Raw genomic sequence first — 110,084 nt, 5'->3', positions numbered from 1 at the left:
CCCTTCTTTTATCTAAAACGCTAAGTTTTGTCGAATGTTGATCAAGATTTCCTGGACTACCTAAGTAAAAGAAACTTATTTTCATTATGTCTTTGGAATCTTTTTTTTTTTTAAGTTAAAGTTTTTATAATTGCCAGTGACTCCGAATAGTGTAGTCGCTAACACTCTCGTCTTTGCTGCGAGTGATCCCGGGTCCGACACTCAGTGGAAAAAGTGTAAAAGATTTTCCAGGCCAACCATTCTTGGTGAGGTTTTCTTAGATTTTCCTCATTCACACTAGGCAAATGCCGGGATGGTACCTAACATATAGGTCCCAGGCCGCTTCTTTCCTTCCCTTTCCTCGGATGGTATGATCGCCGAGGGATGTCATCCCTCATATGTGAAGGGCTAACATGTCCATCGATGTCGAAAGCCCAGAAATCTAATTCCTAATCCTAATACTAATCTATGATTGTCAGTGGTAAGCATTTAAAACTGAGTTGGGTGGCCACATTTTGAACGTGACGTTATCTCTATTGCATTTAGATATGATTTTAGGTAAATCGTGATGTTGTTTCTTTTTCTGCAAATAGAAGAATTCAAGTTATTGGTTATGATATCATTCAGTCTAAAATCGAATGCCTCTAAAACAATAAATGATGTAATCTATTGGAAAGACGGAAGAGAATATATTTGTGCCTTGCATACATGCATATGTAATAATGTCTTTATGGCCTTTCACTCTGCACAACATACACACATCTCCTCCATATGTTATGCTCTATCAGATAAGCCTTTGAAATCTCTTCAGTGATATATTTCATAAGTGAATTTATTACGTGTTACTGACGGGAACATTTATACGTTTTGTGTACGCGCGAATTAATGGCAGTCATTTATTTTACGACGGTTAAAAAAAAATGTTACCGTTCACCAAAGTGTTACTCTTTATAATTTATTATATTCCGTTACAGTACAATTTTCTCACAGAATAATTAACTTAATAGAACAAAATATTAAGCAAAGGAGAAAAAAACTTTTTAATTTATGATGCACAGAAAATCCCATATATACTGTACGTAGTAATATCTTTCTTTTACGGAAATTTATGTTTCTGTGCTATGATTTGTTCTGCTAATTGTAGCATTTTAGTTAATTCCTCATGTATTGAAATATTAATTTTGAGCAAAGGGTATTTCCTTGTAAGATAGAGAAATCGGCCCTTGATGCAAATTGGGTCGCTATTGACCCAAAAGTTTATTCTTAACCTAAAACTACGTCAAAAAAATTTTTTTGACCCCCTACCCCCTCCCCTTACCGAATTATCATATCATACATGCTCAAAATTGAATATTTTTAAATTTTGGTGAGGGTGATCGAAAAATTTTGAAAGTTTCACAGATTGCAGATACAATTTAGATGTAAATGTGTAATATTTTTCAAACCCATCGATGAGTATTTTCTTTATTTTTTGCGTGTTGAAAATTTTAAAAAATAGTAGGAAAAAAAATTTTTTTTTTGGGGGGGGGGACACGTCGCTAAAAATTCTCATCCATGCTTTTCAAGAGAAAACAAATTTTTATGGCACCAAAAAGAATGGCGTTTGTTGCCAATAATAATTGATAGGTTTTATTTTATTGCAATAGATTTGTTGAAAATGGAATGAAATGAAAAAATTCAGTTTTACGTCCCACGATTATGCTGGGTAGGCTAAAGGAGACGGTGATGATGGGAATGAATGAACTGGTGGAATAAAGAAGGTAGGAGGATACGGGAAAAAACCGAGAACCCCCTCCCCCCCACATGTTAATTGTGTAACACAACTTGGCATGAGCTGAGATAGCAACCCCGCGCACCAGAGGTTAACGCTCTACCACTAATTCAGCGCAGTCCAGCGCAGTCCAGAACCCCTCTAATCCGTCACCTTTGGGACTGGGGTATGGTCGGAACGCAAAAAAGGTCGGATTATGAGAAAACGCAGAAAAATACAGATTTACAGTAAAAAGAAACAATCTCTGAACTCAAAAATGATTATATTATCTACCGTAAAAACAAACGAAGAGCAAACATTAAAATTACATAGTACAGTACAGAAAACACGCAAAACGAAAGAAACAATACAAGACATGACGAAGAACTAAAGTGGATATGCGGCAATAGCAAGTAAACAAGAAAGTCGCAACAACAGTAAACAATAATGGACCTTGTGAGTTACAGACGACTCGGGACAACTTCAACTGCACGGTCGGATCAACCGGCGTGGCGGACCAGACAAAGACGGACGAGAGGGGTTCTATTGTACTTATGAATTATATGTGTAAAAAATACAGATAACTAGCAGATTGTATCTATTGTTGTATGCTTTCTTCTAACTGTGTCGCAAATACTCCCAACAGTGACACACATACTATTAAGAGTGACACAGTCTCTAATAGAAACGCTCATACTACTTTTAGTTTATATAACCTTTCTCAAGGAGCTAAATGTTTGATTGTTTACTTTGAGTTTAAACCCACCTTTGAAAGCTGAAAATAATTGAAGTTATACCATCTGCCCAATTTAAGAGTAATAAAACAATGTCTGTCAACCGCTGCATAAGATTTTAATCGGTTAACTGTATTCATTTAACAGATTAACTAGTCGACTTTTGAATAGACTTTACTTTGGTGTTTAGGATTTAAAGAAACCTAGCGTTTTATAAATGGTATCTAATTATCAAGTATCAATTGGGACCAATGACAATATTTCCAATAAAAAGATTTAAAAGAAGATTTATGCAGTATTTTGTTACGCATTACTGGTTGCGTACCTATGGCAACTTATCTTCTATTCAACATCCTTCACTATCTTACTAAATTGAAGTTGATTGTGTTTCAGGTTGTTTATGCTCTCTTTCTCTCTCTCTCTCTCTCTCTCTCTCTCTCTCTCTCTATATATATATATATATATATATATATATATATATATATATATATATATAAATGTAAATGCAATGAAAGATTTCTGCATAAGAGACAGAAAGATAGAGAAAAATAGACATTCCAGGCAAGTTTAGAAGTGCAGGAAGAAATAAGAACAATGTATTTTTCTCATATGTATTTAATAAGGTTTTCCAAATTTTTATTTCGAATTTCAATTGGCCGGGTTACGGAAATGTTGCTTCGTATTAGTAGTAGTCAACACAGAAAATTTGGATTTTTTGGTCAACCCCTTTCTTTGCCTTATAGCACTTAAATATTTTTATAGCTGCGGCTATGTAAATCGAACGACACTACTAAGAAAATTGTGCTGCACAGCTAATTTTGTTTAAAATTCCGATTGACTGGGTTGCGGAAAAGTTGTCTCGTGTTATTGGTAGTCTACACAGAAAATTTGGAATTTTTGGGGGGCAACCCCTTCACTTGCTTTATGGGTCTTGAATATCTTTATTGTTGGAGTTATGCAACCCGCACGACACTGCGAAGAAAATTGTTATGCACAGCTATAGTCTTTGGTTGTTTTTCACACTGGACAACAACACGAGGCAACTTTTCCGCAACCCGGCCAATCGAAATTCGAAAAAAAAATCGGCCCACCCTAGTATTTAATATGTAACGTTTTAATCGGTTCAATTAATTAGTTTTGGCCAGTTAATTGAATTATGTAATTGATCTATTAAATCTAGAACCTAATGATAGTAAACACCCCGATTGTATACCTCATGAAGTCCTGCGGCAGACTCAATTATTTACATTCAACTAACCTGAGTGATGTTGAATCGGTACCGGTATATCGATTCTCAACGCCATTGTATCTTGATTTCTAAGTTGTATTAACTTCCTATTTGCCTCACGATTCTAGGCCAACAGAAAACTCTGCGTCCGGAAAGTAAACACCGAGAATCACATTCACGAGACTCCACATTGGTAACTTGGCTACATTATGGTTAATAATAATAATAATAATAATAATAATAATAATAATAATAATAATAATAATAATAATAATAATAATAATAATAATAATAATAATAATAATAATTTTCTCGAAGATTCGTGAATATTTTCTAGCGTATGAAAGAAGTCAGTCTGATTAAAGCACTGTTTCTGCATCCTTTCTTGAGTAATAAAATGCCTTTGAATGTGTACTTTATTAGCAGTAACATGAATATTTTAATATTTATTTCCTTGCGTGAAAATAGAGATATCTTGTCCATTCCGCGTCAACACTTTCTCCTTCTTAAGTGCATTGATTTAAATATTAAAATGGGAGGATAAGAAGAAATTTCTTATTGAACTTCCAATAAAATTCCCATACGAGTGAAAAAATAAAAATGTAAATTTAATAAGTTTAAGAAATTCCTCTTTTCCATCTTACTTTCATTCAACTAGCATTGTTATGTTCAAACATTTAAATTGTAAGACACATTTCCTGGAACTAACATGACAGATAAAGGAAAGAATATATTTTGTATTAGAGCAAAGCTTTAATCTATATAAGTGGCCTCGCGTAGAGTAGTCGCTAACACTCTCACCTTTAGTGTCAGTGATCCTGTGTTCGATTCCCGGTGTGGACGCTTGGTCGTCGCACTAAAAGCTTTTCAGACTAGTCATCCTGAGTGAATTTTTCCTGGGTTTTCCTCAATCACACCAGGCAAATACAGAATGGTACATAACATGATAGTCCCAGGGCGTTTCCGTCTTTCCCCACTTCTTTCTTCGTCTCCGACTCCCAGGGTGATTGCTGAGATACGCCATCTCTCATACGTGACGGGCTAATATGATCATATGTGCCGAAAGCCCAGACATTTCATTCCTAATTATAATTCTTTAATCTACATAAAGCCAATATTTCCTTTACGCGTAAATACATGACAATAGATTAAAATGCAATCGTCATCAAAATATGGAAAGTTCCCAATAAAATGTTACTTACCTGATTAATTTGGTATTGAATCATCTTTACCTTCTAGTGTATCTTGTATTCGTCACGAAATGTAAGCGAAGAACTCGTGAATTATTTCTGCAGGGATTGCGGGCAATTTTTCATGAAGTTTAACACTGAATCCCCGATGATACAAGAGAAAATCTGCACCGAACTTGAACACTCTTTTTTTTTTTTTTTTAGTTTAACGTCTCACATTTATATCCTTTAGGCTAAAGGAGACGAATGATTAATAAAAGTGAATGATTTGTGAAATTATTTTTTGTGTTATTTCACTGGGAGTCGAACCCGGAACCATGTGTATCAAATACAAACGCGCGAGCCACTAAACCTGTGGAATGGAGGTCTTCACGGGCTCGGGCCGAACTCGGGCCTACAAAGAATATACCTTTTCGAGCCCGGGCCGGGCTCGAGCCGTAAATTTTTAAATATACAACTATATTTCTCGGGCCTTTTCAGGCCTAATTATGTAAATATACTGTACAAAGATATTTATAGCACCGTTCTTTCTGGAGAACTTTTAAAGCACAACTGTAATATTAAATCTCTAATTGCTGTAAATAAAAATTCAATTTTGCGTTAATTATTAAGTTTCTGTAATTCGGGCTTATTTCGGGCTCATTTGATTATAACACGAACTTGGGTCGGGCTCGAACCTAAATACTAAAACATATTCCGGGCTCGGGTCGGGCCTCATATTATAAATTCACGAGCCAGGCTGGACCCGGGATAAAAATTCCGGCCCGTGCAGACCTCAACTGTTAAGAGGGCTAGATGTTCAAAAATTGTTCAAATCGATGGATTGAGAGAGCTAGGACAGATGAAGTAGATTCTGATGTTTCCCCAAACAGCTGGCTATCTGTACTATCTGTCAAGGAAGTAAATGTACACCTATTTGTGAGATTGGCATCGCTGCACCAACTATTCTGGAGAATATGAGAATTAAATCAGTTAACTCTATAGTTATGTGAGGAGAGGCAATAAGAGTGTGAAGCACGCGGTTAAGAGGGACAGAAGTTGTAAATACTACAAATAAGTGATAATAACATAAAAGATATACGAAATTATCTACGAAACAAGGAAGAGCAACGTAAAAGATTAGACGTAGTGGCACAGATAGGAATTGCTTGTAAAGACGTCGATGACAAATGCTTCAGGGTGAAGTGGTCGTGGCGTGATGGCCACAGATCGCCCGTGATCTTCGTGTAGTTCACGTCATGTGCAATGTTATGTCTGTGCGAGCCGAGTGTTCCATGAGAGGGCAGTGACTTTTCTTTGTACAGAGTTTGTTCAGCCTACGTTTGGCCGATTTCGTTCCTTACCCCTCCCGGGCAGAATGGACTCACCCGACCTGGCTCGTGGCGCCCTGCAGTGTTGTGCAGTGGTTTCCTGGGAACGGAGTTGTTTTTCCGCGCGGACGACAATAACGCACAAAACAGGACCATTGTTGTGAGTGTTGTGTTAAATTTGTTTCCAAGTATGTGAGTTTCCGCTCTGTGACCAAAATGCCGCCCAAACTAAGCCGGTTTTGGGAAGGCTATGTTGCGGCTCTTTATGACGCCCACTTTAGTGTTTCTGTCATTAGAAAACAGTGCAAGAAGAATGGTTGCAACATCAGTTTAAGTAGAATAAAAAATGTTATTAAAAAGTACAAGGGCAACGAAGCTCCACCATTTGGATCACCAACGAAGTTACCTAGGAAGGGGAAATGCACCAAGGCCACCTTCACCATGCAGAGGAAACTTCGCAAAATGGCAATGCAAGAATATCCGCCAACAAGAAGGTGTATTGATAATCGTCTTGACGTGTCTTTGGGGACTGTGAGCCGGACGTTACCCCATCAACTCAAGCTGGAAAAACTCATGAAAGCTCGCGGCCATCTTCTCACGGGTGCACACCAAAAGTAAAGAAAGTGTAACGCCTGGAAGCTGTACGAACGGCATCTGGCAAAACAAAGGTGGATGTACGTCGTAACGCTCGATGAAGCATGGATTTACCTTTCCGACTGCGGCAAACCGAGAGCCATCATGTACCGAGAGAAGGTCGCCAAGAATTTCAGAAGGTGGGTCCGTGTCTGTAAAGAATACTTCCCAAAAGGGTTCATGGTCGTTACTGGCTACTGTTACCGAGGTAAACTGAAGATTCGTAGGGTGGCGAAGAATTGCAAAATAAATTGGCAGTATTTTCAGGAGTAGATCATGCCACCGAACTACGAGCATGAGATTCCAACAATGTACGCAAATGACACTAATCCGGTGCGCATTCACATGGACAAGGCCTCATCACATACCTCACGATCGTCCCTAGCATTCTACAGGGAGATGGAGGAGGCAAGTGGTATACAGGTGATACCTTTCAATGAGGTACCTGTTAAATCTCCAGATGCAAGTCCTATGGACATTGTGGATTTGGATTGCTGAAGCGGGCTTTGGGAAAACGGCGTGTGACAACTGTGGAAGGACTTTGGAAAGCTGTGCAAAGGAAATAGGACAAGATCCGCCTCCCAATTCTTCAGAGAAGCCTATTACAGTGGAAATTACGCAGTCGGTCTATTGTTAGGAACCAAGGGAAACACATCGAGCACTTAGGAATCTGGCGATATGGATTCTTCTAAATTTTTAGGTAAGTCGAAATTGGCCAAATGTAGACTGAATAACCTCTGTACTTTCTTAATAATAGCTCTTGTTTTGCGCTATATTTGCTCGAAGTGGAAAACCCTTGATTTATTTATTTTTTATCATCTTGAGAACGTTACGTTAGCGCTTGTTTTTGACTTGTGAATCATGGCTTCTTTACAAGTTAATACTATTCGTAATAATTGCGAAAGTGTGACCATGCTCCTTATTCTCTTTACTTACGTGAGTGGATACGAGTGAGTGGACTGTTTTGTGCAGTCTGAAACGTGTGAGAAATATATGACAGTGAAATCTCCCAGAGTCCCCAACGTCAAGCCAAGCCAGTCTATTCTATCGCGAATACATCGTCCTCCGTTGATCCCGGTTTACGTAAGGACCTGAGAGGATCTCCTCACCTGATACAATTGCCAATTGCGCCGGATCTTACAAATTATAGCGTTTCTCCTGTGTTACCGCAGAAAACTTCTTTGGAATCTTTCACCAATACCAGCGTTGAGTGTATTAATTTTTGTAACAGCCTCAATCCCCACCCTACCTCAAGCAGTATATAATGTTTTCTCAACAGTTCTACATGGTCATTCTAATATTCTCCCTAGTGCTCATTCGATTGTTGTTGCTTATCCTTCAGTGGTAAATCACCTCCTCCTAATCATGTACTAAGGAATCCGAAATCCGACTCCTGTAGTGAACCTTTCGCCAGGATTTACCAAAGACGTCTTAGCGACTAACAGTGCTGAGGACAATGTCGATACTGCTCTAATGTGTTTCAGATATACAGTACGTCTACCCTGGATAACACTTATCATCCCCACTGCAACTTCTTCCAATTCCACGACCACTGATACTGTCTCAGCCGACCCCATAGTCCCGGAAGTTACAAGGTAATCTTTTGCATAATCTGATCGGGCTGTAAAATACGCAAGAAGCAACACAAACTTGGGTAATATATTATTTGCTAATCCAGGTAACTTAAATAACAACGCGACTAATATTCCCGAGGGTGAAAGTGCAAAAGAGTGACCCAGTCTCCTTTTTATGTCTCAGCAAATCTTCATGTGTGTTGATTTTGCCTTGTATTAGTTATTATTCAGCTCTAGATGATACTACCGTTCTGGTTTTTATTGTCCCTATTGACAGTGTTTTCATCTCGTTTTCACATAACTCCGTTTAATTGTTTTATGATGTTTTCTGTCAAATTTGCTACTATTAATATTTATGGTGCATCCTATGAGTTAAGAAAAGTTGTTTTGATAGATATTATATCTTCTCATTCGCTGGATGTAGTATCTTTTTATTTTATAAGAGGTAAAATTTTCTACTCCCCCATTGTCGCCCAGCATGTACATGTTGCTAATGCTATTCCTTCTAGTGCCGGAAATGGTCTCGTTTATGGAGCTGACTTGGCAATCAACAGTATATTTTTGTCTGGAAGTTCGACTGATGGCAGCGAATTTAGAGCAATATCATCTTACCCATGTATATGCAGGAGATTTTAACTATTTTTACTGGAAGAAATCAATGCTTGTTTGATATGCTGGCATTGTGGTGGTAAAGAATGATGCCACGATTTGGGCTTGTTGGACACAATCCATTGATGACCTCTGGCAAACAAATTGTTGTGTACCACTCAGCATTTGCTGTCTTTTGATCTTCTAAAGTTGTGTTGCCACATGTGCGGTATAAACGAAGAAATAAACAATCATTTGCTTGTCAGTACTCCTTGAATGAACCGCTTTTGTTGAATTTAGCTCACTTTGAAACACTCGAACAACGCGAATTGTGTTTGAATTATGACGTTCCTGGATAGACCCACGTTTTGTCCCCTACAACGATGTATTGTACCAAATTTAACTTCTTCAGTTTAAGTTTTTGAGCATTTATTTACCAATTGACACAAGCCTGTTTTCCGAGCTTCTGTCAAGTTGTATGGAGTCCACTGGCTTGAAAGTCCGTACGATCGGGTGAACATGCAAATGTGTATGTATTACTTTCATGTCAATGTTCAAGAATACCAGAATCTCACGGTAGGTTGCATGCCAATCTTCTCAATCATTTCACACATATGAACAACATTATTGGTAAAAACAAATTTGGACGGACGAACTTCACGAAATTCATCACTAAGAAATATGCGACCAGGCTAAGATGTACACAATACTATTTTATGGTGCTTCATCTCTGAAAGCTAAATGAGGTCTCTCGATGCATTTTTTTCGGTGATAAACTATTTTGAAATCATAAAAAAGTCATTGCCCGAAAGTATTCACATAAAATTTCCATTACTCTCACGAAACTATTTTTTTCAAACTACTCTGAAAAAAATAAACGAATAAGATTAAACAAACAAAGTTAATTTAAAAATAGAGAGATCTATTATTCCGAATTTTCAATAGTGAAGCTGCTCTCGAGAGTGATGTAGACAATAGATCTACGGTCTACGCAAATATGATAAAATAATTTCTGTGCCTATTTTATTTATTAGTCTCATTTACAGATAAGGGAAGCTTCGAAATTGTATAACTGGCTTACAAATTTTGAAATGAAGATGTGTCAAACCTTGGCTTTTTTCAAACTTACAGCTACGAATGGCCTTGACTAAAGCTACAGTGCAATAAAAACTTGAGGTTTATGCATGCAATAGTAACATTTATATATAGATAAACCAAAATGTTTTAAAATTTAAGTAAGAAATCAATAAAAAAATTGGTAACATAGTACATTACATACTACACACTAGGGTTACCACATTTTGAAATCCCAAAATGCAGACACACTTTCATGTGGCTATCTGGCATTAGACATTAACTTTGGACACACAAGAATGAGATGTTTTATCTTTTACTTTCTAGTATTAAGAACATTATAAAAAATAAATTGAAATGTATGAAAAACAATTAAACAAGAGTACATACACACCATGATGTTGACTTTGATTATTCACATTTTTCACATTTTATTATTATTATTATTATTATTATTATTATTATTATTATTATTATTAATAATAATAATAATAATAATAATAATAATAATAATAATACTTCTTTGAATACAAATAAACAAACATATTTTTACATGTGAAATGTCTGATTGAATTGATAATACGTTTGCGCTTAGAAAATGTGGACAATTCAGGGAATTTCACAAAATGTACGTTTACGGAAATTTCTTATTTTCAAAATGCGGACATGTCCGCATAAATGCTGATCTATGGTAACCCTACTACATACTCTATCCACAAAGCTACATAGGAGAATTTCCACTGACCCATATATTTCTTTTAAGCTCCTTCGTGGCTAAAAGGTTAGCACACACGCCTTTGGCGTGGGAGACCCGGGGTTGATTCTCGGCGGAGTTCATATGGTTCGGATTCCACGTTAATCAGTAGGTCCCGTCTCATATAGCCTTGCTGCTGAAAGGCACGTTAAACTCAAAATCAAATCAACCATATAGTTATTTCTCTTCAGTTCAATGAGATCTACCCGTCGGTGTATGTGTCATATTTGTATATGTTTACGGTAAACGCTAATACTATGCTAGATTATTATTATTATTATTATTATTATTATTATTATTATTATTATTATTATTATTATTATTATTATTATTATTATTATTATTATTATTTTCTCTTTTTTCCAGATGACATTATTTACAGCATCAATCATCACAATGATTATCGTACCGTATTCATGTTACTGCAAAGCACAACTGCAAATAGACGACGCAAAAGACTCCAAATCATCAGTATTTTCACACAAACCAAATCGATATCAAGGAATAAACAGTATACAAGATGCTATACAAAGACTTCATGGAGTCAACAATATGCAGGACAGCCTTCATCATCAACGAAACAATAGAGTGAACAGTATCCAAGACATAATTCAGAGACAACAGAGCCCGGCAAATGTGCCCAGCAGCACAGGACCCCACTTATTCCCACCGACCTACAACTTTCAAGAGGGAGACAAGGCGTTCTTGCAGTTGCTTCTTGGTGTTGGAGGTTCCCAACAGGCCCTAGCAGCATTTCGACAACTTCAGGTCTTACAAGCACTGCAAATGTTATCCAATCTACAAGCTTTGCAGGATATTCAAAGAGCACAGAGTGTACAATCTCTGCAAACTGCATATTTGCCTCCCGTACCTACAGGGCGTTCTCTGGGATTTGACACAACAGCTCTCCTACCATACTTATTAGGACAACTTGTCAATCTCCAAACAACAGTAAGTATTTCTAAAATAGAGTTCTATTATGATGCAGGTTTCGTAAATTGAAAAAAAATTCCTAAATCTAGGGATATTTGGTATGGAAATTTAGCAAATAGGGCGAAAGGAAATTTTAGGGCAAAATACTGAAATCTAGGTAAGTAATCGGGTTAAGTTACAGATTTAGTTATTTCTCCCCTGCTCCTGTTTTCCTTCTATCTTCTGTTGATAGAGCCGTAATTTTTGGAAGCAGGGGAGAACTGCCCCTCCATTTAAACTCCTCACCATTCAAGGGTGAAGGGCGTTTCAAGATAAAATTTTCTAATTGTGAACATGACTGTATAAATGAAGCATGGAATAAGTTAATCACATCCCAAAAACAAAATAATAACTTTTGAATGAAACGAAAATGTGATGTGGGACCATTTCAGCAAAAAGTCTACTATTATGACACTGAAAAATAATATTCAAGGTGAATCAAATTGAGTGTTACAAGCTAATTCCTCGCCAAACGTCCACATCAAAGTGATAAGAAACAAACATGTAGAGCCCAGGGAGGCCGATAAAAGACTGAGAAGCAAATGCCACCAGGGATCCAACACAGTGTACCTGGAGCCAACTTAAAAATTTCAAATGACAACATAGGTCGAATGATACATCGTTCAATACATCTTGGAAAACGAATCAGTTTAGGTAAGAAACAAGTGCCTATATGGAACCGTTTCCAGAATGGCCTTCAAAAATGGGCCCTGTTCAGATAAACTTGCATCGCACGTAGTAGGATCACAGTGGGAGATAAATCAATGAAACAAACTGGGAGTAAGTAAATGGTGCATGATACATCGAATTGTGTTGTTGAGGTAGCTGTTAAGAACCTCTCTACGTAAAATTTCAAATGGCGGCGTGGGTAAAGTGAGACCTCGTTCATCACATCTTGGAAAACGAAATAAGGTTTGTAGAAACAAATGTAGATAAAGGGAAATGTTTCCAAAATGGCCATCAACAATGAGTTCAAATAAACTTACAAGTTCCGTACTAAGAAAACGACATCGTACTCCACGAACGTAGTAAAGGCTTGTTATCGCTAGTGTTGGAGGTCACGCCTCTCTACCCTTACGCTCACAGCTGAGAGGTATCGAAAAATATCGAGGCAGTTCCCAATCATCTCCTCCACTAGAACACATATCATACTTTGTCAATTGTTATTTAAACTTGGGAAGATTTAAATAACAAATTGATAGGCAACGTGGTCGGTTACGTACAAGCTATCAAAGTATCAAAATTGGCTTAATTATTTTTCTCTTTTTTACTATTTACACTTATTGCGAGGGATAGCTCACTACTTCGACGTTGGATGCGAAGCACATCCCGTAACCTACAACCTCGCGTTAATGAAGGAATAGAATTTACAAAACAAAATGATTACTCAAATAGTAATTACGTTTAACTACTCATATTTTCACTGTAAGATTGTTACTACATTTAGTATCACACGTTAATTATCACAGCTTAATAACCTTCAAAATATGTAAGAACACTACGTAAGAAAAATAATAATGTTTACAACATTTACACAATATACGGCCGTTAAAATAAGAATATTAGGTGTTATCTTTTGATAATTTCAACTAACTATTCCTCTTTCTCTCTTTTACATTAATAATAGGTTGTGCACATTTATTTATATGTAAGTGGCTCGATAAGAATAAGTTGTGCGTAAGCAATTGCGCGCTGTTACTTTTTTTTTCTACAATGGCACTTTACTAGCTGGCGTGCTAATTGAACATGTTATATTATTCTTTCACTATGACTTTTCAAACAATATTCCTCTGGCGATCCTAACACTGAATTTTTCCTCTGATATCAGAAGTGCGAATTTGGGGCTACTTACAATTTTCTTCCGTGTTGCAACCTATGGCACGGCTTGTCCTCGACTTCCCTCCCGTGATGGGGTTTTCAATGTTCGTCGACCGACTGATTTACGGTTCTTCTGGTCACCGTGGGTCACGTGACTAGTAACCACTCACTTAATATAACATTGTCCACTATTGGTTGATGACCAAAAATTGTCCAATCACTAATTAGTTTAGATGTCACTTAGGCAACTGGGGTGACTTGCTAATTTTCGTTCTCATGGGAACTGAAGTAGAAAAAGTCTCTCAGCAACTTTTCGAACAAAGAGTTGTTTTTCTACGCACACACACATATATAAAGACAAAGTTAATTTTGGCGTCTTTAGGCCGAAACTGATGACTGGTTTCACTGTTGCCAACTAGTGTCCTTTTCACTAAAATTGGTTGGGAAAACTAATAAAGTAAACGTTTTAATTTTCTTGCTTCGATGAGCGTATCTGTATCACTGTTGGGCTCCCTCGTGGCTAAGGGATTAGCGTACGTCCTTTTGCATAGGAGAGCCAGGTTCAATTCCCGACGGGAGCTCATGTGGTTCGGATCCCACGTTAAGCTGTAAGTCCTCTCTCATATAGGCTCGCTGCTGATAGAGACGCTAAAATCAAATCAAATGTATCACTCTTACCATAACGTACGACCAGACTTTCGAACATTGCTTTGTGCCACGATGTACGAAATACTAGGAAATTTTACAGTGAGAATTCGTGATTTGTCGTATTACAAAGTAGTAAATGTAGCATGGCTACCAGTGGTTTGTTTTCGTTGAGTATTCTTGCTCAACTGCCATGTCATCGTGGCTATCGCAATGCCTAGCTATTTATGGAGGTTGTAGTGAGATGAAGTAGATGTTGCAGTGAGGATGTATTTAGTCTAGTGCAGCGTTTCCCAACCTTTTTCAACTTGCGGCACACTACGGGTCTAACTTGAATTCTCGCGGCACACTCATAGGTATTATTATTATTATTATTATTATTATTATTATTATTATTATTATTATTATTATTATTATTATTTGTAAATAGAAAATACCGTCGTATTTGTTTTCTTTCATTACTGACCTCCTTCTCACAAAGAAGAAAGCTCGATCACTGGTTTTCCTCATCGTAAATCATTATACTTATTTTTCATTCAAATTAAAAAATAGAAAACAATTCCAATGAAATATAGAACTCAGTCTTTCAAAAAAATACACTTTCTTTTTCGAAGAATGTATCCAACCTTTCACAAGGAAGATAACTAAATTACGAACGAACAAACAAATCTCTTGTACTTTTAAAACATAATTGCGGTAATTTGTATGTGTTTGCTTTGTCGGAAGGATAGAATGAGATTTTAAAATTTCAAATTACGAAATAATCTGTAACAATAAAGAAACAGTCATAACAATGATAATTAATACTTTTTTCAACATTAAAAATGAACAGATAAGTAACACAGTGTGAAACTTATAATTTATTAACATGGTTAATATAAGTCACAATTTTAAATATTAATAACATTCTGTTTTCGAAATACAATCTATGTAGTAGTAATGTATGTACAATAATATATTACAATTACAGTATTTTTTCATTGTAGAGGTTCATAGTAATGTGAAATTTAAATACACATATTTTTTGTCTTGCAATTAGATTCTTAATAATTAATAATTTTGTTTTCATTTCCTCGTGGCACACCAGCGGCCCATTCGCGGCACACCAGTGTGCCGCGGCACACCGGTTGGGAAACGCTGGTCTAGTGGTTTGTGCATATTGTAGTTGAATATATCGCATGTGGAAAAGTCGAACGCAGTAGCAATCAGCACGGAATTTCTACGAGTACCGTGGTGAAGAGTACTACATGCAAGGAAACTGGCACATGACTGCATTGAAATCACAAGATAATTCCGTATGTGCTACTAGTATTAGTGTGGGCAAGTGCCAATAGACAATGGTTTTGTTTGGTCATTGTATTAATATCTAGTTAATGTTAAGCGAATATAGATTAAACTCTCGAGAGGCAGCACCGATGAATGGAACACGCTACCCACAACGCCTACAACCTTCTCATATGGCATTTCTGCGCTTGGAAAGAGGTCTACTGCAAAAATGGTAGTATCTTTGGAACACTGGGTTCGGACTGTTACTCCCTTGCAACAAATACAGAACGTGCAACAGTACTTTTGGCAGCAGTAAATGTAATTTCTCATATAAGTACTAGAAACCTAGCTCATGATAGTGGACTTAATCAGAGATATGTAGTGCATATTTTACACAAGTACAAGTCACATCAATACCATCTCATACTACATAAGAAACTATTAGTAAATTATTTCCATGCTAAAATACAATTTCGTTTATGGTTGAGAGGTATGGAAAACAGAGATTGAAACTATGTATTCACTATATTGTTTAGCGAAGAAGCTATATTTACGAATACAAGGCACGTAAACTGACATAATATCTGTTATTGGACTAGGGACAATCTTTTATGGCAGCGACTACCTCCGCATCAGCATCGGTGGTCTCTCAATTTATAGAGTGGCATCCTAAGTAACTATTTTGTCGGGCCACATTTTTTGATGAAAACATTACTGGTAATACATACGATATGTCATATCTGTCAGGATATGTTACCAACAGCTGTTAGAACACATTTGGGTTTGATACATGGATTAGTCCAAGAAGTCTTATTTATTGGCCTCAATGATCTCCTGATCTAAATCTTAAAGGTCGTGTAATATCCACAGTATCGACAACTATTGATGATATGAAGGTGCGTATTCGACGTACGTATGGATCGATCACTACAGAGTTGATGTGTGATGTGCATGTGTCCCTACGCCGATGCTTAAGAAGTTATGTGGAACACAATGCAAAGCATATTGAACATCGTTTGTGACACGGTAATTGATGCAGTTACTTTGCCTACATACAACAGCGGATTATTTTCTGTCATCAATATGCCATTCGCCTTTGCCTTTGTATTTTGTTTATCTGAACCATGCATGTTTATCTGAAACAGGACATATTTTGGCAACAATTTCGGAAATGGTTCCCCATATCGACACTATAAAGGTGACCAAGAAAGTTCTGTCGCTTTTTCTGGAGGTCTGTGTTCCATTGACCCTCTCACCATGAGTTGAATGCGAATGGAGATAAGGTGAAGGTCAGTTGTTGGTGTGGGTATAGTTCACTTACGTAAGGACAGAGTGAACATCAGACCACCACAGAGCGTCAAAAGGGTGTATATGCTGTACGAGTTCATACTGGGGTCAAACGCCACTGCAGCGGGACGGAAGATATGCCATGTCTTTGGTGTGGGTATCGTGACTACACGAACAATGCAGCGGTAGTTTAACAAGATTAAGGACGGTGACGAAACTCGAAGACGCACCACGTGCCGGAAAACCAACACATGTACAAAATAAAGATCTTCACGCAGCAATTGAGGCGAACAGTGGCCATACATCAGATGAACTGGGAGTCCAATTCAGTGTAAGTGGAGGAACCATATTCGGCAGCACCTCCATCAACTTGGGAAGCACTACAGTTGAGTCTATGGGTCCCACATGATTTGACTCCGGGCCAGAAGGCAACGTGAGCAGACACCTGTGTTTCTTTGCTGTCTCGTCTGAGGAAGGAGCCATTTCTGGACAGAGTGTTGACGTGATGAGAAGTGGGTCCTGTACGAAGCTCCACGGGGCCGTCATCATTGGTTAGCATACCATGAATCGGATCCAAAACAGCCGAACCCAGCACTGCACCAGAACAAGGTCCTCATCTTGTTTGGTGTACTGCTCGCGGCATCGTGTATCGGGAACTGCTATCAGCTGGTCAGAGCATCAATGCAACTATGTATTGTCAGCAATTGAGCCGTGTTTAAAAAAAAAAACTCAAAACTCTGAAGCCAGCACTTCTGAATCGCAAACGGATCCTCTAGTTACAGGAGAACGCTAAACACCATGTGGCTAGGATGATCCGGGACACCATTCTGCGCCTTGGATGGGAAACACTATTGCATCCACCAAACCCCCCGGACATTCCACCGTCCGTTCCATTCCTTGGACAATCACCTTAGAGGACACCAGTTCAAATCCCTGGTAGAGGTGCAAAATGCACTTGATACCTTCTTCGCTTCATGGCCCACCAAGTTCTACCGCGATGGAGTCTATAGTCTTCCAGAGTGTTGACAGAAGGTCTTCCAGGTATGCCTTAGGTGACATATCGATGTTCGAAACTGGTGGATGAAAAAGCGATAGAACTTTCTTGTTTACTTTTATAGTTTACTACCAAAGTTGTTTAATTTTCCAAGATAAATCGAACGAGGTGTCACTCGACCCATGTTGCTATTTAAAATTTCCAAGTTGGCCCCCGGACCTTCCACTGTGGGGCCCCTGAGGGTCATCACAGTGACATTACTCGATGTACTCTATACCATTTGCCCACTTCCATGTTTGTTGCACTGATTTATCCCTCATCGTGTTCTTTCTACGGGCCATGTAAGTTTATCAGAAATAGATCCCATTATTGGCGGGCATTTGGAAACGGTTCCCCTTATCGAACCTTGTTTCCTACCAAAACTGTTTCGTTTTCCTAGATGTTTCGAACGAAAATCATGTTGCCGTTTGAAATTTTCAAGTTGGCCCCAGGATCACTGTGGTAGGTCCCTGGGCAGTATTACTTTATGCAGACTTTTGTCGGCCTCTCTGCCCTCTTCATTTGGTTTTTATCACTTGGCTTTCCCGATGCATACTTGACGGAAAATTTTATTATAACCCTCAATTTGACTCACCTTGTATATCTGGTTCCCTCAATTTAACCACTGAAGCATTGAATGGGCCCATCATAACACTTCCAAAACAACTTAAATTAATTTAAGGTGCTGTCCCTGCCCCATCATGTGAAAAAAAATATATTTCCCTCAGATGAAACATAAATGAAATCTGGGTCCCACTTCAGTAAAATGCCAACTGGGGAAACTAGAAGTAATGGAAATGTTTAGTAAAGATTTAAGTTTTAGATGGCCAAAATTTTGTCATATTTTCTAAGAGGGGGGACAACTTCATATTTTTCTAGAGGGGCAAATATTTATATTTGTTTCCCCAGGAAAATTTCCAAGTTACGACACTGTCTGTTGAGGATAATCGATAAAGCTTAATTTTATTTTGTTCCTTTTGAATTTTCCTCTTTTGAGCACCTGACAAAATAACCTAGCCTCATATCTCCGTTTTGTTGTCAAAATTCTGGAGAAGAGTGGCAGTATTATGGGAGAAAACAGGATACAATTTTTTTCTTAAAACTGTAAGTTATCTTTGTCAAGTTCAATATACTGTTCAATCAAGAAGTGTTGTGATAAGTGCAGATAGATCATCATTTATAAACTAGGGAAAGCTTAAGTATAAAGGAAAATTTGTCTCAAAAAGTTTTTGAACACTATTGCGAAGCTTTAATTTCAATTTGTAGACTACCGGTATATAAAACTTCTAAGCTGAAAGCACAATTTGGCGTGTTTACCATGAAAGCACGATTATCATTCTTCATTGACTTTCCTTTAAAAAAATCAGTCACAAGGATATGAAATCGATGAAACTCATCCGATCTTAACCAAAATTGGGATGGTCACAGAACTTTACGAGCTTAGCGTAATGTGCGTACATATATTAAATATTATAGTGTGCACGCCTTTGGTTCCTAAGTTGTTGGCCATCAAACTTGGAGTTGGATTTGCTGAAGGATTGTCTGCTATTAGTCAGTATCAGACCTCGTGCAGCTTACTACGCACATGAAATATTATGCAGACCTTCAGTTCTCGAGTTATTGACCATCAAATTTGGATCTGAACTTAATGAAAGGAACAAACTTTTCTAAATCGCGATCGATAAACCCTATTCGATTTTGATCAAACTTGGCATGGTAGTAAACACTGATGATCAGGGACGTACCGTAGTGTCCATTAAGGCTATAAGGCTTAGCCTATCCATTTTTTTATACATCAGCCTGAAATGTTGCTTTTGGACATTGATACAATTAATTTTATTAAAATGGATTTATTTTATAAAACGCTGCTTAAACATCAAGCGAGTTGGAAGCGAAGCTTCTGCAAGAACGCATTGAAGGCTATCGGCCGCCAGCCTTCCGCTTTTCTCATGGAATTAGAATGGGGCGGTGACAATCACTTTCCCGCCACCCTCAGCAGACGAACTATATAAGCTATACACAAATTAACACGATGCGACGAAAGTGGACGAATGGTGACGAAAGGCTAGCCTTTCGGGTGTTTGGGAAAACAAAAGCAACAGGACACGGTCTTGTAAGAAACTACAGAACACAGACTATGAAAAATTTAGAAGCTTGCATTCAGTAACAAGTTTTGACCAAAAAAAGAAAAAAAAAAGAGAGAGAGAGAGAATAAAAATGTTATGTTGTTATGAATAATATTAATATATCAGGGACCTTATTGCGTACTGGTTTGCGTTATCACAGCGTAAAATTTGCATTTTAGTTGGTGATAATTGCCATAGCAGTTATAATTGCTTGTTGTATTTTTTGCGTTGCGTTGCTATCCGTAAGTTTTTCGAATATCGATACTATACTCAGATGAGGTATAGTTTCTTTTTTTATTATCATACTTTCAATCTAAAAGTAGCTTTTTCTGTAAAATTCATCAATTAACTGTGAGCTGCTGCTCCACTGTTTTCCAGTAGTATGCTGATAAGTGTTGTTGTGGGTGAAGTGGTTCAGTTTGTGTCTATGATTTCGAGAATTTACAATTAATATAGCCATATATCCGGTTTTATTTGTTTCTTTGAAACAGTATATGAAATTCTTATTACTTCATTTGTTACATTCTTTAAATAATTGATTGGAATTTTTTAGTAATCTATTGACTTTCTAATAAATTTGAACCGTATATGTAAGGAGAGTATGAAGCAGAACCACTCTTATACTATTTCTTGCATTATATGATGAACATATTGCATGAATTAGCATTCTTCTATCAAGCATTACAACCAGGTCCGTAGTTAGAACAATAAGACATGATCGTTTTAATAAGAGCGGGATCTTTTTTGTGGGGGGGGAGAAGGGGTAACTTGAATTCACTTTACATTCATTTATACATACAACAAACAATTGCAAGTTTGAGGGGACTGGGCCCCTCCTAGCCACCCTCTAGCTACGAATCTAATTTCAGCCTACCCATTTCAAAACTTCACGCTACGTTACTGCTGATGACCTTTGTACATATTGCAGCATGAAATATTATGGTGTATCTTATGGAGTATGAAATATTATGGTGTATAGGTCTTTAATTTTTGAAATATTGGCTGTCCAGGTAGGATTTGAGCTCCGTAAAATCAATAAATTACACTAAAATACCATAGATGGAACTCATTTCATCTTTACACAAATCAAATGGTGATAGGTCTTTATGAGCTTAGTACGCATAATAAAATATTGCGGTGTGTAGATCTCTGGTTCTCGACTTATTTGTCATCAAATCTGGAATTTGGACTTATTTGAGTGTAAACCCCGTATTTAATGGTCAATAACTCAAGAATCAAATTTTTTGTCAAGTAAACTTTTTTTGTTTCCCAGTTAGTGGCAATGTGTATTTATAAGCAGGAGTTGTTAAGAATAAATGAAAGATGACTTTTCCACTAGAGGGAAACTTACTAGTTACAGTGTAAGACTTTATGATTTGCATGATTCTATAAAAAACAGAAAGAACAATCAATTTTACAAACTGTGCTAACTCCATACAGAAGTTAGCATTAGAATATGTGTCCTAAAAATCTAAATGCCAAAATCTAGGTGATTTCCTTCATTAAAAAGTTTCCTATATTCAAGCTGACATCCCAATAAATCACAACTATTAGTACTACAATAATGTTTATTATTATTATTATTTCACCGCCAACTAATCGAACAGGATTTAAGCGTTGCGTGAACAAAATATACAATAATGGGTAAAATTCATAATTAAAGTCTGTATAATTCAGAAACAGGGAGTTTTAACTGCATTAAAATATAATTCTCTGTGTTGAAGTTCCGAACTTGACAAAATAGATATTTGTATAGAGCTATCCTGACCTGATCCACTGCCCGTCAAAGTATATGGCACACAACATACTGATTATGTTGTTGGTCATTCGATCTCCGATTTGGATCTCAGTTAAGCTATAACTCCATGTTTCATATAACCTCGGTGCTGAAAGGGACACTAAACTCCATCGTACCAAACAGTAGTTGACCGTTAAAATTAAAAATGAGTCGCGATGACTCAGTGATAGAGTGCTTATCTCTAGTGTGTGGATCCCTGGCTCGATCTTAGCTCGCGTTAAGTGGGTTTTGTGTTGGACAAATACAATGTGCGTTTTTTTCTCGGCGTCAACCTGTTTCTTATCGCTTTCGTCATCATTATCGTGCATTTCATGATCACGTCTTCCTTAGCCTCGGTGTACACACGAGAAAGAAAGTATTTGACAGTTGACAAATTTTCATTTGCCAATAACTCGGGAACAAATGAATTAATTTGGGTCTTTTTGTTGCTACCCTTAGAATAGTTATAACTTGACAACTTGCCAAAGTCGTTACTCTAATAGGTTAATTTGTTGTCGGGTTATTAGGAAAAGATATTTTGTCAACTGAAGAATACTTTCTTTCGTGACTGTACTATCGTTAACCATTACACTCAAATAAATAAATAAAATAAGCTTTCTTTTTAAAAAAGGCTGAAAGCTATATATCAAAATAACAAGTAATTTGTACTTTAATCGACATGTCACTTCTAAGGTATATACCTGTGGATGTTAAGTCCTTTCATCTTGTGTCACATTTCCAGCCTAACAGATTCACCCACCAACAGTACATCAGGGATGCAAATAAGCAACAAAATGTTACTATCCCAAGAAAAAAAAGCTGGTAGCCCATATTCCACAATAAGCATCATTTACTTACCTTCGGTATGATGTTATATGATACTGAATACTCGCCCGCACCGATGAACCACTCGCACTGGGCGAGTGCTTATTTGCATCCCTGAGTTACATGAACCCGTTAATTTTGTTTTCTTTCAAAGATACAATATGAGGCGTCAAATTAAAAAGTGCCTCACTTTACCTTCTCTTCCCTTATAAGTTTCTAACTATATATTATTTTTTTTTAATTCCAGGGATTTCCACAGCTCAGATACCCACTATCTGCGGCATCAGGAGTAATACATTCTTCTGCAGCGAGTGATAAAAAGGAACAGCGAACCTCAAAAGTACGCAAGCGCAGTGTTGACAAACAGACTAATACAAAAAATTACTTCCCAGGTAAAGATAACTTTATGAGTGAAGTTGAAGTTGGATTTCTCCCAGTGATATTTCCGAATAAAGTGCTATGAACAGTTTATACAGTGAACAGTTTCCAAGAAAGTGATCTACACTATTATATATAGAGAGATGGGAAGTATAGACATAAAGTACAACCTTCAAAAATCGAATAGTCTACTATTTTTTAATGAATTATAGTTCAACCACTCTACATCTATCTCTCTCTTAAGTGTAAATTACCACATTTTAAATCACGTTCTTTGAACACCACAAATTGATAAATCTTTCGAAATATTTCGAATAGTTTGAAATATTTTGGACACTTAAATATATAATTTGAGAAAATTGTCTGTCTTTTATAAAAAGATAATATTAAAGTTGACCGATGTTGTTCTAAGAAATTGTGCAAGTCTACGTATTTCAATATGTAGCAAGTATGAAGTTTAATGATCTTTGATTATCTAGGGAAATGCAATTATAATATTAATGTGTAAATAAAGAAGTTCTTAATACTTTAAAACCAACATTATTAGTAACAATTGTTAACCCATAGCGCTAAATAAATTGCGTTTAAATACAGTAATAGTAATATACATATTTATTACGTTATAAATATTAAGACCGTCTGAACGCATGGATACTTGCCTGAGCCGATGCTAGTTTGTGTATGTCAAACGACTTCCTGTGAGGTTATCGTAGAGGTACCAGTATACTGGTTTGTCCAGGGGCCAGTCGTGCTGGAAATATGGCCCTGATAAACATTATTGTAAATGTTGGCCATATGCCGAATGTCACAATGTAAATGTTGACTGTTCATATTAGCTTTACATGGATGGCTTCTAGCGTATGAATAGTCGCCTTATGCAAGGGCGTCGATTCTGGGGGCCGCTCCCCAAAGCTCTTGTGGGCCACTATTGTATTTATGAATATACAGTATTTGGCATAATTTGAATGCAATTTGTCTTAAAATCCTCATATATATACCTTCTGCATCTGAATAGGCCCCCCAAATTTACAGAGAAATCGGCGCCCTTGGCCTTATGGACTATCTTCAGAGGTAACCTTTTTGTGGATGGCATAATGGATGGTTGGTTCGGACTCCAGAGTAATAAATATCATTTCCCGTTTACTCAAATACTAAGAAAGCGAAGTTCGCTGATATGGAAGAGGTTGCGCAATCCGACATATTGGTCCAATACAAAATATGAGTGAGGGTTAATACCTCGTAATTCAAAATGATTTTATCAGCTCTAAAAATTGCATATTGATGTCAGCATGATTTTATGCGATATATTTTCTCGTTCATTTGATATTTTTTTCATAAAAGGATTACATATGTTGCTATTGGTTTCATATGTCGCAAAGAAATAAGTAGATAACATATGGGGTTCTGGCGCACACCTCATGTGTGTGTGTGTGTGTGTGTGTGTGTGTGTGTGTGTGTGTGTGTGTGTGTGTGTGTGTGTGTTACATAATACACTTCATATAAAAATATTGCGCCAAATTTTCTATTATCAAATCAGATTGCTTAAAATCTTTTCTCTAAGAATAGTTAATTTATTTTTAATTTAAATTTCGTCAAAAACACACACACACACACTTTTAAACTCTATGACATGCAGCTTTACACAATGATATTTTTGCATGTCAATATGTAAATCTCTTGTATACTTTTTATGTTTGCATCTCAATATGTAAATGCCACGTACATTTTACATATGAATATTAATTTGCATATTTAATCTCAGCATAGTTAACAAATATATAGTATTTTATCAAGTATAGGTATCTATAAGAATTAATACGAATAATTTTATCTTAATAATTAATAGTCTATGAATATTCCATTTATCATGGAGAAATCATTATTGGAAATTTAAGAAATGTTCTACTAAGAATAGAGAAGTTGACTAAACTACAGAACTCGGAGGTCAGTGACCTAAACTGAGTATGGAACAGCCAAGTACATGCTTCTAGTAGAAGCTAAAAGTGCTATTTTTCTAAACATATAACATATCTACAAAGCTTAGGAAGATTTAATAATATTTTCAGAGAATTATAAACAAGAATCAACGGAGACAATGAGACTGGGGTTAACCTAATATTTGAACTCCACGCCTCTATACGAAAGTACAGCCGAATAATACGTGTGATTTTTTTTTAACTAGGATTTTCACACGTTTTGAAGTCAAGTCACACGTTTTCTCTGGCAGAATGAGCCTCTCTTGAAAATCCTTTTGTACAGGAGTACCAAATAAAATATGAAATAATTGATATTAATAATTAAAATAAATAAGAGTACTCATGTTTTTGGAAAGTACTGCGAAGAATATATTTTGTCTATTTCCGTTACCTTCCCTCGTTGTTGATTTAAAAACCTTGTTCCTTAGTCACTTAAATAGAAAAAGAAACCTAAAGGTGCTTCTGTTATTTGTGGGCATGGTTTAGGGAACCTACTCACAAAGCAGAATGGCCAAGAAATTCTCTGCTTTCAGTGGGGAGGATGAATAACCCAGATCTAGATAATATATGTAATAAAATGATGTAACTATTTGTATTTAAACAGTGCATAAGTTTAATCCAATTTATTATGTTGTGATTAGTAGAAATGTAGGAATCTAAGAAGTTCTTAAAGCTGTAACCATATGTCAATGTATCCATGATTGTTTCACATTTTCTTCGCTCGAGAGGAGCCTTGCCTAGACAAGCACGTACTAATTATCATATGGCAGGTGGATATAAGCGTATAGCATATTTTTAAAATAATGATTTCTATATTAAATCAGAAAAGTACAATAGTGTAGAAGGTGTCAATAGAAGCATAGAATATTGTTGTTTATTGTACAGTAATCAGAAATAGATGACATTTAATAGTTATTGAGATATTAATAAATAAAGTTATGGCAATTGAAGATAACGATAGATCTCTCCGGAAGAACCGATAAGCTTAAGAAAAAAAGAGAGAGCGTGGCAACCTTTTGAAAATAAGACACCTGTAGCGCGAGTCTATCACTTTCAGAGATTCAGAAGTTGACAAAACCCCAAGAGGAGAGTACTGAACAGTCAATTTTCAATTTAGTTTCGGTGCAATTGCACTTTATAATTCGTAGCCATCTCGATTGTTTTCCAGATCCGTACAACACTGCTTAGCCTATATTAAATTCGGTGTTCCATCAATATTCTGGGTGTCAATGCAGTGCTCGAACTTTTAACTAGCCTGCTTTCAACTTTTCGCGAATCGGTCGAACACTATGGAGCAATTTTTGGAATTAGTACTTCAATAAAGCTTGGAACATTCAACAAGTGTTAATATTGATCCAAAGTGTGAATCATCCGTGTATGATGAAGTCTTAGAAGGACTAATAAACTTGTACAGTATAGAAGTTAATAAGACCTCTGTGATATCTAGTTATAAAAGAACTAATTATGTTTCTCCAGAGAAACAACTGTACGGAAATTTGTAGACATCTATATATAGAAATTGTACACATGTACCAAACATACTAATGGAAATACCCATCAAGACATTATGTTAATGTGGAAGTGTATCTAAATTTCAGTAGTAGCATCAAAGCAATAAAAAGGCAAGAACTAGTTTATTACTTTAATGTTACACCTGCAAGATTGAAGAAGCTGTGAAAAAATTTCAACTTAAAGTAATCCATACATCAGATAAATTATTCTACAGTGTTTCATAAGTGAAGAAGCAACGGACAAACGCTGACGTGAACAAAGGATATATAGAATAACTACATATATAAAGGATATATATATATATTAGTTCAGTGCAATTAGACCAAAAAAGTGCAAAACTCGGGCATTCAAAAAAAAAGAACAAGCCGAAACCTTTTCTAAAATGAACATGATACTCTATTTAATAACTCAGAGAAAGTCCCAAATGGCCGCCATATTGGATAGCCTATTTCAAATGCCAAAACTTTTCAGGAGATCTAGCATTCATTTTAACTGACAATAATACAGGTTGTAAACACAGCAGAGATATAAACTATACCTTGTTGAAAAGATATTAAACTAGTTGTTCTTATTGTGTGAAAATTTAGGAAATGTACATTTTCCCGAAAGGGGAAAAAGGGAAATTCTACAAAATTTCTTAGAACAGAAGTGAAAAATTGAGTTTTGGGATTTTTATTACAACGTTGTAGGGAGAAGAAACGAAAAAACAATCCAAAACCTTTCCTGAAATGATCATGATACTCTATTCGTTAACTCAGAGAAAGTCCAAAAAAAATCCCGCGTCGGGTTTCGTCACTATAGCAGCCGAATTGGATAGCCTATTTCCAATGCCAAAAGTTTTCGAGGAGACCTACCATTCATTTTAACTGACTATAATATAGGTTGTAAACACAGCAGAGATATAAATTATACCTCGTTGAAAAGATATTAAACTAGTTGTTCTTATTGTATGAAAATTAGAAAATTTTCACTTTCCGTAGAGAGAAAAAAGGAAATTCTACAAACTTTCCCACAACAGAAGTGATTTTTTTAAAATTCTTGTTGCAATATGGTTAGGAGAAGAAACGTATAATATGTGCAAATTGTTGGCTAAATCTTTCTCGGTAAAACGCTAAAAATACACAATAATAACACCTTCTAAGCCGGGATTTTAAACTTAGATTCACAGAATGCGTTAGATTTCCTCTTATCCAAATATTAAAAAAATTCCACGTCTGCATCCACAAGTTTTGAGTGAAGTTATCAGTGGGTAGGTATTTGCAGAGGCTTCAATAACCTCTACAAACCTAAATATTGGCTTCTTTAGAGAAAGGAAGAACGGGAAATTTCCGATAAATTGAGGGAAATTTTAATATATATATATATGTATATATATATATATATATATATATATATATATATATATATATATATATATATATATATATATATATATATATATATATATATATATATATATATATATAGTCCCTGCATGTAAGAATTGTCGGAAGAAATTAACATGTATCCTCAAGCAGTGGTTAATTCTTCTTTAGTCAGAAAGTCAATCCAATTCCCAGGTTGAGACTTTTTTTAGTGGTTGTAATATTGATTACGCATACGGTGTTAGTCCACCACAAAGTTCACTTGATGCGAGCTGGGATCGAACCAAGGACCACAGAGGTGAATGCTTTACCACTGAGTCACTGCGGTCCCATCTACGGTTAACGTCAATCTTCGAATGGGTTTGCGTACTTCCTTTATAACAATGTTAGGTTGAAAATTTATACATCGGGTTTGAAATTTTGTATAATTAAACCTCGAAGGCGTCTGACTACGAAAATGGGAAGAAGCAGTATGAAGTTAATTGAACAGACGTATTACCTTGCTGTTCATGATTCCAATCTGACAGTTTACAACAGAAGCCTATGTATCATATAATCATAGTGTTGAAATATTAGCGTCACACGAGTAGGATGTAACTAATATTTTTCTCTCCTCTTCTCTTTATGGTTTTGTCTAATATTTTGTTGTTCAAGCTTTTGGTTCCCTAGTTTATGAGATACACCATAATACCAGACCCTATTATGTGTAGGACGTAAAATTAAAAATTTACTTTCATCCACAATTGACTTTTACTTTCATCCACATCTACAATCATCTCCTCCGTTAACATTGTGTGCGAATCAGAAGTATGGAAACGACGTAGCGTTCTAGTAATGGGTCTCCTTATTATTGATTCAAATTAATATGGACATTGCTAATTATCTAAAATATCAACTATTAATCAAAATAGTTGATTAATTTTAACCCTAAGCTACTACGTTTTCATTCATGCCTAAAATTATCCGTATCATTAATTATTCGTATTGGTGTTAAATCAAAAAAGAAATGTTTCAACTTCGTGACAATACAGTAAGAAATAACAGCGAAGATAAGTTCAAGAAATCTACGCCGTTTCGAAATCTTAAAAATTAATTAAATCCTTACTCAAACCTGTAAAGATTTGAATCGTTTGTCTGAAAGTGTAAAAATTGCATTACATAGTTGGAGTCCTATTTGTGTCTGACTGCAACCACCATTTTGATTGCCCATATCTAGTAAGTTAAGGAATCAAATGAGACAAAATAAACAAGAAGACACAGACAAAATTATATGTGAAAAAGAAAAAAAACTACAAAAAATCCATATCCATCGAGTTTTGCATTATTTATGCTAAACAAAAAATGTAGTCTCATCTCCTGCATTATAGTAAATTTTTAATCGATGTGTTAAATGATGTGACAACATATAGGCTAGCGACATCTACAAGCAAAATAATAGTCATACTCTCGCTCAAGAATAGTGAATAATGCAGTGTATTTTCTTTTAAAAATATTTTTTATATTATTTTAATATAAACGACATGTTCAGTCCACATTCATGCTTTCGGAAGCACACGAGACGAGGAACACATTATTGAACCCGAGATGAGATGAAAAACAAAATTTCTCGTCTCGTTTCCAAGACGAGAAATTTCGCATCCGCTAAATACAGCATAATCACAACGAAGAGAAGTATCTTAGCTGTAGGGTCCTGGGAGTATTTGTAGTTAACTATAAAATGAGGATTAATTTGTTTGTTAGAAAAACGATAAAAATAAATGCATGCAACGATCATAAAGTTTATACGTCTAAGCAGAAGAGTTCATATAAACATGGATACTATCCTCTGTAACTAACAAATTTAGATCTGTGTTTGCACTACATATTTAGGCCACGAATAATGGGATTCACTCCCGTTCTTTATCATATTGTTCACGTTTCGCTTAATCATATAAATTTTTATAGCCAGGTGAGATTTTCTAGATTTCTTCATAGTTATACAAACATAAATTTCAATTGAAACAACTCAAAACAACAAATATTCCACAGTATTCGAATAAGGTTTTGGGAAGCTCACTAGCCGATTTAAAAAATTAAAATATAAATGATAAGAGAAAATTCTACGCTCTTTCGTTAAAATTACTGACAAAAACTGACAATTTCCAGGTTATGTAGTTGACACTGGGAAACGTTCTGTTTATTATATCAAATTAAAGAGACCTAATTATTGGTAGTGTTTTGGATTGATTTATGACATTCACAATCTTCATCCAATGATTCGCTATCTTTGGAAGTCTTAATGAATTAGAGTTTAAATTACTAGAAAAAGTTCCCAAAACTGGGTACTTGAATCGTTTATGAGAAAATCCTCCGAGAAAAAACTCCAAAAATTCCAGGAATATTACATAGATAGTACAGTTCCTGATAACAGATTTCCATTTTCACTCCAGGCAAATACCGGGATAATACCTAATGAATAAGTGTTCCTGAACTTTGAAGGTTTCTTATTAGAGGGAGAGAACTAGAGAGAATTAAAAAATGGTGTCAAAAATTGTGGCATTTCTCATTCAAATGAAGCATGAGGTATCAATTTATAGTTCTATACTATCAATCATATATCACTAAAAGAGGAAGAAGCCATCAGTTGATAAACTTGAAAACTACTGTTGTAATTCACAGTATAAAATTAAAATTAGGCTAGAAACCTATTTAAAAAGGCTGGAACCTTTCTAAATATGGAAAAAGTATATATTCAAGACCCGAAGAAACATAATTAACTGTACTAAGAACAACATAAGAACTGGATTAACATTCATCTCGACTGACGTTTTCTAGCATGATACCTTAACTACACACATAGCACAGATCACTCAAGGAATATCCGGATATGGTGGCACGTAGCCAGGATTTCGTGAAGGGGAGTCCGTGACATGAAATACTGTGGTCATCACACCAGGGGCTCGATCATTCTAAACAATTTTACTGGAACATATATGGTTCGTTTAGCCAGGATTTCGTAACGGGAAAGGAGGGGGGAGAGCGTGGCATGAAATTCTGAAGGCCCAGGAGCTCGATCAATCTAAACTACTTTACTATCAACATATATTGGTTTGTGAAGATATGTTGGTAAGTAGTTTAATAAACTATGAAGAAATCTCGAGTAAAATAATAATAAAAACTTATTGAAAAAGATTATACAATATTTACATCCTTCCTCTGTTTATTCAAATATAACAATTTTCCTTTCATTATGACCTAAACTATTATAAAAAGTACATTCACTATTATAAAAAGTACACTCATGTCCAAAATTATTGTCGCATGTCTATAAATATGTTGTTGTAGGAATATAATTACATAACGAATTCGCCCGGTATTTCTTATAATGTTAGTATGTATATAATCGGCAAAGACATGTATGTGGCAAATTTCATGTCAAAAGAGCAGTAAATAAGAACAATAAAACGAAAATAAAATTTTCTTGTCCATCTAGCAAATAATTTCACTTTAAAGGAGTAGTAGAAAATTGTTTTTGAAATAACATGTTTGATATTGTAAGGATGCGATGACGAAAAATTATGATAAAAAATGTCCGCGCTGTTACACAACGGCACTATGCTTTCGGAAGCTTGAAATCTCCCTGACTAGTAGCAGAAATTATGAGAATTCCGCAACTTTTCTAGAAATGTCAAATTCCCTGACTCTTCCAAAATATATTGCTCACCTCGCAACCATGTATTGCAAGTAATACAAATTTCCTCATAAGAAAGAGTAACCAAAAACTTCCTGTAGTTTATTTTTAACGCTGATCGTTCTTTTTCTCATTTCATTTTGTTTCATCCTTCCTTAATTTTTTTCATTTCTGGTCTCGAAGGGGGGTCCGGACCCCCCTTCCCCTTGGCTACGTGCCTGGGATATGGGTTAAAAAAAAAGTACAGGACGATGAAAGGAAGGACCCCGTGCTTCAGAGTAACTTACTACACTTTGTTTTTCATATTTATCGACAACAGAATAGCAAAGTTCAACCAACAAACCCTGGTGCCCACTATCCGTATAGATCTGAGAATAGATGAAATCATACTGTCAACCATGATTAAAATTGCTTGTGTGTACTACTCTTTCTATTGGAAGAGCTCTGCCTCGACTCGCATGTCGTCATAAAATTCCTGCCTCTACCGTAAGCCAGCTAGTACTCCCTGGCATAAAACAGATGTAAGAATTTTGGAGCACCAAAGGATTTTGGATACTGTTAAACATCCTTTCTCTCTCTCTTCCTCTTCAATAAAGCACTCTTAAGGAAGAGAAATAGAATGTATTCATTCCTCTTTACCCCTACATGTGAATATATGTGTCGTCTGCAGCAAAGGATGGCTTTATAAGTACCTTAAAACGGTTGGCAGTGATACAAGCTTAAGAAAGACATGATGATGGAGTCGCTGAGATCGACAGTGACATCTCCAATTTTCGAAAATTCGACCTCTACAGGAAACGGAAAAAAATGCATCTTGAGATCTCTTACCACTTCTGCAACAGGAAAACAAACAAACAAACAAAAAAAAAACTCGGAAGAAGAGCTCTATTCTTGAGATACTGAATTCATATCCAGAAGTGTCATTTCAAAGGAAGAGAAAATCAGAACAATTCGTACAACAGAGAACGAAATCTAATCTCCGTTATTTCATGATATCATATATTTTGCAAGCCGTGATGTCATCTCTTCCACCTTGTGGACATGTGACTTTCGGAAGCCGTGCTTATTCACTATTCACAAGCCGTCACTATTCACAAGCGCTATGTGTCATCTCTGAATATGCCCTTGTAATTTAGAAATGGCTAAAGGGAAAGACATCGCTTTTAGTTAATTATTCCTAACATTCATAATTTAAAACAACATGCAATATCTCCTCCCTAGTTGACGTATTGTAGTTAATTCTAATAATTTGTATTGTTAGTGCGACGACGAGAGACAGAGTGTGACAAACATATAACATGAGTGTGCGTTGAAGTCGCTTACCTTCGCTTCTACTTAGTTTTCTTTCTGTTTTCTCCGAGAGTATACGTACGGTTCACAGCAAAAACCCTGCAATATGAGCATCTAAATTTATTGTGGAACTACGCCTAACAGCCCAGGGAATCAACATAACGTCTAAGTGGCACAAATCATGCCAGAAGAAACATCAGCGTAATCCCCTGCACACTTATTTTGGAGCAAAAGACTGCCGTTTTTTCAATAAACTTACATGCTCATGTTGCAGGATTTTTGCTGCGTACTGTACAATTATACTTTCCTCTTGAAATTTGAAATTACCACCATACAAGGGACAATTAGAAATCTTCCAAGTCTGAAAAATAGAATTACCCCCCGGGCTTTGGTAACCTCACGTACAAAATCTTTTTCATGCGCCCTTCTAAATTCCAGATGATTATGACCATAACTTACGAACTCTCCCCTTTTGAAGAGGTTGAAAATTTTCTTCATTACTTTTTCTTTATACAAACATGAGAAGAACATGAGATTGAAAACTAAAAATATTTTATTCTCACGAGGATCTGGTTTGTAAGTCTAATAGTTTATGGCATAACTCACTTCTCCTGAAAAACTCCACAAGGTATAGTTAAATTTCAGACATTATTAGAACCTGCTGGTTTATTGTACTCAGTAATATTTTTTGCAGACTCACCACTAAAATTTATTATAGTGCGTTGCGCTTCGCAAATTTTGTAAAGACTGATAATGAATGACGCTCCCTCATATCTCCAAATATTGAAAATATATGAATAAATGTTTTAAGGAACACTTTGTATCAATGTTTTAAATTTATTTTTGGATTGTTATCTTAATTTCGCATCTTGTAGAATTCCTCATTCTCAGGAGTAATTTTCGAGAAAAATGAATTTGTATGGAGCTGAAAGGTATGTCATACTTTGCTAATAATAATAATAATAATAATAATAATAATAATAATAATAATAATAATAATAATAATAATAATAATAATAATAATAATAATAATAATAATAATAATTAGTTTTTATTCTGTTGGAATAGATTGTTTATTCATATACTGTACATACTTCATAGTTAAAAAAAGAAAGAAAATAAAAGGGAGAAAGAAAGAAACATAGAAATAGCAGATTGAATCTGTTGTTATTCTATTGGGTTCTATGGTTTTAGCTTTGTATTAAGAGCGTGATTAACTTGTGATGTTAACTTTTGTATTTGATACCCATATGTGAAGTTAAGAATGACTTATATCGAAAAAGGCTAGCGTCAGGTTTGCAGGATTGCCCAAACACATTACAAATCTAGGTAATAGAGACGTATTCTTAGATTAATTTCTCCTATTGTGTTTGGACAACCTGTGGGAAAGTTGTAACTGGCTTTTCAAGATATAAATCTTTATTAACTTGATTAACATGTTTCTAAATACGGAACTTAACATCACGGGCTGTTAATCAGGCACTTAATACAATGCTAAAAACGACTCTGCATAGGGCCCATTGCGTCTATGCAGTGCCGTAACAATGGACGGTGCAAATGGTGCAACGCACCGGGGCCTCCAAGCCTAGAAGGCCCCTTCGAGCCCGTTAATTTCTCAGTAGACTACTGAATACATATATTTTATTATTCATTTCTTACGTGCGAGAGAAAACCATTGTCAATTTTAAAATTTCTCGCAACTTTAGTAATATTTTTTCTGTTTTTAGGCCCCCAAGCCTAGAGGCCTCGCTGAACCTGATCATTATTCAGTACTAATTACTTATATTATTATTCACTTCTTATGTGTAGGAAAAAACATTAATATTAAAATTACTAGCAATTTTAGTAACATTTTTTGTGCGTTTTGGGGCCCCCAAGCTTATAGGGCCATTTCTTATGTGTGAGAAATAATCGTTATGGTGAAATTCTAGATTACCAGTAACTTTCTTAAGATTTTTCTTTTTCGTTTCTGCGGTCCCCAAGCTCAGGGGTCCCTGCTAAACCTCTTTATTTGTCGGTACTGAATACTTATATTCTGTTATTTATTTCTTAGGTGGAAGAACTAATCATTGTGAAATTTTAGATTATGAGTAATTTTGGTAACATTTTTTTCTGTTTTTGGACCCTCAAACCTAGGGACACACTGAACCCGTTTATTACTCATTATTGAATAGGTGTTTATATTCTGTTATCCATTTCTTATGTTTCAGAAATAATCATTGTGAAATTCTATATTACTAGCAATTTTGTAACATTCTTTTCTGTTTTTGGGATCACCAAGCCCAGTGCCACCTGCTAACTGTCTATTACTTGAATATTTATATTCTGCTATTTATTCCTCTGTGGAAGAAATAACCATTGTGAAATTTTCGATTGCTATTGCAACTTTGATATAACAGTCTTTTTTCCCATGTTTTGGGATTATTATTTAAGATTTATATACGTATGTGTGTAATATTGAATTTGCTGCTCTTACTATCATATTGAAAAATACGTTCATTTCTGGGGACCCCCAAATATCCGCTTGTGCACCAGGGCCCCGAAGAGTTTGGTTACGGCACTCCGTCTATGTTGGTTGTATCTGCATTCCTTCTTTCTTACAGTCCCTTATTATTATTATTATTATTATTATTATTATTATTATTATTATTATTATTATTATTATTATTATTATTATTATTATTATTATATGGTAACACAAGAAATACGGCGATTGGCGATTTTTATTACTCTATGATACGATTTTAAAAATTTCCTACCCTGGAAGAAACAAAAGTGAAACGAATTTCGCACTCAATCGAGGAAGAAAATGTGTGTGATGTATATGTAATAATGTTAACACATTAATTTGATAAATATTCCAAAATACTTGTGAAAATTCTACTTGAAATAGCTTTCAGCATATGGTACTTATATGAAGAAAGTGACACAGTGTTTAACGTGAAGAACAATGAGTGTGTCATTTGTTCGCCGTAAGGTGCTGAACCGATTATCGACTCTGAATTATACTAATAGCAGAAAAATTAATGTGTATGGTGCAGCATATGTGTTATCACAACAATCGAATCCATTTATTTCGTGTGAAAAAAGTAAGTTTTGCATGAATTACATTAGAATATTTTTTGAGTACTTCATGTAATGGTGAACGTACAGGTTTAGTTAAGGACATAATTGAAAACGGTCCATCGCTGACACACCTGCTCCCTACGGACGCACGTCTTGCTAGTACTCGGCCCTCCCCCTTCTGCGCTCCTGTCCTAACTCGATTAGATAGCATTTGTGTTCTTTAATGGCCACCTAGCACAAGTTAATTCGTATTATGTGCACTAGTTTTTTTTATGCCATACGTCCACACTGGCCCAATAGAATGACTACATCACAGTTACAAATAACGAACCGTAATCATTACCAAGTGAGTCAGAGTCACTACCAGATGCTTAGAGAAAGAAACGGTAATAGTATACAAGAGGACCTCATTATGTCCAGTGCACGTGCATACTTCCTACTGTTGCACTACGTATGAAAATGATTTTATTACATGTAGAAGTGGTAATAGAACACGCAAGAGACCCAGATCATGTTGTATTCACACTCCAATATGAAGTGTGAATACAACATGATCTGGGTCTCTTCCGTGTTCTATTACTACTTCTACATGTAATAAAATCATTTTTATACATAGTGCAACAGTAAGAAGCATCCACGTGCACGTGACATGCGATATGTGTTTCAAATGCCCCACATATACTCATACAAAATGTACAAGGGCACATTATTATTCTTCGCATACCATATAAAAAAAAACATTCTTAGAAGAACATCTGTAAGTACAAGGGCCATTTTAAGAATGCAATAAAAATTAGGGAGGGAGTACCAAGCGAAAAAGCGCACATATAGCCCGAAGTACAAGGGCTATATTATTGTTAATCACGAAATATAAAGGTGTGGAAAAGTTAATGCCTACAATGACCTACTGAGCAACATAGAAGTGCTTACCGCCAACGTGCTGAAATTTTAATACATTAATTTATCAATCAACAGAAAAAATCACTTATTATCTCCAATACAAGATCTGCAATACAAGATTTTAAAGCACAAATATAAAAAAAAGATTAAGATCGCACATTTACTTCACGATCCACGCACTTTACTTACTTACACGTACAAATATCACCATTTTCATCTTCTTCCTACCGTACTGCCACCTGCAGAACACAAAGCACAAGCTCCGTCAATATACGCAGAACCAAAAAAAAAAAAAAAAAAGGCACCCCCATGTAGGCGGAACCTCTGTGTAGAACTGCAGGACGTTACACGGCCCGCAAGAAAATCCCGAAAATGCAAATTACCAATAAGCGAAAGTTAAAAAAAAAAAAAAAAAAAAAAAGCGAGCTCAGAAAAACCTCTACGGAATGAGCCCAAACCTTCACGAAACAACCCTTCAAAAATCTGTAATCAATCACGGTAGACCTGCTACTACTGCATACAACTCTCAAACAGTTGAAGAGAGTTCACCGAGCATCAAAATAAACAAGTTGTACGATCCCAAAAGTGAAATACATACGTTGTTCTTTATATTCGTACCACCACAAAAGTGAACGACACTCGCTTTTTTACCCCATTTTTAAGTTCCTAGATGTTCAGTGAATAATCTGTAAAAGACTGCACTTCGTGCGTCCTCGGGAAGTAACGAGGCACTGTCGTATACTATATCCAAAGAAACTAAGTAATACCCAGTCAATTTTTTCTTCAGTGCTTTTGTTGTGTTAATCGTAACATGCATAATTTGAAATTGGTTATTTGAACATTGAAATAATGGTATTAAGAGTATATTTTTTGGAAGATAATGATACAAATGAAAGTAGGAAGGGGTTACCCGTTACCTTTTGCTTTACGTTACTTGGAATTACTTCTTTTATATATATATATATATTTAGGGCGACTTTATTTAAGGTAATTTCTTGTTACGATACGCACACCCGCGAAATGTAATCTATGTGGCCGTAAACACACAATAGTGAAGTAGCAGCTCCCTACGAAAACGTTAACCCATGCCGACTTCACGACAAAGTCATGAAATGACTTTTCCACATTATAATTGAATTTAGAATGTCTAACTATGATAACGAGAACCGAAAATATACAGAGAAACGAAACTTTCCACGAAGCAAACGTATTTGATGAGCAGGGCAAGGTTCTAGAACACAGGTCCCACTTCCCATTTAGCTGTAATAAAGACAGAAAACAACGTGCCCTGCGGGGCTCTAACCCGCCTTCACTCGCTAACGCTGGTTCGGCAATACTATATGAATTTAATATTAAACTTTGATACAGAAAGGAACCAACCTAGCTAACTAATCTATATGGGGGGACCAGTGTTCTAGAACCTTCCCGATGAGCATTGTTTCCAACCCAAGAGAAAGTTTTGTTTTTGTAAGTCGAATGACCTAATTTGAATATCATCATTTGAAACAACAACGAAAATAAAGACAAAAGAGATGGTAAACGCAGATCAGTGTAACGTAACTTGTAAATCGAATGTAGGCTGTGGTAATTTCAATTCAGGCAGCATAATGAGAATTAGCCGGTTCAACGTCTCCGATTTTCCTCAAATTTGGATATATTGATCTAGAAGCAAAATTAATAGATACATATTTTTTCTTTTGTCCAAAAAGTTATGGGTGGAGTAACAGGCGGGCAAAGTTTCGTCAAGGTCACACCTAATTTTCCTGCGGCGCGTTCAAAATTACATTAAATCAGAATATTTCAGGAACCAAAAGGACTGTTTCAAATCTGTTTTCAGTTTCTGAAAGCTAGAGATGTCAGTAATCGATTGGATTTTAGATTGTCCTTCTATATATGAGAGGTTTCACGCTAGCAAAAAAATGAGAAATTGCGACATTTAAATTTTATCGACATTTTTCTCAAAAACCCCACCTTCAAAAATTCTGAAATTTGGTATCAAGAAGGAGGTATACATAGAGTAACAAACCACCAACGTCTTTTGCAGGATCTTATCTACTTTTAATTTAATTACATTTTGACTGTCCGGCTCTTTTTTCTTTCTTTTCTTTTCTTTCTTTTTTTAATAACATTTCACTAAATTAAGTAACATTTACAGAGAAATCACTGTAAACTGGTAAAATAAGAAAACGTGTTGAAAAGTACGTTTATGAATCATTTCGAAGAGAAAAATTCCTTTCCACGTCCTCAGTGTCTTCCCTAGAGATAGCGTGTAGGCGTCCGGAGGAATCTGTTGGCACTGGTGCACTTACAGTTTTCAAAACATTCCTCAATGGCACAGAACAAGAGTGATCTTTTTGTATGTTTTTATCAGGAAACTTGTAGACCTTGGAGGAACCATGAGGCAACAAAAAGTTAACAATCACTTCGTCTAATTCCGTGCACACTTATCACTTCTGCCACCCACCAATTACTATTGTACACATAGATAATAAATGTCCCTCTGTTAATAGCACTAATTTTTAAGGGTTTTTCATGAATGTGTTTCTCAGTTTACATTGTCTCATTGAGACTAATCACATTTGGGGGATGCTCGAATGTTCGGGATATCGAAGTCTCATCATTGTGAGCAGTGAAATGCCATACATGGCTTTTCTGTGTACCTCTGAATGCAGGAACACACTGCCATTCCTGTAACTTCGCTTTACAAAATTCTGCTGTTGTTGATAAGACTTTCAGAGTGATGGAAGAGGTACATTTTTGAACTGCATCACCAGAGTCTGATGTATTCTTGTTAACTTCTGTACTGCCACGAGACAAGTTGTGATTCGTTGCAATGTGCTTCAGAGCACCTCCCACTATTACATGGTCCCTTTCCGTGACCGGTTGCAGTGAAAATCCATTTTTTGTCTACTGAATCTTTGGTGAGTTCAGACAACTGATACCTGTTTTTGAAGTGTGATGCTACAGCATCGCTCAAGATGGTAATTCTGTCAATCTGACCTTTTTCTTTCATATTTTCTGTTATATTTGTGATCTTAAGAAGAGCATGGGCAGAGTCATGTGAGTGATCATCTGACACCACGCCGAAACTTCTAATTTTACCATTGAAGTAACACACTGCATTAAATATACTCACTTGTGTATTTTGCCAGTGGTATGACTGGTTTTCATTCGGCAATATAGCTGTCCAATTCACTGCAAAATCGCAGTGAAGAAAGAAGTGGTTGGTGGAATTTTTAACTAGATTGTTTTCTTCTTGAATGCTTGCCACTGAATATCCTTAATTTCCAAATGGATAACAGTTTTCATGGCCCAGTGAGCAAACACCAATAAAATGCTCTCGTGAAGTGGTTTCCTTGATGAAGTTATTCTCCTCCCCAGTGCACAAGTGATTTCTTCATCCATGGTATCTTCAAGTCCAATAGCCTCACATGTAATGTCTGCTTCCCCTGGACATTCAGCGCACTCTTAAAGACAACTCTGACTGTTGGTATCACCTACAACAAGTGACAATACTAATTTCTTCAGGTCTTCCACACTAATGATATCATGTTTGGCATGCTTTAGTGCAGTGACACATGTAATGGACCCGTTTGATCTCCATTACAGAATAAGATTATTTTTCTCTTTATGCACCCTTATTGTTTATTTTTATCATTAGCAAAAGTTAGTAAAGCATTATGCATTATGTTAGTATTGCATTTATGCTATTATTTTTTGTCATTTCGTTGTATAAGTTAATGTTGGATTGTAATTAATCTGCGCCACCGGTGTAATGGCGTTAATGGCCGCGAAATTATAGCCAGTTGTATTCTTTTTCCTCTGTTGAATTGAAATTTTCCGCTGTTTTTATTATTAGTGATTGAAATAAAAATAACTGTATAGATAGTAGTGTTGATCAAGAGAAGAAAACATGAATTTGTCGTAGTGATTTAAATAGTCTGGAATCCGTGAAGATTCCGTAACTGGATTGTCTTCTCTCCTTTATATATATATATATGACATCTTTCACATCAGGAAGAATAAGATATATTACTAAATTAATCACGAAAGAGCCAACAGATGCCTATACATATTCAAGGACATACCTAATTTTTAATAGGTTATTACATATGTATATATTTCATACCAAATACCTCCTCTAACTAAATGACCATCCTTTTGTTGCTATACGACGAAGCTAATGTAGTTAATGTATTAATGACGATATGACGATTTTAATTGAATTAAATGATCACGTATGTAATGGATACGATTAAGTATATTAAATAAATGTTAATTATGTACAATGATGGATGATTCATATCTGAAAGAGGAGTGCTAATTACATAACTTGGATGTTGATATGGATAAGTAACGATATGCATGTGGATATTGTATGTACCTTATTGCAATTGTACTGGCTTGAGTGTATAGAACTCATTTGTTGAACCGACAACTGTTTGTGCGCTATATGCAGCAAGGATAATAAAATTGACCAACACTTAAAAGCTGCATTTGATTTCATTGTCATTTTACTTATCATATTGCGTACCCATTTCTGATGTTTTTTACTCAATTCCTATGTCCTGTTTCCTTCCTTATTTGCCTATCCTACGTTCGCAACGTACCAGCACTCGAAAGTCCGATGATTGCCTGCGCCGTACCAGAATGGCGGAAGAAAGGGCACCACACACATAACTGAAAGTTCTTACAGTAAATGCAAAAACAGCTGTTTGTTTAGGGATGAGGTATCACCCATGCGTAAAACATAGAATGAAATTCTTCCAAGTTTAACATGTGGATACTTCGCTGCAAAAATTCTGTATATTTCTTGAATGCTTCTCGTCATATAAGGCTTCACTTTGACAACTTTCTCGTTATTTGCAGTCACAGTTCTAGCATCCTTCCTGTTGGCACTTTGCTTCGAATAATCCAGCTGATCTTCAAGGTAGAAAGCCAAAAAACATTTAACAGCCTCTGGACTAAGTGGATGTCCTGAATAGGGATCTGGTTTTACCATGTACCTCCTTTTCTTTCACAGTACTTCTTGCTTTATCAGCCATATGTTTTGTTACACCAGGCTTTATCAGCCTTATGCTTATTCATTTAGTTCACGTAATTTAGCTTCAGTGTCCACAAACTCTTCTTCAGTAATCTCACCATGGTCTTAATCAGCCTCAGAGGACACTTCATGTTGCTGCTGATGCTGAGATGCAGCTTCTTCAATTTTCCTTATATGTTCAGTATGCCACTTCTTGCACAAAAAATGTTTTTCTGACACATTTTCATACTGCTGTTCTAAGCTTTATCCTATCTGCAATGACTCCCTATCCGAAACCGCAGGGGCTTGGAAATTTCCTTTTCAGATGCAAAAATAAAATTCCAATATTTTCACACCCTAGTGTTACAATGGTGCAACACCCTCTGGTAAACAATATTATGGCCCTAGAAATAAAAAGAAAGAATAAAATTAGGAGAATGATAATTATAAAACTTAGGTTCTTTCAGTATATTTCTCAGAACATGAGACGGATAGTCAAAGTGTAATAAAATTCAAAATAGGTAAGATCCTTCAAAATCCTTTAGTGGTTTGTTACTCTATATACGCCTCCTTCTTGATAACAAATTTCACAATTTTTGAAGATAGATTTTGAAAAAAATGTCGTTAAAGTTACATTTCGCACATTTTCAATGTTTTGCTAGTGTGACGCATAGAATAACAATCTATATTTCAATAGATTGCTGACAGTTCTAGCTTTCAGAAACTGAAAACAGATCTGAAATATTCTTCTTGGTTTCTGAAATATTACAATGTAACGTAATTTTGAGCGCGCCACGTGGGAAATTAGGTGTGATCTTGACGAAACTTTGCCCCCCTGTAACTCCGTCCAACAATTTTTGGGGGTCAAAAGAAAAAAAAAAAATATTAATTTTGCTTCTAGAACAACGTATCCAAATTTAAGGAAAATCAAAGACAACGGACCAACCTGTAAACGTAAACAAAACTCTTGAGTTGGCAACACTTTTTATCAAATTATTTTCGTCAATATACGGCAGGTGACCTCCTTCCTATAGTTGCTTCGTGCAAAATTTCGTTTCTCTGTCTCTTTTAGTTTCTCTGTTAACACGGTTGGACGTTCTAAATTATATTAATAATGTGGAAATGTTATTTCATGACTTTGTCGTCAAGTGAGCACGAGTTAACGTTCTTTTAGGGAGCTGCTATTTCACTAATGCGTGTTTACGGCCACATAGAATACATGTCGCGAGTGTGCGTATTGTAACACGAAATTACCTTATATAAGGAACACCCTAATATATATATATCCTTCCTTTCTACTTTTAATTTTGATTTTTTTTTTTTTTTTTTTTTAAACAAAAATATAATACTGTCTATCAATATTCAACAGTTACACTCACAATTCATCAGTGTTATTTTTCCTCTTTAAATACAAGAACATAAAACAGAAATCCAATTATAGTCGTTTCTCGTTTTACATCAACGAAAATCCGAAACCTTACAGAACGTTTAACTAATAGTTACTTTATGAAATTAATTGACGCAATTAGTTTCGAACATTTAAGAAAGATTTACTTTTAATATTTCTTGATACGAAAATGCCAAATGGTTTCAACAAGGCCTCTTCTTGTCCTCAATGACTTAAAAAATTCCTACTGCAAATTCATTCCTTCAGGAGATAGCACTATGCACTCCTAGGTAAATATTAAAGAGGAATATGAACACTTTAACATTAGATATAGAGCGAATTTAAGTAGGAATGTTTAAACTGTTGACGACAGGGTTGGCTAGTTTAAACCCTTTAAAAAAAAAAAAAAAAAAAGTTTAAGCCAAAAAAAAAAAATGCTTTAAATCGTATGAACTTAATGGTGACGTTTCCACATATCAAACCATCTGCATTGGTTTTATCTCCTTTTCACCTTTTAATGGCATAATTAACATTTAATACTAATTGCTAATGTTTTTTCTTCACTTAACTATTTCAGCGGGGAAATCACCATTAACATTTAAGACAAAAATTCTTTTATGTGCGCGTTTGTTCCCAGATAATAGGGACGTATTTAGAGGGGTTCCATTCCTTCTTCGAAACTTATTTTTTAAGATTTTATAACTTTCGGCAAAATTTAGGTATTTCGTGCCGCAAGCTAGTTCCGATTTTTCAAAAATATACCCCTGTCAAATACCAGTAACTTTTGTGGAAAAAAAAAAGTCATATTGGTAAACGTTGCTATACTTTTTCGTTAATGCTTAAGAAACATTATTTGGGATTGAAATAGATTAACGATTGGGGATTAATTCAAAATTCAACCCTAATATTTTCACTTAAATGGAACTAGCAGCGTTCACCCCGCTTCGCTGCGGTCACCCCGGAACGCAATAAACTTTGTTACTTAGATAATTTTTACTTTTTCGCTTTCAAGTGATATGATAAAAACCATAGAAGATTGCAGTAAATGTTAACATTATATCGCCTGTCATTTATGTTAACCCGCCCCGCTTCGCTGCGGTCACCCCCGAACGCAATAAACTTTGTTACTTAGATAATTTTTACTTTTTCGCTTTCAAGTGATATGATAAAAACCATTATAACGCCTGTCATTTATGTTAACCCGCCGAGTGACACGGTCATGCGGGTTGCATATAAATACGTTTATTTTTATACCTATGATGAACTAACAAAGGATTTGTACGTAATGGACACCTGAATGGTCAATTATCTCAAGACACTGGTAATTGAAAATTAAAGTGATATGATAAAAACCATCTAGGGTCCAAATCCTAATAACCCCCCAAAAATAAAAGAAATTGGTTCAGCCGTATTAGCGTGATGAGCGGACAAAGGATTTGTACGTTCTCTTTTATATATATAGATAATTAACATTTAATACTAATTCCTAATGTTTTTCTTCAGTTTGCGACTTGTATTGTACGAGGAGAAAGATTTGATTTAAATAAAAAATCGATTTAAATAAAAAAAAATCAACAAAAATAATTCTTATTAAAAATCATGATTTTTTCCACCCTATATATTTAGTGTTTTATTTCTGGCGGTATGTAACGGTACGACATACCGGCACCTTTTAAAGAGAACGGAATATTTACTCTTTTGTCTTAAAAAGGATTGACGAGAAACTTCGAAAATAACGAATAGTAAATATTTAGTTTTATTGAAAATTAGGTAGTTTTGTTTTTGTTTCCTTTTTTCTTTCTATTGAAAGAGTTGCGAATTCCTTCTTGAAGTCAGTTAATTGTGTTCAGGGATTAGAAATATTTGGGCCCTTCTGTCATCTCTCGCTCGCTGGCACTTTTTCGTGCCTCCTTTTTCGCATATGGTAATATAAACCATAAAGGTTCTTAACCGACTGTCGCTGAAGTTCGACCAGACTGAAAGCTAGTACAAAAATCCTGTTGGTACTCTTTTCCTAGTTCCTCTTTTAATGTGTTCAGTTAATTGTTTTTATTCATTAATATATATACATTAATTTAGTAGAGATTTATAGAACATTTTGGTTGCATAATTATTATTCTGAAGAGCATTATGTGAAGAATGTACTGTATGAGTGTTCTTATTGAAATTCAATATTTGTGGAATGTCTCATACATCACTCAACTTGCAGTAAGCAATTGGTTGAAGCATTTCGCTAAGAGTGATACTTTATTTTTAAATTAGTTTAAAATAAATGGAGTGAAGAATTTCTAAGATTCCTGATGTGACATAACTTTGTGCTGACTAATGTTCTTCATATTTTTGTTAAAGGTACCAAAATATTGCCAAGGCGTACTTATGCGTTTAAGTCGAATCTTCCAATTAAATGGGTGAGGCCTCCGAAAATCCCATGTATTTTACCAGAAAAAAGTGGAGACTTAGAACCGATGCCCCCAATTGATCTTTCACAGTATCCGTTAAAACTTCAGAAGTCCCAAGAATTAACAACGTAAGTACTGAGGTATAACAAGTGATTAACTAACAATTCTTTATTTATTAACTTCTCTGAAATTTCCGGTGTATTAGACGCATTTCGAACATTAAAATAATTAGATAAACTAATATTTAGGTAACACAGTGATGATAGTAGCTAAGGGTTGGATCTTGTTGACATTTCAAATATATTCTGTTATGCTAAAATCAATCAGGTACATATATGAACGTACGTAAATACTTTCATGTTATTATCATTTTAAACAGGGTTGGCTGGTTTAAACCAGCTGTTTTTTTTTTTTTTTTTTTTAACTGTTTAAACCAAAAAAGAAAGAAAAAAAAGAAAAATGCTTTAAATCGTGTGAATCTCATGGTGACGTTTCCACATATCAAACCATCTGCATTAGTTTTATCTCCTTTTCACCTTTTAATCAAAACGTCCCATGTTCGATTCTCAGTTGACCTATGACCCTTCTTTCAAGTGTAAAACAAGTAGCGGTTTGGATGTCACTTTAAGTGAAAGTCTTCGTCTTGATAACCTTGGTATTACGTAAGGATGTAAAATTTAACATACGAAATGAAACCAAATTGTTATTTCTGCTTGCCTGAATGGCTATTGTTTTATAAAGAAGCCAAGATTGCTTAAATATCTTGACAGAAATTGGCAAAATTTATCAACTGCCTACGTAGCTTCCAACATTAGCTTGGATTGAACTTTCAGTTTTAATTTTATTGAATATGTACATAATAAATTTGTAGTTTAATACCTCAGTTTTAGCGTACTGATTATGATACGTTGACCTTAAAATTTTACAATGCAAAGCAATAACGGTATTTTCATTTAAAGTAATAACAGGATTTTCCCGATGAGTAAGGCGGGAGTTTCCCGATTTATATATAATTCTGTATAGTGGTTTCACTTGCGCAACTCTTTATCTTTTTGTCCTTCTGAAATATCTCTTGACATTTATATTAACAAGTATGTAGAGACCAGTATAACGTATTTTTATCTGGAGTCCTTCGTGAGTGAATCGACAGACTCATCACATTTGTGACCAGTTAGTCCCGGTTTCAGGTCCAAATGGAGGACAATTTCTCACGGATGTAAGTCGAGAAGCGGTTTGGATTACGCCTTCAGCTTATGTGACCCCTTCGAGCATAACCCCGTTGTTGCATAATAACACCAAAGCGAAAGAGAAAAAAATCTGCTCATATGTAATATAAATACAAAGAGCAGATTATTTAAACCAAAGAAACATGGTTTAAACTATAAAAAAGGAGCTTAAACAAAAAAAAATGTTTTTCAAGAAAAACATGTTTTTTGCCAACTCTGATTTTAAATTTAAGTAATTCTCTAAACTTTTCAGTCATTTTAAGGTCATTATATTTTTGTGTAATGAGAAATAAAAATATGTGCAATTACAGAAGAGCTAAAAGGTTGTATACGGTATATTCAAGATTGAAGAAGGATTACTTCTGATGATTTATTTATGGATTTCAAACAGTTTCATGTTATTGATTAAAAGGTTTTTTTTTTTTTTTTTTTTTTTTTAAATGAAAGAACCAAATATTTATTAGTGCCGAAATTTTCAATAGAAACCCATACGTTCGTCTTTTCTTTTTATTTTCTTTTTAACATTTAAACAAACACTACTGTTTCAGTTATCTCACTATTTTTATTATACAAGAAAGAAACTTTGCCGATATTGTTCAACTTACCGGTAAGATTTCGTAAAACAAAATATTGAAGTCATATCTTGATACAGAGTTTGTATATAATATACTAATGATCCTGTTCCATTCACTTATTATGGCTTCAATTATAGTGATTTATCGTAATTGAAAACAGTAAAGTGCCTCATGTATTTCTGATTGCGATCTTCGCACAAAACATACAAAGAAGGCAACTATGGAGTTGACCAATGTTCCGTAATGGGCTATTTCTATATGAAGGAAAGCTGACTATAATACTTTCTCAGCAAACTTGCAATGACATTCACAATCAACACTGCATTTTGAAGATGCATATGCTCCTGCAGAAGGACAATTACTTAAATTTGACTTTGTGTGACTTGCATGCAATAAAGAATTAGCATAATAATTGTTATTACTATAACACTTTACTATCCCAACGCACAAATAACACTTAAATTCACACTCACACATGTTTTTACTATTCTTGTTTTGTTCTTTGTATCGAAGTAGGTTGTCAAAATGATACCTGAAATAGGGTTAAAAGCGTGTAAACCTAGTCTGTTCAGCCTGTAAGACATAACCGATAAACCGAGGATTTAATTTTAATTTTGATATTGGTATTTAGTACCTATCATCATTGAACATCATTAATTTAACGTCTTAGAACTTTGAGATATCTTCTGATATATTTACCACTGTTCCTACTGACATCCTGTGAACTAAACAGTGAAATCATCGATCATTTACTGTGTAAGATGTTTTCCCAATATTATTCCTGCAGAATTTGAAAGTGTCCGCAATTGTTGTGTTTATGAATTCAGTACTTTTTGTGTAGAGCTATTCCATTCAGAAGTACGTATTTGGAAATATGATTGTGCTTTTAGGCTTTCATTATGTTTTCCCCTACGTTTTCTTATCTTATAGAAATGACTCAGGAAAAACAATGTAATTTTAAAAAAGTGTTTTTTTTTTTTTTTTTTTTTTCACAATTACAAAGCGCTATTAAATAAATTAATTGTCGCTCTCAAGACCTTTCCTAGAGTTCTTAAATTTGAGTGGGCGAGATTCACATCAAAAACTGCACACTCAGATTCTTAGCCCGTAAAAAAATATCTGGAAGTGATCATTTTACGTAGTTGAAATTCTGATTCTTAAAAATATCATAGACTTTCAAGCTTCTGGTTCTCTCCTGGATCCTTGTTCTCGGAAGATAGAAAAAGTAGTAAGTTTCCTTCACGTTTATATGAAGAAGACTCTCCTAGGTTTATCGTCCGTGAAGAAGACTCAAGGAGCTTCAAACTGTAAGATGTTTTCAGAAATCACAATTTCAAGTAAAGTAAAATGCTTGTTAAAATTGCTGAGCGGTGTAGCATATTGCCTGCACCTGAAAGCTGTTATTTCATTTAATAGCATTTTGTAGATAACGCCTGGCTTACTTTTTATTTATTTATTTATTTTTATTTTCTTTATTGTCTTTAAGTTATCCGCTGAAATTCAGTAAAGCAACGGAAAACAACAGTAGAAGCCTTTCACATCTCAATGAGTACTTTGGAGATAAGTTATAATTGTTTTTTGAAATTCTATTTTTAAAATGTTCATGGGAATTTGTTTACGGAAAATTTCTTTAGCTCAACCTTTCCGGTTCCTCACTTTGCAATCATCTAACTACTTCAGTTTGCTGCTGTGCGTACTGTATTGAATTCTTCAAAAATTTATTTTGAAAACTTGAAGTAAGAATGGAGAAGTGCAGTGAGAAAACACCAGATATCATTTAAATGTAAATTTGAATTTATTTTCATATTCTTTTCAAATTTTATAGGCTTCCTTAATTCTTCTTTTACATCCACAAAGTACAACGAACTCATTTCGTGTGACATGAGGGTAAGGCCAATAGAAAAAAGAAAAAGAAAAAAAAGAAAGACGCAGAAATCGTACTAAAACATAATATTTTCAAACAGTTTTCCTATGAACATTTTTCATGAGAACACGTACCAAGTGATTTGGCGCAATATTTTGTTAATATTTAAGCTGTTTTATAAATACTTTACTATTTTAACTCTGATTATATTTTCATATTTCAGCGCAAATGATATTGTGAAGAAATTATTTAGTTTAGAGTTTAACAGACATAAAGAAACCGTAGATGTTTACAAGGACATGATGATGAGCAAAGTTCGAATGCATTTACTAGATGAGACATCATATGAAGCACGAAGTAAGTATTTTTGTTTATACTAGGTACCCAAATCTGTTGTTGTTGTTGTTGTTAAGTTTTCAAAAAATCTCAGTACTTTCAAGTAATGACTACACTGTCACTAACACTTAGCGACTTCATAAAAGATAACTTGGGTGTGTGCGTGGTTCAAGGTTTGCTTCGGGTGTCTCAAAAGCACAAACTGGCAATCATTACCGTGGGAAATAAAATATATACAAAAAAGGACTAATGTAAATATATGATAATGAATTACATGACTTAATCGAATTCGTTAGAGCGCATGTCGAATCAGTAACTTGTAACGTGGTCTGAAAATCATTAATTTCGTGGACTACATATGAGACGCGATTTTTTTATACAGTGTCATGCTTCAATCTCCTTTCAGTTTAAATATTCCACCTGTGTCGTCTTGCATATAGAACAGGGACCATCACTTTGAGCATTCCCCCTGTTTGTACTAACTAACTAACTCTATGGCCTATGGAACCCGGAGGTTCAATGCCGCGTTCACAAAAGCTCTCCACTGACTTCTATCCTTAGCTAACTGCATTCAATTTCTACTTCGTATTCCAATCTCTGCAAGATCCATCTTAATATTATCGTCCCATCTGCGCCTAGGTCTACCTAATGGTCGTTTTCCGATGGGTCTTCCAGTCAAGACTTTAAAAGCGTTTCTACTTTCTTCCATTCTATCTACATAACCCGCCCACCTAAGCCTCCTAGACTTGACAACCCTAACAAATGTTGGGTAAACCATATAAATTATGTAGTTGCTCTTTATGAAGTTTCCGCCATTCCCCATTCCCGTTCCTCTTGGGTCCGAATATTCGTCTCAGGATCTTGTTCTCAAATACTTTCAGTCTATGTTCTTCCCTCAGAGTAAGTGACCATGTTTCGCAGCCATACAGAACAACAGGCATGATTATCGTTTTGTATATTTTAAGCTTCAAATTCCTCGACAGAATTCGCGACGACAAGAGATTTTGAACCGAATAGTAACACGAATTCCCTGCTTTTAGTCGGCATTTAATTTCTTCGTGAATATGATTTTCCTCTGTTAATATTGATCCTAGATATTTGAAACTATCCACTTTATCAAAAGTATTATTTAATATTTTAACACATCCATAATCTGCTGTATTCCGGTCCCGACGCACTTCCATGTATTTAGTTTTCTCTGCATTTACTTCTAAACCCATGTCCCTGCAAGCGTTTAATAAGATCTCTGCATTTCTTTCTATTGTTCTCCTATCATCCCCTATTAAATTTACATCATCAGCATATGCCATAACCTGGTGAATACCGTTTAACTCTAGGCCCTGGTTGCTATCTTTGATTTTCCTTATAGCGTATTCCAGAACGAAGTTAAATAATAATGGCGACAACGCATCTCCTTGTTTCAGGCCATTTTCGACGTGAAAGCTCGTGGACAAAAATTTTCCTACCCGGACTTTACTTTGGGATTCATTTAAACATGTCTTAATTAATCTAATTAGCTTTTTCGGTATTCCAAGTTCTGTAAGAACGTTGTATAATGCTCCTCTCCTAACCGAGTCGTATGCCTTTCTAAAATCAATAAATAGTGGATGTACCGGAGTATTGTATTCCCACTTTTTTCGAGTATTTGGCGAATGGTAAAAATTTGGTCGATAGTTGATCGATTTCGTCTAAATCCGCACTGATAATCTCCAATAATTTCATCTGCGTATGGAGTCAGTCTTGCTAATAGAATATTTGAAAAGATTTTATAGGCTGAAACAAGCGGGACTGTAGAACACATGAAAGGTACTACGATTAAGTTGGTAAAAATCAAATGAAAAACATGGTAAATCACAAAAAGTGGCTGCACAACATATGAAAAGCAGTGTTTAATAATGATTTTACTTTCTAATTTTAAACTTTACAATTATATTTGCTTAATGAAGTTCTTTTTTAAACGTTTTATTTTTCTCTGAAAATGTATTATATGAAACTTTTAAGAGAAAACTATAATTAAATAAAATTATGTTGTTCTATAAGAGATTATAATGAAAAAAAGAAAGAAGCTTTAAAAGAATTGTGATATACTTCAACGTTTTGTACTTTCATAATTTCTTGTATTTTACCCTGTAAATGAAAGGGCAAATATATATACGCAGTACGAAAACCATGCCACTTTTTGAGGTGAAATAAATTATATTATTGAAATAAGTCCTCATTAAAGTTATATTAATAAAAGGAGGAAACAACTGATTTAAACTTATTTTTACACACCACAATCGTCTGTAGGTGCGAATTCAACAACTTACAAAGAGTGAAAAAGTAACCTGACTGGACTGGAACTCGAACCCGGGATCTCCGGCATACCGTGCCGATGCGTTAACCACTACGCCACCTAGTCCGTTTCCCAGAACAGCCAGACAGCTAAACAAGCTGTGATACAAGCCATGTGGTCTGAGTGGAGAGCACTGACTGCAGGAGTGATAGAGTTTTTGCCATTGTCTGGGAAGTGGACTGGGTGGCGTAGTGGTTAACGCATCGGCACGGTATGCCGGAGATCTTGGGTTCGAGTCCCGGTCCAGTCAGGTCACTTTTTCACTCTTTGTAAGTCGCCTCATGAAAGTTCTTCATTTTGACAATAGGAAACCAACGATGCATAGTATGGTTAATGTGATATACCGTAAAATTATCATTAACTTTTAATTAGCAGTAAAAAGTATGCCATTGTCAGTAGTAATGACTGTCCTACAAATGTTATTTTTTTCTCCTTTCTGAACGGAAGTGGTGTTCATTATAGTTTTTGACCTCTTGATTCGAATCTGAAGTCAGACATCAGGTCTGTTTTTTCAGAAATGTTGAAATAAAATTTTGAAGGAAACCCATATTTTTGAAACTTCTGTCTTTTAATTGTTATTCTTAGGTGCAATGCAAACTAGACATAAATTTTCTTTTTACTGGGCGTATTTGTTTATCAGAAGGATAAACTAATTTTTATAATTTAGTATTGCATGCATTATTGCATGAACAATAAACAGAAAAAAAAAAGTAAAAATGTACATGTATGTGTATAAAGATTCAGCTCAAATCAATAAATTGATATTGCCAACCAACCAAAAGTGATAGTCAAATGACCGAGAAAGGAAGTTAAAAAGACATAGACCATAGATTGATGCATGTTAGATGCACAAAATAAAATAAACACACATGAAACTTTCTTCTTGTGTTATATGAGGAGCTTATCACGTGCGAAGTTTCAACAGTAATCTGGGAGCATTAGCACACCAGATTTTTCTTTGTATCGCTGCTCCAGGATCTGAATTGATTGAGGAAATGTCTCACCATGCTCATTAGACAGTTGCTAGGTTTTCGGAAAGAAAGACAGGTGGTTAGGTAGGAAATACACTTTCAGCGACATATTGTATCGCATAGTATGCAGGTTTGTCAGTAGTTGCACATACTTAACACTTCTGTTACTTCCAGAAAGTTTTCTAAGACACTCTTAAGATAAATCGAGGTCTTTCTCTCCACTTCTGTTAGATTTTTCATGGAATACGTCATCTTTCATAAATTGACGTGTCTAAGAATCAATGAGCACATCTTGTAGTTTAGCATCTGAGATATTTGGGAACTTTTCCTGGAAATATTTAAATACTTGTCCTTCCCTTTCCAACCATTTTACAAATACTGTCATAAGGCCCAATTAATGTGCAGAGAAGAGAGGAATTTTTCATGAGAAGAAATGAAAACTTTCAGTTTTAAGTCCCGCGGTTATGCCATGTAGCCTATAGAAAATGATGATGATGAAAATGAGTGAAATTGTGGAATAAAGCAAGTGGGAGGAAACAGAAGAATCTCGAGAAAACCCACGTACAGGGTGTTTGTGTACCACAAAGCCCACTTGGCGCAAACTGGGAGCTAAGTATTACCGTTGTGGAGAAGAACATACTTCATGGTTGATTTTGATGAGTCCAAGAATAACCGCTATTCATCACCTTTATACTGCATCAGTCCTACAACATCTGTGCAATATATATAATCATCGCTATTGCTTTAAAATTTAAGAAAATCATACCGTCTATCATGGTAGAATGTCACTCTGGTTTCAGTTTGAAGAACATTCCAACGTTGAAACCTTGAAACTAAGAGCTCAGCTTATTGTCTTGGTAAGCTCAAGTCTCTAACAAGGTCGTTCAGTTCCTCCTGAGCAATCAAATGTTTTCTGGCATATTCTCTGTATGTAGAATCCTCACGCTCACTATTCATACCGCATTCACTGTCATTAACATCACTGCTGTCTCCTGTACATACTTCTGGCGGTACCGGCACATGCAGCGTTTCATTATGTGGAATGAGTCTTCTAGCTGATTGTAGATCTGGATATTGAACTGATTTTTTACTCTTGGACGTTATTACTTTTACATTTGAAAGACGAAAGTAGCAGTTATGTAAGTGATCACGTGGTTCAAATCATAATATTTGTGTAACCAATAAATACATTTGTAAGAAAACACGTAATTATCTCCTTAGATTCATTGCATAGGGATTTACAGCAAAATTTAGGTGCCCATGATTTGCCTTTGTCAACCTTCGCTGAAAACACAATTCATACGCTTTTCTTACAATAGGTGTTATCCTCGTGAGCTGCGGTTTTGGAGTTATCCGTCCACATACTCAACGGAAGTTGTCAGGATCGTTCTTATACTTCCTAGGCATTGTCAGAAATGTAGCATTGTATTTTCACAACACGAAACCACGTTTGCAAGTGTTAACACTTTACAATGAAACATCTAGGTGTTAGTGTGTCACAAGAACACAACATTCAGTGTTGTCTTCTGGTATAGCACATTAACACCAAATGAAACTGACCACACGAACAAGCAAGAAAGTAAACATGTAATATTGATGCTCAGTTGTTTCAGCATCATCCAGTGTTGCCAAGTGTGGGTAGGTAAATTTCCAGTAAAGTTCCTGAATTTTTCGTCTGTGACGGAGAGGGGGGATAGTTTATTTTATATTAATGAGCGTTTGTATTTAATGTATTGAAGTGTATGAATAATTGAAGACTCGCTGTAGAAAACAATGTAAGTGCCACTTTGAAATTGTTTCACTTAATTTATTGTTGTAATACGTTTATGCCTTAGTTAGATTTTCGTATGTAGCTTCACCTCGTTATATGCTAGGTTGTATTTGTAAGCAATAGTATTTTTTATTTTGTGACTCTTGGGCATGATTTACTATCTTTTGTGTCTACTGTTACAGTAAATATTGATTTTGGCACGTACATTGTTTTCTATAGCGAGTCTTCAATTATGATTAACATTATTATAATCAGATTTTTTTTTTATACATATTTCTTCAAACTAGTTAAGACCTGATACGGGGGAAACGAATATCATTTTTGAATTCAATATATATAGAGAGAGTATAAAAAACTTTCAGAATCATCTATTACTTTTCAATGTTGGACAGTGAATTGACAGCTTTTATTTTTGCTGAAAAAAATTATTTCTTGATTTATTTTATATGTAGCAAAATACACTGTTAACTAGCAGATTGTAGTTCGTCTTTTCCTAACGGTGACACACATACATACGCATATATTACTTGTAAATTACTTTAAATAAACTTTAGCTGCTTTCTTCTAAAGTTTGATTTCTTATTATTATTAATATATTATTATATTCAGCATTTTGTGCAACTGAAGAGTAAACATTCTAAAATATTAACATTATATTATTTTTTTCTCAATATTTTAAAACGTGAAGCTAACTTGATTTCAAGGAATAGTGATCATAACCGAATTTCTTACGTTTATTAACTATCTGGCATCTTCCGAGAATTTTCAGGACCTGAAAATATGAACCGATTCTCTGTAGGCCCCAAGAGCCTGCAAACTACAACGGAAAATGGAACTTGAGGAAGATAGCTTAACAATCGTCTTTAGGTAAACAACCGTTGAATCTTCCTTTGCAGAGGGTCTTCCTCCAGGTGTTGTTACCGTTCCTTTTGTTGCCCCTAAGTAATCTTTAGAGCCAAGTTCTAAGCTACCGCATTTATATAATTGAATGTTAATACTAATGTGCAATCTTCTTCATTGCTAGTAACGCTTTTAGCCTCAACGTCACTGGAAAGAAAGCGGAGAATCTAAAACTGACCTGAACTCACTACGTTTGCCCACACAAAATTCTTAGCAACTGATTGATTGTTGATTCTTTAAAAGATAAATTATGAAGTAACAATAATAATCTTAAACTGAATGAACATTTTTGATTATTGAAATATTTCTTTCTGATGTATAGTTTTCAGCACGAATTAGCTGAAATGCCCGTTTTTCTCACGAGAAGAATAAGGTTTACGAAAAATATTCACGGTGCATTTGAACCCTCTTTCTCTCCGTTAGGATACGTATTCCTCTTTTATATCTATCTATCTATCTATCTATATATATATATATATATATATATATATATATATATATATATATATATATATATATATATATATATATATATATATATATAAAATATTCAATTAAAGAGAATTTATAGAAATCAAACTGGATCCAAGTTCTGTTTTCAAAAATGAATTTCAAACAGTTCAACCGTGTTTTCCTGAATTAGAAGTTGAATTTTCAAAAATGCTTGAACATGTGTTCACTTAATTTTAGTGAATAGTTTATATGTGGAATTTCATCACCCTAACGTAAGAGCTTAAACCGTCTTTGTCTGTGTGGGGTATCTATTGTAATTAAACTGACATTGATGTAACGGCTGGAGCCCAAGTACTATGTTCAAAATTTAATTTTTAAAAAATGTCTTTCCCTCCTCTTTCCGACCCAAAAGCTGAATTTTCAAAAACGCTGGAGCAACCACTTACTTTTAGTTAGGAATTAATTTACAGAGTTTCATCTTCCTAACATGACGGATGTGTGAGACATTGTATTTTTCGTATAAATTTTGAATTCCCCCAACCATTCTTAGGAGCATACGCATTTTAATGAAAATGACGTGATAAAAGCGCGACTCGAGCCAAGTGATGAGCTCCCTCGTGACTATGTGAATAACGTAAGCACCTTTGGCGTGGGAGACCTAGGTTCGTTTTCCCGCGCGAGCCCATGTTCGGATCCCACGTTAAGCTGTGGGTTTACGTCTCATATAACCTCACTGCTAAACGGTACGCTAAACTCAAATCCAATTCAATCCAGTGGAGTCAAGGAATAACCATGTTAAGAAAATAATTTCAAATGTCTAATCCATTTTCCCGTGATTATAAGACAACATGGATTTCTATATATATATATAGAGAAAAAAAAGTCCCCCTTTGAAGGGAACTTTTGAAAATGCTAAGAGACATGTCCATTGTAATCGAAGGGAAAAACGTTTAAGTATGAAAGAATCTTCTAGAAAATGAAAACTGATAATTTGAGCATTGACTGCTTAGTATACTATCCAATTTTAAACATTATACTTATTTATTTTGTAAAAAAAGAGCATATGAGTTTCTCAACATGAAATGCAATTTTATTTTTTAAAATTTATTTTTATTTATTTATTTATTTTTAGTTGCTAAATTGACAGTTCTGATTCGAAACTTACAACGACATATGGAGCAGTTTCCAACAGACAGGAGAAACAAAGTGAGACTGAAGGAGATGATAGATAAGAGGAAGAAACAGTTGAAGTTCCTTCGTCGTTGCGATTACAAGAGATTCGAATGGCTTCTAGAGGAATTAAATCTTGTCTACAGGCCACCACCAGCGTAAGTAAATTACAAGTGCTGTTTGATTTTCCTTCATAGTGCTAAACAACAGTAACATATATAGTAGTATCTTTCCACTGTTCAAAAATGTGATTACCTAATGATACATCACTTCTATTCGTAGTGGTAAAGCAAAGTATACATTTTTTAAAAAAAAAATAACTCTATAAGGTGTAGTATGTTTCCACTGTTCAAACATTTGATTAGCTAATGCCAAATCGCTTCTATTCTTACTGGGGAGAAGCTTACTTTGCACTGTAGTTTTACAGTAAAGGTAATATTCTCGTGGTGAACTGTTTTGCAAGAGAATATGATACATTTATCAGTAGGTCAGGAACAAATTGGCTGCTTTATTTGTATTCACTTTGTTCATGGTCATTTAGAAGTAAGCGGAAACAGTTTTTTTCCCGATAGTTTTAACTGTCACTGCTTCCGTCATTATTGGTAAGTATATTGATTAAGACTATGCTTAATCTCACTAAACACTTCTCTAAACGTGTATCTAACCTAGATAATAGCAACTGCTTGCAGAAGTGCTCATTCTTCGTATCAAAGGAGATTGGATTAATGGAGTAGTTGCCCCAATGGCAGAACTTTTTTTTGTCTTTCTGCGATGAGCTTTTGTAAGTCAAAAAATTTTCTGCAGAAGAAACACTTCTGATTGTTAAAATACGCTTTACGCGACATAAAAAACAGTTCAAATTATATTTATGCGAGTCATCCTGCATTTAAGACATCTACACATAGCAGGCATGTTTTTATACTTTTCTGTTGGCTATTTTCTTTTTCCTCTGGCAATTTTACTGTACAGGCGCGGCAGAGTTTCTGCGATCACATCGCAGATCGCGGCATGTTTTGCTATGGGGCTTGAAAGTTAACGCATGATCATAAAAAATACTCCCGCATTATATTTTACGTATTTACAGTGGACTTCTCTTTAACTACCCATATTCTCAGAAATAAGTCATTTAAATTATCAGTTACGTCGGTGCTCCACAATAATAGACAACACTACAAAACACTTTTTAAAGTAGATTTTTAAGTAGTTTAGTTTGCCAAAACTCCTTGATATAGTCCGTGCGTTCGAAAGACAAAACAAGTCTTGAAAACTGAAAACTACTTGGTCAATCATCACTAAAGAGGGTCAAAATTTAGGAATCGAGTTCGTGTTTGGAGCCGATATGCAAACCGGAAGTGGAAGGAATTAACAATTTTCGGTTTTAACGTCGATCGCCGTAGAGCAAAAACGGTTATAGATAGAGAAACGCTGTTTTCTGTAACCGATTAAGCGTTCTAAGAATACATTATGTTAAAACCAGAAGTGGTTGAAATTCACTACGGATTTCGGTTTCAATATTGCTCTACATAGAGCAAAAACAATGAGTCCGGTTTTAACATTGCTCGTCATAGAATAAAAAACGATACCAGCTAGCGAGAAGCGGTTTTCTGAAATTGATTAAGCGTCTCAAAAATATGCTCCATATCCACTCTAATCTCTTTATTAAAACCGGAAGTGGTATAATTGAGAAAATATCGCGCTACAAAAAAGACAAGCTCCTTCACTTGATGTACACGTGGGACATTGCTATCTGTTATATTTTAAAGCTCAAATGTGTTTCCCTTCGTTTAGTAAATGTGTTTATAAAATACAATACTGTACTTCATTCAGTATTGTAGGCTCAATCGTATTTTTTTTTTTTTTCAGTTTTATGTTTTTGTTCCGTCAGTATACATACACCGTAAATAAGTGTGTGGTTTGTGTGATGGTCTACAGTACTTTATTCAATATACAGTATTTCGTTGAACTGAGTGTCACTAGAGCAGCTTGTGTTGAAATTTCGAGCATTCGGTCCCATGGGATGTATTAACAGGGAATCTACTGTATTTTGTTGAGTTGCTTTTGAGTTTAATATCCCGTTCAGCAAATAGACTATATGAGACGTGGACCTACTGATTAACATGGAATCCGAACCACATGAGCTCCCGTCTGGAATCGAACCCAGGTCTCCCATGCCAAAGGCGTACTGTATTTTAATTTTATGTAAATCATGCCCGAAAGAAATTCGTTTCCGTGAAAGAGGAATACAGAAGGTCGATCCGCGTATATGTGTCCAATTTTGAAATAGCACTAACCTTATGAAAATCCATGGGACCACCATCGGTTGGCCTCAATGTGATGACCATGTGTTCTGGCAATAGCCCTGCACCGTAACTTCCACTGTAGAAGACTACGACGAAATACAGGAAGTGGAAACTTCTCCCATTCCTCCCGGCAGGCTTTCCACAGGCCCCCAAGAGTAGTGACACGACGAGAAGAAAGTGCCATTTTCAGTAGACCAAACCCGCAGAAATCCATGGGACTGGCATCTGGTGATTTCACTGGTATATCATGAAATGGAATAGCACGAATACCGGTGTCTGTCTCCATCTGCTTCAGAAATTTCTGGGTAGAACGAGATGTATGTGAGGAGGCCTTATCCATATGCACAGACACTTGCTTTATGGCATGCCCATACAAACGAGGCAGATCTTCTGTATAAATTGGGGTCAATATATGTTGCTGAAAGAATGCAGAGTTGATTTTACAGTTTTTAGGGACCTGACGAATTGTTAACTTGCCCTGATAAGAGTAACCGGCGACAACCATAAATCCTTTCGAGAAAGTAGCTTTGCAATGACGGATGAACGCACGACGGCTTTTTGCATCTCGCGAAGTGTATGTTATCGAGCGAATTTTGCCACAATCTGATAGATACACCCATGCTTCATCTAGTGTGGCCACAAACTTCCACTTTTCCCCAGATAGATAGCATTCATAGAGGCGCCTGCTGTTGGTCTTTCTCTCACGGCGATGGGCCGCACTTAGGTAATGTCCATGACTTTTAAAGACCTTCCGGAGGTTTAATTTCCCACTCAGGGCGCGGTTAACAGTTGATTGTGGTATGTGGAGTCGAGCTGCCATCACACGTTGCGGAGGGGGAATTTCCTGTAAGGCCATTCGCCGCAACTTCTGAGCTACTTGTGGAGTCACTGTGGTACACGCTCGCTTCCTCGACCCCTTAGTGGGTGAATGCTTACCTGGTATGTCTTCTTTTTTATACTGCTTGATTATGTTCTTGATAGTCGTCGAATCCAATGCACAACCATTTTCTTTGCACTGCTTTTGAATTTTAGAAACCGAATATTTGGCGTGGAAAAGTCCAATTAAGTAGCCCTTCCAAAAACGGTTCACCTTTGGAGCAATGATACACACGATATACAGTTTTGCTTGGCAGACTATAGAATGGACCCCCAGGTATAGCACACGTGTTTAACCACTTGGTTCGGTCGCTTCTGTGGTCAGGGGTACGGGTGTAAAATTGGACACACATACGCGGATCGACCTTCTGTAATCAAACTTTGTGGTGTATATGTGTGTTCACAGTAGAAGCTGGCCAGGATGCAGGAGAACAATTTTCAAAACACAAATAAGAGCAACAAAGGCCATATTGGAAAAAATTTAACACGTTGTTACCAGGATATATTGAAAAATATGAAGAAGACTTTCAAAATCTGACCTAGAACAAAACTTTCCAACTATGAGAACTGGAAATTCAAGATAGAAAACGCTTTTATTTTTGTTTCGGCGATTGTTTTATATTTGATGGCATAAATGTCCAGTACCTTCCTTGACGAAAGAATAAATCTCGATTAGGAGAGACATGTGTAACACTTACCTTTAAAAGAAATGGAATAGTAATCTAATCTTCAATGATTTTGTACGAAAAGTAAGGATCGTCAAGATGTGCTGTTTGCCTTCACGGGAATAAAACTCGGAACCAGTGCAAAGAAAAAGGGTTGTCATTGTTTTGAAGGCACAAATGAAAGACCAAAATTAAGTAGCCAGTTTCGACCAGTTAGCTCTAACAGAAAGGAAATTTTTCACCCATAATCAAGTAACTCTAAAATGGCTTTTAGCACTATAAGAAAACATCCCATTCGACGTTGTTCTACTTCCATCCGAACAGTTTTCGTTAGCTAATGATATACATTTTTTTCTTTCCGCCACTTTAACCTAGTCTTATTACACGACATAGTACTTTCCATTGTACAAGTTAAATGATGTGTGTTCCCTTCCTCTCTACAAGCTTACAAAGGCAGTTTACTTTGTGAATTCTACAGGAAGGTAAGGACGCTGTCCTGAATCAAAGTACAATAATCCACTGGATTTGCACTCTTGACCAGGGATGGTCAGTTTGGGATCGGGGATCACTTAGGTTCACTATCCTCATAGATAATTGTGTTCTCTAATCTTAGTGAGAATCACGCTAACGTAGACTCGCACTATAAGAGCTCTTCGAGCTCGAGCACTTGTTCGTTGTATTGAATGGAATTTGCACTCGCATGTGCTAACTAACTTTATTGGAGCTTGAGCTCAGAGACTCTGTCACGCTATCTACTTATGCGTTTTTGCTTACACTCAGTTATTGAATTCACGGCCGATTGAGCCCGAGGATATAGACGTCTCTGCCCTTGACTTCACCGAGATGTAGAAATGGAATGATCAAATCATTGTTTCGACTGCTCGCATTCGGATGTTTTATTATTATTATTATGTGAGCTTCTTCGTGACTATATGGTTAGCGTACGTGCCCTCAGCGCGGATGATTTGTGTTCGATTCCCGGAGGGTGCTCATGTGGTTCGGAGATCCCATGTTACGCTGTAGGTCTACGTCTCATATAACCTCGGTGCTGAAAGGGACGCTAGACTCCTGTCGATCAACAACAATCTTTGTCTGATTAATTCTGCAAGACTGATGTTCTGTTCGCATAATACCATTTTTTTCGTATAAATCGATGTTAATATACATTTCTAATAATAAGCACAGAGGATGTTTTTAATATTTGTTCTATGTAACGTATCTTCAATTTTTCTTTGTATTTTTTTCCATGGAATTTACCCGTGTTTTCCTTCTACAAACTTGCTTCTTTCTTACGTATTGCTGTATAATATTGCTCTAATTTTTCAGTGAGTCATATAAATCCAAGCTTAAGCGGTTTAACTTCTCTTCTGTAAGGTGGCACTCGTACAGCTTACTTCATTTGATTTTCCACATCATGACATGCTTCCGTTTGAGATACGCATGCTATCCTTGTACTGTCGGTACCTACCCCCAACTTGCGGTAAAATAAAAAAAAAAATGTGTGATTAATCGTTGATTGATCGTTTTTAATGTTTGGCTATGACACGCTGTAACCACTGTTCATGAGTCTCATATTCAGCACAACTTACGTCAGTTTCATTAGGGTGCTCGGGGTCCCGGGTTCAATCCCAGCCCCCGCCAAGTGGACTTTGTGGTGGACAAACACCGTGTGCGTGGGTTTTCTCGGGGTTCTCCCGTTTCCTCCCACTTTCTTCATTCCACCATTTCATTCATTAATCATTATCACCGTCTCCTTTAGCCTAACCGGCATAACCGTGGGACGTAAAACTCAAAAGATTTCATTAGGGTGCTCTGTGGGTGAGGATTTGTTCGAGTTGCGATCATCTTAGCAGGCTGTCGTACGTACCGTGTAACTGTTGTAATTAAATGTGCATCATCTCGTACGAAATACCAAAAGGAATGTTTAGTTGTCTGTAATTGACTGAAGTTTTTGTATTCTGTGACATTTTCGAGTACTCTGTTACAATTCATGAGTTTGGCAGGTTTAAGTTTCCCCCCAGTGCACAGGCGTATGTCCGGATAAAAGCCAATTAACTTCTGTAATTTGGATTGCGCTCTTGCAGAAAATTGTTTATGTAAGATTATACATTGAATTCTGATTCACTTTTAATGGAATATTCGTTTCATTTGTAAATCCCTTTTTAATTAGGATAATTCATAAGCTCTTGTATATGGATAATGAGGAATCACAGTTTGAGAATATGAAAATTAAAATAAATGGGTACTCACATGGTTGTTTAGGATACAGACACACCGAGAGTAATATATGGAGATACTCAAATTTTATAAAATTCGGAATGACTGATTGTGACACACGACCAGATCTCTGTTTCTTTTTTTTCTTCTCGTCTGTCTACATTTCATCCACGAGACGTTCGAGAGTTGAAAAATAAGCGTTTGTTTTTAGTTCTTTCGATGTGGTTGTGTTCCAAACAATTGTAAATAACAATATTTACTTTATGGCTTCCGAGCTTCCTCGTGGCTAAGTGGTTAGCGTACAAATCTTTGTCATGGGAGACCCGGGTTCGATTCCCGGGCGGAGCTCATGTGGTTCGGATTTCACATTAACCTGTAGGTCCACGTCTTCTATAGCCTTGTTGCTAAAGACGAAGCTAAATTCAAATCAGAAATTCTTTCTGGTTTTCACTGGCAGCTCAAATAATTAAAATTTAAGTAAACGATTGCTTCTTAAAATGTCTTCAGTGTACATGTACCAAAATAAAGAAAATATTGTGTTCATGATTTTTGTGGCAACTTATATTTGTTTCTTGTTTTTTACAGGGAATATAAATGGATCACTAGAAAAGATTCCCTTCGAAAATTGACAACAAAATATTGTACAGAATTACGAGAATCAAAGTTAAAAGCTTACAGAGAAGCTTTGGAATCGCAACAGATCGATTTCTTGAAAGATAAACTAGAGACCTTGCAGTGGATTCGAAGAACTGAAGAAGAGTGTAAAGTTCCAGTAACTGTAAGTGAGAAGGACATTGAAGAAGTGTCGGAAAAAATCAAAGCGTTAGAAGTTGAAAAGAAGCAAAAGGAGTGTGTTGAGGAGCAATCATGAAGAACACATTGTCAAGAAACAGTGTTTTGTTATTTATTAAGTAGTGTACAATTAAATAGTGAAGTACAGTAAATAGATACTCTGTTGAAAAAGAAATTTGCAGGTTTAAAAAGTCGAAACAGATTAAACTGATTTACAGTAAGAGCCATTCTGTGGTATACTTCGAAAACAATCGTTCTATCGTAAAAAGAGTGATGGTTATATAACTCTCTATGAAATCGAAATGGTTAGAATTCTTACTGATTTGCGCCTAGAATTCGAAAATGAGAGAGCAATAATCTAATAGCTTTGAGTTATAGACTTAAAGATTCATACTTAATCTATTACATACACCGTTGCCCTACCCGAATTTTTGATAGATAGTTCAAAGATAAAATAGTAATTTTTCTCTTCACTTACGGCATTCATCGCAACTCTTTTACGCTGAGTTGTCAATTGTTCTAGCAGAATATATTGAAAATAGTAAAGAATTGATTTTTCTTAGGAGAGCACGGTGGCTTAGTGGAGAACGCACACTTCTGGAGTGGTGTAGTGTAATCAAACTCCAGATTCGAACCCAGGCCATATACAGTGGGTTGAAATTGTTCAGAATAAAATCCTTTTGCATCAATACCCCGTTGCCAGCGCTTCTGCCACGCTTAATATGCCTCCTAGAAACCTGCAACCGGAATCTCCTTTATATATGTGTCGAAGCTGCTTGCACTCTATATACCATCTCATAATGGTATCCGAAGAAAGGAAAAGAAGTCAGACGGGGCCACATCTGGACTGTAGGAAGGCCGAGGCAGCGTTATCACATTGTGCTTCGCCAGAAACTTCCTTACGCGTAGCAACGTGACTCAACTACTATCCTGGTGGAGAATTCAGGTATCAGCGATATTCCTTCGAAGGTGACGGACCCTTAACCTTTCATTTTCTCACAAAACTTGATCGCATATTGCTGTTCAGTCGTACGCTGCATTTTGATTACAAAGCAATCGTACACTGACGAAACTACAAAGCAACTACTTACTCCGAGCACGGTCCACACTCTGGAAAGGCGTAGAGGTAACTCAGCCGTGTCGCGTTGTGTATCTGTCCCCTACCTGTCCCTGCCCTTGCTCTCGGCAAGAAACAATCACTTCCAATATTTTTTGGATAGACCTTGTATTAGTCTCGTTTAGCCTAAAATGTATAGTAATCGCATATAGGCTTAATGCCAAAAGAGACGTCTAACTCTGAAGGTATTGAATTAGATATTAAAGAAAATTGAAACTGAGTTTTGCATCATCTACTGCATATCTTCACAATTTTATCATCTTCGGTTGCAGATCTTGAAAGAATTGTGATAGTATTTTGGTAATCCTGATTTAGTGACTTCAAATTACATCCATACGTAAAATAAACGTAATTTCAAATAGATTTCAGTAAAAACAGTGGTTGGCAAGGTGACTTTTGGAGCAGGTATGGTTTTGTAAAAAAAACTATAAACTTCACTATATGTAAATAGAATAGACAACAAATGTTTAGTAGAATAGTGTTTTAGTAGTTTTATTTTAGCAGTTCCATACGTTTCTCAAGTTCAACCTGCAACCTTAACCAAATGCTTTCTCCCCCCCCCCCCCCTCATTGTTAATGCACTGGTTTGTCACATTTTGAAATATTCTTATTTCAGGCAGACTCAATCTATGTTCCATAAGGAGAGAGCAACGTATAGTTGTATTCGTGAAAATGAGTCATCAGTACATATGCCAATAGGTGTTTAGTGATACTGAAGGCTAAATACTTTTATTTCCATTTATTTGAAGTAGCTAAACTTACTACTAAAATACAGGGTGATTTTTTTAAAACTCACGGATTTCATTTGGGTCTAGAATTTCTAAATGAAGTTCTATTTTCATGCGGTTTGTGGCAAATGATCAAGAAAGGATGGGAGATTTATGAGACCATGTTTACTGGTTTAAATTCGTCCGGGCTAATATCGCCCACGCTTCAAGAAAAACAGCAAATATTCGCCAGTGTACCTTACAATTGGAATGAAATTTTGGATTCTTGAACCGAAATTGCTGATCATACAAATTAAGTGTTACTAGTAACATCCATGTTGAATAGCTATAGCCGGTTTCCTGCGACAAACGACGGAGAGATTTCTTGGGCGACCTAAGGAATCAATAATTTCATCTTCCGCTACACTCGCGTGCAGGGTCCAATGCTTCCCTGTCTCACTGAGAAGCGACCCTGTTTCTTCCAATTTATTCACTAGTGACCATATTATGTTCCTATCTGGGGCAGAACGTGAGGCAGATTTATTTCTAAATGTCCTATGCATAGCAACAACAGATTCCATTCTCCAAAAACTTTTAATGATAACCTCATGTTGCACCAAAGAGTACACTATTCTCACTGTGTCCTGATCACACAGTAGCACAGAACTGTACAGCACAATTCCTAATACAACGGCCCAATTTCCTGTTTCTTATTGACTTTGGAGAGGTTGTTATCTAACGAAGAAAACCCAAATCTCCACACCCACCGCGCCTCATTCCAATTGTAAGGTACACTGGCGAATATTTGCTGTTTTTCTTGAGGCATGGTCGATATTACCCCGGATGAATTTAAACCAGTAAACATAGTTACATAAATCTTCCATCGTTCCTTGATCATTTGCCACAAACCGCATGAAAATTGAACTTCAGTTAGAAATTCTGGACCCAAATAAAATCCGTGAGTTTTAAAAGTCACTCTGTATTAATGAAAGTTGAAAATTTTATTGTTAGTCTTTGAATACTTTTACTGACACGCATATAGTATGTGTTTCATATGTATGAAATTTTGATTAAGAAAATTAAGTGAAATCTTTTTAATATATATGGTAAGGGAAATAAAGATGAAAAGGTGATTTCAAATGTTCTGCCTAGAATAGGCAAATCACCGCAATCCCTGAAGTTAGGAAGATGAAACTCGGTATGTAACTCCTTATTAAAAATAAACGGACGTTATTTTAAAAATTTCGTTTTAAGAGGAAAGAGGCATTTTCTATTATTTTTTCCTCCACATTGAAAACGATGTTATCTGTTGTTGCATCACAGGAAAATAGCCGAAAACTTTGAAAGTGATTTTCTAACGTACTTAGCATCAACCTCGAGCTAGGTTTCAACCACTATTTTTATTAAAGGGCGTATTCTATTCATTTTGAACCTCATACCTCTTTAGAATATCACATGAGCCTCACAAATTAAGAAGATGAAAATTTGTATTTAAACTCTTAATTAAAAATATATAAACACGTGTCATAATTTTCCAAAATTCCGGTTTTAAGGGGACGGAAGTTGAAATGTGTATATATATATATATATATATATATATATATATATATATTTAACTACATTGAAATAGACGTTATCTGTTGTTTGTGATCGCATCACGGAAAACTGCTTACCCATTTGAAATGAATCTTGGAACATAGCTCCTGCCTCAAGCATTTTATTATGTCACATTGATTAAGGGATGTATTCCAATGGGGTAGGAGGAGAAAAAGGGTTCAAATATTTTCAAGAAACCTATTCTCCCCGTGCAAACAACGGGCATTTCATCTAGTTTCGTTATAGAACTACAGGAACACAATTGTACGTGCTACATAATAACTGGATTTGTTATTTATCCTTTCGACAACTAACATTTCCTTCGACAATTTTAGACAACTAACATTTTGGTTAACTGGGGACTTCGCCCCCAGACCTCCACTTTTGCTCGATATACAGCCTTTGACCTTTCATATCTCTAACAAAACTTTAATCTTAAAGGATTTCGAGATATGGCCACCTTATTATAACAACTACAACCCCCATACTTTTTTCTCTAAGTAAAAAAAAACGCGAAAATAGGTCTTTATTTAACGTATATCTACTCTTATGGGATTTTGAGTTACGGCCATGTTATTTTAACTATTACAAAACCCACCTCTTTTTTTTCTTCCCTTCTAAGGGAAATATCAGAAAACGCAGAATCACATCTTTAATTATTTCAAATTAAAATCCTAAATACCGAATTTCATGTTTTCTAACCTTGACGAATTTCGAGATATGTCTATCCAATTATAGCAATTGTAACCTCACCCCTTTTTCCATCCAGCCTTTGTTCTTCGGTTCCAGAGTAAATACCAAATAAAGTTGAAACATGTGTCTAATTATTTTAAATGATAAGTCAAATTTCTGAATTTCATGTCTCTAACCTTAAGAGATTCGAGATATGGGCTTCTTATTATAATAATTGTAATTCCTACCTCTTTTTTCCTAATTAACCTTTTTTCTTTCCTTCTAGTTGGAATTTCAAGAAACACTAAAACACGTACCTAATTATTTTAAATGGGAAGTCCATATATCAAATTTCTCTCTGTACAGGGTTCATACAAAAATATTAAACTCAATTTCCCTGAATTTTCCAGGTATTAATTTTGCAATTTCCAGGTCTAATGGAAGAAATTTAACAGTAAGAGAACACATAAATTCTAAGAATAATATATTTAAGAATGGCTACCCTTCTCCCCAATGAAGGATTGCAATTAAATAATCAGTCACAAAAAATAAATAAAATTTAAAATATCCAAAACTTTAGAACATAGATAATCATCACGTTATACATTTGCAGTCGTTCATGCCATTCCCCTATACACTCAGTTTTGTTTTAACAAAATTCACAATTCTAATGTTTTATTGTCACTAACATTTTTTAGTTTTAGAATAAACAACGTAATATATAATGTTCTTATAACAAAGTAGTTTTATTGTACAACTCCTACATAACCTTACTGATTTCTTTATCTATTTCTTCACCTTGCAGACTATGAGCTTTCTCCAAGCGTTTCTTTTTTTTCCCTCAAGTCATTTAATTCTTTTAGCTTCCGCTTTTTCATTTGAATTTTCGGATAGTTTTACTTTACTGCACGGTGTTTTCTTTCCAACGCCATTTCATATCTTGTCCGAGATCCTTTAACTGCTTTAACTGATTCCTGTGAGATCTGAATATTGCTAATGCCAGCCGCATATTGAATGCCATCATGTACTTTTCTCAGTGCTACAATTGAATCGTCCTGCAAATTTTTAACCAACAGGCTGTTGTTGATTGAAAAACCGGATTCAATTGTTGCGTTTCTATGTAATAATATAAGAACATTTTGAATACAGCCCACAAGTCAGTAAATTTCGTGTCTGTCTTAAGCAGACTTCCCAGAATTTGACTAAATCATCTTTAGTTTCACGAAGGTTTTCGAAGACTCTCCGGTATTCCTCTTTTGTCAACCTACACAAAGTCATATACTGAGCAACTGCTCTCTCTGCAACATTTTCTGACAACCGAAGGCTGGAATGAAGGATCTGAATACGTTCTCATTCGTTCCTGAGCCAAAGATGGCGTCTTCAATATAACGTCTGGACCAAGAGATGACACGGAACGAACAAGGGGATACTTTAAAGGGCTGTGCTCCAAGATCTTTTTGATTGTTGCCACTAAAAACCGTTGGCATTGCAAAGTTTTTTTCTCAACTCTTTATTCAAGGTCCCTAAAAAATAGTATTTTCTTCCTCCTAAAGGCTTCTTTCGCCATTCCTATCCTTGCTTTTATTTCACCTTCACACTTCATATCACCACTAATAATACTACCCAGATATAGAAAACTAGTCACCTATTCTATTTTCTCCCCTCCTACTTCTACATTTGACATCGACCACTTCGTTCCATGCTTCATGGCTTTTGTCTTTCTAACATTTATTTTCATCTCACATTCTTCACAGTAAACTGTAAAAACACTGTAAAAGTCAATATCTCAAGTTGCTAAGTTCACTTCAAAATTGGAATGTAAGTCTTTCGAAGATATTTTAATTTACTCTTCATAACCTGTATGTCTAAGTCTCATATAGTCTCGGTACTGAACGGAACGCTAAACTCCAAATCAACCAATTAACTTATTCAATCTTTTTTTAATGATACGTAATGCTTATACCTTTTACAGCTTTTCGTCATGATGGTAAGTTTTTTGAAAGTAAATATGTAAAAGAAGTTACTTTCTTGGTTGTATTTTTCTATGAACACAAGGATCTGTAACGCTGAAATCGACAGTAGTATATTTACTTCGCATCCAACTTTGTTCCAGATCTTCCAAACAATTCGTACAAAAACAACCGATAATTTACGTCTGTCCCGACTTTTGGTCTTGACGATGTGAATCAAATCCGACGTTCCTGAGAAAGAAATATTGACAGGGAAAACAAAAATAATAATAATAATGACAAGCGGCCAGAAAACAAGATTGGATGGTGTGGAATTTTTAGAAGTTCCTGATAAGCATACTTTTCTTTCTTTCTAGATTGGGCGAATTTGCTACCTTGCCTATGATTTCAACCTTAGAGAATAGAAATTAATCTGAAATCTTACATGAAATAAACGCCGTTACCGGTAATATATTTTATTTTTGAATTCTTCATATCGTCGTTCTTAACCGATTACATCTCCAGTATTGAGGGTAATTTTGAAGCCTAAAGAAAATCTTGTGACATTGGACCAAAATCGAATCACATTTACGAAAGTTACATTAGACATCATTATATGTGAAAATTTGAAATATGAGGTTAATTTTACCCCGTATTCTTGGCATATTTCAATCCTAAGCAATACTTATTTCCTAAGGAAATAAATGCAGCTAAGTTTTATTAAAATCGGATAAATTGTGGAAGACAGACAGAAATACACACACACACAAATGTTATTTGTGTTCATGCTCACTTCTCTGTTGATACCTTAGAGCAAATTTTCTTTTATTTTTGAAGTTACATTATGCGTGATATTGCTTACACGTCATACGCTGACTTTTGTTATTAGCCACAAAACACATCTGAAGACATTTCCTATCCCGCATTTTTCGTTAACAATTACCGCTTATTTGGTCATCCATGAATGCTGGACAATTTTCCGCATACTTAACTGAGATTTAATTATGTATACCCATGCACAGAGGACTCAGAGCACTGACTTCATAAAGCGCATTCTGGACACAGGAAGTGCACTAAAAGACAATCTGAATAAGTTTTCTTAATATTTTATTTATAAATGTAGAAAATATACTAGTTAACTCCTTAAAGCTACCATCAATATATTTTGTTTTTAAAAAATGCACCGTAAAAAGTTACAAAAATTATATAAACTGTACAGCTTTCTTTCATTTAGGAATTTCCATAGTTGTATCACTGTTATTTTCCAATCAACAATGAAAACAATTAAAAACCTACATTATTAAAAATACTGTATTTTTTATGGAATGTTAAGAAAATTATTGTCCAAGCGCAGCACCATAAATGTTTTTACTTGGAAATTTATGTTCATAAACTGGTCATGGCTGGCGGTCTCGCATATGCCTTCGGAATAAAACCATATTTTCGTGTTTTTGGAGCGTATGCCCATAGCCATCCATCCACGGTCTGGTTATTCAGATCAGCATAAATCCAGTCTCCTCTTCTGACTGACAAATCGTCAGGGGCCTGAGCCTGTAATTATGAGAAATTCCAATATTGAATTAAAATGTCATTTATTTGTAGATTTAATAATAAATGCCAGTTGTTCCCAGAATAAATACTATTTTCTGGTAAGTATTCATTATATACATATACAGACTGAAGTTTTGATACACATGTTGGTAAGTGATACGCACAAGCAAGTGTGAGCATAAGTATGTTCTATACACAAATTATTTATTGGCTGTAGTTCAATGGGCTAGCGACAGCTGTTATTGATCATTAAAGAATACATTTCAGAAAAACACCCATTAGGGTGTTGCTTCGAGCAGACCATCGCCTCCACTTCGGACTACAGATCGTAATCCAAGATACTGAAGATGAGCTGCCAGTCAGACGCTCTTCCGCTATGATCAAGTTGGAAGCATGCTGAATCTACCTTTGGGCCTGCTTTGTCTTTCGCAAAAGTGAGCTTTGTGATTCCATGATGAGACCCACTATCACCGTGGCGGAATGTTGCACTCTGGAAGCGATCAGACAGACTTCCTTGGACAATGCTGCATACACCCGGTCGTTTTTGGTGTTTCAAGAACGACTCAATGGTGAAGATCTTTTCGTCCGTAAAGATGATGTGGTGTAAATTACCTATGAATGAAGAAGCAGCTGTGCTATTACGATCCTGTTCCGCCGTAGCTGCGGGCGTCCGGAATGGGATTGAAAGTTTTTAAAAGTGTATAGTTTTAATATGGTCAGAGATACAGAAGAAGAAAAAAGCATGCACTTTAAAGGAGAACTCAAAAAGTTTATTTGATCTTACAAGTCATTCTAACTCAGTGTAACTCAACGTGAGCTCCATTTGTTACTCTTACAATATCTAGCCTGAACTCAATCTCTCTCCACATATTCTGTAACATCTGAGGTGTTACTGAAGCAATCGCATTCCTAATACGGTTCTTCAGTTCATCAGTTACGCACCTATTCAGCAGAATACACAAGGTCTTTCACATACTCCCACAGGAAGAAGTCCAGGCGTGGAGGCCACCTAATTGGCCCATCACGGCTTATCCAACGGCTAGGAAATTCAGTATCAAGGTACTCCTTCACTTGTAGGCTCCCTCACATGTGGCAGGGCACCATGCAATTGGAATATCATTTGAGGTTGCAAATGTTGTAACTGGGGAACAGCAAAGTGTTGAAGCATGTCTAAGAACACATTTCCTGTTATGGTTTGCTCTATGAAAAAGAAGGGGTCTTATAACTGCATTATGTGTTAAAGCACACCAAACATTCAATTTGGGACTGTCTCTAGAATGTTCTATATACGCATGCGGATTCTTAGATCCCCACATCCTAACACTGTGTCTGTTAACACAGCCAAACAAGTGAAAAGTTGCCTCATCAGAGAAAACAACATTCAATAGGAAATTATGGTCATAATCAATCCTGTCCAGAATTTCAGTAGCAAATGCTGCTCTCTGTGGCTTTTCATTGGGCTTAATTTCTTGCAACAATTGCACCTTATACGCGCGAAAGCGTAATCGTTTGTGTACCACATCGTGCACTGTTGACTTTGGAATTGCCAACTGCGCGAATTGACTTCCTCGGGCTACGTGAGAAATACTCTCTTAGTGCTTCTACATTTTCTTCTGACACACGCGATTTACCACCGCTGTGTTATTTCACTACACTCCCCGTTGATAAAAATTGATCCTTCCACGCCTGGACACTGTCGCGTGACGGAGGATCCGTGTGGTAAACACGTCGAAAATTTCGTTGAACTTGAACAACACTTTTTGTCTCTGTAAACCACTACACTGCCTTTTCGACTGTCGACGCCATTTCTGTTTATCGGCGATACTAGAACAGTCACCGGTAGTTGTTCAAGTATGAAAATTTGCTGAACAAAACTTTTTGAGTTTTCCTTCAATATGAATGTTTTTTTCTTCTGTATCTCTGACCATATTAAAACACACTTTTAAAAACCGTCAGTCCCATTCCGGACAATACGCCTAAATTCTCACGCAGTATCGGGAAACGCTCCGTGGATGCAGTATTATTTCTTTCACTTTGTTTCGGACACCATAACATTAAAACGATACTTTATGGGACCACGGTGGTTCAATAGTAGAGGGTTCATCTCTAGCTCGTGGGGTCCCTGGTTCGACCCCAGCTACCAAAAATGAGCTTTGTGGTGGACAAACACCATGCCCATGGGTTTTATTGGGATTCTTCCGTTTCCTCCCACTTCTGTCATTCCACCATTATCATTCATCTGATCACCGTCGTCTCCCTTAGCCTTGGTGCATAATTATGAGACAAACTTAAAAAGTACTTTATCCTTATTGAATTCCATGACCACTTCCGCCCGAGACCATTCAACCACAATCTTCCAATGATTCAACGTTGCTTCAGATGTCTGCAATGGGTACCACTTCATACTACCAACACCGGTACAGGAAGCAATAGATATTAGGCCGTCCAACGTGATGGAATCATGCAAGGCAATGCTCTAAATGTGTGCATGGCACTCAAAGCGACGTCGTCGTTTTGTGTTTGTAATTGTTCGATATGCGTGTGCTACTCCTGTCCAAAGGACTTCATATCACGGTAATAAAATGAATTATTTACCAGAAAATATTGATTAACACATGATTAAACACTAAAAAGCAAAAATGTATACTGAAAATCCTTCTGTTAAAACGCTTTATCAAGTAAGGAGGGAAGAAAGGAAAGAGAAAAAAATAAATTTTTAAAAAAGCTGTAAAGCGCTCAGCTATGCGCTATACTGAAAAACTTTTTTGTGATATCAAACAGTAAGCAGTAGAATTTGGAATTATAAAACTTAGTATCATTACCAAAATTGCTGACAGTGACACGGGAGAGAAAAAATATGAGCTACATAATTTGGTTAAATCTTTGTAACCATTGTATTTTTAATCAAAAATTGATGATACCATACGAGCAATCTGAATTTTCAATTATTCGAGGTACAGAACAAGTTCTAATGTGAGTTTTCGGATTTGAAGAGAGAAAAACTTTTTTCTGACAGAAAACAAACTATGGATGGAGGAAATAACCTGAACATACAAAGGGTGTAGCGAAGTTTATTGCTATCTCATTGTCAAGCTAAGTGTATGCAGCAACATGACTGAGCTCGCATTAATTGAAGTAACTAGAAAAACTATTGGAAAATAATGTGTAGTTATCCGTTACAATCGCTCTTGTCTATCACAGAAAAAAGTGGTTTAGCTCAAGCTCAGCTCTGAATTTGATACTCTTTGAAATTTCTTTTGCGAAAACTAATGCTCGTCAAAGCCAATCCACCATGACTATTATTATCCATGTAGTTACTAAGAAATCGTAGTTAGCCATGCAATAACCTAAACGTGACAGTTGTCTGTAAGCCTTCTCTATATACTTATGTTTCTCACGGAAATTTTTTCAATGCACGATACACTGCTTATAGCCGAAGCACTGCAATAATAATAAAAAAACAAACCTTTCCCCATGTTGTGCTCTTTGATTACACACTTCACCTACCCTCCTGATGACAGTTGATACTTTTCCCACTATGTATAATAAATACGAATTTTACAACCTTAGAACATTTCCAATTCGAACTATGGTGTAACGAAATCAGCAATAACATTTGCACACAGTGTATTTTGTTTTACTTTGTTCATAATGTTTCTGAATACTGGATTCCTATTTCTTTCCAATAAATGTTAAGACTACGGGTTCAGACAAATACCCGATGCATTGATGTAACTTACCTTGTAATCATATAACATGACTAGCTCAGTGCCATGATATCGCAGATCATCTGATGACGGAGATGTCATGTGATGAGAACTACTTTGTGAAGTGAAATTATTTTGATTCTGGCTATTGCTCTGATTTATATGACCTGCAATAAACACATTGATTAAATTACCATTTACAATAGAATTTACTACAAATTGGTTACAAAGTGAAATTTTCATTAGATTCCACTTTATTCGCCTTGTATGTCCTTGTAACAGCCAAAGGAATGGATATTTGGGATATTTCCTCGAATAATCACCTATTATAACGAAAGTAACTTCTCAACACCAAAACGCTTAAAAGAAAGCAAGCAAGCTAGCGCTCTCTCTTTCTATTTCAAGACTTCAGCATAGTTCAATAAAAACATCGTCTAGGAATGATGCATTGAAGAAATTGATTTCTTGAAGATCCTTGGACATTTTTTTCAAGTGCACCTTTTTACATTATTTTTTATTTTCTGTACGAATAAATCGTTATAATAAATTATTTCTTTACCACTTACGCAGCATACACACAATAGTATCTTAAATACTTTTTTTGGTTACATAATTTCCACTGGAAGTTAAGCAACTTAAAATGTGACCTTGTCCTTTCACAAGATGGAAAAAAGCATAGTACTACTGAAAAATATTCGAAGAAATATTCCAAATATTTAATACATATTTCATTTGGTTCCTAAAGAACATGCCGGTGAGTAAAGTGCGGTTTCATGTAAATAAATGTTATTTATGTTCTATTAGCAATTAAACGAACTTTATCAATTTTCGAACACACATCTTGTTTCTCTAAGATTTAAGACCGATACTTGCAAGATAATCTATATACAGATTGTCACTTATTAGGGCAAAAATAATCCTCTGAAAGTTTCACTGAAAATTTCCAGCAAAAACTTCATGACCGTGCTTCATTTCACAATGTTGCTGCACTGTCCTGATAACAGTTGATGTTCGAACCAATTTTAAGTTATCACTTCCTTAGAAATATTATCCTTGTTTATAATGCAATGTATTTCGAATTATCATCATGCTTAAGGCGTAACAAATATATACACACTACAATGGTGAAAAAAATAAACGATCCTGGATCTTAAAGACCAAAAATGAATTTTTTTCCATCTTCTCAGCTTTCGTAAATTGTTCAGTAAATTGTACTGTTGCGGTGTTCCCTTCCTATACGCAGTAAATATCATTAAGTTCAGAATTCAGTACAGTTCATCCTGTACGTTAAAGACAAGAAATTTCACTTACTATAAACTGTACATTAATCATGGGAAAATCCGAGGAACCAACTTATTTTTCTTACACCATACCTCCTGCAGATGAGAATACAATAAAATATAGGAGAGTGAGAAAATGTGGGTCAGCCGAGAATCGAACCAGGGTCTCCGGTTTGCCATACCAGTGCTCTAACCAGTACTCTACCCAGTTCACCCCTCCTCCCCGACAACAGCCACACATTCTTCACTGTTGAGTCAGCGTTCATACTCTCAGACCACACGGAGTGTACCACAACTCCAGTTATGCTTGAACACCCTGATGCCTATTAATGAACACCTATGATGGTTGAACTCAATGTACGTATCATATGAGATATGGGAAGAACCAAACGATTTTCCTGTAGATACAAATTTAATGAAATTTAACATAGTGAAAAAATATTCTCGTATACAGGGCATTGCCCTTTATAGGACCACATTCAACTATTGATTTTGGACTAAGAAGCGGCTGATTTCATGGACGGTGGTGCTATTAAGCAGGATCTACTATAACAGAGTTAGTTTAACTATCAAACATTTCCATTCATATAGACACTGGGTTGTCCAAACACAACAGACATTGTGGTATACTCTATGGTTTGAAAGTGTGAACTCTGATCTCAAGAGTAAATGGTGTGTGGCTGTTCACGAAGCAGACCAGGTAATATACCAGTACAGTAAGTTAGAGACCCAGGTTCGAAATAAAATTAAATTTAACGTCCCTCAGTAATGCCTTGTAGGCTAAAGGAGACGAACTATTAATGAAAGTGAATGATTGTGAAATTAAATTTTTGTGCTTTCCAGCGGGAATCAAACCGGGACCATGTGCATCAAAGGCACATGCGCTAGCCAGAGGGCAACCGGGTTCCATTTCAGGCTGTTTGCTCTTTGTTTTCACTGCACGTTTATTAGCCTATTTACTCAGATTATCAACGAAAATTTTATGATAGAAACCATTTTATGCGTGATTGTATCAAATGTACAAAAATACTTGATGTTCTCGTGTGATATGTGATTTTGCTTGGTGTCTTTTTGGAACATTAAAGTTACGAAACACGAATTTTACTATTACAATGTAACCCTCACTACTATATGCTATTGATAGCCAAGGCGTTGTACTCTCAGCAACATTCAAACCTGCGGACATGCATATCAAAAGCCAGCGTGCTAGTCGTAACTTTATGGGAATTAGCCCTTGGCTTCTCTTATCTATGATGGAGTAATTCTTAAAATTGCTTAGATACAAAGACACAATACGGAAGACTATTTTATTATATTGCTAAATTATCTCAAATGCACCAAGTTGATTGTTTTTTTTCGAACTTTCGCGTACGTTCAGCACCAAGGTTACATGAGACCTACAGCTCAACGTGGAATCCAAACCACAAGAGCTCTCATCGAAGAACACCGGATATACAACCCAGGTCTCCCCTGCCAAAGACATATATGCTAACCATACAGCCACGAGAAAGAAATGTACTATGAGTTATTAGGAACAGAACATAAATGGAATGTCTTGGAAAAATCTGGATGTAAGACGGCGGAGATAAGAACTCCATCTCCCGCTTGTTTCATTCGCACGACGTATGAGGTATGTCAGTGTTATTCCATCAAGTAGAAAATGCTTTCTTCTTTACATTAATACACATAGTACGGGTGTATTCTAGTGAAAGTAGAATTTTAATTTAAATCACATGTCCCATATTTTAACGTAAGAAAAAAATAATGCCTACAATAACAACTTTTCAATGCAATTGACGAACACGTACCTTGTATAACATCGGCTGGGTACACAAAGCCACTTGGCACAAATCCCTCCTGACCATCACTTCTTACAATCCAATACCAGTCTGGATCCTCTCTATTTAATACTGTTACAAATTCTCCACGTTCTACACTAACATCGTTTTCGTCACGAGCGATGAAAGTGTATAGGACAATAAACCTTCCAGCAGGATCCTGAAAATACACGAATATAATTATCAAATAATCTGAAAGTATACACTGACAAAGTAATATGTTTTTACATGAACTAATAGCGAAAAAAAAGATACAGCTATCTCAAAAATAAGTCAACGAAATTTGGTTATGAAGAAGAACGGAGAAAAAATAATTTGGTTGGTAGAGTAGAAAATAAACTAGGAAGTATTAGTGGCAATAGGGAACAGAACAACAATAATGAATTTGTATTCAAAGAATAAAGGAACCATTGTACAAGACGACATAATATTCTGAAGAAACTGCTAGAAAGTAAAGAGGAAGAAAAATAATATTGAAACAGGGAGACTGTAGCTTTTGTCTAAACAGAGATTAGAATAAGACGGTAGTCCATGCACACTATTAACTTGGTAATGAATACTCTATGACGATTATATGCTTACAAGGTATATCCCACTTCATGAGCCAGACTAAAGAATAAGATTTGATTTGATTATTTTGAGTATAACGCCCAGCGAGGTTATATGAGACGTGGACCTACTAATCGTGGAATCTGAACCACATGAGCTCCCACCGGGAACCGAACCCGGTCTCCCACGCCAAAGACGCGTACGCTAACCGTTTAGCCACGAAGGAGCTCAAGAATAAAAAGAACAGAAAAAAGTTTGTAATAGTTGAATATCCTTTTCTAGTATAAATTCCATACAATCATCGGGTGATATTGCTGTCTTGCTAGTTCTGTCCTCTGTCCATCTACTGTGATTTACCTATATACTCATGAATATATTCAATGCTCTCATTAGCCACGACAGAAAATGGCCTTCCCAACTGATAAGCCGTTCTCGATATCCTTGAGCCTATTTTCGAACACACACAATTTTGCAATCGCCTGACGTGAAACTGCTTTATCACCGTCTAGTTGTCTTAACTGGCGATGTCAGTAAGCCTACACCTTCGTACCTACAGAAAACCAATCACAGCGTGTACTTCCAATTTTGAAATACTACCTGCAACTGCCACGACACGACAACGACCGATCTGTAACTACTACACCGAAACTGCTGCTACCGCTTCAATTGGTGAGTGAAAATAATGTTGCCAATTATTCACTCTGTCATACTGGCCGTACTATAAAATCATTTATCGCAACGCATACGCAATCGCAATAAATCGTTAACCTGAAACTCATTCTTTAATATCACACAAGCCTAATTACTGAATTCTAATTACAATTACAGACCATGACCTCTTTTTCAATGCCACTAACTCTCTTCCACATGTCCGAAATAGGCTTGCCACCTCTCCCGGAATGGCCGGGAGTCTCCCGGAATCGAACTCACTCTCCCGACCTCCCGGACAAGCTTTGGAATCTCCCGGAATTATGATTTATTGCTGTCACTGTTTTTATTGCCTTCCTAAAAGTAATGTTTTAATTTTCTTTTTGAAGTTTAATTCTGTTCCGAAGTTAATTTTCCTTTGGTACGGTATGCATTATAAAATTAAAAACAATGCTCAAGATTTAACGCAATACTAAGTTTTTCCTTGTAAACAATAACGTCGGCAAATCGCTCCATATTCAGAACTTCAAATGATAAACAAATGTTTGTTAAACATGTATTTGTGCGTCACCTTTCGTTTGATTTACATAAATACATAGCTACAATAATTGTTTTAAATTTAGTGAAAATAAAGAGCGTTTGTTTAACTTAGAGGGGAGGGGAAATAAATACATTGTTGCGGCTAAGAGTTTACGCAAGTACTGAAAAAACGAAAATCCATTGTCGAAGTCTCGAAACTTCTTTGTTTCCCCTTTACGTGATTTTGGTTCACTGTATAAATTTAGTTCGTCGTTAAATGTGCGCGCACGAAAGCCAGCAGCATTGTGGAAAACGTACTTTCGCCATTAGCACAAGGACAGCTAATTCAAGAGCTACAAGAAGCAAAATTCTTTTCGGTGGCCACGGATTCTTCGAATGTTGGTAATCTGAAAATGTACCCTTTAGTAGTGCAATACTTTTCGAAGGAAGAGGGGATAAAAATCGGTCTCTTGGACTTTTATGAAGAACCCAATGAAACCAGCGAAAGTATCAGCAAACACATTGAAAAATCGGTCTGTGAAAATAACTTGGATTTTGCTAACATTTCTTCATTTGCCGCAGACAATGCTTCAGTAAATTTCGGGAAGAATGTTTGTGTGTGCGAGAAATTAAAAGCTCGCGTTCCTAATTTGATCAAAGCTAACTGTAAGTGCCACATATTGCATAATAGTGTGAAACATGCAATGAAAGCGTTTTCCTTCGATGTGGAACATCTTGTGCTGAAAGTTTTTAGTGAATTCTCTGCTTATGCGAAGAGAACCAAAGAACTAAAATCATTTTTTGACTTTGTAAACCAAGAATATAAGGAAGTACTACGGCATGTTCCTACGAGGTGGTTCTTCTGAATTGGCCAGCACTTCGATCATATTTTGTATCACAAGATGAATGTTCTAAGATCATACAGGAAGCATTTAAGGACGAAGAAGAATCATATGCTCAAATGGTGTGTTTGTTCCTCCAAAACATAATGCAAATATTCAATAATAGCATTAGACTCTTGGAAAGCGAGAACATATCAAGTGTAGAATTACATGAGATCATGACACTACTGAGGAAGAAACTCACTGAAAGAAAGGAAGATCAGTACTTTGGGAAGTCAGTTATGGATAGGATGAAGACTGTGGAAGAAAGCAAAGTTTGTAAATGAAGCTAACATTTTCTTGGAGAAGTGCATCTCATACTTGGAGAAATGGTACGATTTTGATAAATCCAGTTTTAAGCTCATGGGAATTCTATCTTTGAAACAGCCAATTAAGTGGGATGACTTGTAAGTCTCAGTGAAAATTTGAAGTTTGAGATCGATATGGACAAACTATACGACGACTTTTGTTTAGTGAGGAAAGTGAAGACATCGTTGTGTGAATCTAGTGATAGAGTAGACTTACGTTGGGTGGAATTTTTCAAGAAAGTTACACCTCAAGGATTTGGGAGTGAGTTACTTAAATTAGTGTCATTCGTCCTCTCAGTCCCTGTTTCGAATGCAACTTGCGAGAGACAGTTCAGTGTAATGAACCAATCATTTTGCAAAGAAAGGCGTAACATGGGCGAGGGATTATTGAAAGCTGAACTTCCAATATGTCAAAATTATACTATGAAGTGCAGTGATTTCTATAAATATGCACTTAAGAATCAGAAGCTTTTGAATGCTGCTAGGAGTGACGTAAAGTACAAGTTCAAGAAGAATAATTAGACAGAGGATACTCTGTCCAGAAAAATATTGTTTCATCCTCCAACGACACATGCTTTCTGTTGAGTTATTCTAGTTCCCTACTCTGTGAAATTCACGTTTTTTATCCTTTGTGTTTGGTATAAATAAATGTAATTAATGTTAATTCAAAGAGTTTAGTTCCAAATATGGTTTCAAGAGATGGAGCTGACCACTCATTAGAGATACAGGCTACTGTTTTTCAGCGCTTGATTCACGAGTTTTACTAAAATTTCATTTGTTTGCTCCAGAAGTCTCTAAATACAGTAATGGTGTATCTTCCAAACGCGTTGTAGATGTTATAACCTCTAAGATGTATAGATTTAATTTAATATATTATTACTAAATAAAGTTTCAATACTTTTTTTTTTGGAGGGGGGGGGGTCATAGAAATTTCCCGGAATTCTATTCCTGTGAGTTGACAAGTCTAGTCCGCACCAATTCACCAATCTAAACCTGTAATCTAAATATACAGACTCTTGGATGGTCAAGGTTTATTTTATATATATATACCCTGACTCTTTTGAATACTCCATTCTACTTCTTCAACTTCCTACCAACATCATTCGTCAAAGAGCTTTTGAGGCAAAATGTTACGGCAAACTAACTTTTTGACGTTTGTTATTCTTTAAAATTAAAATGCTGAAAATATGTTAATGATGTGGCGTATTTTATACCTTCATATTAGAACATATGTTGTTATTGCAGATAAAATATCTCAATTTTCATTCCAGAGACACAATTTCCAAATTTACCTTGAATATAGCACATTTTTCATACCTCAGACTGTTCTCAGCCCTTTTTACTTCGGATTATCGAGAGTTTATTTTAGTTAGGATTATTAATTAGATTTCTGGGCTTTCGGCATCTATGGCCATGTTAAGCCCTCATGTAGGAAGGATGATATCCCTCCGCGATCAAACTATTCGGGGAAATGGACCATTATGTTAGGTACCCTCCCAGCATTTGCTTGGTGTGAATGAGAAAAACTTCACTTAGGATGGCTGGTCTGAACAGAGTTTTACACTTTTTCGATCGATTGCCTCACCGGAAATCCAACCCGGAACCGTTTGCACCAAAGGCACGAGAATTAGCGACTACGCTACGCGGGACCACTGAGCTCATTCTGTTGTATATAACCATAAATATGAACAAGTTCTGACTTGCCTTGAAGAAAGGATGAACATCTGGCTGCGAGGATGAAACACTCTGCAAGGAGCCCTGTGAACTTCTTATCTGAAGCTGCTGTTGGAGCGTCTGTTGATTGGTAATTTTCTTGCCACCGTAGCTCTCACTGTCAGACCCATCCAATCCTTGGGTAGCTAAAAACAATAAATAAATAAATAACAATAATCATTTGCCTTAAGATATCAAAGAACGTATAATTCAATCACGATAACAATAACTTATCTAGTAACTGCGTATTCATATTTGGATTATGAAGTTCTTTTAGTTTTAAATGTTCTCAACATGTTCCAGAACAAAATTTTCTCTGAAGACTGCTATTTGGTGTTTCGGAATTATTATTCAGGTTTTATATAAACGATCATAAAGGAATTTAAAGAGATGCAATAAACTCGACTCTTTCGGAATGATAACACCGTATTTGCGTTTGGTGTTAAAAATGTTTTATTTCAAAAATACATTTTTGCCGTTTTTTTTTTTTTTTTTTTTTTTCAATGGACCTAATTTTTTAGTTTCTTCATACATTCAAGTTTATATTATTTGGTCTAGGAATTAATTCGTGCGGTTGGTACGCACACATTGAAGCTGTAGTACAAACACAAAATACATAAATACCTTAAGAAAAATATTGTCCATCGCTAGCCACCACTTTCGCCCATCTGTCAGGCAATGTACGGATTCCGTGGCGAAAGAAGTCCTCATCCTTGGAAGCGATCCAGTCAGAGACCCATGTTTCGATATCTTCTGAAGAAGTAAACCGCTGTCCAATCAAATCGTTGTTCATGCAATCGAACAAGTAGTAGTCCGAAGGAGCAACGTCTGGTGAATACGGCGGGTGGGGTAAAACTTCCCATCCGACATTTTGTAAATAGGTTTTGACCGGTTTTGCGACATGTGGGCGAGCGTTATCATGTTGAACAATAAGTTTATCATGTCTGTTCTCCCATCCTGGTCGTGTTCTGGCCAGAGCTTGCTTCAAACGCATTAATTGTCGTCAATAACGTTCTCCATTCATAGTTTCACCCGGTTGCAGCAGCTCATAGTACACCACACCTTTCATATCCCACCATATGCACAGCATAACCTTTGCACAGTGAATATCTCGTTTTGGTTGTGATGGACCTGGTTCACCTGGTTTCACCCAGGCCTTTTTTCGTTTAGGGTTCTCGTAATGGATCCACTTCTCATCACCCGTAATAATTCGATGCAGAAACCCCTTTCTGCTCTGTCGTTGAAGCAGCAATTCGCAAATAGTTTTTCGTCTTTCAACGTCTCTGTCTTTCAATTCATGTGGAACCCAATGTGACATCTTTTGAATCATTCCCATGGCTTTCAAGCGTTTGGAGACTGTTGTTTGATCAACGCCTAATGCTGCTGCAAGTTGTTCCTGCGTTTGACACGAATCCTGCTCGAGCAATGCTGTCAATTCTTCGTCTTGAAATTTTTTTGGCTGTCCAGCTCGCTCTTGGTCTGCCAAGCCGAAATCACCACTTCTAAACCGTGCAAATCACTTCTGACACGTTCGCTCAGCTAGAGCATGGTCACCATACACTTCCACCAAAATACGATGACTTTCAGTCGCACTTTTCTGCATGTTAAAGTAATGCAGCAGGACACCCCGCAAAAACACTTTATCAGGCACAAATTGCGCCATGTTCACTTAACTACAAACTGGTGTTGTTGACGCTTTAATCCACTGCCCTATACTACGAACGATACGCGATGACAGGGGTTTGCAACACATGTGTGGATACACGGAACTGTGGGACGCTCCGTTCGTTGCGCCATCTCTTGTCCACCCGCACGAATTAATTCCTAGACCAAATACAAGAAGTAATTTAATTACAGCGGAGTTCATTTAACACTGTTGGTTGATTAATAATATGAAATTTAGCGGTCCTTTCAGCACCTACAGTTTAACTTGCAATCTGAACCGTACGAGACCCCACCACGAATTAACCCCACAACGAAGACGCGTACGCAAACTATATAGCTACGAGGAAGTTCTTCAATATAGTTGAAAACGACGGAGATTATTCACCAAAACTGTACGGTTATTTATAAAATAAATACGCTTACTAGACATGTTTTTCATCATTATTAATGAATTATCATATACAGCAACTGAATGGAAAGTATAACGGAACGAAAAGAAAGTAAAAAAGAAGGAACTTTTTAATATGCTTTTCTAAATTCGTGACTGAAATATTACAAAAATATGTATACACATATTAAAATAACTTTTTAGGTTAAGTATCATTCAATTTTCTTATGTTCAGTTCCGAATCGCTGTCTAATCTTCCACACCCACACCACCCTACCTCTCATTTTAAACAAACTTCAAAAGCAGAGGTTGTTCTCAATTCGACTCGTTTACATATAATTATATATGTTGTGTATGTTTACACGTAACTTCGATGTGGTTTCACCGATTTTGATTATTTTCTTTTCTTGGAAAGTGCACACTTTCCCGTGGTTCAATATGAATTTCATTAGGATGTAATGATAGTCTTTGGAACTAGACTATGAAACATCTCAAAAAAGTGTAGTGTGATAAGAGTAATTAACCGACTTTAATATGCGCATGGACACGTATAACCTCGACATTGGAGCACGATTTTTTTTTGGGGGGGGAGGGGAGGGAATATTCTTTCCTGGTAGTCCCATATAAACTTCAGGTCTAACTACGGTCTTCGGAGCTTGGCCATAAAACTCCTCAATGGCTGATAGCATTCATATCGTAATTGTGTATAAGTTCACGCATAACTTCAACGCATATGTTCCAATTTTGATTATTCTTTTTAGTTTCAAAAAGTATACTTTGTCGTAAGTTCCACTAAATCTATCTATCTATCTATATCTATATATATTAGAGACCTGCACGGGCCGGGCCAGGCTTGGGCGGGCCGACACTGATTTCTCTTCAGGTCGGGCCGGGCAGGGGCCCATTAATTGCAATTCTTTAATAATTATTGGCATTCGTTAAACGATAATTAGAATAAAGGCAAACGTTGAAGAAGTGTGCCCGTGAAAAATGTTACAAAATGAAACTTCTAAAATTCACCGGGCCCGGGCCGGGCTTGGGCCAAGAATTTTAAAAAACTTATCGGGCCGGGCCGGGCTCGGGCCGAAAATCTCCAAAACTTTTCGGGCCCGTACATTCGGGCTGGATTGGGCTCGGGCCGATAAATTCGGCCCGTGCAGGTCTCTAATATATATATAGGGCGCAAAATTTTCGGTCGCCAGGTCGCCATTGGCGACCAGTGTTCAGTAGGAATGGTTTCTGCCTAAAGTCACAGAGCTACGCAGTTTCTGTTTTGCACGAAAATAATTGTCACTGAGTGAGACAAAACATGGAATGTGAATGTGAACATACAATGGACATGGAAAGTGAAGTCATACATGAAGTGAAGTGAAGGCAACGTTGTAATTCGCCCCTCCTTTCATTACTAAATTCCCAAATTTGCTTCCAATTGTCACATTTTGTGAAGTTTTACCTATGAGTACTGCTTCCCCTGCGAGAGGCTTTACCAGTCCCAACAGAGTTAAGATTGCCTACAGGAATTCACTGAAGACTGACACACTATGATCTGCTGATAATTTCCATCAATGGTCCTTCACTTAAGATATTTTTAACATGTATATGAATTATCCAATTGAAAATTCTGAATCAAATTGTCTCATTTTGAAATTTTATGCCCTGATGTAATCTCTTTCCTTTCAAACCAAAGACCTTCGGGGGGGGGGGGGGCTCTCTCATAATTTGTACGGGAGAGATACTGGCAACCATCATTTTTGGATTGGCGAGTGCGTCTGACTTCCTAACTAAACTACTGGGAAAACTAGAAAAATTAAAAAAAGACTTAATACAGTAAAATAGTAAGTTTATTTATTTTTTCCAGTTCTTCGTTAAAAAAAAAGTTAAAGAAGAGAAAAATAGTTATTATATTCCTTAAAAATAATATAATAATGACGATGATTCTTCAAAGGGTATCTATAGATGTGCAATCGTCTTGTCAAAATCATCAACACAATCTTCCACAGATGATAACTTTTGTTTTATAACTTGTCTGGTATACACATTCAAAACGGACTATCAAGTATTAGTTGATATACAATCTGTATTGCCAGTAACTAATATATAACAAATAATCTCTACACATACATACATTAATTACTTCTTAATCTAGTGATTCTTCGAAACATTCCACGTACCTAACAACGGCTACAGAATGGATTAGGGAGATTTAGGGATTTAGAGTTCTGGGCTTTCGGCATCTAAGGCCATTGAGCCCTTCACGTTTGGAGGGATGACGCATGTGCCTGGTGTGAATGAGGAAAACCCAGGAAAACCTCATTCAGGGTGGATGGCTTGAAAAAGCGTTGGACACTTTTTCGACTGAGTGGCACCACCGGGAATCGAACCCGGGACCGCTCGCACCGAAGGTGAGAGCGTTAGCGACTATGCTACACGGGGCCACGGCTACAGAATGGAAAGTGTATAATTTGGTGCTACTTTCTGTTCAGACTACATGCCAACAATAAGTGACTTCAAGAACGCACTAAAAAACAGACAGTAATGATGAGCTCTTAAAACCTGAAAATGACTTATTACCATTATCAATAAAATATTTTGAAGAATGTGCCAATCCAAAAATAAATTCCTAATATAAAGTTAGTTTGAATGGTAATTTTACTAGGTATTAATTTGTTTGGCTTGGCACAGACTTCAAAATTTTCTATAGATAATAGTAAGGAAATGCTTTTTAGTGTTTTTATTATTTTCCGCTTTCCATCATTTTTGTTGAAGTCGGTTAATATTGCTTTCTCAACAATTTCTACACTAACTTATTAAACCTAGAACCACGTGCGTCGAAAGCGACAACGCTAACCGACAGATGCCAAAAAAATATTCTCTGTATTTCTTCCCACATTCACGTATTTACTTGATAACACATGTATATTAACATTAGTAACTACAACAAAGCAAAATGTCTTAGTGAATGTGAATTCAGGTATATTTCTCTAAATTCCCAATTCCTCAATAACGTTAAGCTATTTCAAGTATATTCAGACAGAAATGTGTAATTCCCTTTATCGGAAGTGTACCGTAAATATAAACAAAGCTTTTTATTTAAGTAAGGACCCACAGGTAACAATGACACACTTCATCGTAGACGTATTAAGGACGAATTGTCACAATACGTAACTTAGGCCAAATAGTTTAGCTAGCAAACATATTCAAGTATGAAGATTTTTTTTTTCAATTACTTATCTTACACAGAAATGAAATGAATCCTTCAGTTTTACATCCCACTGTTATGTTACGTAGACTAAAGGAGACTGTGATGATGAAAATGGATAAAATGGTGGAACGAAGAAAGTGGGAGAAAACCGGCCGAGTCCCGAGAAAATCTGCGTATATGGTGTTTGTTCACCACAGAATCCACCTGGCGCAAGCTAGGAACGAACCAGGGGCCACACGTACCAGAGGTGAACGCTCTATCACCGAGCCACCTTAGCATCCATTTCAAACAGAAGATCGCAATCTCATTATTATATAAAATTATCGATACTTAAAGGATAAATACAAAGATGTGTTAAAAGCAAAATAACATAGATGATTATGAAGTCTTAAACATGAAAATACAAAAAGGAATAAAGTAAAACTGAAATTTTATTCAACAGCACATTGAGTATCAAGCATACAAGAAACATGTATGTATGTAGCAGTCTCTCTTCACTCGTCAATTCACATTATTATTCAATAAAATATTAATTTCTTCTTGTATACTACGATATTCGTAAAAATCATAAAAAAGAGTACAGAATTATCTGAAATTTTTTAGTATAAACTATTTTTAAGTGTAAATACCTGGTCTATGATCCGAGTCTATCTCTCCATCTGTGCATTTATGGTCTCTAGGAAGTTTCTTCTTGACATTACTTAATGCCAATTCTCCCAAATGAGATCCGTACGGAGTACAATAGGAGTGAGGAATAAACCCTTCTTGCCTATTTTCAGCTATGACGTATACCCAGTCATTTTCTCTGTACAAAACGTTGACAATCTGGAAATAAAAACAAAAAAGCCCATAATTTGCATGAAAAATACACAAAAGTACGTAACTTTCATTGAAGCTTCGTACAGGTTAGCTCTTTAGGATGAGTTTTTAGAAGAAAAAATTAAAATCTCCGATTATTTGGTCTCGCAGCTAAATTATCAGTTCATTTCTTTTATCAATGTTTTTTAGATATCTCCACTTTATTTAGTTTTATCTGATTTTACCTTTGAGAAAAAAATCACTCTGCTTCTAATCTTTATGAATTCCATTCTAATCTCTCTGTCTCTCTCTATATATAGGGTGGACCGTTACTCATGATACGCCCTTGTAATTTTTAAACTAATATATACAAAACCCTGAAATTTTGTACAATGCAAATATCAGGAGAAGGGCATTATTTGACATGCTCTTTAATATCATCAGCTTAACAGTGTTGTCAACGCAACATGAAGTTATATTTTTTCCAGATGGCACTACGTCAGGTTATTACACGTTTCAAATCTACACGTAAAAGAAAATCCTACAATTCTAATCTTATTATGCAGTGTTGCAAATAAAGAACATTATAGTATCACAAACATCGAAAAACAAGAAAATTTTGGAGAGTTCCACGACACTAATTACGCAAGTAACACGAACGGGTTGTCGAATTGCCGTATTTCGAATAAGCAGAAATGATGTTAGAAGGAATTGAAAATTTTACTTTTTTCAAAGGGCTCTATTCCGAAAAAGTGTTTAGATAAATATCACACCCAATTACGTAAATGATTTTGATCAGACATAAAAATCATAATATTGTTTACAGCAACTCGATACCTCAAATCATTCCGAAGATATAAAGAAAGTGCTTACATTTGATATATTGCCTAAAATAGAGTATTTGTAGGAAATTTTTCGAACACTTTTTGATTTACTTTGCTTCTATGACATTACAGAAATACTTTTTGGTACGTATAATTACACAAATTCTCGAAATTATATAATTTTAAGCAGTGTTGCGAACTTTACCAGTATTTACCACATCACCAGGACGGTTCGATATATCATATGACATTATAATAAGTTTTGGGAATAGAACCTCAGCAACAAGTCTATAGATGACATATACTTGGGAACGACTCTAAAGCAAATAATACATTTATTTCATACATGCTATTCTTACATATGTTTAAATTAGTTTCTTCTTTCACTCATACACCTGTAATGGGGGCCAACATTCAAAGATACAATCTTATGCCTAATATCAATAAATAAGCCATTCTTCGAAATTCAAAGAATGAAGAAAAGATTGAATGGGAGAATCTAAACTGTCGTATGCATTTTAAACACAGTTATATTATTTCTAGTTTGTTTTTGGGACATCCTTCTCAATCAAAGATTATGAACATTTCGAATCAATCTCATATCTGATAAAACTTAATGGCATATTAATCCTCCGTGCAACTCACAAGAATGGAAAACATTGACAATTTAAACAAATTGCCGAAGTCTTTAGGCAATCGGGATTCAGTTGCAAAAATGTTGCAAGTCTAAAAATAACCATGGATTCAAGTAACCAGTTATTATATATACTAGGCCCATACAAAACGAAATAAAATTGTAGTAGTGTTTCACAGTTACGTCCTTTAAGCTATACGAGACGGTATTTATGAAAATGAATGATTATGGAAGAATTGATGAAATGAGAATGCGGAAGGAAACTGGAGGATCCTGGTTCCCGTAGAGCATATATATATTATATTTAGGCTGGTGCGAATGAAATATTCATCTCATGTGGGTAATTTTCAAAGGTGAACAAAGAAAAAACTACAATACTTTGTCAATCAAAACAATCATAGTTTGCAGCACACATTTTTGTCATCGCTTGAATTCCGCAATGTGAAGTTCTCAAAAGCATGTTGTACCACCCAATCATCACGGAAGGTCTTTCCTCTCAAGAAGTGATCGAGATGGCGGAAGAAGTGTCCTTATTGGGACAGATATCGGGGGAATACTATGAGTGAGAGCTTCATACTGCATCTCATGGGGATCCTGCATCGTCCTTTGAGAGATATGCGGGAGAGCAGCGTTGTGCAACATGAGGACACCATGTCCATTGACTACTGCTGGATGCTTGCAGGTACGTTTGTAGTGAATTTCATGGAGTTCAGTACTATACCGATTTGCATTGATGGTTTCACCTCGCCTAAGATATGATGGCTCACTCCCACCATAGACCACCAGTCCATCAACACCTTCTGTGGGTGGAGAGGTGGTTTAGGAAACTGCCCTAGACGATGACCACGATTCAATCACTATCCTGACCATTTACGACTGTCACAGCAGATCCATTTTTCATCTGAAGTAATAATCCGGTTCAGGAAACTCTTACACTCAGAGAACTGAAAACTTTCACACGGCGATTTTTGATGGTTGGTGTGAACTTATTTGCCACCCAAGAATCCAACTTTTTCATTCTGCCGATGGCACGGAGCCACCGAACAACAGTGGTATGGTTACGCCTAATTCGCTTGCAATGGGATGAACACTTTTCCGAAGGGTCCGATTCCACAGTATTCGTGAGGAACTCATCCGAACATGATGGTGGTCGGTGACCAAGGGGCTCATCATGTTGCAATGCTGCGTCACCACAACGAAAAAGACAAATCAATGATATTTCTGGACCAAATGCACTGTTAATTTCTTTCGGCTTGCTGTCTAGAATGTTCTAAGTTTAAAAATCACCCGCAATTGTGTGTTCTTCATAGTGTACTTTCATGCAGCCTGTTTATGACATTAGATGCGTGACCTTACAGTCTATCCCTCTGTTGTGCTGCTGAGGAAGTTTTCCATCAGACGTCAAAGGGACATTTCATACGCACCAACCTAATAATAGCGGATGTAACTAAAAAATAAGGAAAGTAAAAAAGGATTTGGATTAGGAATTAGATTTCAGGGCTGGCAGCATCTATGGCCATTTAGCCTGTCACGTATATGAGGGATGACGTCCCTCCGAAGCACACTATCCGATGAATGGGAAGGAAGAAAGGATTGAGGAAGGAAGGAAGGAAGCGTCCTGGGACCATTATGCTAGGTACTATCCCGGCATTTGCCTGGTGTGAATGAGAAAACCCAGGAAAAATCTCACTCAAGATAGCTCGCCTGAAAAAGCTGTTACACTTTTTCGACCGAATGTCCCCACCGGGTAAAGTAAAAAAAAAGTCACAAAAGAACACAGTTAATTCAGCTCTTACGGTCAGAACTTTTCATCGTACGCCCAATCAGTTTAAAGCCTCCATTCAACTACATTCACCAATAGCTCGGCAACACAATCACAAGAGCCTGCACCCCAACATGACACCCACCCGGACACCGCTCAACTTTTCCCTTCTTTATCTCCGTTAATTTCTCTTCTTAGTACAATGTAAAAATTATATTACCACCATAACGAATCTTCGAACAATGCTGTAACATACATTTGCTATATTTTACAAATGAACGTTTAGGAAATGAAGTACATAAACCCATATATTATGCATTTATAACATGAAATACTTGAAGCTCGGAAAGCGCTTAAACGCTAAATAATATAAAACACTTACATGCCCCCTTTTAACTTCCAGCTCATCATCCACACATGGAGTGAAATCATGCAAAACAACCATTTTACTGTCTGGTGACAGGCCATTTTCCTTTTCAATTCCTACACGAACCAATGTTTCAATAGAGGCACTGCCTGTGATTCTTCCCATTCCTGGCGAACGAATGGAATCTTTGTCTGCATCACCTGCTGCAACAAAAATTTCATATTAGTAAACATATATACATAAAATAAAATGAGGCAAATATATCTCGGCCATATTTTAACAGCCGAAGACTACTAGTCATTCTTCCTTTACAATCTGGAGGGCTTGGGATCGAATTCGGTGGTCGGACATGCTGACTGAAATTATTCATTGGTATCTTCTCAAGTTTTACCAGTTCATTGGTATCTCAATGCAACCCTGGGTGACACCTTTAAATATAAACCTGGCCAATTTATTTCCACATCCTTTCGCGCTATTTTTGTTGACTGTTAATGACTCCAGTGTAAGTCTGTCTCACATATTGTGCCTAAGTAAGTAGCAATGTTACGTGTACATCACATGAAAGAGTTTGCTTTGAATGGCGTGATATTTCCTCAAGTAATATTGGACTGGAATAAATTTCTATCACCTCCAGTTTTGGTAGAGACATTACATGCTAAATAATATAAAATACTTACATGTTCTCGGGACGCTTAATTTATTGCAGAAAATCCATGTTTACGCTATAGTGATCAACGTTAAAACCGCAAGTGGTTAATTTCTATCGCTTCCAGATTGAATGGAGAGTTACGAGAGATGATGATATTTATTTTTAGAACGCTTTCACTTAAAAAAGCTTCTTGTTATTTCTCATCGTTTCTATGTAGATCAATATTAAAAACAAAAGTTGTAGTGGATTTCAATTCCTCTAAATTTATGACTATCTCTCATCTAGATGAATAAGACCTTCACACTTCTTTCCTACACTTGCCCTACGCATTTAATACAATTGGTAATCGTTCACAAGGTACATACTTTAAACTTAATTAAAAATATACACATCTCTGGAACATAGGAGCAAAATAAGATTTTTTTTTTAATGTTCTACGGTTACGCCCTTTAAGCTAAAGGAAACACGATTAATGAAAATGAATGGTTGTGGAATTTTCTTGTATTCTCCCACCGGGAATCGAACCGAGATCACAAGCACCAAAGGCACACGCGCTAGCCACTAGACCAGTGGGGAGGACTGAATCATAGGAGCGTTAGTGTGTTTCAACTGTAATTTAGTATATCTTTAACAGCTTTTCTACATGAAAAATTCAGAACCATACATGCAATTGCAACGCTTCACAGACAAAAGGAAATTAGGAACAAAACTTATTCGTTTTGAATATTTTTATTTTTATTTATTTATTTTTTGATAGATTCTCTTAAGTGCCAATTCTTATAACAGAGTGCCAATTCTTATGTATGAGGCATCCAATGAATACATAATTTGAAATCATGTATGTATATCAACTGCTTCGACATTTAAAATTTCCGTTCGGTAGCTCAAGAACAAAAGCAAAATAGAAGAATGGATAGAAGCTGTTTTTGATTGTCAAAGTTAAAAATAAATAAAATTGATTTTATCTTAAAATGTGCAACTATCCTTTTGTTTGTAATTAAATTGTCCATTGTCAATTCAAGTTAAAAATTAATTACGCTCCTGCATATTATTGATTGATTGTTTTCTTATTACTAGAACTCTCTAAAACACCCTATTTTAAAAGTTAAATCTAGCATTTACGTAACTGTTCCGGGATGGTATTCGTACTTAATACTTCCTATATTTACAACAATGCGTTACTCATCATTATAACTTCTGGACATCACGTAATTACTCCTTTTTTTCTCTAACTACGCTCCGAAAAGAAATACCTATCACCCAAGATAGTCCTATTGCACGGGTTTGTAGAAATTACACTTTTCAATTAATCGTTTCATATGAAAATCCGCTATTTATAGTTTATCAGAATACCTGATAAAAGATAAAAATTACCGGAGACACTGGTGCTAAATAAGTTTATGAAATACTAATTACTACTCTTCTTTCAGATGAGTACAAGGTTTAATTTACGAGAGCAAATCAAAATATTGTAATATTTCGGTCACATATGTGCTTTTTTCAATGTCAAGTTATAACGAAACCTCTTTATTTAGGGAACATCGTGCACCGTCCGAAGCCAGCTCACGGCCAATTATCAGATCTAACTTCCTCCCAATTATTGAAACATTTGCAGACACAGAAAGTGAGCCATGAACCAGAAAAGTGCTAGGGTGATTCAGAAAATAATACCTCCAAGCCTACTATTTGACCAATAGTACTGGAAACATTCTGAACTGTTTACCATTAATGCACTGATGTTTAAGCTATGGAATGTCGCTTTTTTAAACCTTTCTCTCTCTTTTCTTTCCAGAGTAATGGAGCAATCCATGACATCCAGTAGTTACGTTCTATTGAAGCAGTTGGATGTCATTGAATTTCTGACTGCGGAAGTTGTGAATCCAGGAACATTCATCACCGGTGACCACTCGTGGATACGGATACACCATTACGACCCAGAAACGAAGCGACAGTCGAAGTACCGCCACATGTCATCTCCTCCGACAGAAAAAAATTCAAAGTTGTGCCATCTGCTGGCAAAGTGCTGTTGACATTCTGCCTCATCCTGCCTATAGTCTGGATCTTTCCCCTGTGACTTTTGGCTCTTCCCCAAACTTAAGGATCACCTTACGGGCCAACGCTACATTTCTGACGCGAAGGTGGAAGCAGCAGTTAGGCAATGGTGTCGCCAACAGCCACTACAATTCTTCGCCGAGAGTATGAAAAACCTTGTTACCCGTAATGGGGAATATGTTAAAAAATGATACTACAATTTGCAGCTGACATTGAAAGCTTTCCACTGATACCTGTATCGGTGCTATCTGCCAAACATAAATAAAGGCATCATTTTGGAGGCATACTTTCTGAATCACCCTCGTAATAAGCCGTGGGTACGAGGTCTGAACTTTATGCTATGTGCTTATCTATTCTATTCTCTTAAGTTCTTGAAGTTTATTCTGGATCGTGGAGAAAGGCAGCAGGTTTAACGTTGATTTGCTGCAGAAGGCCTCACTTTCTTTGAAAATGAAAAAAAAAAGAAAAGAAATCATTGCGTTTTACGTCCCACGGTTATGCCGGTTAGGCTAAAGGAGACTGTGATGATGAGGAATGAATAAAATGGTGGAATGGAGAAAGTGGGAGGAAACAGGAGAACCCCGAGGAAATCCACATACACGGTGTTTGTCCACCACAAAGTTCACTTGGCGGGGGCTGGGATCGAATCCGGGACCCCAAGCACCAGAGGTGAACGCTCTATCACTGAGCCACCGCGGTCCTCGGCCTCACTTTCTGTTCATCAATGCAGATATATCTGACACACAATGGCATACATCCGCCCCATTATAAGTTGCCACTGACTGTGATTGTCTTGAAAAACTCGTAGTATTATAAATTATCCCTTCTAATTAATTTTACCAGGCGCAGACCATTCGAAACGCCCGTGTTTGGCAACATATTTAAGCGTCCAACCCTTAAAAAAAAAAAAAAAAAAAAAAAAAAAAAAAAAAAAAAACCTGCTTATGCACGTTAGGATGTGAGAAAGATATTTACTTTCCGTCGCACGTTCTTATTCTCTTCATGAAATGCAGATTTTTTTTTCCTACTAGTTTCTGAACACACTACTTTCCTCTGCGCTTGAAGAACTACGGTCAATTTGTGAGGTGGCGAACCACACTGGAGTGCAAGATACCGTCCGAGTGCTAGTCGTTGGATTTTCCTCTACTACCCGACACATGACTTTCAAATTCAAAGCACCACGGAATCCACCATTTTCAGCCTACCTGATCTTGGCTGTTCAACGAGGTATTTGCAACTTAAGAATTCTTCTGGTTTCGTTTCGGGTTGCTTCTGCTGCATAATGGTCCAGTTCGAATTCGTAAAGCAAACGTTCTTAAATTAGACTTTGTTGCAGGTTCATCTCTGCGATGTTCAAATCATAAGAAACGCAGCACTGAACAATCTTACAGGACACAAACTACCACCATCTATCCCTGTTGTGGCCAGTAATTTCGAGAGCTTGAACTGCTTCGATCTCGTGATGCTTGAAACGATACAGGTACGCTAATATTGCAAAGATATCCACGGATATCCTTTTGTAATATGTTCCGTTCCCTCAATATCAAATACCATTCTTTATATAAATTTCCTCTATCTACTGGGAGTTGATTTCTTACAACGAATATAAAATAATTTGAACGTATTCCTATTTCTTATAACAGAAATTTTACGTTTGAAATTAAATCAATGTCTCGCAACTTCTAATGTGTCGTCTCATTTGGAATTTCAATTTGTATTTTAACGTAAGCTTTACACTGACGTGCCAATGTACCGTTAAGTGCTTTTGTATTCGTAGGTTACGTTCTTTCCCCATATTTCCGATCAATTTCCAAAAAAGCAAGGTGAATTTCAATACTTTTACTTGAATTACGCTCTAGTCTTCTTTCTAAATTGAAACATGCCGCTTTCACTGTATCACACGTCATTCACAAAACCTTGGAGCGCAATATTTCGGACGGTGTAAAAAATACATTAAAGTAATAAATGGGATGAAGAAAGGAGAATTATATTTTTCTTATATCCTACGTTCCTCATTTTCTACAGCTGTTATACAAGTTTCATAAAAATCCAGATGGTGAGGTGGACATCCTGATGTGGAATAACTAATTTAATATCATTACATATACTATCACGCATTTCAGAAAAATATTCTTTTCAATTACTTAATTTTGTTTACCCAGTTATACGCGCGTAGTTTATTTTTTCCCAAAATGCTTTGAAATTGCAGCTAGCAAACTCATTTTTTCCCATTTTTTTTTTCTTATCCTTACTGATTCCTTTCCCAATTGTCGATTTTTTCCCTTAGCAGCAGGGAATAATTGCTCATCATTAATTAGGAACATCTCGATATAATATTGAAAATTTCAGCTATAATTATAAAGGCTGTACTTGCCTCACTTCACCTGATGTACGGTACTTTAATCGAACACAAGAGATATAATGGCACTTAATAAAATAGTTGCTGTAATATTTGTGATTTATCTAATTATAAGAATAACTACAATTGACTAAAAAACGTAATTTACATTCAACATGCTTTAGGTTTATAGCAAAACGAATGATGATATATAAAGATTGGCCATTACGTAGTAAAAAATAATCAAACATCCAAATATATGGATAACTGTTTGAGTAACTTGTGCTGATTTAATACAACCAGGCCAGGACATATATCTTGAAACCGAATCATTAGTTTGGCGTGTGTCTAGTATGTCCTGTAGGCTAAAGAAAACGACTGATTAAGGTCATGAATAATGAGAGAAAGGGGAGGAACCTTAAAATAAGACCATGGCATGTCAGCCGTTAAACACTTTCCTGGACAGATATCAAACTACGGACTTCAACCATTCTGAATGAAACGCTATTTTCGAAGACAATCATTTAATGAGTATATATGATATATTTGGTGATATAAAATCGGTTATTTTTTCCATTTATTATATATAATGAGGAAATAATTGATACACATAATGATAACCTGTACCCTTACAATCAGTAACAGGTGTCACCTTTCAATATTCGAGTATTACCTAGTTTCTTCCCCAAATCACTTAGTAGTGACTCTGACTCACATGGTAGTAACTACGGTTCGTTATTTATGACTGTGATGAATATAAAAACGGTGTGGACGTATGACAAACTACACTGCATAAAACAAGAACCAGCTTGTACGAAGTGGCCACTAAAAGCACGAATGCTATCTAACCGAACCAGGGCAGAAGCGGAGCAGGGGGGTCAGAGTGTAAGCAAGCGTGTGCGTCCATAGGGAGCAGCGCATCAGTGACGGTGAATATACACAAATGAGGTCGTTTGCAGCGGTTCACTATTAGTCACAGTACCGGCTCCAGAGTCGCCGACGGATTTGGGGAAGATGCTAAATACCATCCCAATATTCATCAAAATAGTTTGATGTCTCTCTTCTGACTCATTGTAGGGTATGATCTTTGAAGATTAGAACACAAATGAAAATGAGAAAAGAACCTAGTTTGTTGTGTATAATGCTCAAACATTTCATGGAGAGTTCACGCTATGCCAACCTAGGAAAATGTCAATATACTTTTATGAACTGGTAGGACAAGACTTCTGATGCCCTGCCCTAAGAGGAATAAGTCTAACTTAAAGTTTCGTTTAAATAGTTTCCACGTACCGGATAATTTAATAAGTATGGGTAGACCTTATGTTAAAGGTAGACAGATAAAATATTCAGGATTTACCATCTAGGATAAAACAAATTTGTCTGAAAAGGCACGGATGAAGACACATAAAAAACAAAATCGAAAGATTAACTGTTAATTAATTATTACATTAGTAACAAATTTTTCAAAGTACAGGGCTTCCTACAAGAGTCACGTGTCAACTTATTCAATTTCAACCCTTTATTTATATTTATTATTATTATTATTGAAAAATTATAATACTTTCACTTACTTTTCTCTTATTGTCCTCCGAAATATTTGCCTTGATCGACATGACAATACCCTACTTTGTATAGATAAAATTCAAGAGGACTACTAAATTACGAATACTATTTAAATCAGGGCGAGGTGAAGCTGGTGGTCCCGAGCAGATGTACGCAGGGTGTGGGAGGTTCGTAGGGCGCAGGCACGTTAACAGCGGTGAGTATGCGCGTAAGCCAGAATAGTGAACGAATTCTGTGTTCTTGAAGTTATTTGATGCGTTACTTATCACACAGCTTTCGTCTTGTAGAAAAGGTGATGTTAAATTAGTGCTTGTATGTTGGGCTTTGTGCTGCAGAGCAGGTCGAGCATATTAAGATTTACGTTAGTTTAGCTTCGTTTCGATTAATTTCGATATTTCCTCGGCCTACTCTGCGGCACTTACCTGTATGTTGCATTTACAAGTACCTTAATGTACCGTAATGTTTTCGCAATGATACGAAAATGAAATCTTTTGAGTTTTAAGTTCCACGATTATGTCGGCTAGGCTAAAAGGAGACGGTGATGATGAGAAATGAATGGAATGGTGGAATGAAGAAAGTGGGAGGAAACGGGAGAACCCCAAGAAAACCCATGCATACAGTATTTCGCAGTGATATGAGTTTCCATAGTACCTGTAATGGTTTTACACTTGTAAACACGAAATACAGCTGGATCATTTACTATTTAAATCATCGCCTTCAGAAATGTATTCCTTAGAAATATGCCTTTATGTCTATGCAGTAGGTTCAATTTTAATTGTAAATGTTGCAAAACGTCTTCTTAAACTGAGCTCTTTTTTATTATTATTATTTATTTATATTATCTTGTAGTTCCACATAGAAGTGCAAATTTAAAACAACAATACTCTACGAGCAGATATCTACTAATAAATTACAAGGATCAATTAAAACTGGGTATACGGCTGTATGAATTTATTATTGAATCTCCCATTCAATGAAACTGTATATGGAAATCAATAACAATAATTAGCTTATATACATTTCGCAACTGTGGGTAAATTCTATATATAAATTTCAATAAAGATCCATTTCCTCTGACCGACCCACTAAACTGATCTCTATAAATGTTATGGCTGCTATTCTACATGAGACAGTTTTCGTGTTACCTATTAAATAACATAATACAAAATGTAACTAACAATTTATTAAAACTTACTTTTCTTTTTCTTTCCTCTTCGTATTCTCACAGGACACAGAAAAGCCATTTCTAACCCACATTATTCACCCACTACTTACGGCCATTACCCCAATCTTTGCTTCTTGACATTGCTTCGACCTATCGAACAATAAACAATAAAGTTAAACAATAATCGAATTGACCTAAACACCTGATCGAGTGACATTTGACATGATTTTAAAAGTCTGTGCTATAGTTCGCCACAAATACATCTGTAAAATCAAATAATCAATTTAAAACTAATTCATTGATATTTTTTAACAATTACTAGTAGCAGAAACGTTTATTTGTAAGAAGAATATGCAGTTGATAGCTAAAATCCTGCATAATGGTAGCAGTAAGATAGCCCTAGTTTGCTGATATGGGAAATAACTTTTTCAAAGGATACAAGTGAATTTCGTTTCAGAGTGTGAAACTAGGTAGACGTCCAGACTATGGGAATTGAATATTCAAACTTGAAGTAGTACATCTATAACCACTGCTTACAATAGATTAAAAGGGTCAAAGATAGAACTTGTTCCTCGTATGCTGAGTCCATTTTAAAAAAACATTACTTGATATGACATACTATTTTTGCTCTATGAATATTAATATTGAAACCAGCAATGGTTAATTTTAACCACTTACGGATTCAATAGAGGATTCAAGGGAGATTGAAGGCTGAATCGATTACAAAAAAAAAAAAAAAAAAATCTTGATATTCTTATCGTTTTTGCCCTACGAAAAAAGGTATTGAAACAGAGAGTAGTATAAATTTCAACCACTTCAGGGTTTGGTAGAGTGTTGCGGGTTGTGACGATATGTTCTCCTAAGATAGTGAACCAATTGTAGGAAACCGCTTACCTCTATCGAGGCCGGTACCCAGCCCAAAAATGTAGGGGGGGGGGCTGAAGTTATGGGGCCCGATTCAACCATATTATAGTTCATTTGCAAGCATACCGTGAAAATTTTAGGGGGCAGAAAAATTTTAGGGGGTTCCGCCCCCTAGACCCCCCTGGATACGGGCCTGCCACTATCTATTACCGGTACCATTCTGTTCTATGGCGATTCATGTTGGCCGGAAATGGCTAACTTAAACCACTTCCGATTTGAATAGAACTTAATAGAAAAGATGGAACCTATTCTTACGATGTTGAATCGATTGCAGAAACTGCATCTCGATATCTCTTACCATTTTTAGGCTTTGAAACTATCGTTATGCATAAGGGTCGGAAGTCTAATAGAACGGATTTGTCCGTCTATCCACAAGTATCAGAGCAAAAATGGTAAAAGATATCGAGGTGCGGTTTCTTTACATCGATTAACCCTTTCCGGATACTGGCTTTTTGGGCTATTTTTTAGACTTTTAGTCAAGCACCTACTGTATCGACACTATTTATCCTAGGATCATGGTTCATACCTCATTCTCTTCAGAATAGAGCTGGCTTTCAAATGGTACCACCTGCATGCTCATACCATATACCAGAAGCGGGAAAAAATGTCAAAGTGAAAGTTTCGGAGGGAATTTATTTTCTCGAACTTTGGCCCCCCCTAGACCCCCCCCTGTGTCAACGTAGCCATCTAAAAAAATCTGAGAAATAGTACTTGGTATACTGAATGTGTGTGCCAAATTTCAAGTTTCTATCTTGAATAGTAAGGGAGAGAGAAATTTTATCAAAATTTCCCACCATGCCCCAAATTACCACAAAACACTATGATCTCAAGGAAAAAAATCCTGAGACATCCCTATTTACCCTAGGGTCATGTGTCGCCCATATTCTCTTGTGAATAGAACTGCCTTTCAGGCGGTACCATACACATGTCTCCATCATGTATCTAAGGCGGAAAATTGCAGAAAAAGGAATTTTTTGGGTCTAAATTTCCCTTTTTTCAACTTTTAGCCCCTCTGGACCCCCTGTTTTAACGCAGAAATCTGAAAGAAAATCTGTTAAATACTACTCGGTGGACTGAATGTATGTGCACAATTTTAATCTTCTAGGTGCAAAAATAAGCCCGCCAGGAAAAAAAAATTCAGAAATTTCCCCATATTACCCTATACAGAAGTATATTTTGAAAAAAATTCACTGAGACGTCCCTAATTACCCTAGAATAATAATTCGACCGTCATTCTCTTCAGAATGGAATTGCCTTTCAGACGGTATGACTCACGTGTCTCCATCATGTATGTGAGGCGGGAAAATCCTGAAAAACGGGATTTTTGGTCTAAAAATCCCTTTTTTCAGTTTTTCCCCCTCTGGACCCCCCTGTTTTAACGCAGAGATCTGAAAAAATCTGATAAATACTACTAGGTAGGCTGAATGTTTGAGCACAATTTCAATCTTCTAGGTGCAAAAGTAAGCCCGCCAAAAAAAAATATACCCATCATGTCCCATTTTTTCCTATATAGAAGTATATTTTTCAAAAAATCCCTGATACGTCCCTAATTACCCTAGGACAATGATTCGACGGTCATTCTCTTCAGAATGGAACTGCCTTTCAGACGGTATGACTCACGTGTCCCCATCATGTATGTGAGACGGGAAAATGACGAGAAACGGGATTTTGGGGGTAAAAATATCCCTTTTTTCACCCTTTGCCCCTCTGGTCCCCCCTGTTTTAGCACTGACATCGGAACAAAAAATCTGGTAAATACTACTCGGTGTGCTGAATGTTTGTGCAAAATTTCAATCTTCTACGTGGAAAAATAAGCCGCCAAAAATATTGAACATAGGCTTAGAAAATGAGAAAATAAATTTTTGATTTATGACGTCATCACCTCCTATGTCTGGACGCAGGAAGGTCTGAAACCATACGTAATGTCTTCTACAAGGCCTCTGGACTTGGAAAACAAACAAAAAAAAAAAAAAAAAAAAACGGACCAAAAAGCTTAAATACAAGAGAAATAACGCAATGTACCATGAAAAACGCGTATGGTACAAAATTGTACCATAGGATCCCCAAAGGGTTAAGAGTACCAAGAATAGATTCTATCTCCGGTTACTTTCTATTCAAACCAGAATTGGTTCAAATTAGTCATTTCCGGTTTCAACGTTTATCGCCACACAACGAAAATGGTAACAGATAAGAATAAGCAATTTTTGTAAAAGATTCCAGGCCTTATGCAGAGTTGTTGCAACGCGTGATCAGTACCATACTAAAGAGTTCGACTAACATTTGTTTCCTGCAAGTAGTCAGACTTTTAGTATGAAGCTAATAATGCTCAAAACGACTCTGCATACGGCGGTTCGTGTCTAAATGTACATACCATGATTGTACCGAACACTCTACCAAAACGAAAATTGGTTAGGCTAATTTTAATGTTACTTCGGTTTCAATACTGATTTCCACATAGCGAAAACGGTAAGAGATCTCGAGATGCTGTTTTTCGCAATCGATTCAACTTCCCAAGAGTATGTTATATATCCACCCTTAATCCTCTATTGTATTCTGAAGTCTTCAAAATAACCATTTCTGGTTTCAACTTTCATCGCCTTAAAACAAAAATGGTAATAGATAGTGGCAAGTTATTTCTTCAATTTATTCAGAGTCTCAGGAATATATACTATCACAACCCATAACACTCTACCAAAGCCGGAAGGGGTTGAAATCAGGCCTGTAGCCAGCCCAAAAATGTAGGGGGGATCCTGCTGAAGTTAGGGGGGCCCGATCCAACAATATTATAGTTTATCACCGTATTATAGTTAATTTGCAAACCTACCTTAAAAATTTTACGGGGGGGAGCAAAAATTTAGGGGGCGGCCCCCCTAGACACCCCTGGATACTAGCCTGGTTGAAATTTACTCTACTTCTGGATTAAATACCGAGCTCCTTAGAGCAAAAGCGTAAAAGATATCAATATCCAGGTTTCTGCAATCTATCCTGCATCCCAAGAGTAGTTTCTGTCTTCTCCTTTAACTACCTATTCAATCCGGAATTGGTTCAAGTTAATAATTTCCGGTTTCAACCTTTATTACCATAGAACTAAACAGTAAGGCATAGCAAGTAATGGCTGTTTGATATGAATTCAGTACTCGAGAAGCAAGTTACAGGTCCTATCTTTAATCTCATTAACCTATTGCAGCTAGTAAGTACTATTTCAAGTTTGAGTATTGAATTTCCATAGTTTGGAAATTTACCGTAGTTTCACACGCAGAGATGGAGTGGGTCGGTGGGTCAAGTGGGTCAAGTTTTCTGAGTGGGTCAGTGGGTCGTGGGTCAACGGCAAGTGACCCACTGTGACCCACCACCCACCATGACCCACTGTGACCCACCACCCACCATGACTTACTGTGACCCACCACCCACCGTGACCCACTGCGACCCACCGACTCAGTATGATCTACCGACCCTCTCTGCTCACTGCATTGTAGACAGTATCTTCTGAAGACTGGTAAATTTATCTTCGTTTTACTTCCAAGACCTTCATTTTCCTTCCTTTTCCACTTGTTTCTGTCTACTTACCTGAGGTGAGTATATCTAACCAAGTAAAAAAAGAACTTCAGGCGCTTTTGGATATTGATATTTTTAATTGTAATAATAGCAATAGGACTTATACTACTTCTTGGCTTTCGAAATCTGTGAGTTTTTAGAGGAGCTAACTACTGGAAAAAATACATTTTTGAATAATTATTATATAAAAAAAAATGAATGTAACTATTTGTGCCTCATCATCACGGCCGAATTGCAAAGTCAAATGAAATTACTTTTGGTATGTAGTTAGGCCTTAATCCAAATTGGGATGTTGTATTGCTTTCATTATAATAGCTACATATCCTAAGGAGGGTGAGGATCCGAATTTTTGGGAAAAAAAAATTTAGTATCTCGCAAGCCGTTATACTTACTGAGCTGAAATTCAGTGTATTAACTCTTTATTGAAAATAAACAAAATGTGTCCTAGCATATTTTTAAATTCTCCTTTATGGAGGGGAAGGGGCACTTTCTATATATGGAAAATTGGTAGTGAGTTGGTTTGTAAAAATGATCAAAAACGACCGATGTTATTTAAGAAAAAAAATCAGAAACAAAAAATTACAGTGCTTGGCTTCATATATCCATTGCTTTCTACTATAATAATTGCTGAAGCTTATGTTTATTATATGGAGCGCTTACAGCGCAGGGCAATCAACCCAAAAACTTGTGACTAAAATACGCATAAAATTTGTACTGTAAGGTTAACTACACGGAAATTTTAAGTTTGGATTGTACGCATAATTATATGGAAAATTTTATACTTTTTTCCCTTTACGTTGATCTACTTACCTTGATTTGGAACTTTCAAATTTCATGCTTTTTTCCACTGAAAAGTATTGATAATTCAACAAAGAAATAATTATACTATGATAATTTAATTGAAATTCATCGTAATTTAGAACATGGCAAACAGCAGTGTGGTAATTGAAGGGGAAGAAGGAGAGAAATTCCCATTCACCTCTGAACACTTTCCAGGAACCACGTTCTCTTTCGCTTTCTAGACGGGAGAGGGAACTTCGTAATGACATCAAACCTTCATGTGTAATTACAAAAATTAAATTTATAAACAAATAAGAAATCTTCAGTTCATCAGGCTTTAATTGATAATTTATTCACAAGATTCCCTATCGAAGGCGTGGTAGATGAAGTTTCTGTTCTCCATGAGTCGAAATTGCCAACTGACATGGTCGATATGGAAAAGATGTTGTATGGTGATAGAGAGATGATACTTCTTGCTGAGTATTTCAAAACTGACCAAGGAAAATCGTTGTCAGACTTAACTCTAACAAGCAGATTGTCGATGAGGAGTTGCAGAAATCGGGTAGAAGTATTATCAATTTCCACGACAGAGTGCGAACGGGGACTTCCCCTTATGAATTTATAGATGACTGATATTAGAAATAGATTAAGTGCTCAAACATTGTCTAACTTGTTGTTCATCAATGTTAATGGCCCACCGCTAGACAAGCTCAAAGTAGACGAGCTATTTATTTCTTGGCTGAAGGATGGACACCATTCCGCTGCGGATGATTTACCACGAAAATGTTACCAACAGGAAATAAACCCGATTTCAGGTTTGTTTTAAAGTGGAAAATTACGAGCTATAGAAAATGTATAGGCCTACTTGCATTACTAATGGCTTATTTGTGCTATTCACTTTGTACCTATTTTTTAGCAAGTCTCTTCTTTGTTTTAGGTAAACTACTTTGAATAAATATTCATAATAATTGCAATTATTCATATTTGTAACTTAAATTTAACGTGGTGTTTAGTGATTACACAAATTACAATTATGAGCATACTTTATGGAGATGCTCTCACATAGGGTACCTGAGCACCTTTATACACTATGAAAAACTGATTTTTCAAGTCTTTTGTGAGAAAAATACTGTGAACTGAGAAACCATAACCTTTTCCACATTGTACAGGGGTATTTTCCTGCGAATAGAAGTTTCTTTTGGAATGCGTTCAGAAATTAACACTTGCAAGAATACTCTCTTAGTGCAAGTATATTTTACGGACACACTAATTTCCCCTCACCTCGAACTGTTTCAATTTCCTCACTGACAAACACTTTACCATTTTATATCATAAAGATCAGATCCACCATTATTCTGACAGAGCAGTGCTTGAACGATTGACAAGAAATTCAAACTCCGATTAGTGACAATTTCACAGTCATGTTTTATTACAAGTGTAAACTCTTTAGTCAGTACAGAAGAGGCCGTGAATCTTGTTCAGAGTTGATGACGATGGATTTTGGTGAGTCAGAATAGGTCACAGTGGATGAGGTTGGTTCATGGTGGGTGGTGGGTCACGGTGGGTGGTGGGTCAGAGTGGGTCATGGTGGAACGTGGGTCAGTGGGTCGTGGGTCACGGTGGGTGGTGGGTCAGTGGGTCGTGGGTCAAGTTTACATTGACCCACGCCAACTCTGTTCACACGGTGAAACGAAACTCACTTGTTACTCTGCGGGAGTCACTATTGCAATCAAAAGTAATATTAAATTTGAACCACTTTGAAAATGAAATGAAATCTTTCAGTGTAATGACCCACGATTATGCCATTTAGGCTAAAGGAGACGATGATTGAGGCAAGTGAATGATGATGAAAAAATAGGTGGAATGATTATATGGGGAGTAACTGCAGTACCTCGAGAAAACCCACGAACACGTTGTTGTCCACGACAAACTTACTTGGCTGGAGATCCAACCTGGGAGCCCACGAAGCAGAGGTAAGCGATTTATCACTGAGCAACCGTGCCTCCTACTTCGTGTTCGGGATAGTCATGGTAAGATTCCTTGAGTTGATGATTGAATTGAGTTGATTTTGTGTTTAACGCCCCTTTCAGCAGCGAGGCTATATGAGACGTGGAGCTCTGATTAACGTGGAATCCGAACCACATGAGCTCCCGCCGGGAATCGAACCCGGGTCTCCCACGCCAAAGGCGCGTACGCTAACCGCTTAGCCACGAAGGAACTCAAGATTCCTTGAGACGCTGAAAAGTTTACAAAAAATTTCTTGCTACCTTTTACCGTTTTCGTTCTATCGAGATAAATGTTGAAACAGAAATGACTCATTTGAACACTTCTGGTTCGAATTGAGACTTAACGAAGGAGATGAAACCTATCACTAAGACACTAAATCGATTGGAACAAACTACATCTCTATATATTTTACAACTTTTTCCGATTCCTGTCGACAGACAGACGGACGAACGGACAAAGCTATTCTATAATACTTCCGACCAGTGGCGGTCGCCCAGCCCCGGACACCACTTTGTGGTATCCCCCGGACGGTAGGTAAAAAGTAACTACTAATGACCCTTGTTAGCATGAGCCGTATAAGGGCCGTCAAGGTTTATAATCCACACCTTTCCCAAAAGTAAATGCAATTAAATGTCAATCAATATTAAACCAAATAACACAGATGAAACAACAGAAATATGTGTCTAATAAAACTAATCAGTGCTGGATTTCCGTATGAGCTAAACAATCTATAGCTTAGGGCTTCAGTCTCTTGGGGACCTGCAAAGAAATTTAAATTAAAAACTGAATGTAGATTAAAAATTAAAAAAATAATGATTTAATTTTTTTTGTCGGGTGGGGGGTCTCCAAAGAAATTTAAACGAAAAATCTGAATGTAGGTGAAACAGATAAAGTAAACATTTCATGCTCTTGGGGAAGCCCCAAAGAAATTTAGAAGAAAAGGCTGAATGTAGGTGTAAAACTAATACAAACGTTTCACTCTCTTGGAAGCAAAAAAAATATTAATTATCTTGGGGCCCCAAAAGAAAGGGACTTTCCTGGTAAGATAGTGAAATCGGCCCTTGATTCAAATTGGGTCGCTATTGGCCAAAAAGGTTATTCTTTACCTAAAACTACCTCAAAAAAGTTTTGCCCCCTCCCCATACCGAATTATCGTATCATACATGCTCAAAATTGTATATTTTTTAATTTTGGTGGGGCTGGCCCAAAAATTTTGAAAGTTTTATGGATTGTAGATACTATCCACAGCTCGCGGTACTATCCACAGCACAGTAGCATAGACCGCAAACGTCACGAACAGTGGTGCTAATTCCCTATGATAAAAATGATATGTTTTATTAAAATTTACAAATTTTATCCTATTTTGTGGTACAATTTATGGTGATTTTATACAAATTATGGTGATTTTATACAATTTATGGTGATTTTATGATAATTTTATACAGTATTTGGTGATTTTTTCTCATATGTCTATTGATTTTTAATGTTATCATCCAATAAAAATTATTGTAAAATATTTTTGGTAATATACTTTGATATGTAAGTTGGTAACACTTGATGGAAACACACAAATGGTTGAGAATACAAAGTTAACTTCCTCAGCCTCTAAAGAAAATTGTTCCTTCCCTTTTCTTTTCCTTCCCTCAAGCGATGAAGAACAGGGAATGAACTTAAAGAAACTATCTGGAAAGAGTGGGAGGAAGGAGACCCAGGTGCACGAAAGAATGCTAGGAATTCCTTTGTTCAAGGAGTAGTGTTAGGACCAATAAGTGGTAATGAGTTTTTTATGCTAATGAGCACCTGCGCCGTAGTTTGACTAGTTTTGAGAGGGGTGGGGTGAGATAAGGTGACTGTTTACAATAGGTCTTTGTTTACAGGAATGTCGTTTATCCTTGAATGTTCACGTACGCAGGTGGGAACAATGGATGCCGCAGATGTGTGTATATGTAATAAATTAGGGTTATTGACATGTCGGTTTCCTTTATCCTTTGTTGACAGAGAAGTGGTTGGAGTGACTACGTGACTGAATGCATGTACACAGGAGAAACTTGTTTAGGGAGTGCAGCTGTATGTTAATTTTTATTCAGGACAGGAATGTCGTTGGAAGGACTACGTGACTGGATGCACGTGCGCAAGGGTTGAATGTTTTGATAGATGAAATTTTTGATAATAGGATGGAAAGGTAAAATATTTCAATCATTGTAGGTTGTGTGGGATTGCCTCTTAACAGATAGTTGAAAGAACAAAGTGTCCTTTTGTGTTGTAGTATTGGTTATTGATATTTTTATTGATAGGTAGATAAAATATTTATATTATGTCTAGGGAACATATTGATTGAATAGAGGATGAAAATCTAATCAATTATGTTAATTTGTATTAATTTATGTTTAAATTTGC

The 110,084-nt window shown here is 36.1% G+C and overlaps 3 protein-coding genes across 4 annotated transcripts in view; 2 read left to right on the top strand and 1 right to left on the bottom strand.

Annotated features, from left to right (window-relative positions):
- LOC145686499 (uncharacterized) overlaps positions 1 to 23,523 on the top strand; it is a 29,648-nt gene extending 6,125 nt beyond the window's left edge. The window contains exons 2-3 of the mRNA XM_081759881.1: positions 11,181 to 11,765; positions 22,811 to 23,523. Coding sequence (XP_081616007.1) covers positions 11,181 to 11,765; positions 22,811 to 23,026 — 801 coding nt within the window. The 3' untranslated portion in view covers positions 23,027 to 23,523. The remainder of the gene's footprint in view (positions 1 to 11,180; positions 11,766 to 22,810) is intronic.
- An 11,995-nt stretch (positions 23,524 to 35,518) lies between these two features.
- bonsai (28S ribosomal protein S15, mitochondrial) lies at positions 35,519 to 65,581 on the top strand. Its single transcript, XM_081759880.1, has 5 exons — positions 35,519 to 35,842; positions 45,479 to 45,656; positions 49,417 to 49,550; positions 57,092 to 57,287; positions 63,773 to 65,581. Exons 1-5 carry the CDS (start codon positions 35,704 to 35,706, stop codon positions 64,056 to 64,058), a joined length of 933 nt encoding a protein of 310 aa, XP_081616006.1. The 5' UTR covers positions 35,519 to 35,703; the 3' UTR covers positions 64,059 to 65,581.
- Positions 65,582 to 71,110: 5,529 nt separating this feature from the next.
- Positions 71,111 to 100,605, bottom strand: Dlish (Dachs ligand with SH3s). 2 transcript variants are annotated; one of them, XM_081759878.1, is made up of 7 exons: positions 100,452 to 100,605; positions 92,670 to 92,857; positions 88,899 to 89,094; positions 83,006 to 83,160; positions 78,367 to 78,556; positions 75,312 to 75,445; positions 71,111 to 71,571 (listed from the first exon to the last, which is right to left on the bottom strand). In XM_081759878.1, exons 1-7 carry the CDS (start codon positions 100,498 to 100,500, stop codon positions 71,407 to 71,409), a joined length of 1,077 nt encoding a protein of 358 aa, XP_081616004.1. In that variant the 5' UTR covers positions 100,501 to 100,605; the 3' UTR covers positions 71,111 to 71,406. The 2 variants fall into 2 exon arrangements, with proteins under 2 accessions (XP_081616004.1, XP_081616005.1); XM_081759879.1 differs by having other exon boundaries at positions 92,670 to 92,854; positions 100,452 to 100,602.
- Between the last annotated feature and the right edge of the window lie 9,479 nt (positions 100,606 to 110,084).

This window comes from Thermobia domestica, chromosome 5 (genome assembly GCF_964235325.1).
Source record: "Thermobia domestica chromosome 5, izTheDome1.hap1.1, whole genome shotgun sequence".
NCBI lineage: Eukaryota > Metazoa > Arthropoda > Insecta > Zygentoma > Lepismatidae > Thermobia > Thermobia domestica.
Note: the sequence above shows the minus strand (reverse complement) of the source record. Positions and strands in the feature narration are given on the sequence as shown.

Coding starts and splice junctions, on each gene's coding strand:
- bonsai (XM_081759880.1), top strand. CDS start 35,704: ATGAGTGTGTCATTTGTTCGCCGTAAGGTGCTGAACCGATTATCGACT. Junction 35,843..45,478: donor ATTTATTTCGTGTGAAAAAA/GTAAGTTTTGCA, acceptor TTTTTGTTAAAG/GTACCAAAATATTGCCAAGG. Junction 49,551..57,091: donor GACATCATATGAAGCACGAA/GTAAGTATTTTT, acceptor ATTTATTTTTAG/TTGCTAAATTGACAGTTCTG.
- Dlish (XM_081759878.1), bottom strand. CDS start 100,500: ATGGCTTTTCTGTGTCCTGTGAGAATACGAAGAGGAAAGAAAAAGAAA. Junction 92,858..100,451: donor AAGAGGAAAGAAAAAGAAAA/GTAAGTTTTAAT, acceptor TTTTTGTTGCAG/CAGGTGATGCAGACAAAGAT. Junction 89,095..92,669: donor TGGAAGTTAAAAGGGGGCAT/GTAAGTGTTTTA, acceptor TTTTATTTCCAG/ATTGTCAACGTTTTGTACAG.